Consider the following 139899-nt stretch of genomic DNA (forward strand, 5'->3'; position numbering starts at 1 on the left):
TTCATTATGTTTAACTCTAAAATTGTTTAATTAGGATTAGGAGATAATGAAGGTGCTTACTATGTAAGGCGACAAGTTGCTGATCGTCCTGGATCGAGTACATCAAGGAATTCATGGTATATTTTGAGGAGGAGCCAAGATCCAACCTATCACTTTGGGATCCAAAGTTATAGTTCTGCACATGCACGATGAAATTATCGAACTAATATCACAAGACTTATATTTTTCACCAACAGGTTTAACTTGGAAATCATTTGTCAAGAACTAGCTAGTGAACCAATATAATTAATTTGACCTGAAAAGAAAAGGCTTGAGGTGAAGCTCCCAAGTTGACAGACAGCAGATTAGAACAATGCCCACATCTCACTGTCACAATGTTGAACACGTTTCGAGGAACATTAACCTGCATCAGTAATAACAAACAAAGAGATTTAGCGAGGTCAAAAGCTTCAAATTATACGAGTGATGCCGCTGCCCATGAGATCTCAGTTTTGATTACCATGTAGCTAAAACACCAGTAGGAAGGAGGAGGAAGAAGGAGAGGAGTGGAAACAAGAGTGCCCTATGGATAAAAGAAGTCACCTAATTTGCTGGAAAAACACTTTCCATGTACCATTGTTTCAAAGAATTTTTTGGGGACTTCTTTTCTCAATGTTTGTCTTTGCAAGAATTGGTAGCTCCATTATCATTTGCTCATAGAGAAAGTGCGTAATATAGTTAGCTAGATAGACTGGCCTCTCTGAAACAGCAGAAAGAGGAGAAAATGAAAAAGAAAAAAAAAAGGAAAAGAAAGTTGCTTCTCTGCAAGTAGCCACTTTATTCATACTGCTGACACTTCTCTGAATAAGTGAAAGCAAGTAAAGAAGCCACCATCTTCACTGACCAAGTTATTTATAGGAAAATAGTATTATGATTCAGGTTTCCATAAAATTTTAGAAGCTAATGTGGTGAAGATGGTCCAAACCCTAGACTAGAGTAAGCTACAGGTATTAGAGCTAGCTCCAGGGTTTTGTGATTTTGCACAGAATATTCACTTAACAGATATGTTGTTGGTTGATCAATCAACACATAGCCATTTGAGAATATATTTGCTAAACAGATCCTTCTCAGATCAACATAATTTTGAGACGAGGTCTTCAAAAGTTGATATATTTTGTTTTAGGGTTTTTTTAAAGGGCGTGCAGCATGAAATATGTATGATCTAACTGGCAATTTCAACAAAAATTAGACAGCAAACTTGTTGAGGATCCTTTTAAATGCAACTGGTGATCTACATACACACAATTGCCTTAGGTAGCCAGTAGCTCTAGATCCAACACATGAGACCTAGCTACTGATTGCAATTGCTAGTGACTAACCACGACTAGTCTTCTCATATGGAAAATTAAATACTAGAGAGAGAGAGAGAGAATACCGCTAGGGTTGTGTTGCAGAAGTTGCAGTGGATGTAGCAAACCTGCTCATGTATGATCTGGGCTGACATTTTTAATCTGGAGATGAAGCTGTCTGCATATGCCAAGGGATATATTTGGGGAAGATGATATGAAACTGATGCAAATTTATATATGCTGAGAGATCATATGTGTGTATGAAATGAGGGCTTTAGTTAATTCTCTCTCTCTCTCTCTCTCTCTCTCTCTCTCTCTCTCTCTCTTTTGTTGTTGCTGTTGCTGTTGCTGTTCGATGCTATTTACTTAACTGTAATGCTTTGGGATTATAGGATATTGGAGAGGCAAAAAGGATGATGGCTGGGGCTTGGGAGAGAGGGTGGAGGTGGTGGTGGCCTGTGGTGGTGGTGGCGGTGCTGGTGGAAAAGATTATGATTGAATGAATGAGTGGGTGGCAGTCTCTGTCCCCTCATTAATAATCCTTCACAGCCCCACATGTTTTGCCTAACTCCTTGCTCCCATTTTGTTGTTGCATTGCCCCCCAAATCCTTCTGTTAGCTAAGCAACAAAAGAGCACAGTACAGCACTAGTCACTAGCCTGCAGCTAGCAGCACATATGTACAGTAATGCTAACATTACCCATGACCCAATAGAGGTGCCCTTTGTTCGATCGAATCGACTCAAAATACTGAATGAAAGCCAAGAAGAACTCTACGGTTAAATATATATATGCAGATATTACTCTCTTTTTTTTTCTGAAAAATGAAGCAATACTGGCTGTGTCATATTGATCTGATGACTGATCAAAGGTACCACATTCAAGTACTGCTTGTCTCCGCATGCATGCTATTTACTTGCGAGATTCATGAAACATAATGAATCCATTATTGTGGATCCAAGTTAAAATTTATGAATCAAATTTAATAATCGAACTTTTCAAAGAAATTTAAGCTGAAGAAGAAGTAATTGCATTAATAAGTAACTTCTAATTGTAGTTTCTAGTTGGGTTATGTTCCATATGTCCTATGTACTATGTGAACTTTAATTCCATATATATTAAATTGTACACTGAGTCAGCTAGCTAGCGTCCTATCAAATTATTATGAGACAGCACATCATGTAGTAGATGTATTCTAGTGATATGATAATTATCAATAGTTATTTGCTGAGATTTATGGGAAGCTAATTAGCCTGATAAATACTATATACATATCTTTGAGCATCTGTTGAGATATTTGAGTCATATTTACTTGATTGAAGGTTTGTTATCTGTGTAATTATATTTGTGTTTCATCTGATAATTAAGAGTGTCCTTATTTTCAGATCAATATAATACCAATTTTATAATATTGACTTGACAGATATGAGCCATTAGCCTTTATATGTAGAGTGAAGTTTCTGAAGAAAACTGTTCAAGTTTATAATACTAGAGACACTTTAATTGTTAAGTTCAATTTTAAGCTAAGAGGAAAAAATAAGCACTACCCTTTTCCAATATATGCCTCTTTTATCTTTCCTATCTAGTAATGGATTTATATAGCATCTTCAATAGAAATTTGTTATTATAAGAATTTAGATTATTGAATTTTTATAAAATTTTATTACAAAAATTAAAGTTTTCAAAAATAAAATTCAACTTTTATAAACTTAACTTAGAATTTTAAAAAATTGATTCATAAAATCTCTACAAAATACTATTAGAAGAATTTATAGTTGTGGAATCTGATTTTTATTTAAAAAAAAAAAGATATTAAAAATATTTGAATCTAATGAATCCAAATTTTATAAATTTTAATTTTGATTTCTCAAATTTGAATTTATAAATATTTCATAAAATTTATTACAAAGATTCAAATTTATATAGCCTTGAAAAGAATTTACAAAAAAAATCAAATTTTTTATTGGTTAATTTTTTTATAAAATTCTGTTGTCATGTCTAGATCCTCACTTTGCTATTTACAATCAGAATATATATATAAATAAAAGAGAACAAATTAAAGAGCACCCCAACTTGCATATATAAATCATCAAAAGATGTCTTTTTAAAAAAAAAAAAAATCAAAAGGATTCCCCATCAAATATTTATCTCCAGAATGTCTTTTATTCCAATTACCTTGTTATAGTAGTTATCATGAGTAATTATTATATTATGTAGAAGCTACTCTATAGTTGCTATAATGTGTTTAAGATTTAGAGTTTATAGTTTAGTTTGATTAAAGTGAAATAGATGATTTTTATACTGTAGCAGCTACTGATAATTGCTACTATACATTTGTAGATAAATCTTAAATTCTAAAATCTTGAATCCGAAATTTTAAACTCTAAATACTATTCTATCAAAATATTATTTATTAATTTAATCAAAATTATTTAAATTTATCAAAAATCCCTTTAAATTAATCAAAATCACTATAAAATAATTATAGCAACTACTTGTAGCGTAGCAGTTACAACACTACAATAGTATTGTATTAAGTGTTACACATTGTAGCAACTATAGAATATCAATTATACATTGTAGCAGCTAGTTATAACTGCTACAATAAGACTGAAAATAAAGAATAATGTTGTAACAACTATTCAATAACTTTTACATGTTATAGCAATTACTGATAACTACTACAACAATGCTGGAATAAAGGATATTATGGAAATAACATATCTGATAGAACGCCTTTTGGCTTTTTAAAAAAAATGGATGCTTATTTGATATTTCTTATCATTTGGGAGGCCCTTTTGATTTTTATCCTAAAAAGAACATGGACAAAAGTCAAAAGGGTGCCCCTTTTTATCGAATTATCAAAAGGACGCCCATTATTGATTTTTTTAAAAGGATTTTTTAGTAAAAGGGTGTCTCACCCCTTATAAAATGGTACAACCGTTCTTCAGTACTATTTTCATTATTATCCTGTCTCCCACCTAAATCAAACACATTATAGTAGTTATAAAATCGAAGTGATACCAAGTAGAATAACGATTATTCTAGAGGTGGAAAATTAGAAGAGAATTGTAGAGAAAATAAACATGAAAAGTTTTAAAAAATGAAGAGAAGCCCTTGCACTGCCATCTCTAAGAATTTTATCGAAAAAGAAAATTTTATTCAATAATCAAAAGTCCCCCAAAAATAACTAAATAAACGTTTAAATATATCCAAAATAAAACCCCAACTTGCAAAAGACAAAAATACTCTTAAACCCTAAAAATTAAAAATTGCCAAAAATAGTAAAAAAATATTTAGAGCCTCAAAAAAGGCACTAAATGATGTTCAATGAACTTGAAACTAAGTTGATATGAGTTTCGCTTGAAACCGAATAGAGATATTTAAAAGAACTTTGTTAGCAATTGATCATGTCTCGTTTTAATACCCGAGTCAAAAGTTATGACCTGTTGAAATTATGCTCCCCTTGTGTCAGTCTTGCATCACGTAGCTACTACGCAGTTGTAATAACTATGATTTTGAAACTGCTACAACTGAGCATGTCACATAGTTATCACAGTTACAGTTTTGTGACTACTACAACTGAGTTCACACACCGTTGTAGCAGCTACGGTTCCACTCTGAAAAAAATTTAAATGATATTTTTTAAGTCTGAAATTGGGCCGTTATGAGTTCCACCCCATAATCAATTGTAGATCTTGAACGAGTTTCGATTTGATATATTATACGTCACGTGGTTCAACTCAAATAAAAAATTATAATCTTCTAAAGTTTAGGGTTGAACATTCACGTTGTAACAACTACAGTTTTGTAGTCACTATAACTGAGCTACCACACAGTTGTAGCATAGCTGCTAAACAGTTGTAGCGCTGCAATTTCGTAGTTGCTAAACAGTTGTAGCAGCTACGGTTTCGTAACTGTTACAATGTGAATGTTAAACCCTAAACTTTGAGAGGTCATAACTTTTGATTTAGGTTGAACCATGTGACATATAATATATCAAATCAATATTCATTCAGAAACCTACTAGGTAGAATCTATAACAACCCAGTTTCAGACCTAAAATATATCGTTTAAAATTTTTCATGTTAATTTTTTTTTTATGTTATAGCAGTTATGATATTGTAACTACTACAACATGTCTAATCAATTCAGGAATATTCAGGCAAGAGATATAGGATAATAATGAGAATGATACTGAAAGATAATTGTATCATTTTATAAGGGTGAGATGCTTTTTGATAAAAAATTAATATAGAATGTCTCTTTAACGATTCGAAAAGAAAAGGTGCATTTTGACTTTTACCCAAAGAACATTAATAAGAAAGGAAGTTCAAGTCACGATACAAATTTCTTTTCACTGATCATGCTTGTTCCAGCTAATACACCGTAGATGATTAAGCCACCAACCAACGAACTGCTGACATGCATGCTCTTTGAAGATAGTCGCTTGGAGAGATGAAGAGACTTGAAAAGTACTCAAAAAGAGAGTTAGAATGACGTTGAGGGTGGATCCCGGTAAGCCACTCCGACACTCAAGTTAGAATTTTGCATGAAGAATGAGATTAAAGGATTGAGAAAATTAGGATTGATGTGTGCATACCTGTGCTCATGGGTATGAGCAACCTTTTATAACGTTGGTCTCCGAAATATTAGCGTCTGTTTAGAAAATATTCCGAGATACTTATTTCAGTTTTAGAAAGTTTTGATCGTTAGTGTCTTTTGGGGATATTTTCCTCTTTTTTTGGAAGAAACAGTCTTAGGCTCCCCTGATTGCGCGGGCCGACCTACTCCTAAGATTAAGAAGACTTAAGGTCGAGATGAGGTCGACACATGATGCCAAACCAATGTTGAGGTTGGAGCTCAAGCGGGACTCGAGGTCGAAATGAGATTGAGGTAATGCCGAGACTGGAGCTCGAGGTCGGGACTGGAGGCCAAGAGGAGGACGACTTGTGATGTCGAGTAAGTGCCAAGGCTGGAACTCAAAGTCGAGACTTGAGGTCAAGATGGTATCGGCACGTGATGTGAAGCAGTTGCAGAGGTTGGGCCCTAGGCATGATGATTCCTCTCCTTCCTGTTTCTCAGCCACGCAATGTTCCATCAACAACCACGTGCTGATTCTGAGACTCCACCATATCACAAGCCTTCCCGATTAGTCTAGTCGAAGGAGGCGTAGTCCGACTGACTGAACTGTATTGAATTGTACTCATTGGAATACCTTAATGAGGTACCACATCGCTCCGCCACATCATTGCTCATCATTTTTTTTCCTTTGGCATTATATGATATAAACCTAGTTATGAAATAACTTCTAAACACTCCCTTTGATATTAGTTTTACTAGTTTTTTCCCCCAATTTTTTCTTTGGTAGTTAAGAGCATAAAGTATGATCGTTGTTTTCATAATTAACACGTACAGTAAAAAATTTAATTATATTTAAAATTATCTAATTCTCATATATTTGCATACGTGTTTAAATTAATATAATTTTTAACAGATTAGAAAATAAATTTATTTAACAGTACTTTAGAAAACTCAACTACAGTCTACAACAAGTTTACAAATTAAATCCACTTAATTATTAGCCCATATATAATTTACTATGTAAATCTTGTTGGATATTGGGGCCTTAATGGACCAATACAATTTTATGAAAAAAATCGAAATGTCATCAATTGATGAAAGTCATAATTGACTTCAAAATCAAAATCTACGTTTCGCGTAGATAGATTTAAACTATTAATTTACTTAAAATCGATTAAGGGTGAATGAAATATTAATTGTTTAAAATCGGACCGAATAACATTAATTATTCATTAATGTTATATATAAGGAAATACATGGGAGAATAGTCCCACATCAGAAATTTTTTTGTATTTTCTTTTCTTATTAATGATGCTGTATTAATGGAGTTAACACAAAAAGACCAGGTGCTCTCTTCTTAGAGGCGAGCAGGTGCTCGCACCTGTGAGCCCGCCACTTGCCACCCGCCACATGCGTAATGGGCGCATTGTAGGCGCACTTTGCACGTATGCGTCATCGCGAGGAGCATTGAGGAGCTTAAATTTATGCTCCAGATGGCATTGCGGTGCCTACGTGGCACTCGGGTGACGTGTCAGGTTCGTATCTGACATGACAATGCCTATGTGGCATCCATGTGGGCAAGAAGAGATGACTGGACTGTTGATTGGACGAACGGATGGCAACCGTTGATCAAAGAGGTGTGATGGATCGCTTGTGATGCGATCTGGAGCGTTGGATCGCGAAGAGTCATGATCTGACCGCTTGGGATGAGACTTGATCTGAAGCGTCAGATCGAATGGATCATTAGATCCAAATCCGATGGCTGATGACAATAGACGAGATCTGAGGGTCACAACCCTTCAGATCTGATGGATGAGATTAAAGTGGGCTATGTAAAGGGTTACAACCCTTCAGATTGAACGATCCAGATCGATCCAGCTCAAAGAACACATCTTATCATCCAAAGGGCATTCAACCTCTTCATTTGGTATAAATAGATCCCTCCAGATGCTGAAAAAATCATCGAATTCGTCGATTCAACTCTTCCTATACACTAAGTTTTTTAGAACAATATAATTTACCAAAGGGCAATCCTATGTACTAAGTTTTCATCTATAGAGAGTCTCACAAAAAGTTTATTATATGCAGTTTTATCTTATTTTTGTAAGATACGTGCAACCATATGCTTATAGGTTTTATTTGTTCTAAAAAACAACAAATTAATAATTGATCCATCAACTCCGTGAAGTGATAGGAACACAGCGAGTGCAACTCACCACAAAACAATAGCTTCTCATGGCTGCCAACATGTGAGATATGGCTACAACTGTGGTCCCTGAATTTGGCTTTTTTACAAAACACTACACAGAAGAAGATCGATGTGATGATATGTTAATTAATTTGGACCAGTCGCCTTTAGCTGATGATCAGTATGATCTTACTGCCATGTTTACTGTTGCTCGATCGATCTATATATATCTATATATATATATATATAATTGCATGGAGGAGGAGCTAGCTCTCTTTTGGGACTAATTAAATGCAATGGCTTCAGTTCAGACAGATGGGACAAGAGATTGGGAGCAGGACAAAGATGCATGTCTCTTTGAACGAGTGCTGGCTAGATCTTTTTCATGGGACGAGACTAGACGATCAGGATCGCAATCTTAATTTGTAAATTGTTTGACTCAGAAAAAAAAAGGAGCTGATCAGGATCATTATAATTATATATATATATATAGTGAAAAAAAGTGCTCAGCTGTCTTTCTCTCTGAAACTGTTTAGTTAGATGGAAAAGCACAAGGGGAAAAAGGAAATTAAGACTCACAAAAAAGACACATAAAGTTAGATCATTTACGTACGATTGGATGTTACTTCCCCCTTCTATCAAAGAAAATTGATTATGAGAGAGTGTGACAGCAGTGCGACCGATAGGATCGAGCTCCTTGTGGAAGAAGGCATCAAAGAGAGAGAAAGACTCTCTTGGCAGATCAATAAGTCTGAATTGAATTGCTAGGTCCATCGTGAAGATCAGGGGATGGGCCTTCGAAGTGGTCGGCTCACAACCATCCTCCATTATCTTTGTAAATATCTCCACAATTGGCAATCTTTTTCATGTTACAGTAATATACAATTAAGGCCCCTCAAGTAAGGAGCAATGGCAAGATGCTCAATTATGGTATAATGTAGTATATTTTTTTTCAATAGAATGAAAAATTTAGAATATTGACGGTTGGATAAGGAGCTATTTATACTTTATGATTTATTTGGTGGATGAATGAAAGGAAGGGCGTCCACTTTGTAAAGATCTAGATAAGACGCTTGCCTCCGAGGCATAGCTGAGTTGGTTACGACTGTACAGACTTGCAGAAGAGGACAAGGATTTGAATCCTGGTGAAGCCAGAAACACCCTTCTACGTCATGACCAACTGCAGTTTCTCGATTTACCTCTTCACAAATAGTCGTGAGTCCGATCGTGTGAGGCCGCTAAGGTGGAGATTTATCATTTTTTAGAAGAATAGATAAGACGCCTAGATTATTTTAAAAAATGCACAATTAAGGCATCTTCAAAGCAACCCCTCTTTGCAATGAATGAATGTTACAATTGCATGCATGAAGCTCCATTTCATCTGCTGTTTAACCTCATTAACTCTGTCAGCTCTGTAAAGAGATTTAAACTTTATACTACCTCTAATTATTTTTTTTTAAAGAATTGACAATTATTAGAAAGTTTATAAGGTAAAAATAAAGGACACACATAAATCGTCAAAAAAATTTTAAAAAAATTAAAAGGGCATCTCACTTTTCGACAATACCCTTACTTTTAATAATATATTATAGCAACTACAACTACAACTAGTTATTATACCGTATAGTGTTATTAAATAGTTACTATAACATAAAAATTTGATTATTTTATTTTAATCAAAATTATTGTACATGAGCACTAAAATATTCATATGATAACACTCACGTTAAGTGTCCATCGACATCCTATAGTTAGATGAAAAGAGGTAAATCAAGAACTGAACGACCTCTATTTTTTTACCGCAATTGTGATTCAAATCCGTATCCATTGATACAAGTCTAACACTTGGATATCAACTCAACTATACGTCCGGGGACACATATCTTTCAAACATAGAGTTCATCACAGTAATAGTCATTATCATACACTTTTGACAGCAAAAGGTGAAATCATCACTTTGACGGCCTCTCCAAGGTAGTCTCTCATTATTTGGAAGAGAATAAATCACAGGACTTTATCCTTAGCAACAATAGCGGACTTTATCCTTAGCAACAATAGCGCTTGCAGAGATTAAGACAATCCCATTAAAATTCAATCCTAATTTTATTGACAACAACTGCTACTTGCATATCAACTCAACTATCCATGAAGACACGTATCTTTTAAACATAGAGACAGTTAATATTATAGTAATACTTAGCAAATTGCTTTTCCCACCCCCTTGATACCGCACCCCCCCCTCCCCTCCTCTCTCTCTCCTATTCAAATGACTTTTATACCCTTTTTTCTTTGTTTTTTATTTTATTTTACTTATATCTCTCTCTCCTATTCAAATGACTTTTATACCATTTTTTCTTTGTTTTTTATTTTATTTTACTTATATATATATATATATATTTAATTTTAATTAATTTTTATTTAGTTTTATTTTTAAATTAAAACTGTTTATTATTTTTTCATTAATACTTATATATATATATATATTTAATTTTATTTAATTTTTATTTAGTTTTATTTTTAAATTAATTTTGTTTATTATTTTTTAAATTTTATTTATTTTATTTCTTTAATCAATTTTGTTTATTATTTTTTTATCAAAATTTTTTATTTTTTATTTTATATAATTTTTAACATTATATAATTTTATAAATAATAACTCCTAAACTTTATAACTAAAAATAAATAAAAGATTATAAACATATAAAAAATTTATTCAAAATAATAAAACTGATAAAAAAAATTGAAAAAAAAACTGATTAACAAAAAAATAAAATCAATAAAAAAACAAAATTAAAAAAATAATACATTGAAAAAAATACAAGTATTATGAAAAAAATAATAAATAAAATTAATTAAAAAATAAAATTTATATAAAATAAAAAATATATAATAAACAAAATTGATTAAAAATAAAACTAAATAAAATTTATATAAAATTCTAAAAATAAAGTATTGATAAAAAAGAATAAACAAAATTGATTAAAAATAAAACTAAATAAAAATTAAATAAAATTAAAAAAATATCATATTGATGAAAATAATAATAAATTAAATTAATTAAAAAATAAAACTAAATAAAAATAAAAATATATGAGAGTTATTTTTAAATAAAATTAATTAAAAAATAAAACTAAATAAAAATTTAAAAAAAATAAATAAATAAATACAAAGAAAAGGATAAAACTGTCATTAGAAGAGGAGAGAGAGGAAGTGGGAGGGGGGCGTGCGCTGTTGGGGGTGGGAAAAACAGTGCTCTAATACTTATTATCATACACTTTTGATAATAAAAAAATAAAAATATCATTTTAACGACCGTGGGAGTACGGTTATCATAAACTTGCGACCACGAATAGTTGCTTGAGGATGACTGACATGCAGTGGACTGCAAAATATCAAAGTTTATTGACTTGGACTTTTTCTACAACTATCCATCAACAATACGTTTGTTCAAAACATTCGATCTTTATTTTGACCGTGAATATTTGCTGCTTTTGACCAAAACAATAAAAATGGTAGCGTAATTTTGGCGGCTAATCCAAACGATTAGTACAAACTCCATAAGTCAACAATGGCATACAAAATTGAGAGTCCGTTAAACTTAGTATAAACAGTTACAAATCCACAGACATAGTTGACCAAGGACTTTGACTTTTCAAAAGAAGGATATTTGTTTTTCTTGTTACAGTTAGCCACCGCCATAATGTCAATTCCCTATAATATAAGCTGTTTTGGATGACATGATTAACAGTAGACGACATGCCTTCCTCCAGTAGAGAGCTCCAAGGGCCAAGACCTCCACCATTGACTGTGAACAAGGCTTCATGGAGAGCAAAGAAGCCTGGCACCGGCACCGGCACCGGCACCGGCACCAGCAGCCGCAGTAGTCGAGATCCAGTCGTCATCGTCTACGTCGACTCGCCGAAGGTGATCCACACCAGGCCCCAAGATTTCATGAGCCTGGTGCAGCGCTTGACTGGAAAATTATCATCGTCGCCGTCGTCTCATGGCAGCCACTGTGCCACCAATCGCAGCGCTCATGGGAAAAGATCATCGTCGTCTCCGGCGATGCGCGAGGCCGACGGAGAAAGAGGAGGTAGCGGTACGAGTGATCAAGATCACGGAGGGGACTCCTTGCTGCTTACGCTTGGCTCTTCTCCAATCATTTCTCCAACTGTGTTTGACTCTTCTCCTGATTACACATCCTTGAAGGATTCTAGCTAGCCACTGATCTTTTAAAGTTCGTCGTAAATAGAGGGATCAAAAATGGAAAATGAGCAGATAACTAAGCGCTATTATATATATATATATATATAGCTAGTGAACATGTATCATTATCATTTACATTATATATAATTATGTATATAGATAGAATAAGTTCATATCTAATTAATGATATGAAATTTAAAAATATCTATTGAATAGTATAAATATTCATGTAATGTAAAATTAATAATAAATCATTTTTTAATTATAAGATAAGTCTTTTGCATTACATTATTATTTCTCTTTTTTTTCTTAGTAAATTTTTGAGAGCATACTATCTTTCAAGAAAGTGGAATCCGAGCCAATTGCATCAAAATCATTTTCTTTCCAATACTCTCAACTTACCAAATTCAATTATAAGAATTAATCATTTAGAATAAAGACTATATTCGGATCTCAAGGAGTATAGGATATTGTTGAGCATGATTTTAAAGAGTCCTTAGATGTAGTAATTCTACCTCAAAACTAAAAGGATATTTTAAAGAAAAAAAGATCAACATGCTCTCACTATCATCCATTAAGGTTTGGATGATGATATATGTTTGAGAAGATAGTCAATAAGACAACATCAATGAAAGCGTGGGAGATGCTTCGTAACTCTATTATAGGAGTGGACAAGGTGAAGAAGGTGCGACTTCAAACTCTAAGGATTGAGTTTGAATCACTTTTTATGAAGGAGAGTGAATATATCTTCGACTATTTTATAAGAGTTTTTGCTATTGTCAATCAAATAAAGAGATTTGGAGAAACTGTGTTTGACATTCGGGTGATTGAAAAGGTACTACGCTCTCTTAGGACAAAGTTTGATCATGTTGTTATTGCAATTGAAGAATCCAAAAATTTAGAGACTATGATCGTTGATGAATTAAATGGATCATTACGAGCTCATGAAGAAAGGATGAACCGTGGAAAGCAAGAACACTGAGAATATGTGTTATAAGCAAAGACTAACTTGAAGATCAAATTAAAAAAGAGTTTATGATAGAAGTCAAAGCCAGATATGAGGTAGAGGCCAAGGACGAGACAAAGGCCAAGGTTCAATATATGGTCACAGTCAAGGAAGAGATAAACAACCTTTTCAGTTTGATAAATGAAATCAAGCATTTGTAAGAGGTCATGGAAGAGCAAGAGGAAGAGGTAATTATATAAGATATGATGACAGAAAAATAAATCTCAAATTAAATATTATTCTTATCATAAATTTGGACATTATGCTTAAGAGTATCATTCAAACATGAAAGATGAAGAGACAAATCTAATAGAGAACAAAGAAGATGATGCTGAGCAATCTTTGTTTCTTACACTCAAGGAGGACTCTATTAGAAAAATATATACATGGTATCTTAATATATACATGATCCACACCAGGCCCCAAGATTTCATGAGCCTGGTGCAGTGCTTGACTGGAAAATTATCATCGTCGCCGTCGTCTCATGACAGCCACTGTGCCACCAATCGCAGCGCTCATGGGAAAAGATCATCGTCTCCGGCGATGCGCGAGGTCGATGGAGAAAGAGGAGGTAGCGGTACAAGTGATCAAGATCACGGAGGAGGCGACTCCTTGCTGCTTACGCTTGGCTCTTCTCCAATCATTTCTCCAAGCGTGTTTGACTCTTCTCCTGATTACACATCGTTGAAGGATTCTAGCTAGCCCACTGATCTTTTAAAGTTCGTCGTAAATAGAGGGATCAAAAATGGAAAATGAGCAGATAACTAAACGCTATTTTTTATATATATATAGCTAGTGAACATGTATCATTATCATTTACATTATATATAATTATGTATCTAGATAGAATAAGTTCATATCTAATTAATGATATGAGATCTAAAAATATCTATTGAATAGTATAAATACTCATGTACATGTGAAATTAATAACAAGTCATTTTTTTTATAAGTCTTTTGCAATATAAGTCATTACATTATTATTTCTTTTCTCTTCCTAGTAAATTTTTGAGAGCACATTATCTTTCAAGAAAATGGAATCAGAGCCAATTATATTGCATCAAAATCCTTTTCTTTCCAATACTCTCAACTTACCAAACTCAATTATGAAAATTGATCACTTAGAATGAAGACTATACTTGGATCTCAAGGAGTATGGGATATTATTGAGTATGATTTTGAAAAGTCCTTAGATATGGTAATTCTACCTCAAAACTAAAAGGATGTTTTAAAGAAAAAAAGAAAGAAAAGATCAACATGCTTTTACTATCATCCATCAAGGTTTGGATGATGATATGTTTGAGAAAATAGTCAATAAAACAACATCAATAAAAGCGTGGGAGATGCTTCGCAACTCTATTATGGGAGTGGACAAGGTAAAGAAGGTGTGATTTCAAACTCTAAGGGTTGAGTTTGAATCACTCTTTATGAAGGAGAATGAATATATTTCTAACTATTTTATAAGAGTTTTTGTTATTGTCAATCAAATGAAGAGACTTGGAAAAATCGTATTTGACATTCGGGTGATTGAAAAGGTACTATACTCTCTTAGTACAAAGTTTAATCATGTTGTTGTTGCAATTGAAGAATCCAAAAATTTAGAGGCTATGATTGTTGATGAATTAAATGGATCATTACGGGTTCATGAAGAAAAGATGAATCGTGGAAAGCAAGAATAATCAGAACATGTGTTACAAGCAAAGACTAACTTGAAGATCAAATTAAGGAGTTTATAATAGAGGTTGAGGCCAGAGACGAGGTAGAGGCCAAGGACGAGGCATAGGCTAAGGTTTAATATATGGTCGCAATCAAGGAAGAGGTGAACAACCTTTTTAGTTTGATAAACGAAATTAAACATTTGTAAGAGGTCATGGAAGAGCAAGAGGAAGAGGTAATTATATGAGGTATGATGATAGAAAAATAAATCTCAGATTAAATATTATTCTTATCATAAATTTGGACATTATGTTTGAGAATATCATTCAAACATGAAAGATGAAGAGGCAAATCTAATATAGAACAAAGAAGATAATGTTAAGCAATCCTTGTTTCTTACACTCAAGGAGGACTCTATTGGAAAAATAAATACATGGTATCTTGATAATGGAGCCAACAACCATGGATGATAAAAGTAAATTTGTGGAGCTTAATACAAACAAAAAAGGTTTTATAAGTTTTGGAGATAATACAAAAGTCAAAATTGAAGACGAAGGTATGATTTTCCTTCTTGCAAAAAATCCGCCAAAGGTATGATTTTCCTTGAAACAATAAATGGTGGTCATAAAATTCTTTATGATATTTTTTATATATGTTCCAAAATTGACTAGCAATATCTTAAGTATAGGTCAACTTTTGAAAAGAAATTACAAGATTCATATGTAAGATTGTATGTTTTGATTATGAGATCAAGATTTTAACCTTATTGCTAAAGTGTCTATGACTAAGAATAGGATGTTCTTATTGGACTTGAAGAATTGTGAGTCTATATACTTGAAGACTTGTATACAGAAGATTATTAAAGGAACTTCATGTCGAATAAGAAGAAGCTATGAAGATTATGATTGATAATAAGTTAGCTCAAAGTTTGACAAAGAATCTAATGTTTTATTAACGCAACAAACATATTGACACAAGATATCATTTTAGTCGAGAATACATTACAAAGAAAAAAGTTAAACTTGAGTATGTGATGACTATAGATCAAGTTGCCGATATTCTTACAAAACCATTCAAATTTGATGATTTTCAAAGATTGAGGTTCATGGAGTAAGAAAGATTCAAATTTAAAAAGAAGTATTAGAAATTGAATTATTAAACTTGAATACATCCATAATAAATATTTATAAAATACATGAACCAAGTAAAATATGAATATTATAATATAATTCATATATCTAGATAGAAAAAGTTCATGTATCTGATCTAGAAATATCTATTAAGTAGTATAAATGCTCATGTAGTGTGAAGTCGATAATAAATAATTTTTTATAAGATAAATCTTTTATAATATAAATCATTATACTAAATTTTTTAATCCATTATCTTCCAACAGTCATCTAAGGCATATAAATTGGATCTCTATTTTTTTTCTTATTTCGACCTTGTATTTTAGTTACTTTTTAGTAATGCCCCTGTATTATGACTATATGGTCGTGTTACTGACAGCTGTAGGTGCGAAGGTGAAGCTGGAATGCCGACGCTTTGAGACGAGCGCCGTGAACGAGTACGCGGAGGGGTGACGGACGCCACCGGGACGTACCACTTGGAGGTGGAGAACCACCACGAGGAGGAGATCTGCGAGGTGGTGCTGGTGGAGAGCCCCCTGAAAGGCGACTGCGACGAGATCAGCCAGGGGAGGGACCGCGCGCGCGTCCTCGTCTCCGGCCGCAGCGGCCTCGTCACCCCCGTGCGCTACGCCAACGTCCTCGGCTTCCTCAAGAGCAAGCGGCTGCCACAGTGCGGCGTCCTCCTCCATCAGTGCGCTCTCGGCGACGACGATCACTATTGATTAATCGAGCAATGGAGAAAACAATTAATTAATAATTAATGAATTATGTCTTTCTGTTCGATTAATGAAATAATGGGGAGAAGCTTTATTTCTAAAAAAATCGCTACCGTTGATTGAGATATCTTCACCATATGATATGCTATAATTGAGAATTTACTAAAAATAAGTTTTCATAATTGAGAATTATTATTTTTTAAAAAAAAGACTCCTATAATTATTTTATTAAGAAAATACATTTTATTCCTTTGTTATATGACATAAATTGTTTTTTTAAAAACAATAGTTTACAATTAGATTTTATCAAAATAGAATTTTTAAATATAAAAATATTAATATTTTATTTATAATATTCAGAGGCTCGTGGTGGACATCTTTAATTTTATTTTAAAAGGGTACGATTGTAAATCAATTACTTTAAAAATTAATAAAAATGAACATTTTGTAAATTAATTACTTTAAAATTTAATTTTAATGTAAGTTGATTTATTAAATAAGAAGCATGAATATGAAGTTCATAATAATCAAAAAGACACAAAGAATATATAATTCTAAAATTATTTTAATTAAAAAATAGTCATGTCTAGAAATTTGTAATAATTAAAAATATTATTTTAAAACTATGAGATAATTAGCAAATAATTAAAATTTTAACTTTAAACAAAAATTTTCAGAGCCACACAAAATGAATACAAACTAAGTCATGAAACAATTCGAGATTGATGAGCTAATTTTGAATATAAAAAATTATTCACATTAAAAAACTTATAATAATTAAAATAGTTAAATTAAAAGGCTAGTAAAAATACACAAGCTTACTACAAAATCATATTATATAAGAATTTAGGGTTTAGGAAATTGCGATGATATTTATACGTAACCATAACAATCAACTTCTGCTATGATATTTACTTTTGCAGTGCAACTACGTTATTACTACTGTTTCATGGCAATAATCATCATTCCATCTGTGGCATCTTTTATAAGCTAAATTTGATATTTATAAATGAATTCTCAACAGAGACATACAGTCCATTTAGCACAAACCAACTTTGCATCATGTCCTGATATGTAAATCTAGAATAGCAGAGAGTGGGAGGAGAAAACAAATAATTAATATATATGTACATCATTTTGATCTGGACTATACATGATATCTTACTTTGATATCGCCACGTTTCCAACCTTCCCTTCAGTCGACTGCTATGGTGGCCTTGAAAAAGTACCAGACATCGCAAGACAAACTTTGGCAAACCAACTAGTCCAGAACATGATCAGAACCTCTTTGGCAATCTGCTGAAAGCTCAAGGGTTTGTGGTGATGGATAAATCAAACAGTGCTCCGCATAAAATTACAAATACACCAGAAAGAAATCCTTTTATGGTGACCCCCAGTGGCCAAGTAGCTGCCCGATTAAGTTTGTGACCTGAAGAATTCGATAAAACTTATAGTGTATCAACAGCAATCTCATACATTTCCATGTTGATCTAGCAGGGAGTCAAATCTATCAATGGCACCTAAAATATATGAAAGCTCGAAGGAGAAAATGATGATTTAGTGTACTGGCTGAAAAAGTATACTTAGTCTTAGCGAAACATGATATCAAATAATTTTTAAATGTTCATTACAATTCATGTTTTAAAATAACCTATTGGATTTTATAACAATTGATTGGAGCATAAATCACTTCATAACAATTCTTCATCTACCGAAGTAGGAATCCCTGCCTTCTAGACTTTAGACTTCTCACACAATATAAAGAATATTGAAGACTGAGCCTTGAATGCGTGAGCCAATGAGAAGTATAAATCTAACCATACAAAGGGCATTGCCGAACATTCTTGTTCTTTTAGTACCAGATCATGGATTGTTTAACAAGGTCTCTTAAAACCCATGAATTTTTATTTTTATTTTTTCCAATTTTTAGCCACAACATCCATAATGTATGAAAAGTCAACACGGCAAGATCCACTGACTTCAAATTAAATCAATTGATTATGATTAGCAAAGTATTAACTGTCTACTAATCAACAAATTAAAGCACCTAGTATTTAACAAAGATCACAAATGATGGGGCAACAGGCTATCACCTGTTGCAAAGTAAAATACAAAATGTTGACAGAACATTTCTTTCCTAGTTAGGTATGTGCAGAGACATGCAAAATTAGATGTGAATTCTTCACCTAAGAATAACTGAAATTAAGCTGAAAATGCAAAGGTAAAGCAAAAAAGCTGCATACCTTTCTTTCAGGATCTTGCAAAGACTGATCATTGATTGCATCATCTATAGTAATTTCTTCATTAATGTTGATTCCATCTCTCTGTGAACCTCTTGAAGCATTTTTCTCAAAAGCAATCATATTGTCATAAGCTTTCTTTAAAACATCTTTGGCAGCTTTATACATCTTTGCAGAAATAGCCCCTTTCTCTGCACATCTAATGGCATCTCGACAAAGATCATTGTATCGTGAAGTAATGGATTCTTGGGAAGGATTAAGAAGCTCGCCATTGAGTTCATACATTGCGGAGCCAACTTTTGCATTTCTAGTCCAACGCTGCAAGAAATACTCTTTAGGTAGAACTCGAACATCAATCATCAAGAACACCCCTAAAATATGGCGGCATAAAATGCCAGAAAACTCAAAGTTTTTGCAACTACAAGTTGCTGCCATTTTGCTAGTATTATATGAGACAATGAATGTCTCCAGAGAATCCTCATCACCTGTTACAGTGAATTTGCAATTTACACCATCTTTTATTTTGTAAACATTGTAACCTAAAGATTCCACAAACTCCTCTTGGAATTTATTGAATACTGCTCTTGTGTAGATAGCTGATGCTTGTTTCTCTATTGGTGAGGCAGTCTTCAGGTTTGGCTTAGTGCATAGAGTATTGTAATCTTCTTGCACTTCTTCTTCAAATCGTCTTGCTGTAACCAATTCAAACTGAGTGAGAAATACTTTTAATGAGGTCTTTGTATTGAAGTATTTTTTATAGAAATCATTCATAGTTTCTAGCTTCTGAAAGGAAGACATTTCTCCAAAAAATGTATCCTTTAAGTACAATGGGATCCACTTTTGTCGGATATTAGATAGTGTCTGAAGCCATGAATTTTTCCGGAGGTCATATCTGTCTATGATCGATGCCCATCTAGCTTCAAAAGTTTCGACAGTTTCAGACTTGATGACACATTCTTCCAGTTCCCCTCTCAAAGAAGTATGTGTGGAATACAGATGCGCTAACTTCTGCTTACTTCTACTTAAAATGAGCCACTTGCAAAATCGATGGCAGGTACTGGGGAATACCTTTGCAATTGCCGCTGCCATGGCCCTATTCTGATCGGTAACCAATGACAAAGGAGGGCGGCCACCCATTGCAGCTAACCAAGTTTCGAATAGCCAAATAAATGCAAACTCAGACTCATCTATAAGCAAGGCACATCCAAAGATAACAGGCTGCAAGTGGTGGTTGATTCCAGAGAATGTAACAAAGGGCATCATGTACTTATTCTTTTTGTATGTTGTATCAAATGTTACAGTATCACCAAAATAGTTGTATGCAGTTCTAGCTTTGGAGTCCACCCAGAAAGCATTAGTCACACAGCTATTATTGTCAACTTGGATAGAATAAAAGAATGCTGGGTTATCAGCTTGCATTCTCTTGAAGTAATCTAGAAGACTCTGAGCATCACCTCCTTCACCAAAGGCATTTTGTCGAAGGAGAGTCGCGGTATCAGATGAAACTATACTTGTTTTCTCGGATGTATCAATAAAACCTCTTGCACGAAGATAGCCCACTCGACTACATGTTCCAAGGTGATGATTGTGAGCCTTCTCAAGCTTTGAGACTACCCATCGATCAGAGTTACGTACCACCTCCATCATTGCCTTGCAACCTTCTCTCATTGACATTCTTTCACGTTTTCTCATCCCTTCACTTGAAGGTTTCTTCCGGTATATGCCTTCTTTAGAACACACAAATCTCTTCATAATAAGGACCTCCTCAACACCCTTAGAACGTCGGGACCTGCCCACTCGGAAAGGGAAACCTAATCGGCGGGCATAGTCATTGTAGAATGACTTTGCAGCCTCATCAGATTCAAACTCCATACCCAATATGGGTTCTTTACTATCCTCCGTACTAACAGAAGCCAAATCTTTATCTGGTTGAATAATGATTCCAACAGGAATGTTCGAGGGATCTTCAGAATGAGTTGCAAGGGATGAATTATCATCCTCACAAGGGCGGGCAGCAGCATCCAGTGACATCAGACATTCAACATAATCCTCTATCAATTCGTCTCCTTCACTTCTGCTTTCCATGAATGTGTATACAACTGCATAAATTCAACAGTTAGGGTATCAAGATTATCAGTGTGTTTTAAATTTTGCCTTGAAAAGTTTAAGAAAGTCTGGATTTTGGCCATGTTATTCTAAGTATATTTGACGCTTTTAAGTTATAAAATGTGTATTGATTTTGCCCAAACAGCCTAAAATCGGTGACAATGTCTAACTTCATTCAACAGATCCTTTCATTTGTCTATCATACTACCTGCGATGTAGGAAGTGATGTATGTTATTCACTTTCCTGTTTGCTCAACCAGCATAGATTATGTGATATTGAAAGTAGCAAGAGGGCAGATCTAGCTTATTTGTGGTGGTTCTGGATTTCTTAGAGAAGATAGCTATGATATTGATGCACTTAGCCTTCCATAACCATGTGAGGCGGTGCACATCTTTGGTATGCCAAGTCTCCCTTGGACAGTGGAGGACAATCAGGTCTGCAAAAACATTTCGCCTTGTGGCTCAAGTGAGACAGCTGACTATTCCAACAGAAAATTTGGATGGCACTTGGAAACTGGCTGTTTGGAGCCAGAAGGGCAACACTGGCACACACTTAGGCCTCTAGGAGCCAGATTGATGCATATGTGATTATCAAATTGAAACATTTAAATTTAAGGTCAAATTGAGTTTTGTTTTTGAAATTCCTAGTGCCAAAATGGAATTAGCCCTATTTTGTGTATGCTTGATAGACTTGCTATACTGAATCTATCAATTATAAGTCGATAACTTCTCTGTAACAGAAAACAATAATTTATTTCCGTTCAGTAAAACAAAATGATGCCCTAAATAAGATATAAATAGCACTCCTCCAGCTCTGCATGAAGCATCATTTATCAACAAATAAAGAAAAGAAATAGGAAAGATACTGGCATAGCTAAAAAATAAGCACATTATTGTTGTGATTATGGAAATTATTACTCATGGAATCCCAAAGTAGCACCCTCTATATTTATATATGTATTACGAAAAAAATTAAAAGTTGATCCTTTACCCATTACATATTTACCGATGAGTCCTTTGCACATAGTACTCCCCCTCAAACTAGTTTAAATATACATTATTACAAATATATTTGACTCTAGGCCCTCCTGACGATTTGGTCAACAAATCTGTTAACTCATCATTAATGATCTCATTAAGTTGAGCATTCTCACTGATGAAGTGGAAATCAAACTCTATATACTTTGTCTTGGCATGAAAAATGAGATTTGAGGATATATGCTTCATAGCATAATTATCACAGTAAAGTTTTATTGGTCTTACAAGGGCATATCCTATCTCTGCTATCATATGCTTAAATGAGTTAGCACATTGTTGTGTTCATGGCTCTATATTTGTAGTTTTTATTCAATGGGCATAACATGTACTCTCTACTACTCACAAATAAAAAGTGTTGCAAAGATAATTTATTTTTCAAATCAGCCTTTTGCACTTCTCCGGATCAGCTATTGACTCTCCTATCCTGGATGGATCTGACACTAGGATCCATAGGAGTATTTACAGGTTTAGATAGTTTAGTCCTGGAACATCTGCCTCCTCGAGCATATTCACTACATATTTGTTAGATATAGATATCTTCTTCTTTACAAGTAGCTTTTATACCAATGAAGCACTTAAGTTTACCCAAGTCTTTAGTCTGGAAGTTTTTATAGAGGTAATGAAATCATCACTAGCAATGATAAAATCAGGCAATAAGAAGAATGATACTATAAAATGAGATAGAACACAAAGTAATCTGTAGCGCTCCTAGCCGTGCATACTATAGAAGAGCTAAGCTAAATTTTACAATTAAGGCTTTGCTTGAAATCGTACAAAGACTTCTAGCTTACACACCATTCCCAGCTAGGGGATACTAGCAGGATAAAGTGCTCTAAAGACTCATGGTAGAAGAGAATATATAACATCCTATGAGAAGAAAATAGCAATAGAAATTTACCTTTAAAGAATAGAGGATGGCATGTGTTTGATGAAATAACATGCAATGAAAATAACCACCCCAAAAAGAAAAGGGACTTGTAAATCTAGGCAGTCTCAACAATATGTCAATTATTTCTTTTTGCTACACCATTCTGCTAGGGTGCATGAGGACATGAAGACTGATAAGCAATACTATCACTTAATAGAAATGACTGAAAAAGAGTGAGTGAAATATTCTCTAACATTGTCCGAGAACACTTGATGAAGATGCAAAATTGGTTTTTGATTTCTGTGTAGGAGAAAAAAATAGGAAAGAATTCAGAATCGTCTTTCATTAGAAAACACTAAGACATTCGAGAATAGCCATCAATAAATTGACGGGATATCTAGCACCAAAGATAGAGCTAATTCAACTTGGACCTCACACATTACAATGAACTGAAGCAAAGGGTGCAAAAATATGCTTATAAATACTGCTAAGGAAGGGGACCAAGTGACGAGATTCACATTTAAGGACTTGAAAAAGTAGACAGATTGGGGTGTAACTAAAAAAATATTGAAAACAATATATGCATATCTAATTGGTAAAATAAGATTCATGCCCAATGTCAATTATTTTACCAGTCCTTGAATCCTATATAGAGACAAAAGTGGTGTCGACGGTAATAGAATAATTCAATGATCTAATAAATTGACTAATGGACAATAGGTCCAATGAAAACTTAAGGATATAAATCAGAGAGAAATATAACATAGGGATGTGAAAATATCTCCAATGCCTTAAACCAATGAGTGACACTCGTTGCCTATCATAATATTTGGAGGTCATGTTGGTGATGTGAGATTAGAGAAAGAAAATATGTTAGCAGAGATATGTTCGAAACACCTGAGTCTAAAATCTGTAGGGGCAATCCAAAGATACTCAATGCACAAGCTGTAGAGATACCATAGGAAGATAAGAAGCTGAAATGAAGCACTAACAGTAGCCTAGAGCCAAACAAATCTAGTGATATGAATCCAAGTTTCATCATCGCATCTACTTAGATGCATTCATATCTTCTAGAGCCAAACAAATCTAGTGATATGAATCTACTTTAGTTGGCATTCATATCTTTCCTATCTCTTTAGTTGGTCATCCTCATATCTATTTATGGTCCTTCTCTCATAAAAAGTAAGATCATTTCCATAAACTGTATATAACCCAAAGCTAGGCACCCAATTAACTTTCAGCGAAGAAAGAAAAACAAACGAACAAACAACTTAAAGGATATGTTGTGCTCTTTGATATCCCTATATATTCGATTGGGATCAATTTTGCAGTACTTTATTGCAAACCATGTTACAAATGTAGCTAGAAGACAATTTTCTAAGGAAAAATATTATGCAATAAATTCTAGAATTTAAAATCCAAGTTTAAACTTACAAATTCCAAGAAAATGAAAGGACAAAAATTTGTAGTCATTAACCCCCATCACACAATTTTTTCTACCTATCAGTGTACCATATGCAAACTCTACCATACATTCATCCTAGGATTACTCTGGTCAGTGATCTGGCCTTCTGTAGAAGCTGATCTGAAATGTTCTTTTGTCCTTAACAATATGTAGCTATTTATGAATAGTAGTATGATAGACAAAGAGAGGAATGTTCCATAACTACCCTAGTAGTAATTAGGTAGCCAATGCCAGCCTATCTGTGTTCATATAATATGTATATATTATATATACTTCCACAATAATATAGTACACCAATCCTATTTGATCCTACCAATATTAATAAATTTAAATCAAACTGCAAAATAAACATGGGCAAGCCAAATTGCATATCCATATGTATGTAAGGGGAATATTCTAATAGCTTAAACTCTTGGAAGCGATTACTAAATCAAATCTTAACAATACATAGAATACTTCAGTTCTGTAGACAACCATGGACCATGAAAGTGTTCAGTTAGATAATATTGCAAGCATAACATGTAAACATGATTCACAAAACTCTTCCTAGAACAATTATCTAATAGTAGTTTCCTGATAAAAATAAAGCAAGAACATCAAAGCTACCAATCCATGTATGGTTTATAGTTGTTCAATGTTACAATAGCAGTTCAAAATTTTCATAGAATTATAGATGCATAAAGAGCAATATTAAATATCACAGATTAGCTACTAATCAATCGTATCAAGACAGTCACCTCACTTTAACTGCATAGAGCTTTTAACACTTGTAGAGATTAAAATACGGTCCTATTTATACCGGAAGAACTACTTCTAAGTCGGCCTCATATTTGTTTAAATTTGTTATCAGCTTCCTCAAGATTAATAATTTAAATTGGCAATGTTTTTACTATGACAAAATATTTCAAAGCTTCACGTTTAGAACAGCATAATGATTACTAAAAGTTAGAGAAGGTTAGTCTTGTCTTTGCAATCGTTCTACAATTTCCCTTCATAACAAGTGGAATGAGAATACTCTTTGATATGGAGGTAACTCATTTATCCTCTCATTTTAATTGTACAATGTCTCATTGGCTATTCAGTTCCTTCTGCCAACCATTTTTAGAGGGAAACATCAAAGAAAAGGAAAATGAATAACTCACCAGGCTATGTCCCAAACAAAGGTTTCAAATGATTCTCAATCATTCCCTTGCTCCTATCTCCTAGGCGCACGGCATTAGAACCAAGCGGCTCCAGCCATCTACCAACCAAATTCCAGTTCAAAGTCAAATTTTTAAGAGAACCAAACCAAAAAAATAGAAATTAACTATTACCGAGGATTCTTGAACGGGAGAAAAAGGAAGAGGCTATCTATACGGAATGCGTCCCGCTAAATCTGGACTCAGCGGAGCTGCTTCCACAGCAATACTCTTCTTAGTACAGTATCAACGATTTGCATGCTTTAACCGTGTGCATGGTATCCAGTCACAGCCCAGCGAAAGCTGTCTAGTTTTACTTTTATGTCTCCGGCGGCCGGCTCTGGCTGTAGTCGGAGAAATTATGCCCCGGGCAGCGCCAACAATAGCCGTGGGAGAGCAGGTTGCTTAAGATGCAAACGTAAGATATAGAGAGAAGGTATTGAATGGATCAGACTTATGTTAAGGTTCAAGGAAACTCCACCGGCGACGGCGGTGGCGGTGAACGGATGCGAGCGGTGGCGTGCCCTAGATCGAGATAGGGAAGGGGCGGAGAAAAGTACCGGGTGATCGTAATACCAGGCATGTTTATTTACTAAAAGCTCCTCCTATTTCTTTATTTTAATATTTAATTTATATATTATAGGTTAACCTGGAAAAGATATTATTACCACGAACTCCTGCCATTTACACTTATTTCATTTTCACTTGTGTATTTTTTTAATTTAAATATTTAATTTTTATGATCAAATTAACTACGGATCATGCGCAACATAAATTTTAAAACTTCTTAATATTATATCATGAATGAAAATTAATCGCACCCGCGGTTCGATTCATAATTACGGCGTATTTACAGGAATTTTTCTCCAAATGGAGATCGCAATCAAAGGATATTGAAAATTTGGGTTGGCCGCTACGTGCGCTTCCCGATTTATCTTGGTAGCCGATAGAAAACTTCCATGGGACCGGGCCGATCACCCCAGGGATTGAGTCAATACGACTGACTGGGATTTATCATTTTTTTTCATGAATGAAATTTAATCCGAATATTCGAAGGCGAGACAATGTCTTTCTTTGTCCTTATTAACTGTAATTTTTCAATTTACTTCCTCACAAATGAGTTATGAGATCGATCGTGTAAGACCACTGAGGTGGCAGATTTCATCTTTTACTTAAATAAATAAAATTTAATCGTAGCAAGCATAGCCCCGCGGGTCATTTATTTCCATATCATATAACATATATGTAAATTTTGAAATTATATTGATTAAATTAAAAAAAAACTTATTAGCACTATCAATCCTCGTATTATTATTTTGACTATAAGATACACAAATCATTGGTGAATCTTATATTTCAATAATTTTGTATTATAAATTTAAGCTCTTGATTTTTAGTTGTTTGAAACATTTGCAGAATAATATTTTTTAATAGAACACAATTATACACTTTTCTAATATAAAATTTTGAACCAATTAAAAATATATCTTTTCCATTTTAAAATAAAAAATATTGAAAATATTATCATTGATATCCTTATAAAGAATAGGAGGCAATGAATATTTTTATGATTTAAAATTATCTTTGGAACGCAAACTTTTTCTACCGAACTATTCAAAATACCTTAACATTATTGTCAAAATACACCTAATATTTTTATTTTACTATTAAAAATACCTCTAATTTAAAATTAAAATATTTATTTTATTCTTAAAAGTATTTTAATATCAATTAAACCTTAGAACGAATTTATAAAAGCCCATAAACTTAGGAGCATTTTAAAAATTATCCATGTTTTAATTGAGAAGAAGTATTTTATACATATTGTATAACTTATCTATAAATATGTCTAGAAAGTCAACCGATATTTGACAGGTAGGTGGAAAGACCTAGTGAGACTGAGCAGTACAAATTCTAATGAGACTAGATAAAAGAAAAACCTGATTGATAATCAAATGTGGAAATCTTAGCGGGATTAGACAGTGGAAGACCTAATTGGGAATCAGGTAGTAAAAGTTTTAATTGGGAACCAAATAGTAAAAGTTATAGTGGAGCTAGACAGGAAAAGACAGTTAGAAACTAGACAAATCTAATTAGAAATTAGATTTAGTTCAAAAGAGTCAGTTGAGAACTAAACACTTGACAGTGGAAGTCTTGATGAATTAGTTAAAAATTAAATACTTGACAAAAAGAGAAATCTTGAAAAAGTAAATTCAAACAAGTAAACCTAGTAAATTATGTAAATCAAATACTAGGATTTGTAAGTTTTGCTTGTTGTTTCTTGTTTATTTTGTAAGAAATAGCAGCCGAACGAAGAATCCAATAGGACTAGTTGGGAATTGGTCTGGGTCATCAAACTCATGATCTGTGTGACCAGAAGGCAGTTTCGATCAACCGAAAGTTGGCATGATCGGGTTTGAGTAGAACAAACATCAAATAAATTTTGACTAAGTTTCATGTGATCAAGAAGAATCAAAACTTAACTCGAAGAAAAAAAAATGATAATCCCAGTAGTCAATTGAAGAATCAAAACTTAACTCGAATAAGATTAAATTTGTAGTGGAATAAATGAAAATCTAATCAACAGGAGGAATGTCGATAATAGTTTCTCTATTTTCCTCTATTTTTAGATGAGTTACGTTTTAACTAGATCGAGACATGGCATATGCGACTTATGGTCGATAATAGTTTCCTCTGTTTTTAGATGAGTTACGTTTTAACAAGCACTTGATATAACTGGAATACTTAAAAAAAAAAAAGAGAGAAAATAGACAGTTAACAAAGAACATGCTCCCTTTCTTACAAACAGCAAATTTGTTTATTTATTTATAGTTCGATAAGGTCTCGTTTTATTTAGTTTTTTCCAGAGAAAAAAGCATTCAAAAACACAGTAAAGTAGGTGAGTTGTGGGATAGTGCCACAGTGATGCATGGTGAGTGGCCACTCCTCAACCACTGTTTATTAATTCAGTGATCAAAAGAAAACAATACATGCACAGTGTATTATATATGCATGCATTATCTAAATATATTCAGACAAGAGTTCGTCCCCACTGGTTGGCCTACTTCATTGCTGCAGACAGTACTCTGATCAGTTTTGCTCTCTAATGAGGCCCTGCAGCTATTGGGAGGGAGGAGTTTCTTCATATATAAGCTACAAGAGAAACAGTCAAAAAGTGATCATGATAAAGATCCTTTAATTGTGGGGTCTGATCACTTGTTTGTTTCCAGTAAATGCCACAATGTATCGATCGAAACCTTATTATCTTCTCATAAATGGCCCTACAAAATAACAATTTCAAAATACTTGTGATCGAATGCTTTGCACATTACAATAATTAACCAACGCATGCAGTAGTAGAGGAAAACAGGTTAATTATTCCCAACTAGACATTTTTCTTGCAGCTGGCCGTTGCTTTCGACGAGCTTCCTGCAGACCTCCTCCTCAGTATCTGCTTCATGCCGTCGGCGACGCGGACGGCCGGGTTGGAGTTGTTGTGCCTCCTGCAGAAGGTTATGTGAGCCTTTACGGCCTCCTCATGGCTCTTCTTCTCCCCCTTGCCGAACTCATCTCTCACGGCTTCCGAGCAGAGGCCACACAGCCACTTGCCGCCGAAGTCTGCCTTCACGCTGCTTATGTAGTCGCCCGTGCAGTCTTCTTCCAGCCCACAGCACTCGCACCTGACTGACTCAACCTCCATGCTCATGCTCGGGTGTGTAGGAGTAGATGCTGATGGAGGCTTTATGTAGGACTTTGTGCCCTACATTTTCCTCCATTTTGCGAAAGTGGGACACGGGACAAGGTCAGTTGGAGGGCCTCATGGTTGGCCATTCCCTGCCCTGCATTAAGAGGAGGGCCCTGGAATTGGATTCTCTAGGTTTTTGTTTTCTTGTTTGGGTGACTTGACGTTATTGTGTTAGTTACATGCATGTTGTGCGATTGACAGTTTCCTCTGGTTTGACAAGATTCCTGGTTAGTTGCTTTAGCTTGACTTAAACAGAAAAAGACTAATAATCTTATGACAGGAAACTTAATTCTGAGGGACAAGTCCACGTGAAGTAACTGAGCACCAACTTGTTGCCTCTTACACTACCTACCATATGCAGTGTGTATAATATGTATAGCATGTCAATCACCGGATTGTTTGGGCTGATTGGCAATCATCTCCATCTGCATTGATTGCCAATCGTTTCCTAACGATATAAACAGATTGTCTAGTTGATGTTTTTTGATCAAACACTGAATCATGTGTCAATCAGTAGTTGATTTTAGTGATCAGATGACAATGCAAATTGTCGTCTAGCTTGCGGCCAAAGGGAGAAGATATATATGGTCTGACAACCCTTTTGAATATGAAAGATACTTTACAGATTTTTTGAGATATTTTTGACAATTTGTTTTAAAGTTGCAGTTTTGCTTCTGGACTGAACAACTCTTATTGAAATGCCTGATCTCCTTTCTTAACCTTCTTTGGAGTTGTGGTTTTCAACTTTTGAGCAGTTTATCGGTTGAAAAACTGAGCTTTTGATATGTTTCAGTTTGGTGCAGTTTAGTTTTGGGGTTAAAGATAGAAGAACTCTCAACAGATCAATTTTCAGCTTCACAATAAGTCCTGCAATGGATTTAAATCATATCGAACACAAGGAAGGGTAAACAAAATAACTCATAATTCAACTGCAGTGGACTGACGCAGAATTCACTGAAGGAGACGAGAGAAAACAGCGAAGAAGAGGACTGAAACCAACAGAGCAGTAGGCTCGTAAGAAACAGCTTTTGAGGTCGTCACCGGAGTTGCCTTCGATCCACCTCCTTCATCATTTAAAAAACAAGATTAACAGGGCGCAGATTAAGTAGAAGGGAGCATTCATTGAGCACCTGCCGCCGGAGGCGATGGTGTCGAGGAGGGAGTCGCCGGCGCAGGATTGGCGGGCGCGCCCGGTGCTGTCGGCGATCCTGCTCCATCTGTAATAAACACGCAACGAGCAATGGTCAACTCCGGGCTGCATGGACCGCACTTCCGTACGCTACGAGTGAAACAGAGCACTCACTGTTGCACTCGCTCGCTGGCGGAGTTTGGACGCCGCATTCGCCGGGCATCGCCAAGGCCCGGGTCTTGTTCACGGTGACGCCGAGCGAGGAGGCGCCGCCGTCGAGCACCGAGCAGAGGCACGCCGGCTGAGACTGCACGACTCTGGCCAGCTGCGAGCAGCAAGCGGAGGAGGGCGCGGAGGCGTTGCCGGTGACGTAGCTGAGACAAGGCGCCATGCTGATGATCACGCGGGTGCAACTGGATTGCGCGGAAGCCATCCCCAAGAGCATGCACATCGCCGCCGCCATTGCCAGGCTGCCGGAAAACGCCGCCTTCTTTTGGTCCGCCATGTCTATCTTCGTCGTCGGAGTTCGATCGATTAATCTTGTGATCGGGGAAGGAGATCGATGCGAGGGCGCATAAATAGTGATGGCGGCAATTATTTCGGTGGCCAACTCTTCCTAGAATCCTAGTTCATGTTTTGGACCGTTGACCGTTGAGGGCGTGTGACGTTTGTTGATGAAATATGATATTTGGGCCGTTAGAGAGTTCGGTATATATAGGATACTCATGGTCGGTAAAGTCTGATAGATGTGGTGCGTGTTATAAGTGTAGGTCAGCTAACTCTTCTACTTTCATTATCTAATCAATTGATTGACCACTCTAGAAAAAAAAAATAATGATGTGCAATGTTTTTTCTATATTTTGTTTATATTTAATAAACGTAGAGAGGGGTTAGTGACTTGAACTCAATCACATGGTGATTGGTTCCAGTGAGCCAATAAATATGGGCAATTTAGATTTAATTAGACCGTGTACGTTGGAGTCCAAGTAGGCCAATTGGTTCAATAAATTTATCAGGTTGTGCAATTCGAGTAGCTTGATCAGTTTAGGTAGCCCAAGTTAATTAATTAATTGAATGAGTTAATGGTGTTACGGGGATAATTCAAGAGGCCCTTGGTCAGACCCTTGGTCAGACTCGAGTCCAAGTCTGGTGCCACCTCACGGGCCCAGCCAGCCGAATCTGTGAACTTGATTGGTCAAGTTACTTAGTATCGAAGTATACTCATTCGGCTATTTACTGGCCAAATCGCCCATTCGACTAGTTACTGGCTGAATCGCCCCCACGCAGCTATTGCTTAGCCGAATCGCCCATTCAGCTAATTACTGGCCGAATCGCCTCCGCGCGGCCAATGCTTGGCCGAATCGCCCCCACACGACCGTTGCTTAGCTGAATCGCCCATTCGGCTAGTTACTGGCCGAATCGCCCCCACGCGGCCATTGTTTAGCTGAATCGCCCATTCGGCTAATCACTGGTTGAATCACCCCCCACGCGGCTATTGCTTAGCCGAATCGCCCATTCGGCTCATTACTGGTCGAATCGCCCATTCGGCTAATTACTGGCCGAATCGCCCATTCGGCTACTTACTGGCCGAATCACCCATTCGGCGGTCCTCTAGCCGAATCACCTATTCGGTTGACTCCTATCCGAATCGCTCATGCGGTGTCCCTCTGGCCGAATCGATCGTATGACTCCTTTCTTAGCTTCCGCAACATTTCAACGCTGAAGGCCTTCGCCTCACACCTCCTTTACCAAGACAAATCAACGAACCACCCTACAGTGCCTGGTATATCCCATCATTTCTGACAGGCCCACGCCCCCATTTATTAAAACTATCTCCCCGTCGCCTGCACGGATGGTGACAAGATAACACTTTGTCAGCGACGGGACAGGGAACTCGATTGTTCCTGCCATCTCATTAATCACGATGGGACGTTCCTTAAATGATGATGTGACAGGTACGCACGCTCATCTCCTCCTTAAAACGACCACTCCCTGCAGCAGGTAACTCTCTGGACCTCTCTCAACTTCTGCTCAAGTTCTTCTTTTACTGTTCATCTTCTTCCTCCCACTGTCCCTGACTTGAGCGTCGGAGTGGTCGCGCCAGGGCACCTCCTGGCCTTCCCACTGACGTTCTTTGTGTGCGCAGGTCCCTGAGTCCCTGAAGCTTTTCCTGTTCCCCGCCAGCTCCGACGAAGCTCCAGAAGACCTTGAAGTTCCTGTCGCCCCTCAGCTCCCCCCACTGTTTCATTCCCACGGCGAGGAAGGTCCGGTGACGTGTCCAGAAGCAGCTCTCAACCGGAACAAATGGGTTCGAGCTAGCGAGCCAATAAATGTAGGCAATCTTTAGATTTAGTGAGATCGTGTACATAAATTTACTTTGGAAAACTTAGAAAAAGAATGAATGGTGATTAAACCTAGCTATATATATATATGTGATCAAGGAAAGCTCAAAGTTACATTCATGCATTATTTAACATCAATATAATTTAATAACACTTTGCTATTGTTTAATTTTAAGATTTACATGCATATACAGAATTTCAGTTTAGCATTCATACACATGGACGGAAAAGATGGCAACCACTGTGCTATTTCGCATATTGAACAAAGAATACAAAGAGCTCACTACTAGTCGACAATAAATCACTATTTATGCGAACAAGTAATTAAATCTGAAGAAAACATATAAGCAGATTAATTATAACTAAGAAATAATTCTTAAGGTGTGTTTGATTTAAATTATTTTATATAATTATATTTTAATTATGTAATTATTAAATAATCATATAATTAAAACTATATAGGATATAAAATATATAATTAATCAGTTTAACGTTTGCCATATTACTTTTGATTTAATTTATTTTTAGAATAAATTAAATTAAATTAATAATATTAATATTAATAATATATAAAATAAATAAATATAATTAATTTATAATTTTTAAATAGATAAAATAATTTCTTATATATTTTAATAAAATAATTTGTTAAATTCATTATTTTAATAAAATAATTCATTAAATTAATAAATATAATTAACAATATATAAAATAAATAAATATAATTTATTTATATTTTTAAAAAAATTTAAAAAATATATTTTTAAAATAAAATAACTATTTTAATAAAATAGTTTGTTAAATTAATAAATATATTTCATTAAATTATTATTAAATTAATTAACCCTGTATATTTTAATTAACCCAATTTTAAAATTAAAAGATAATCATGAAATTTTTTTTCATTAACCTTCAAAATCATAGAAAATCTTAGGCTTAGTACATTATGAATTTATAACCTATTTACTGATGTTTTATTGATATAACGATGATATTGTATTATTTAAAAATCATTGATAATCTAAACCAATTAAGATTATCGTTGATAATTTAAATAGATAACTAAGATTATCAATAATAACCTAAACAATCCCTCTTTTATATATATATATATATATAGCCCAATATAATAATTAAAAAAGAACCTCAATTTTTATAAATCAGCATTTTATCAAAAAACAAAAGGCACCCTTTCAATCATTTTATCCTAAAAATATCCTTACATCAGTATTATTTGTAGCACCTACTGATTGTTATTACAACGTGTAAAAACTACTAAGTAATTACTATAATGTATATAAGTTATTCAATAGCTACTTCAACGTATTTACGAAAAATTTAAAATTTAAAATTTACAATATGTAAAAGCTATCTAGTAGCTACTACAATATGTTTAGTATTTAGGATAGTTTAGGATTTAGTATCTCTGAATACTATTGTATTAAAATAATATTTATCAATTTGATTAAAATTATTTAAATTTTATAAAAAAACATTTTAAAACAATTATAAAAACTATTATATAGCTGCTACAACTTTAAATCTTAAACTGACCCTAAACATATTATAACAGTTACTGGTATCTTTTACATATTATAGTAATTATTTAATAACTTTTATACAACGTAGATTTTAAATCTTAAATATATTGTAGCTTGTGATAGTTATTTTATAATTGTTATATATTGTAGCAAGCTGTCAATAGCTACTCTATAATAATGTTGGATGAAAGGATATTTTCAAGATAAAATTATGAATAGGACATGTATTTATTTTTTTTAAAATACAAAAGGTGTCCTCCTCTGAATTTGGGACGACCTTTTAATTTTCAATTTGTGTCCAATAATATTTCATGTCGTGTCCATGATTACTGATTAGATCACTCCAGCTAAATCTGGGCCCACACATGAGACCCAGGCCCATCCAAGACAGTCCGTCGCATTTGGCCCGTTGACTAGGTTTTAAATGGACGCGCAAATGCATTTCACCCACTCAAATGGGACGGGCCCCACTCAATCCATCCCCCATCCAGCAAGCTTTGGATTAATTTTGCGCTTGAATATTAAAAATATTTTCTATTTTTATATTTACAACTCATGCCCAACGCGATCTATAATACTAGGTCGTGTCATATCCAATCCAGCAGAAATCTAATCTTTGGGAATCTACTCGACCGGTTCGTGAATGTTCGAACAGTGAGGAGCTAGTCATTCACCTCGTCCTTTAGTCTACGCATCTTTGCCACACGACAGGAATCTTTTCAAAGATATCGAAAATTTATTACTTTGTTTGGACATCCGAGAATAATGGTGGCGTCGAGGTGTCATTCATTTGGCTCCCTCCGAGTGGAGGGCAGAAGATCCGTCAAGTGGCGCAATGAAACCATCCGTGCGCACGTGGATCCGATCATATCGCCCGAGCCGGTGGGCCCCGGCTGGGAACTGGAAGAAGCGACCCACTAAATGCATCGATGACATGCCATGATTGTATCGATGGCACGTCCAAATCTCGTATCATTGAGCCACCTTAATTTTGTAAAATCATTTCTGGATAATAAAATCAGTTTAATTATATTGATGTTAAAATCAAAATAATCGATGCTTTAAAAAATATGAACTTATGAATAAATTGAATTTTTGAATCGGAAGAGGAGTGTTGGGGGCCCACAAACCGACGCATCATTGTCGGTATTAATCACCCATTTTCATCCTGAGCTTGTGAGATAATGCCCCATGGACGTGGAGGGAGGGCCCACCGTCCCACGCCGATGCCCTAGCCTCTTGCGGCCGAAGGACGATAACGTGCGCTTTTAATATGGTCCCTGAAACAATTTGAAAGAAATAAACAAATCATCTTTTTAGATGAAAATGATTATGTTCCCAAAGAATTATTTTCTCTTAGAGATTCAGTCCTTAATTTATTGTGATAATTTAATATTTACGGTGCGTTTGATTTAAATTATCATATTTAATTTTGATTACATGATTATCAAATAATTATGTAATCTTAATTATATAATATAAAATATAATCTAATATTATTTGATTCAATTTATTTATTTAGAGGAAATAAAATATAATTAGTTTAGTATTTAATTTAATTTATTTTTAAAATAAAATAAAATAAAATAATAATATTAGTGATGATATAAATTGATAATATATAAAAATAAATATAATTTTTAATAATTTTTTAAATTAAAGTAATTTTATATATTTTTAATAAAATAAAAATAATTATTTTAATTAAATATTTTTTTAAATTAATAAATATAATTTGTTAATTTTATTTTTAAAATTTGAAATAAATTTATATATATTTTAATAAAATAATTTATTAAAATAATTATTTTAATAAAATAATTCATTAAAATAAATATATATAATTCATTAATTTTTTAAAATTTAAAATAAATTAAACTAATAAATATAATCCATTAATTTTATTTTTTAAATTTAAAATAAATTATCTCTTTTAAATTTATAAGTATTAAATTAAATTTTATTAAAATAATTATATCGATTTCAATTAGGTTTCGTATTACATTTTAATTAATTAAGTTTTAAAATCGGAGGATAATCCTGGAAAAAATTATTAATCTCCAAAATCGTATAAAATCTTAGGTTGCTAAGGTAATCACATTCCCAAATTATAACTAATTTGTTAATGTAATAGCAATGCTGTTTTACTAGGGAATCAATCGTAATTTGAATTTGATAATTTTAAATAAATAATCAAAATTATTAACGATAATTCTCAATCAAACGCACTAGCAATGTTGCCGTCCTTGTATTAATGGACAGTAGTGGCATTACAAATCCCTTTTTGACATTAAAACCCATTGACCGGCCCCCTACCCAATTCGCTAATTTGTGGCAATAATTTCATGATTCAGACACCAATTCATGACCTATCATTTTGTTTTGTTTCAACAAAATTTCTTAAATGCCTTTGTCTTGTGTGAAATTTTTGTTCTTTTATTTTTGTTTTCGAATTTGAATTTACTACAATAATATTTTGTAAAATCCCATATCTAATGTAAATTAAAAGATAAATTTTTAAATAATTTTGTAATAAATATCTACAAAATCCAAAATTTAGTAGAAAAATAGAGCCTTTTTTATAATGATTTTGATCCAAATTTATACATTATCTACATTTATTACAAGATAAGGACCAGAGAAAGAGACACACAATAAAAATTAGAGGTGTCCTTTTAATAGTAGTAATAATAATAACAAGGCATTTTTAATATTTTCAATAAAAAGGGACGTTATTATTATTTTTCACTTATTAATCTTTAATCTAAAAAGATATTTACATATTGAAGAAACATTCCTAAAGAAGCAAAAAATCTATACAATTTTCAAGACTAAAATATGTTTTTTTATCAAACAGTTAATATAATTTTCAAAACATGGAACATGAACAGGGACAAGATTAAGTTGGGAAATTGTACTGGTGCAGGTTCTTTATTAGTGATGGGAGGCCATCACTTTTGCCATGGCCGAATGCTTCGCCACTGGAATCCATGTGTTTTTCCTCCTCTAATCGAGATAACTGAGTGCTTTGTTTGCCGCCTAATCTTGTGTTTGACACTGATTAATGGCGCCAAGAACAGTCTTTAGCAATCAATTCGAGAGTGCTGATCATTCTTGAGAGTTTTGCAAACTGAATTCGGATTCAACTATCGTAAGAATTCACGGTCTGAGAGGATTGGCATTTGGCAATCACTTGTTCCAACTCAGAACTCTGCAAATTGGACGATGGGGAATTGAAGAACATGGAGGATGTGGATTCCCCTGGGAACCCACCACGTACCTCGATGCTAGCACAGTAATTTGCATCTGAGAATTCCAGAAACCAAAGCAAAGAGTTGTCTTTATCTTTTTGTTCTTTCAACTGCTGCTTCCTTTTGCTACGGTAAGACTCTCCATGGAGAAGTGTACGTCAAGCTGACCTAGGACAGGGGCATATGCCAATTTTTCTTCTTTTTATACATTTTTGTAGTAGTTTAGTGCATTTCCCTGTTTGGTTTGGCCTTGGATTTGGTCCAAAGATCGTCTAGAAAAGGAAGAACGTAAGGCACGATTTGTCCACTTTATTCGCTCGCTCGCTCGCCCGCTCTCTCTCTCGCAAATGGATGCTTTCTTTGCTGTGTTGTGAGATGGCTTGAAGGTTTACAGCTTGAAGACAAGGGAGAGTGTCCTCCCGTACTGCTGTTGCTGTTGCTGTTGCCATCTCTTCCGCTCGTATTCTGCTGCTACTGTTTTGGGCTTTTGCCTGCCTGCATTGTTCCATCGCCTCCCTCGTCGGATTTTGAGCTTCTTTAACTTGGCTTTGGATTGAACCTCAGATTCTGGATTGCTTTGCTTCAGGCTCACGGTTTTAGATCCTAAACCTTGTGAAGAAGGGTCAAAAGTTCCCTTTTTCCCTTCTGATTTGAGTAGCCGACCGTGTGAATAATGTAGTACGTTCGGAAGATCATAGCACAGCTCCTTGTTCTAAGCTTATGCATAGTTTTGTCCTCTTTCTCCTTACGAGTTAGTACTTCTCCCTCTTTCGCCCTGTGCCTTATCAGCAGCAGACAGTGGAGGAATTTTTTTCTAGGGAGTTTGCTTGCCTTATTTTGCTTCCACAAGATTCAGATTGCTGCAGATCCTTGGGGAAGCGTTTGGCGAGCTAACGCACGATAGCTGTATGAAGGAGTGCTGCAACGATGAGAGATTATGATTCAAAGAAAAGCAAGGTTTGATTTCTCTTCTAGAGTTTTGCTTTCTTCGTCTTTAAGATGGCTGATTTGGGCATGCTTTGTTTCCTTACTTTCTTGGGAGCAGCTGTCATGGTCTAAGGCCTTTGTCAAAAAATGGTTCAGCATCAAAAGCAAAGCTCAGGATAGCCATGTCGACGAGATTGATAGCAAAGGTATGCCTGATTTCTTCTTCTTGTTCAATTCCAGTTTCCTTTGATTTAGCCAAATCTGTTCAGAACTCTGATCCTGGAGTTTAGTTCAATATCGTTTAGAGATCTTAATTTTCAATTGCCTACGTTTCGGATGCTCACAAATTGAAAGTTTTCAGTGGTCGAACTGATTTGTTTTCCCCGCAAGAACCCTAAGCTCTGTGTTCTCTGCCAATTTAATTGCTATAAGCTCTTGAAGATGATGCATTGAATTTAACAGTAACCGATTCCTGCTTTTGCTATTACTGTTCTTACATTCTGGATTTGTCCCAATAGGTAGTAGTCAATGGAAGGCCGACATTTCAGAGAGGGAGGCATGTATACTCAAGAAAAGTAGAACAGGTTATAGATTTTGGACCACAACTACATAGCTTGTCTTTGTCTTCGTCTTTGATTGGGTCCTTTTCAACTTCCTTTCTAAATTGTTATCCTTCTCTCTTCAGATAGAGTACTGCGAGAGATCGATCAAGTTCAGAAAGGAAGTTTTGATCCACATTCAGCTCAAATAACAGATATTCAGGATTACAAGTAAATCTGCTCTACCTTTGCTATGAGATCCTTAACGAACGTGCTGCTATATGATCTTAAATTGCCTTGATGCTTTGTCCTTTAGGATTTTTGCTGCAACTTGGAATGTGGGTGGGAGGTCCCCGCCGAAGAACTTGAATCTCTTGGATTGGATTCATGCATCTTCTCCTGCAGATATTTACGTTTTAGGGTCGGTCTTTTGTATCATTCTTTTAGACATTCATTAATCAAGAGGTTGTAGCACCAAAGAACCATTATATGAATTCTGAATTCTCAGGTTTCAAGAGATTGTTCCACTCAATGCTGGCAATGTTCTTGGAACAGAAGACAATGGCCCAGCTAAGAAGTGGTTGTGGCTTATCAGAAAGGCTCTGAACAGTCCCGACACATGTGGCTCTGATAGCTTCCACACACCCTCTCCTGTTCCAGATCCTATCTTGGAATTAAATGCTGATTTTGAGAGGTCATCAGCGAGGCAGAAGAATTCAGCATTCCTCCACCGGCGTTCCTTCCATTCTCTCAGCCGTAGCTTGAGAATGGAAGGGGATACCATGTTTCCTCACCCTGTGCTGGATCACCGATTCAGTGTTTGTGAAAGAGTTAGTGTTGGGAGCAGGCCGAGTGATTTTGATCCTAGTCCAAGGGGTGAAGGCCCCGAAGGATCATCTGATGGTGAAAACATTGGTGAGGAATCACCTTCTGAGCTCTTTGTTTCACCATTTTACGGTTATGGTGCTCCTCCTGATCCTGAAGAAAGATGCAGGTTATCTGCAAATTCCAGGTACTCACTTTCATAACTTTCACATAGATCTTCTGTCTGAACAATTAGCCTTCCCTTAGCTATATAACCCGAATGACATTGATCTTTAACCTGTGTCAGTCTCAGGTACTGTTTGATTGCGAGTAAGCAAATGGTTGGAATATTTCTTACAATTTGGGTACGCAATGATATTAGAGATGATGTCAGAGACTTGAAGGTTTCATGCGTCGGTCGGGGATTGATGGGTTATCTTGGAAACAAGGTAATGGCATACTTCTTGCTTGTCTCTTTGGATTTGGAGTGTACTCATTGTGACATTATGCTTATATGTTTCTTTTGACATGATCAAATGATCTTGGATTTTCATTTCTAGCATCTAGCATGATCAATATTCCTTTCTATTCCTAACAAGACTAGGAACATGACTAGCAGAACTTCTTACAGGGTTCTATATCGATAAGCATGTCTTTGCATAAAACAAGCTTCTGCTTCATCTGTAGTCACTTGACTTCCGGGCAGAAAGAGGGAGATGAATTACGCCGAAATTCAGATGTCATGGAGATTCTAAAAAAGACTAGATTTCCCCAGCTCCAGAGAGGTGATAATGAAAAGTCACTAGAAACAATTCTTGATCATGAGTAAGTCCATTCCTCACGTTTCACTTGGAGTCTTTCCATGTATGATGACTGTTAAAAAGGGATTCAATGAACTTGCTTCCATTCCTTCTCTTATCTCAGTCGCATAATATGGCTTGGGGATTTGAATTACCGCATTGCTCTTTCTTATCGGTCGGTGAAGACTCTAGTTGAAATGCGAAACTGGAGAGCATTATTGGAAAAAGATCAGGTCTTTTACCAAATACTAATGGCTATGTTTAAGCTATTTGAATCTTGCTTTCACTTTGAGTATCCTTTTGTTTTTAATAGAAGATGCATGAAAGTATGAATCCTTTCATGATGTTTGTAAATCAGGAAGGTTTAGTAACATAACTTGGCATGCTGCATTAAACAGCTCCTAATAGAACAACGGTGTGGCCGCGTATTCAAGGGTTGGAAAGAAGGAAGAATTTATTTTCCTCCAACTTATAAGTACTCAAACAACTCAGATAGATATGCCGGAGATGAAACAAACCCGAAGAAGAAGCAGCGAACGCCGGCATGGTAAAACTATCTCATGTGTAATTATGAGTGTTCTCAGATTTGCTGCAAACTCTAACCTTTTACCAAATGTTTTATAAAGGTGTGACCGGGTATTATGGTTTGGAAGAGGTCTTAATCAGTTGTCTTATGTCCGAGGAGAGTCCAGGTTCTCCGATCACAGACCTGTTTTCAGCATTTTCACCGCAGAGGTCGAAATGAACAACTATAGTCAATGCAAAAACATGGGTTACTGCAGTTCTCGTGTCGAGTTGGAAGAGCTTATAGCATACTCACAAGGTTATCGAGGAGTAAACTAGTACTTAAATGTTTCTAAGATCCATTCATAAATTCAGGTACAGTTCTATTTCCCTGAAAAGTATTGAGTTACCTGGTTATCATCTTTTTCACAACATTGTAGACTTGCAGTAACATTGGATAAAAGATCTAAATATCCTACCTTGAGAGGTGGCAAGCAAGTTCTTCTGATCAAGCAAGTAGGTATTCATTTTAGTTCATTGAACCACTAAATCATTCTTCAACATGACTTGTCATAGATCAGTTGAAACAGCATTTGATTAATTCCTTGCAAACTTTTTTCAGCAGGAGCCAGGAGAGCATTGTAATTTTGATGCTGACCAGATTGTTGTCAAAGAAGCTTCAGAATATATTTGAACCCATAAAAATCACACAAACATCTATTTAACCAGTTTTTTTGTTACTCAAAACACAAGCATTCTCACCATCAGTAGAACAAGAGTGATCCTGCAATAAAATCGACCCTCAACACTCCAAGAAGAAAAGATCAACAAGCTGCAAAGTGGATGGCCTTTTTTAACCACCCTGATTGCTCTGTATTTTCAAGAGTGCAGAAACATTTTCTGCAGAGTGAGAAGTAAAGATCGATCGATGTATTAATTTCTCCCGAAAATAATGATGTGCATAGTTCTTTTCTGTTTTCAAGTTGGATAAACTCTGAATTCATATTCATTACAGTGATGCATGCAAGTGAAGCAATTGTGTTGTTCAGAGAGCATGATGCTTGTTGTCTGCCGAGCAAAAAGCTAGTGCCACTCCTTCTGTGATGGATCAGAGTTTTGTGTTCTGTGCATGTTTTACATCTTAATTTATGTGAAAGGAATTGTGGAGGACAGAGATTGGCAGCCAGAGGAGGAACATGAATGATGATGCATCCTTGGGGATTAAGCATTGTCAGAAGGATTAAAGAAAAATATAAATATATCATTATATGTCTTGAAATATGCTCAAGATGCATGGTTGCTACCTTGATGAAGTACTCTTTCAGAGATTTAGCACACACATTTGTACTAGATTTTGTGATTCAGTCATAGTGAGCAAAATATATAATAATGCAAGATGATCACAAACTCGTCAAAAAGAAGATAATATTGATAACTGCATGGTATGGATTTGGCTTATCCATGCCAACTTATTCTATAACTTGTATGATCAACCAATCAATGTTACAACATCAAGAGTATTACAACACGTAGACCTGTAAATATAAATGAAACCCTACACGAAAGAAGGAACGATGGAATGATTTGTCTAAGGGCAATGGCCACCTGGATTATTGGGAGTAGCAGTACAGCCAGATGAACCTGAAGGAGGTACTGAATCTTTCTTGAGCTCAAATATCAGCGCACCGGCTTCCAGCTCGACCACGTCGAACGGCACCAACCGGCGTCCATGACTCGATGCCGGCGATGCCACAAGGAGGAGGAAGACCATGATCAAGCAGTGATTCATCTTTGCGGTATGTGGCAAGATGTTTTTGATCGATGGAATGCATGAGGAAGGTTAAGGCCTTTATATAGCCATTAGTATGATCATCTGAGGGATTCAAATTTCAACCCGGCATTTTACGTGAAGAAGACTTGGACCGGACTGGACCGGAATTAATGTTAATGTCCGGTGCAATAAGCTAGTGGCTTATTCCGTGAGCTCAAGAATTTGACTAAAAAAATGCCTCTAGAGTATAACTGAGTTGATTACGATGGAGCATTGCAGGAGAATTTGACTAGAAAATATTTTGGCATTCATTCAATTACGAGAAATTCAAATAAAATTTAGTTACTGCAAGGTTTCAAAGAAATTTCTCCATCAAGTGCGTGTTTTAAAGTTTAGAAGACAAAGTCAGTTATAGGGAAACTCAGTCGAAATTTTGAATCAACTTATTTGTCTGACTCAGAGTTGGGAGTCAAGACCATTACGTAATGAACGGATTAAACGTTCGTGAAGTCAACGGAAATTGGGAAATTGTGAAGTAGTCAAACGACTTGGCGTTTGTTTGGGAGTTCGTTGATAGGTCAAAGGAAGAATAATCTGGTGCTTATATAGATTTCATTTGGAGAGTGAAAGGACCGGACGTTGTTTGGGGTGTTGACTTATTTGTAGGACACTACAAAAATTAACGGAAATAGTGACGTACTAATTCCGTCGCTAACCGAGGTTAACGACCGACTAGCGACGGAAATCGACCGTCGTAAAAAATTCGGTCGCTGACGTCATCATAGCGACGGAATTTAAAATTCCGTCGCTAATTAGCGACGGAATTAAAATTCCGTCGCTAAATTTAGAGACGGAATTAATTTCCGTCGCTAATAATTAGCGACGGAAATTAATTCCGTCTCTAAATTTAGAGACGGAATTTTAATTCCGTCGCTAATTAGCGACGGAATTTTAAATTCCGTCTCTAATTTAAAGGGGAAAAATTAAAAAAAAATCATTTTTAGCGACGGAATTTTAATTCCGTCGCTAATTAGCGACGGAATTTTAAATTCCGTCTCTAATTTAAAGGGAAAAAATTTAAAAAAAAATCATTTTTAGCGACGAAATTTTAAATTCCGTCGCTAATTAGCGACGGAATTTAAAATTCCGTCGCTAATTTAAAGGGAAAAAATTAAAAAAAATCATTTTTAGCGACGGAATTTTAATTCCGTCGCTAATTTAAAGAAAAAAAATTTAAAAAAAATATTTTTAACGACGGAATTTTAAAAAAACTTAAAGAAAAAAAAATTAAAAAAAAATCATTTTATTTTTTATTTTATTTTTTGTTTTAATTCCCTGTAATCCCCTGTTTACAACAAAAAAAAAGAATAGACACCTGGCAGTCATAACAAACACAATCACAGTAACAGAAACCCAACAGATTTACATGACAAACAGTGGAAAACTAAATATTATTAAGCTACCAAATTTACAAAACCCAACATATTTTGTCAAATTCTACAGTCACAAATTGTACCAACTTAATCCAAGACATAGATTTACAAAATAACAGTGAAAATAATCAAAATGATTCGGATAGTAGAGTGCTGAAAGACTGATCACTAGTCTTCTTTGAGATTTCATCCTTATGTGCCCGTCTCACAAAATTAACTATAGGATGCTTTCAATGTAGAAATTTCATTACCTGCATGATGAAACCATGATCATTAACAAAGTTAATGTGTATCACATCAAGTCAACTATGGAGGTTTACTAGGATAGGAATTAGCATGGAGGAATGGCTACCAATCAATATCAAAGCCATAGTTACAGTATACTTTCCCCTTCCAACAGATCACAAATAAATTCATGCAACAATTAAATATCTGATACGAAGAGGCAAGAATTCATAATAAAACTAGAAATAAACATACCTTGAGTTGGGCCGGCAGAAAAGGCTTACTAATACATAAAGTATTAAGTCATTTTCAGAAGATTGAAGGTTGTTTCACTATGCAATTATACTAAATTTTACAAAATGGCAGAACAACATGCAGTTATACCATAATCTGATGAACATAGTATTTGAACAACTTATTACTCTATTATTCATGATTCATGATGAACATAGTATTTGAACTTACACATTTCCAGTTGCCTCCAACAAAAAACTGCAGTAACATAGAAAATCATGAATATAAAACTGCAGTAAGTTTTGGAGAAAATAATGAATATAAAATGAAGATGGAAAGAAATCCAATGTAAAACAAACTGAACTTACACATTTCCAGTTGCCTCCAACAAAAAAACTGCAGTAACATAGAAAAGGCAAAATATCAGATGCAGCAGCGATGATAAGTATATAAAAAAACTGCAATGCCATTCCAGTAAGAGGAGCAATCATCAACAAGAATTGAGAACATATAAACTAGTGTAAAAAAACAGATTTTCCAATAATTAATGATAAATAAGGGGTAGGATAACAAAGCAGATCTAAACCAGATTAACTAAAGGGAGCATCATGGCAACTCTCACAAAAGGAATACAATTATACAAACCAAGAATGCACTAGAAAAATAACATGTGCTCAGCTGAAGCATATGTGTTACAATTATACAAACCAAGAATGCACTATAAATGGTAGACATGTGTTAAAAAAAATTATATGAATAAATAAAAAGGAATAACATAAATACTTACCACCCTGCCACTACGCGCAAAACAGTCCGGCGACCGGGTGCTGATGACTGATCAGACATTTTTATATCTACAAAATAACATTACAACACATACAGATTTTGATATAAATACACATACACATTTTTCCATCGCCATTCTGTAGTATATTTGTTGTGAATTATCTTGTTCAATACGATAAATTTGATTGCGTATGTATTTCTCGAAATGTAAGAAACAACTAGAAATGATAGTGAGATAGAAATAATTATATCTCAAATTTGCTTTCCTAATCATATATCTCAAACTGCCTTGCTCTTCTTTCGAAAATTTAGAATGCTAGTATGCAGCTTAACAAGTTGGAATCGGAACACTGCAAGTCATGGAGACCTGCTTCGCCATTACCACCACCTGGAGCTTAGTTGAAGAAGGCGCCAGGATGAATCAAATCAAAAGCTTAGTTGAAGAACACTGCCAAAAGCTCCCCCCCCCCTAAAATGAACTGATATTTGCCTATACTGCCACATGCATGCCCAAAAAACAAACCCTAAATCAACAAGTAAAGATGGGCGCAAATCATGATCAAACAACAAGTATACTGCCATTCATCTTCCTGATCAAACAACAAAAGGAAATCACAAAAACCCTAAAAGAAACAAGTAAAAGATGGGCGCAAATCAGCATTTTACCTTAGCTTGTTGGAGTGCTGGGACGAATGACGGGGCCGGGCGAGCGCTGGAGGAAAGCCGACGCGAGCAGGCGAGCGCTGGAGGCCGGCCGGGCACGAGCAGGCGAGCGCTGGAGTAAAGCCGACGGCGGGCGGGCGAGCGCTGGAGGAGAACAGAGGCGGGCGGGCGAGCGCTGGAGGAGAACAGAGGAGGTCGAGCGCGGGAGGACTGGCTGCCGGGGCCGGCCGATCGCGCGGGCGAGACGCGTCGGAGGGGGGAGTTTCGCGAAGAAGAGAAGCGGTCGGGAAGAAGAGAAGCGGTCACGAAAAACCCTAAGTAGCGTCGGCCGAAACCTTTACTTCCTTTTACCGATAAAATTATTAAAACTTTTTATAATAAAATTTTTAATACCTTTTAACTTTTACCGATTAAATTATTAATACTTTTTATAATAAAATTTTTATTACCTTTTACCTTTTACCGATTAAAATTATTAATTCTTTCTATAATAAAATATTTAATACCTTCTACCTTTTACCGATTAAAATTTGCGACGGAAAAAAATTCCGTCGCTAATTAGCGACGGAATATTAATTCCGATTCTAATTAGCGACGGAATATTAATTCCGTCGCTAATTAGCGACGGAAATTAATTTCCGTCGCTATAATTAGAGACGGAATTTATTTCCGTCGCTATAATTAGCGACGGAATATTAATTTCCGTCACTAATTAGAGACGGAATATTAATTTCTGTCGCTAATTAGCGACGGAATTAATATTCCGTCGCTAATTAGCGACGGAATTTTTTTTCCGTCGCAAATTAGAGACGGAAATTAATATTCCGTCTCTAATTATAGCGACGGAAATTAATTCCGTCGCTAATTCCGTCGCTATTTCATGATTTTTTTGTAGTGGGATTCAAAGTTGACTTGAAATGGAAGAGGTCAACTGCGTGTTTTACGCGATAGCATGCAGTTAATATGAATATTTATTGTCAAGTCAATTGGGAATGTAACCACATGACTTGGACGATTCTTCTTCTTCTTATTATTATGCGTTCGAAAAAAATAAATAATAATAATAAAGTTTGAAATTGAGAACTATCGGTATTGAAAGAAAAATGTAAAAATTTACTCGGTGACTGAGTTATTAGAGTTTAGTTTACGGAATAGAAGAAAAAGAAAAATACCTATAATAATATAATAATAGAAAAGATGTAAATTTTCATATGTATGATTTTGTTGTCATAGCTTAGTTGCATAATTTATTTCAATCAATTGATAAATCTATGATTATATTTTGGTTGATTTTATCATCATCCCGATCGATCAAATTAGTCGACTAGATTAATTGTTTGAATTTATTTAAATTGCTCGAGCCGCTCAATTTGTTTGAATTCTCTAGCCCATTTAATTGTTCAATTTATTAACTTGGCTAGCCCATGTGACTGCTTTATTCAGTAGATCTTGCTTGAGTTGTTTGTTTGGAACGTTTAAACCATATGGCCCATGTGACTCCATTAATGAATTTGAACCAATTAAACTATGTTGGTGCAATCGAACTCCATTAATAAATTTGAACCAATTAAATTATATTAGTGCAATCGACCTTAGGTGTTGACCAAGCTAAAATTGATTCGAGTTGAATTTCGATTTTAATCAATATATAGTTTGATACTTTGATGTCAAGTAGGTTAAGGTTGATTGAACACTTGATGTAAAAAAAAAGTCTAAGTGGATGAAGGTTGATCAGACACTTGATGATCGAAAGTCCAACGGAAAGTTGACAAAAAAAATCTAAATGAGTCAAGTTTGACTGGATACTTAGTGATCAGCAGTTCAATAGAAAGTTGATAACATAAAAGTTTAAATGAGTCATGGAGGATCGAACACTTGACACGAGATAAAAAATTCAAATATATCATAGAGGACCGGACACTTGACACGAGACAGAAAGTACAAGTGGGTCATGAAAGATCGGACGCTTGATACAAGATAAAAAGTCCAAATGGATCATGAAGAATCAGACACTTGACGCAAGACTGAGAAGTACAAGTGGGTCATGGAAGAACGGAACACTTGGCACAATACGAAAAGTCCAAGTGGATCATGGAGGTTTGAACACTTGGTATGAGACCGAAAGTGCAAGTGGGTCATGAAGGACCGAACACTTGGTGATGAGGAAAGTCTTGACAGATCAAGGTTGAATGGATGTTAGACAACGTGAAGTCCCAACAGGTCACAAATGATTGGATGTTAGATAGAGAAAGTCCTAACAAGTCAAGGTTGACTAGATGTTAGATAACGAGAAGTCACAACATGCCACAGATGACAAGATGTTGGTCAGAGTAAGTCCTGACAGGTCAAGGTTAACAGGATGTTAGGCAACAAGAAGTCCCAGCAAGTCATAGATGACTGGATATTGGGTAAAGAAAGTCCTAGTAGATTGAGATCAATCAAATGTAACACCGAGAAAGACAAGAATTCGACCTTGAAAATGGTAAAATTATGGTTAGCAATTGACAAACCCTAAACTTGGAATTCCAGGTTTGCTTCTTGGGCAATTGACTGGATTGATAGTTTATTGGCCAGCGAATAAAACGTGTTGGAATTCAATCGATTGGGGCAATTGATTACTCAACTGTGGCCAACAAACAAAAGGTCTCAGAATTGATTAATGGTTCATTAGGAACTTCCAATCAATTAGTTAAATAAAATAGTCGTTCACCGTGTTTAAATGATCGGATCCAACGTGACAATCAATTGGTGAGTAAGATCAATGAATTGGTAGGCAGCTTTCAGCCCAATGTCAACCCTAGAAAAGAAGGTTTCGCACAGAGGAAACAGAGTCGATTTTTGGAGATTCTGAGATAAAGTGTTACTGTACATTTCATTTGTAAATTAGTGATTTTCACTTTTATTTATATTTACATTCTTATTTTTTGTTGTATTATTGTATTCTTATAAGAACAAGATTGTAAAAGGCTTCTCCACCTCCGAAAGGTATCTGAAAAAGAGGCATTCACAATAGAGAGAGATCGTAGAAGTAGATCCTTAGATTAATTATCTCCAGGAGACATATACTAAATAAAATTATGATAGCATGCCCTGCCTTGAGGTAGCATCAATATTTCCGTGAGCCAACAACTTGTGCAATCATTATATTCAAAGCTTGTCAACTAAGGATCCAAAGAAAAAAAAAGGGCAAAAATTTAAAAGCACCCTTATTTTTATTACCGTTAAAAGTTTTTTTATCAAAAATATTCTAATTTAAACAAATGTAATTCAATATTATTATAATATTAATTTACGTTGATTAAAATTATTTTAATATATATTATGATTTACAACTTAATTATAATAGTTGTGATTTAAAATTATAACTGTTATAATTTATAATAATTATGATTATAAATGCTACAATTATGCTATTTGGATCAGAAAAATAAAATGATTTTGATTATGTAATTTTGATAAGTAGTAATTTTGATAAGTTAAAAAAATGTTAAACCAATTTACTTTAATTCATTGTAACAATGGTTCTATATTAGAATAGATGACAAATATAATAGCATGTTTTTTTAATTCTTTTAAAAATAAGAACATGATGATAAAATTAAGGGTGCACTTTTAATTTGTTTCCAATTTAATTAACTAAGAATTAACAAAAGAGCTGATTTTTAATAAACATCTAGAAAACTTTTATATTGATAATTTTGTATGCCCAAAAGCGTTCGTTTTAATGAAATTAAATCCAAAGTAATTAAACCTTAGTGGTTTGATATTCTAGGAATTAGAAATTTTTTGGTAAATAAATTATTAAGATGTGCATCACATCTTAATTATGTTAAAATGAAAAAAAAATCAAATTCATTCACTAAATTCATAAAACTTTAAACTAAACTATTTCGTCCACTAATTTCTTGATATTCCTTCTGATTATTATTATTATTATTTATATTTTGGATAAACCACATGACAAGAAAAGGCCCCACTCGATTAATTGTGTACATCACATCGAGTACACGTGATCCTGCCTTGTTGAATAATATAAGACAAATCCCTAATTAAATATATATCATAATCAGAATGTGATGCATTCTAATAATTGAAAATCATGTTCCTAGCTACTTGATGGGAAATTTTTATTTTATTTACAGCGAAATTTACATCTACCACACCACACCACATCTAAAGAAAATTCTAAAATACCTTGTAATTAAATTAAACAAAAACAGGAAATTAAAGAAATAAAACAAATTAATTAGAAGATATATATATATATATATATACTTGTAAATAATTCATATAATTGGCCTCTGCATGACAGAGGGTTGTCAGTGACGATCAATCAATAAATAGTCTAAGGATAATGATATGAAAGGTAATTGTTTCGATTTGAGATAATCTTAGAATGATTCATCAAACATCTGATTTTTTATCTAATTTTTTTATTGACGGAGTCATACAGAGTCCGTGAGCAACTGAAGAAGACAAGGTTCTCGTAAAACTTCAAAGAGCATAAAGAATGTTAAAATGGAGGTCAGGAATGCCTTGACTCAGCCACTACAACGTCCAAGTCAGTTTGTCTGGAGATGGAGAAGAAGAAGAACAGGAGTAATGAATTGTAAGGAAAGGCTAAGGCGTACGTGTGTTTGCGTTTGCATACTTGGGCACGTGGGAAGTGAGGTTCTTTTATAGAGTCATTTGTAGAGATGTCTCATTAATGGTAAGAAACATATCCCTTAGCGGTAGGGAAGGGTCTCATCACCCATGTTTAGTATGGTAAAAGCTCATGCTATATTAAATGTGGTAGGTGATCTACCATTGAGTACTTTACCATTCCACATATCGCTCAGGCGGTTGTCAAGCGAGATGAGTGAATGAAATAGTGATGATGAAGTAGAGCTATTTGGGTAGGAGTGTCGCCTCAGTCCCGAGATGAGTGAATGAAACAGTAATGATGAAGCAGAGCTATTTGGGTAGGAGTGTCGCCTCAGTGGGACTGAGACGACTAAGAAGTTGACTTCCGTAGGAGAGACCATGCAGTTGAAGAGGTATAAAGCCGGGCGAGCACAGAGTCTGTCAATTGGGCATGGAATATGTCGGATCTGGAGTCAGTTGAGAGTGGAGTCTGTCGGGTCCAGAGTCAGTCGAGCATGGAGTCTATCGGGCCCGGAGTCAACCGGGAGAGAAGTGTGTCGGCCATATCCAACATGTTATTTCCACGTGAACCAAATTTTGACTTTCTTAATCACGACATATCAATCCATAACATAACAGCAGTGTTACGTTGCTCAAAGTTTTGTGGTTCATTCTTAATTACCCGTAGCTCGGCATATTAATGGTGTGGCCCTCGTGATCACCTCCCACCAGCTGCATTCGATCGCAACGTACGTGCTAATGCTGGATTGTGAGGTGGGGAATACATATGCATGTAGCTAGCTAGCTAGGTGATGTGGCCGGATCACATGAACTTAACTTGACGTGGTCCGTGCTAGCATGCAAGCGTCTTTAATGCCCAGTGCACCAGAAAGATAAGATATATACTAGTTACTTAATTACATATATCACGACCACACAAGACTTATCGATACTGGCTAGCTAGCTAGGCATGCATTGTTCAGCGATGGTGATCGAGCGTTATATAGTTCAATTCCATGTTGAGTACGGTACGTTCATCGATCGATCGATCTCTTCTTAGTATAACATTCCTTATTCATCGATCGATAGACAATGCTCGTGAAATTAATTCTTGCAACAGGCGACCCGCGACGCAGCGATTGTGCATGCTCGACCGTCGAGCGACGTACGGTTGAACAAGACGACGACGACGACGATGTCACAAAGGAGATAGCAGAGCAGAGGTGTCGTCTGCCGGGTGGTAGATGCAGGCCAGCGCAGCGATTGCATGCGGTGACTCGACCCCCATGTCCACTTCCATGCTCATCATGGGCCCCAGCACGGTCAGGTGCCTGTGCCGTCGGACAGGAAATTTATAGGTCCACCGTTAATTACAGATCATATATTCTTCTTTACACGGCAAGTAATAATTCATGCTGCTGAGCCCATGATTCCATGCTCATGTCCAAGACGACATGACCTGATTTGATGCTGGCTGACGATCATCAGTATGATATACATGATCACAGCCTAAACATGCTGAGCTGAGCCTAGCTATATAACATAGCCTCCCGTGCTAACCATGAGCTAGATTTGTCACCGTAGAATTCTGCTGGAAAGGCACGCACGGAGCAAGCAAGCCCCACGCCGGTCTCATCACATGATCAGCTGGCCGGTGACAGTGAAGGGACAGGCTGAGATGTTTTCAGATTCATCTACAGAATTGATTTCTCATCGCCCTCTTGTCTTCTCAGTACTCCAATCCCTACGCTTATATCGCCACCAGCAGCAGCTGGAGCTGCTAGTACGCCATTAATACACGTCTCTCCTCCTCTTCATATATATCCTAATCATATACACTACCTGAGAAACTTTGGAAAGCTTTGCACACTGCACCTTTCGTGAGCTCCTCCCTTCCTTCCTTCCTTAAGCAATTACTTAATTGCCAGGAGTAATTAAGCTTGCCAATGGTTGTTGTGACGCAACATTCTTCAGTACTTGGTTTCAGAGGACAGTGAATTAATGTTTCGAGATGGCGATGGGTGGCCTGCAGTCTTCGCTAGCTGATGATGATCCCCAGATGCCTCTGTCTCCTCAATTATTAATTTCCTCTGGTTCATATTTGAAGGCAGTAAAAAGAAAAAAGAAGAACAAATTTTTAATTGAGAGATCGATCAAGTTAATTGAATCAATATATATAATTATATTAGAGAGAGGTTAATTTCAGAAAGGAAAGGAGCTAGACAAGGACGTACTGATCAATATCAAAATCTATCCAAAGAATTCAAATGATTTCTGAATCCCATTCTAAAGGGACAACTCAGACCATTTCCCTCAAAAGGATGAGTTTGAGAAAGTTTCGAGGATTGCCGACAATATTATATTATTATTAAAATTAAATTAAAAAAAAATTGTTAAAATTAAAATGGTTGGGAGCACAAGAAAGGCTGCATCATCATGGTTAAAACGTTCATTCCTCCAAGCGTACGTACTTAATTGCCTTTGAAAGAATGCGTTCAACTCAAGCCTAATTAATTATTTGTCGTGTCATATTAATATTTTGAGTGTTTTGATCACAAGCTATTCTTATTTTGATCAGTGTTTTTTTTATTATCTTGCTAATTTATGTCGTGTCTCAATTAATTAATCTAATAAGTGACACATATATTGCACATCATATAGTGGGCCAACATTATATTGTAAGTGTGGTCGAGAATTCCGATGCAATTAATTACACTTATTCACTTTTTCTTGTTGAGATTTTGATTGATTTAAATTCCGTAATTATTTGGTGATCAATCGCTTTGTGCATATTTACTACCAATACATAATTATTTATTTATAATAAATTATAAAGAATTGTCGTATCATCCTAATCCTTGAGAAATTAAATACACAGGGACCCATGACTTTATTGTAGATTTCTATGATTGATTCTACGCGTGACTGTTTTTAAATTTGTCATTTATATGCGCAAACAAAACAAAATTTAGATTCTAAAAGCTTTTTTTTTTCATGTGTTTGTTTTGATTAAACTACTTTTGCATTTTTTTAGAAAAAAATGATATTATTTTTACTATTTTTTGTTAAGTAAAACACCATCCCTTTGCATATGTACAAGTCATTTTCTATAGAAATATGTCTATTTTTCTAAAAATAATTTGACCTTAAATTAATTTAGATCAAAAGTTAAAATTTCAAATTGATTTATAAATTATTGTAGACTTTTAAAGATGAATTTTTTGATCATTATAAGTTTTTAGGTACGGTAAATAAAATATTAATATAAAATATTAATGCACTGCGGAATGAATGAAGAATTAAATATTTGCAGATATTTTACACATTTGAAATGATTTTTATTTATTTTAAAATTAAGTGCACTCATTGGTGGTTAGCAGTCTTGTATAATTTTCCTATTTAAATTGGATATTTATTTATTATGCTAAAATATTTAATTAGGTTTTTTTAGGATAAGAGGACCGAGTCGAACCGGGTTGTTTTTAGGAAATTGATTAAACCGACCGGTCCAATTCGGTTCTTAGGAACCGTCTTCTTGGCCACCTCTGCCTCTATAAAATTGCACTTCCCTCTTCCTCCACACTACTCCCCTCTGCCACTGCATTGCTACTATAAATACTCCGGTACCGCCGCCTCGCTCCACTGCCATGGACGAAGTCAGGGCGCCGAGCTGGGCAACCGAGGGCCTCCGCCAGCCGGAGCTCCCTGGGGACCCTATGGAGTTCCTCTCCCGATCCTGGAGCGTCTCCGCCCTCGAGGTCTCCAAGGCCCTCGCGCCGACGCCCCCGCCGCCACAGGGCATGATCCTAGAAGAGGACGCTGAAGAACCCTCGCCTGCCATCGCCGGGAACCCCTTCTCCTTCGCCTCCTCCACTACCTCGCAGATGATTTTGGAGCGGATAATGTCGCAGTCGGTGGGTTTGAGCCCCCCCAAATAATCCGATCCCTTTTTATTCTGATACATGCTGTCGAAAAACGAGGATTTTTTAGGTTTTGTTTCTGTTTGCGAAATTTGGTAGTGGTGTGGCTCATGGCAATAGATTCTTCCACCTAGTGGATGATTTCAAGTATAACTGCTTTAGAACAGAACCGGAGGATTTATTGTCTCCTCCTTTCGAACTCTCAAGATCTGTTGTGGGAGAAATTAGCCCATCACACAGATCAGATTCGTTGTTTCTGGTGCTCTGTTCTTAATCCCCTGCTCTTGGACACTGGCAGGAAGTGTCTCCTCTGACGTCTGGCCGGCTTTCTCACAGCAGCGGCCCTCTCAACGCCGGAGGATCGCTCTCCGACAGCCCTCCAGTCTCCCCCTGTGAAATGGATGAGCTCAAGGTTCTTTCTTCTCTCCAACATTATACATGCCATGTCCTTGTTCTTCCATCATTTATTTACTTTGTTAAAACCAATGCTTTTGTTATTCTGTTGAGGCGTGTAAAAGAAAACAAAAAAAGGGAAGAAAACTTACTAGCATTTCATATGTTATTTTAATCTACATCTAGCATATAGTCTAGATTCTACTACTCTTAGCTGCCCGAGGACCAGCTTATGGTTTGTAATTTACAGAAATAGAAGAAACAAATGGTTTCTTTGGAAGATGGAAGAGCACTGAAGACAAAGCCATCAAGTTATGAATTGCCTTTTGTTAATTTTGTTTAGAGGGAAACAAAGTAAAAGAATAAAGAGAAAGACGAAAACACTTTCTCTTCTTTCGATACATCACCTGGCAAATCTATTACCCTTCTAGTTATTAAATGACTCTTTTAGTGTTTTTATAGTCAGGAAGGGAGACCAGCCCTGTCCTTTTTCTTGTTTTCAGATTTTGCTCCTTTATTTTATGCAATTTCTAGAATTCTAATCCTCCACTTGTCACCTACTGTAACTTAGATAGCCAAAATTTTCAACAGACATTGGCCTTAATATTTGTTTACAGTGTTTTTTTGTGTGTGATTGCTCCTATCATTGAAATCCATGAATTGTCTTCACCATTTATTATGATTTTTTGGCACCGAATGGTCAGTGAACCCAAAATTGCATCCTGATGAATAAAATAAGGCCATTTCTTTGGTCTGATTGCCCTCTCTGTGCAAGGTCTGCATCGGACCGTGGAGTTTGTTTTGCTTTAGGTCAAAGACGACCTGTGCCTCTCAGTGCTTGTCTGGGTAAAGAAGCAAACCTTGTCAGTAAAAGCAAAACAGCATCTCAGTTCTTTGCCTCCTCCATCTCTTTATTTACTGTACTGTTGCATGCCTTGTCCTTACTTAACTTATTTGGCGTCTTTCGTCCTGCATGTAATAGGAAGGTTAGCATTATCATTTAAGAAGTTTGTCCCTATTTACCAACTTCATGACAAATTTGCATCTCCTCTCCAATGATACTATTCTCTGGCCAATCCCATGTACAATAGCTCCAGCTAATCCTTTGTCCTGCAAATGCTTCTTTTCTCCTATTTACTGAACACAAGTTGTTGACCATGCATTGCTTGCAAGAAAGATGTAAACTAATTAAGAGATTATTTCCGTATTCGCTTAAATCATTTGGTCTCAAAACGAAATAAGATTAATAGAATTTGTTAATTTGAGATTTCTGTTGCATGTAGAATGAGTAGAATAAAAACAGAGAGTATTTCGATTATGCTAAAATTCTAGGGCCAGTTTAGTAAAAAGTAGAAAAAAAAGTACCTAATGTTTTCAATTGGTTATTGTTTCTCAAACTCAAATGTGTACTTGGCAATAAAGTAAGAAGTCAAATTATGCTTATAGCTTTTTGTACATATTATGCTCATAGGTGTAGATATGTGGCTTTCTTTGAATTCCAATAGTCTTCTTGACGATCAGTTATTGAGGGAATCAGATTCTCTTGTATATATGTCTTAGTTGGTTTCTAATCTAAGCTCTTATACGATCAGTTACTAAAGAAATGAGAATTATTTGGTTTTTGGTGTCATGTAACCAATACAGTCGTACCGGGGCAATAACACTCCCAAGCCTCAGCACCACAGAGTAGCCAGCAAGACGGTAGGAAGGTGGCTCAAGGACAGGAGGGAGAGGAAGAAAGAGGAGACTCGGGCACAGAATGCACAGCTTCATGCCGCAGTTTCAGTGGCCAGTGTTGCTGCAGCAGTTGCTGCTGTCGCAGCTGCAACAGCCGCCGCCTCAGGATGTGGAAAAGATGATCGTGCTACCAGGATTGATATGGCAGTCGCATCAGCTGCCACTCTTGTTGCCTCACAGTGTGTGGAAGCTGCAGAGTTGATGGGCGCAGAGCGTGAGCACCTGGCTTCTGTCGTCGGTTCTGCTGTTAACGTAAGGACTCCTGGAGATATCGTTACTCTCACTGCAGCTGCTGCTACGGGTAATTTCAAGTTTAATTTAACAAACATTTGAAATCAGAATTGGCTATACATTTGGATTGAGTTCATGAGAATTAATGGATTGGCAGCACTGAGAGGGGCAGCGACTTTGAAGGCAAGGGCGCTCAAAGATGTGTGGAACATTGCTGCAGTGATACCTGTGGAGAAGGGAACACTGAATAATCACAACCACCAACGCCAAAACAATCGACGAAAGGAACTAGAAAGCAATGGCAGTGGCTTTATTGATGAGCTTATTCCCGAGGAAGATAACTTCTTAGGCATTTGCAGCCAGGAATTCCTTGCCAAGGGAACCGATCTCCTAAAACGCACTCGAAAAGGTATCGACCAAATGCCAAGTTCAGAATTTTTGTAAGGGACTTGATTTTTGAGTTCCTTATGAGAATTGTTCAAATTTTAGGTGCACTTCACTGGAAGATAGTCTCGGTCCACATTAATCACTTGGGTCAGGTAAATTGCTGTTCTTGATCAATCAAATTGATCAATATTTTTAAATGCTGATTATGACAAATTTGGGTACCGTTTTTGTAGGTGATACTGAAGACGAAGAGTAAGCATGTTGCTGGGACTATTACCAAAAAGAAAAAGAGTAGGTTCCCTCACACCTCCAGACTTTCAATTTCTCCATGTGTGGCTAATTGGGGTGTTCTCTTTTAATTGCAGGTGTGATCATAGATGTCTGCAAGGACGTCCAGGCATGGCCAGGGCGGCACCTGCTGGAAGGCGGCGAGCTACGTCGGTACTTTGGCTTGCGGACAGCGGAGCACCGTGTCATTGAATTTGAGTGTTTGAACGACAGGGACCATGAGTTGTGGACACATGGAGTAGCGAGGCTCCTCAGCATTGTTAATGAGAAGAAGAACCTGATCTGACTGTGGCAGCTGCTGCCGACACTTACTAGATCTAGCACCAGATCAGAGAAGAGAAGGCTGTGCATGACCCACTTGAATTAATTGAGAAGCTGGATAAGAATGATTACGATCAGATAATGTCTGTGAAGAAGAGGGTTCTCCATTTGTAAAGTCTCAGATATAATTTAGATCTCAAGAACTACTGAAGATTACCAATCCCTCGCATACTTTTAACTTTTCCTAGACATGTATAGATCTAGATTGTGCTCCTCTTCTGATAGAGTTCGAATCCGATTGTGCAAAACACTGCTGGACTCTACAGAAGGTTCAATATCTCATGAATTGGGAATATTGTTTTATAGTTTTTTAGCTTTTGGAATGATGGAATGTATGACTCTTTGAAGTAGTGGTTAATTGGATGAATAATTATAGTCTCCTAATAACAAAAAGGTAGGCGTGCAGTCGATCAGAAAACGCAGCCTTGTCTGCGTTTTCAGATTACATTGACTGCTTCAAGGAAGAACAAATCGAAGTAGATAAGAATTTATTGATGATGAAGAAGTCAATCGCACCAATAACTTCACTAGCATTTGACGTTGAAGGAGTGTAGCTTTACAGTGGACTTTTCTATTCAGATGATCAATTACTTTTACATGTTTTGTTTTGTTCTAAGTTCATCATGTTCTTACAAGTAGATGGTGCAAGTAATAATGAAGCAGTTCCAAAGAGTTTTAACTCCTTATTTTGGAGGTGGAAGACAGTTTTTTTAGTTCAAGAGTCATTTTTGCTTCGAAATTTCAATCAAAAAAAGCTTTAGAAATTTATGCTCTGTATCTTCTCTGTCAGAAATTACAGAAGAAAAAAAAGGTGGTCAGAGATGTAAACCTTTCAAAACCTACACAATTCTACAAACAAGAACCTCTCAAATTCCATTTTTTCTATAAAGATGTCATCATCTTCACAAATTCCTCGTAGTTTACTTGCCCATCTCCGTCTAAGTCTGCCTCCTTGATCATTTGATCCACCTCCTCGTCTGTCAGTTTCTCTCCCAGACTTATCATCACATTCTTCAACTGCAAAATCATACAATTTCGCCTTCTTTAAATTGCAAAAGTCTACGCTAACAAAACTAGATATGAACTCGATCTCACCTCATTCTTGGAGATGAAACCATTTTGATCTTTGTCAAACACTTTAAATGCCTCCCTCACTTCCTCTTCTGAATCAGTCTCCTAATTATTACAAGCCAACAACAATAAATCTCCTGTGTAATGACTATTAACTCAACAAGCTACACAAAAATAGCATGCTGACACTACTTACATTCATTTTTTTAGCCATGAAGCTCAAGAACTCTTCGAACTCGATCGCTCCGCTGCCGTCCTCATCGACCTCATTTATCATTTCATGCAACTCATTCTCGGTAGCCCTCAATCCTAATGAGTTGATCATCATCGAGAGCTCACCCATTGTAATGCAACCTAAGGAACCAAACATGATTTAGCACAATTAACCAAAATGGAGTTCTCAGTCAGAGGATAGGAATCAAGAACAAACCATCTCCATCTCGATCGAAGAGGCAAAAGGTTTCGTGGGATTCGATAATTTGTTCCTTGGTGATGAGACCCATATATCTAAAAAAAAGACAGAATTCAAGTGTTTGAAAATCTCGAGTTGTGAGGAACTAGCAAACATTCATGGAGTTTATATAGCCTTATAGTTTAGTCTGCAAAACTCCATTTGATAGTCAACGGCTTCCCACACGGGCAAGGTAGATTTGGTCAGGTCCACCAAACCGAGTTGCCTTGATCGAGACTTGTCATTTATTTCGGGTCAAATTATCTGATTGCAGGGAATATAATTCAGCATTGCGTTTGGTTGACTTTGTGTTGCTTGCATTCTCGCAGAGGATGAGTTGGAATTGGGCTCGTCGCATGGAAATGTAAACAAAATCAGTCGAACCGTCTGACAGCTAGCTCGACGACTTCGTCAGCAGATCTAGCTTTTTGACTAGATTCTCATCTTCTAGTAGCTGCTCGCCCGTAAAACCACGCGCTGGCTTTTTATGCGCGGATGAGTTTACTTTCCGCACCCGCTGGCCTCCGCGGGAACAAGAACCAAGAACAAGTCAATCCCTTCGGATCTCAGTTTTTGTTGGTCAGATTGTAGTCAAATGAGAGGGAAAAAGAAATGAATGCAGCGTAATCCCACGACACGTGTAACGGTGGGTGTGGCACTGTGCACGAGTTTCATATGACAAACATTCTATTTGATAAAGATACAAGAACTTAGTCCCGAAGTACTGGTGCCGCGGTAAAACATCTAAGTTGTCACCCAGGCACTTGCGAATTCGATCCCCAACTACGGTGTATTTATAGGAATTTTCCTCCAAATGGGGAGCGCAATCAAAGGATGCTGGGCGTCTAGGTTGGTCTCTGCGTGCACTTTCCGATTTATCCTGGTGGCCAGTGGGAAACTTCCGTGGAGCCGGGCCGATCACCTTGCAGGAATTTTCCTCCAAATGGGGAGCGCAATCAAAGGATGCTAGGCGCTGCGTGCCCTGGATCCTAACCCTACATGCGTTAGGGGGTTCGGGATCATTTAGAATCTATGTATTTATAAAAGAAAGAAGAGTTGATGCCCACTGTGACTCAGTCGGATTACACTTTCTTCAGACGGCTTAGGAAGCAAAGGTGCCACAGGGAAGGCAAGTGACTCTATCCTAACGGTGATTCTTGTTCCCGAGTCGGAAACGAAGGCGGGTGAAAATGCTGGTACAAGGGATAAGGAACGAAGTAGCTCGACTTAATAAGGATTTTCTTTCAAATGGGGAGCGCAATCAAACGATGCTGAACGTCTGGGTTGGCCGCTGCATGTACTTTCCGATTTACCCTGGTGGCCGGTGGGAAACTTTCGTGGAGCCGGACCGGTCACCTCAGAGATAGTCAATGGGGCTAACTGAGATTTATCATAAAGATACAAGAACCTAAAATAAAGAAAGTAACATTATTAAAAATAATTCTATTTTAAATATTTAATATTTACGATAATATTGTTAATTTACAAATAAAAAAAATAAATTGAATTCTGTTTGTGGGTCATGCAGAGTCTGTTCCCGGGCTGGAGCGGGCCGTGGCCCATTTTACAGATTTCTTTGCCATATTTGTAATTTCGTGTCTATTATTATTATTATTATTTCATTTTCAATATAGTTACAAGATTACAGATCCGTCTTTCTCCTTTCTTGGTCTCTCCCGTTTGCGCTCCTCCGACGCAAACGCCACAGCCAGCACGATGCCTCCCAAGAGGCGCGTCGTCAAAACCGTACGCAAAACCACCCCAAAATCCCAAACGAAAACCGGCGCGCCGGCGGCGGACGCCGCCGAGATCCGCAACACTCCCGCCGCCGAGCCCTCTCGTCCCGCCGCCGATACCCCCGCAATCGTCACCCCGCCGCCCTCCGCCATCGCCTCCGAGACACCCGTCTCCGAGCTCGTCGAGCCTACGCCGGACCCCCCTGCCCCTGATGCCTCCGTCCTCCAGCCTCCCGAAACTGCCGCTGCCGCCGTCGAAGTCGCAGCGGAACCTTCGGGAACTCCCGCCGACGTGAACCCTTCGATCGCTGTCACGGAACCTCAGGCGTCGGTGGTGGAGGTTCCCATTGCGGCACCTCAAACGGCAACTGTGGAACCTTCTGGAGCTGGGAAGAAGACAGCCGTCCGGGTGAGGAAGGTGATCAAGAAGAAGATAATCAGGAAAATTATCCCTAAGGCGGTTCATTTAGCGAAGAATGATTCGGTTTCGTCTACACAGCCAGCGGAGACGCCCGGCCAAGAAACCCTAGTCGCTGAAACCGTGCCTGATAACCCTAGTTCCGACGCTGCGGCTGGAGATACTGTACTGGTTGAGAATAATGATGTAGATAAGGAGAAGGGTGTGCATAAGGAACGGCATGACTGGAAAAAGGATACGCATATGGATCAGGACGAGAAGGATGCTTTTGGGGAGCAGCCGGATAAGGAGAATGATTCTCAAAGGAAGCAGGATAAGGAGGAAGGTCACAATGAGACAGTGGTGGTTGCTGGAGATGAGATGGTTGGGTTGTCCGAGCAACAGGATAAGGACAATGATGCTAAAAGAAAACAGGATAACGGCGAAGGTCACAATGAGGGATTGGTCGCTGCTAGTGATGAGATGGACGGGATGTCTGAGCAGCAGGATAAGGAAAATGATGCTCAAAGGAACCAGGATAAGGAGGAAGGTCACAATGAGGCAATGGTGGCTGCCGGTGATGAGATGGCTGGGATGTACGAGCGGAAGAATAGGCGAAAAACTGAGATTTTTATTGGTGGGTTGAGTAGGGATGCAAAGGAAGAGGATCTGAGGATGGTCTTTGGAAAGGCGGGAGAAATTGTGGAAGTAAGACTGATGATGGATGGTCAGACAGGGAAGAACAAGGGGTATGCTTTCTTGAGGTATAAGGATCCAGCGCATGCTAAAAAGGCCGTCTCTGAATTTCCTAAAGTTGAGGTAATTACATTTTTAGTTCTTTGCCTCTGAGGTTTAGTTCATGGAGCTTTGTAGCTGTTGTACAATACAATCTGTGTTCAATTTTGTTTAATTTGACTTCCTGAGTATGGGATAATTTTTATGAAGTAACATTGTGATCCCATCTTTAGGATGGATAACTTGGAATGCATATCTCAGAAATAACAATATAATTTTACAGAGTACTTTTTCTGCATGTCTTGTTGTCTGAACTTTTTGGCCACCTAAATTTTTTGTCTGTTTTGAAAATATTTGATCCCACATTTGCATCATAACTTGAAGAATGAGAAAGACATTTTTTCATTGGATTTATAGATATCACATTAAAGAAGCATTGTGCTTAAAATATTTGAGTTCTGACATTATAATTGTCTGCCATAGTACTTATGAATAGATAGACACAAATATTATTCCTAAAACACAGACTAGATTAAGGAAGATATTTTTGTTCATGACAGTGAAAGAAATAGGTTATTTGTTTGTTTTTCTCGTATTAGCAGTTCAATCAATATATTCCATAAATCACAGGACAGAATATTGCTTGAGAAATGAAAGGTTGATCCTGGTCGCTATATATGTTACTCTCATGCTCCTTAGAATAGCGAAATCTAGTACGTGAGGAATATCCTAGGAACTCATTGTTTACGATGTTTTCAGAGATTCAAAAACAGTTTTGAATTGATATTTCTGTAGGATAAAAGATACAATTAACAAAACCATTTAAGCTGGTGAGAACGTGTTTGAAGAGACCCTTCAGTTGTGTAGTTATTATGTGAGTATATTGCAATTGACGATATAAGGTCTTTTTTTCACATTGAATGGACCCGTGTGCTTAGGATGCATTGTTTGGTTTGATACTTACAAGTCTCTTTTGGTTTATTCAAACAGCAACTAAACACTAAGGTTCACTGCCAACCTGATAAGAATTGAAGGTTTCTACCTCTAGCCAATTTGAGATAAAAGTTTCCCTCATCAAGTTGCTGGGGACTTGAAAGCTTACATATTTTATATAGCTGCTATCTCTGGCCGATATGTAGATTAAAGTTTCCTTCATCAAAGTGCTTAGGACTCGAAAGTTTATATCTTTCGTATGGATGCCATTTGATGACACATTGTACATTGAATTCTTTGAGTTACATTGTCACCCCCCTTGAGTTGAAGTATGTTTTTGTTAATTGGAAGTTGCATATACTGTCATATTAAAAAAAAGGGCTAATTACGTGTATTATTGATTTGGAATGCCTATTTTACTTGTATATACACTGAAAAAACTAAAACACTATTACAATGTTATTGCTTTAACTACCTTCATCAACAATGTTACACTAACATAACTCACAATACACAGATACAAATGGAAAAACCCTGCAAACAATGGTAAAATACAAAAGCTTAAAATGCAACAACAACATTACACCAAAAACTGAAACAGAAGAAACTTTTATTATTGCAACAGAACTTCAGAAATCTCAGTGTATGCATGAGTGTTCCTCTACCAATTACCTAATCATCACTTTACTCTATTGAGCCACTACTGACGAATCTATATTCGTGTGCGCGCACATGCTACCCAAGCATTGCATGATTAAAAGTTGACACAAGCCGAATAATGATCGATAACCCACATAGAGCAAACCTCAGTAATTTCAACATAATGCATGAATGTGCTAAACTTAACATCACAACCAACATGAAAGATACTCCACTAACATATCTCATAATTTATTGTATACATGATATAGACAATTGTCATCATCGGAAAAATTTAAGGTGTTGTGGTGGTCCAAAATGAGTCAATTTTGTAACAGCTATGACTGCTAACAACTGGTAAAGCTGTTAATTCAACCAACTTGTTATCAGTTGTTCTCAAAAGTCCAAGATAAATTCGTGTGAAGAAGAAGCAACAATACTGATTAGATCAATCAATGCAGATCAATACGACATGTAATCAAGAGCAATCATAATATGCCAACCCAAGGAAACCATTCAGAGATAATGCAAATGGAAATGAGTTAAAAAAGGGGAAATAAAAAGAACCAACAAAACACACAATCTCTTTTGATGTATTCTCTTTGTTTAAATTTAATTTTTTTTCCCCTCTGTACCTCTTCACAACTTTTCTCCATATTTGTGAACCTTAGAGTTTGAGGGTAGTTAAAGATGAAAATTATATACTGAAGATTTTATTCTTTTGGAGCTCATATCAACTTGCCAACTTTAGTACATATCATTACATCATCAAAATCTCAACAATTGTACTAGCATTGGGTCTTCATTATTTTTATTGAATGTCTTATCAATTTTTTTTATTTGTGAGACTTTCTATTTTTGTAACAAAATGAATACCAAATATCCATGCTCCATCTTGTTAGGAGTGTTAGAGTTAATAGTTACATGATGTTTGAATGCATAGGCTTAGATGATGATAATGAGTCTCATATGTGGTATCTAGACAATGTGTATTATATTGGTGACTTGGTGTTCTCTCTCTCTATATGGGTTCAGTTTATCCTTTTTATCTGAATATTCCATTTTATCCCTGCCAACATGTGTGGTGTGCCTATTTATGTCTGACTTTGCTATACCTGTCCACATGTTCTGTTAACTTATTCTTGTTTATCCTCCTTTATGCTAATTTTTTGTATGTAAACTTGAGCTGCTACATTTTTCATGCTTTCTATTTTAGCTCCTGTGGAAGATAGTTTAGATGTTCTTTGTTCTGAATTATGAAGTTTGGTTTTTGTAGTAAGGCTAATTTTTGTACTAATGTAAACTGAAGATCTGTGGAAAGCTTTGTGGAGCAGCTGCTCTTGAGGGTAATGATACTATATATTTGGGAAACATTGATAAGGATTGGAAGAAAGAAGATGTAAGTTTTAGAATTTCTTCATATCAACTGGAGAATCCTTTGCCCTTCATGGTGACAATTTTCTTCCTCTATCTGTGTCATGTGAATTATGAGCAGGTGATGAAGGTTTTGCAAGATATTGGAATTGAAAAGATTGACACTGTCACTGTCATGCCTGATCCTCGTAATGCAGATGCAAATCGTGGATTTGCTTTCCTTGAGCTTGAAACTAACAGAGATGCACATATTGCTTACAGAAAACTTCAGAAAAAGGACGTGTTTGGAAAAGGTCGAAATATTACTGTTTCTTGGGCTGAACCATTAAATGACCCTGATGAGGAGGAGTTGCAAAAGGTCTCTCTTTCTTTTCTTGTAATGATATTTTTTGTTGTTAGTTTCATGAGATTCTTAGGCTATGATCATTACATGAAAAACTGTTTAAGTACAAGGGATTGATGACAAAATTTTGTCATGCTGAAATTCCCGTAGTATCACTACCAGTGTGAAATCATATGACTAAATTCTGTACACATTATTTTTGATCGCAAACAATCGTGTTGTCCAATTAGTTGAAGTTTTTTGAAATCCATCCATTCCGAGTTATGTGTGGACATTTGTTTTTTGGATCCCACTCACCTTATTAAAGTTTTTTGAAATCCATCCATTCCGAGTTTTGTGTGGACATTTGTTTTTTGGCTTATTAAATGGCTAGGAAATGTTTTAATGCCAATCTCAATATCTAATTGTTCATTGTATCTTGCATATATGCTGGTGCAGAAGCATGCACATAAAACATTTTTCTAAAATAAACTAATTGGTTCTTGAAAATCTGTTTTCAGTCGTCATAGAACAAGTGCTTTCATGTGCATGCACACACATTGTTTCTAACATATAATGGATGAGGTTTTCAAAAAATTTATCCTCATCAACAAATTCTTGGTTAAGCTTACTTTATGATTCTCAAGTTAAGATTCCTTATGAAATCTTTGTCATGTTACTGATATCTTATTATTCAATTTAGGTGAAATCTGTTTATGTCGAGGGCATACCATCTTCGTGGAATGAGTCCAAGTTAAGGGAGTTCTTTGGCAAGTTTGGTGAGATTGAACGGATTGTCCATTCACGTGATATTCACACTGCTAAGAGGAAAGATTTTGCTTTTGTTAACTTCACTGCTCGAGAGGCAGCTCTTTCATGCATTGAATCATTCAAGGAGGATGTAACTGAGAATGGCTCAAAGGTAGAATTCTTAGTATATTATGTTCCTGTCTTTTTGCTTGATTTGTATGGATTTTTTTTGGTTTGTAGGTGCCTATTAAAGTATCATTTGCTAAGCCTGTGCAAAAGAGCAAGCAGAGTAAAGGGTCTTCAAAGTATACAAGTACAGACAAGGAAAAGACCAAGCCTATGCCACGTAAGTTTTAATATCTTCAGTTAAAATAGTTAAAGCATTCTTTATCTGTACAAATTATAGAATATCTTTTTTTTAACAAATATCTTTAGGTAATGGGATTGTTTAAGTTTTTGTTTCTATCTATCTTGTGATTATCTCAATGTATATGATTGTCTAATCATTGTTGAATTGTTTACATCAATTATCAAAATTGATATTTTCAGTGTTTTGAGGTACAAGTCTATATCAAAGTTCCATTTTCCAATTTTCTCTGTTTATATTTTTTAAAATACATTTTTTTGTTTTATTTGATACTTATAATTAGGTAAGAATATTTTCATATGCCATATGTTTGTGTTTGAGCATGAGACAAGTTAATTAAAATTATGCAATGTGCATACAAAATTTTGTGATGGTGTGTTGGAGATATATGGCATAATTAAAGAGTGTCTCTTAAAATCTCTGCTAAAGTGGCATATTTGTGGCTAGAATCTTCACCAAACATCATCTGACTGTATTCTTGAACTAACAGATTCTTATTGAAATGATAATTGAATAAATATGAGTTCAATTAATTCTATTCAAACCACAACCATACAAAATAGTAATAGATAACTGCTATCAGATATTGATGAGTTACTTGATGTTCAACCTTATCATGGTCTGAGCTGCACAACTGCTCTTATTTTTATTTATTAATTTTTTTGAGTAAATACTGAGACAAGCATTTCTCATTTGTTAATTATGAGCTAACCTGTCTATGTCACGCCCCGGGAGATGGCTGTCCGAGAAATTTCGACAGCATCTCCCCTGTAACAATTCACTTTCCCTGAATACAAGTATAACAAGGCCTACATGGCCACAATAAAGCCTACACGGCCACAATCCACACATGTCCAAATAGGTAATATTTACTAAACAATATGAAATAAGTCCACTACCAATAAGTATAACATGCACCACAATCTAGAAGCGTATATGACAAATCCATACGACATAAAAATAGATCCTGACACAATAGACTCCGAAAATATAAGCAAAAGCGAAATAAGCAAATGCAACCCTACGAGGGACTAGCAGCGCGGCTCTCCAGACAGACGTCAACCTGAAAAGAATAAAATCAACGGGGTGAGTTCAAAGAACTCATCGGATATCTAACAGATATGTACAATAAGCTATCTAACAGTAATAACCATGCCTGTACAGTAAGAAATACAGAATGAAATACTGTAAAAGCTGTACATACCAGAATCATCTACCTCGATACAACAGCACAAACCAATTACATAAAGCCTCCTGTATGTGCATGTCAAACATATACAACAACCAAATGCAGCAGCAATAATAAATGCAATTCATGCAGTATGCACATGATGCAATGTCCTGTCGGAGTACACCTATCCTCCTACCCCAAGGCCTATGGGGGAGCAAAGCTCTCATCTCCTCGTCATAATGCGAAGGAGGGATCCCTGTAATGCTACCACGCTATGGCACTGCTACCTCTGGTGCGGCCGAGCGGAGCCCTAATGCTACCACACTATGGCATTGCTACCTCTGGTGCGGCTAAGCGGAGCCCTGACAGAGCAACTGCACACACCCTCCTGATGTACCACTATCTCATGAGTGGTTGTGTGTGCAGATCCTGTACTAGCGACGGGCTTAGACTGCAAAGGAGCCGACGATCGCTAGCATGCAATCATGCAAGAATGATGCATGACACTAATGCGCATAATAATAACCAATCTATGCCAGTAACGAAACAGTGTAACAAGGAAGGCATACCATATGTACCAAGTAATAACTTACCACAACAGAAATAACGCATAAATATTACTACTAAATCTAGCAAACTATACATATCAATAAGACAAATCTAAAAAGATAAGTCGAGATACCCGCCTTTCGAATATAACCCGTATCAACAAAGAACCTCCGTCCAGAAGCCCAGTAGCAAGTTAAAGTCCATGGAAGAAGATGAAAACCGATGCGACAGAAGATCTTTTAGATGAAGATTCATTTGCTGATATTGCTCCCCGACGAAGCAAATCAAAATTGTATGATGCGATAATATGCTTCTGCATTATGGTTTCCACAGAAAATCCGATGTAGAATAGTTCTAGACCATTTGAGTATGCTTAGCTTCAAACGAACAAATCAAAACCTCGGATCTCGACCACTGAATAAGGAGCATAGGAGTTTGAGATCACGCAATCCTAATGACAACATTCTTCTTAGGAATTCCATCAAACACCTTTCCTGCCTCTTCCATGTTCTTTGAATAATTCTGCACATAGGAAAGGTGGGTGTCCGTAGATCTGGATATTTTCATGGCCATCATCTCCTTCATTCCACAGTGATCAGAGTCCATGCAAGCTTCCATCCATAAGATCTCCTTTTGGAATTTGGTCCACCTTGATGTGAAGTTTTCTCTGACGCATGAATCAAAAGGCACAACCACACTGTACACCTTGCCGAAATACCGGAACCAAAGGGACTCTTCAAGCGACGCTGGTGACGGAAACTGAGGGACTGCTGGTTCCACATCAGCGAAGGAGGAAAGGACAACGACAAATGAAGTTAGCCGTCGGGCGCGATTCTGGAAATCTGAATACCACTGAGACTAGCGGAGGAACATTAACTTCCGCGGCATCGGTTTCATGCGAGGAGGAGAGAAATCACGGTCTGAAAAGGGGAAAAACAGGGAGACGCGACGTCGAGGATTGCGGCTAGGACTCAGAGAGGAGAGGGAGATGGCGGCGCTAGGGTTCGTTTCCGATCAGCCCGCGCCCCCCTCCCTTATTTCCCTTGTCCTCCGCAATCACCGCCGACAGGGTCGTGATTTCCAGCCGATGGAAATCGCGACCCTTTTTCCTTTTTTTTTGTTTCGTATTTTACAGTCTATCCTTTGACTCTTTGAATCATTTCCATCTGAAGAAAAAGGACACATGCAATATCTGCTCCATGTGTGCTATGTTTCTTGAGAACTTTTTTCATATGCAACATCTCGCCATGCATTCCATTTTTTTACTTCATCATGGAAGGAATTAGTGCGGAGTTCAAAGGATATGTATGGTTTTATTTATTTATTTTTGGCTGTTTTATTATATAATCACATTCTTTTAGTATCCTGGTTTAACATAGGTGTTAGGTAGTATTTCATTTTGTGAAGGATTATTTTGTTCCTTGGTAGGAAAATTCATCTGAATGCCCTTAGTGACACATCCATATGTTGGCTTTTCTTTCCTACTAACGATTTTTATTTATTAATCAAATTCAGTTATCTATGATTTTTCTTTTTTTTTTTTGTGTGTGTTTGTTACTATCTTGAGCTGCATTATTTGCATCTTGATTGATGCTGTGTATGATTTGGTCCCTACCTTTGTCAATCAATATAATGTTCACAAAATTCACATGTGGTTCTCCTCTTATAGTGTTTTTATTGATCCTTAATTGTTATCGTCAATGTTTATCTCAACTATCTATTTATGAATTTATTCACACTTTTTAAATTTATGCAAGGGTATCAAATTAGTAACATTCAAATCAATTAGATTAGTTTCCATTACATTTACTAGAGTATTCTTTGCTGTTCCTATATCCCTTGTACTTTTTACTCTGACTGATTCAACTTGTTTAATTCTGGAACTGATTGGACTTTTGAATAATGTTTGTATTATCTCAATGTATTTTTTTCTCATTTTATTTCATCTATTGGAGCTCACTACTAGGTTTAATTGGTTGTCAAGCTGTAGTGATTACCATGGAATCCTTCCATAGACTGTCTATAGATGCTTTACTCGAGTAGGTGCTACCGAACATGTTTATCTTAATTCTCAAATTTCTGTTGAATAACCTAGTTAACTAAAATGCACCATGACCTCGTAAACTATTTCAAATTTTAATACAACCCTTTATTTTTTAAAAAGTTGTTGTAACCTCATTTGACCTATGTTTTAAACCACTATATGATTCCTAAAGATATCATCATTTCAATCACCAAAGTTGAATTTTGTATACAATATTCACTGAATAGTTTGTAATAATGTTTTCTTTCAGAAGGTGCGTACTACTAAGTTGGTAAAAACCTTGAAGTTGTTGTCATGGTCTTGCTTCAAAACTTGCCCTCACCATATGTGGACTTGCGTGTATATGTGTTACATAGAATATGTTGTAGGTTGTTTCCTTTCTGTCTTAAGATAATGTTATGTTTCAACCTTTCTCTGATTTTTTATTGATAATAAGAACCTTTGGATAATATGTTATGCAGATAATGTTTCCTAAATAGTCACATTTTTTTTGTTTAACATCAACAATATAATAAATTTCCTCTTCTCAGAATTTGTTGGTAACTTGATTTATTATTCTTCTAAATATATGCAATAAATATTCTTTTGAATGTTTCCAATACTTTGGCATTAGAATGGAAAATGACTCTCTTTGTCTGTTTCCAAGCAAGATTTTGTTAGTGAACTTTGACTAAAGAGGAGATTGTTGTCTGCCCCATACTGTTGGTGCGAGTTTTGTCAGTGACTGTAATTTAAATACACTGTTGAAGTTCTTAAGATTTATTTAACTCTAATCCAATGATATATGACATTTCATCTTGAATCTTTCATCTAGGTGATGACAAGACAATTGATTCTTCATACAAGAGAAAATCTTTCAGAGGAGATATTAATATTACTGGGGGAGACAGGAAGACTTCTACTACCAATGAACTCCTTCAAGTTTTGAGAGAGCAAGCTCATTGGAAACATGGACAAGGTGGTTATGGCAGAGGTATCTCGTTGGATGAAATTGTGATACATTTGAAGCCCTAGCTTTAGTGGATATTTTTTATTGTTACTATTCATGATTTTTCTTAGAAAAAAATAGCTTTAGTGATATATTTATAATTTAGACATTGATATTTTTTGCTGATTCTCCCATAATTATTTATTTAAATATTCCTTTTAAGTAATTTGTTTAGATAAATATCTCACTTTGCCGAAATTGTATATAAATGTAGCAAATCATGCTATCCATACTGCATTTACATGTAGAAAAATATGCCAGCTAAGAATATGAACTTAAGTAATATACTAAATGATTATTTATTAACCATCTGAAAGATTTTGCCTTTTGATGATAACTATGAAAATTTACTAACCATTATGATATATGTGGGCATGTTCATTTTGAGACTGTTAAACTTCATTTTGTATTGGTTTCAAAGGTTACGGTAAATGATTCAAAATAATGAAGATTGATGAAAAAATGGACAGCAATGAACTACCTAATATGATTAAAGAATTTGCTGTTATGTTTAAATGTGGAAGATATTAGTGATATTCAGTCAATTATGCCATGTTAGAAGAGAAGCAGAAGTCATGTAACTTGGACCAATTGTGTCTAGTGTGTTTCTCAGACACGCCTTATCAATGTGCCACTAACATACCATTCTTGATGATATTTTTGTATGCTGAACTAGAGGCCAGAGGCCTACAATTATATTTTGAGTTATGAAGTAAAATTTACTACCTAGTAAACTTCATTCCTAGAGAAGTTTTTATGAATTTGCTTAATATTTAGTTATTTTGCAAATGTTGAGGTTTATATGTAGTGATAAAAATTAGATGGGACCGCCAATTGCGCTGGAGAAGTTGGCAACTGGATACTTCTGCTGGTGATGTTTGTTCAGAGTAAAAAAAAAAAAAAAAAATCAAAATTTGCCAGTTTGATCAATAGTCAATTGGTCATGTGACTTGAAATATAAAAAATATTAGCTTATAATTTCAAATGATCAGATTTGGGATAATAATATAATTTCTTTTGATTTTTTTAACATACTATATAATAAATATATCCATTTTTTTTTTAAAAAATATGTTTCATTTAAAATACAATTGCAAATTGAGTATTCTAATTTTATATCATTGCCTATTTCGTATGTACTTATTTTTTTTCTATATTTGTTTACGTCTGAGTATGTGCTTGTATTTGTTTATGTCAATATGGAGCATGTGTTTCTTTGAGATGTGAAATTTATTTAAGTGATATAACTTTTTTTTTATTCTTTTTGACTAAAATGTTCAGAAATAAAATTAATAAATTTGTAGTTTAACTAGTGGAGAAGTTGATCTTGTGAATGGACTCAGCCTGGTAGTCCTTATGTTTTCTTTCCTAGTCTTCATTTTCTATAGTCCTCGCCTGGTAGCCTGGCAAGCCCTTATTAGCTCCAATCATACCTTCCCACTAGTTGCTACTGCTGGGATGAGAGTGTTATTACTTTGTCTACTTCCCATATAGACAGCCTTATGATGCTGCTTTGTTTTCCTATTTTCTCACTCAAGTTTAACATTTAGTTTTAGGAACATTTTTTAATTACTTCTAATGATTTTATGAGTTACTTTTCACTTGTATTTATGCATAACCAGGTCCTATGGTACAAGATTATCCACATGTGGCTGGAGCAAAACGTTCCTTCTCTTATCTGGTAATTACTGTTTTATAGTGCAATTCCACCTTGATCTTTTCTGATCATATCCTTGGCATGCTACTATTGCTGCAGGGAGAAGATGCTTTATATTTTGACACCAGAGGATACCCTCATCCCCGTCTTGACAGATCTTTTCCAGTTTCCAGCTCAAGGTTTGCACATCTAACCTCAGTAACTTCATCAATCTGAGCAACCTATCCTTTTTTTTTTAAATGTTGATGTTTTGGTTAGCTATGGCGCATACCCTTCTGGAGGCGCATACCCTTCTGGAGCTGGGTCTTCTCTGCCATACTATCAGCGCTCAAATACTGGTTATTTAAGTGGTACTTTCTCGATTTCTTTCCCAATGCAAATGCAGTTGACCTTTTTACACATGATTTGATATGTTGAACTTCAGCAGGTTCTAGTGCTGTACCAGAGTATCCTGGCAATTTTCAAGTAAATTTCATTTTCTCTTTTTTTTTCATTGGAAAGTAATTAAAAAAGTTACTATGCTTTAGTTTCTTGTTTGTTGTTTGATTACTTTCATATTGACAATAATGTGTACTGCTTCAAAAACTATATTTATTTAATTACACCTGACGTCTATATATTCTTCTTTTTCTTCCACAGAATCAAGGAGCTCCTCCACCAAATAGAAGCAGTATGTATTCTAGATGTAAGCTTCCTTACCAAATCGTAATGCAATCATCTTTCCTTCGGCCCTTATGTGCATTCTTCTTCCCTTGTTTTTGATTGTAAATTTACTTTCTGCAGATAGATATGGTTGATCATCGCCTAGCATTGAAGATTTCAAGTTTCAGCCATCGCATCACCTTCTAGAGCTTCCCATCTTCGCTTATAAATTTGGAAGCTTCCTAGCAACTCATGATCTGTTGTTCATAGAAAGTTATTGAAAGTCTCTTGCACCAGTTTTTCTTGGATCGATCCGTCTCACTTGCCAATGATTCTAGCACATTAAACTAAACTAATCTGTGTAATCAACGATACTTGTGGTATCAGAGGACTGTCAACTACTGTACTTTCCATGTCCCAAAGAAGCCAGAGTTGTCGATGTAAGAACCGAGTTTAATTAGAATAACTATTTAATGAAATATACATGAGCAATGCAATCTTTCAATTGTGGTTAATTTTCCTGGATGTTTCAATGTTAAATTAGATATATAAGATTGGGAATGGTTTAGATATTTTGATGATCATGATTTTTGTTGTATTATTATTTAATTTAAAACAAAATAACATTGAAAAATCATAGATATACTCGATCAAGATCTACAACAATTTTTTTTTGTTTGTAATGAAAAGAAATTTGTGCAATCTCATTTGAGCAAATTATGTTCTTATATGAGAAAATGGTACAAATGTTGACACGTATACATTAGAGACAAGATTGGATGAGAATGAGAAGAGAAAAAAATAATACAAAACAATATTCTTTTATTGGTATCTTTAGATGCAATGAAATCGCTATCATTTGTTGTCTGAAACCTTGCTCCAACTGTAGACCAACACCATCACAAATTCCTTGGCTGAGGTTCCTATTGTCGCTTGAATCTTTTGCGAAGACCTCTCTCTTAACCAGTGTTCTACTAGCTTGTTAATGGATGTCGTAGGGCTTACTGGTTGTCCAAGGCAAGTGATTTGCACCTATAAACAAGGGGTTTTAACTTGGAAGTAAAGGATCATTTATCATAGTCAGCAGAAAAATGTTTTAAACTACAAAATGTAGGAAAATATTGTGCATGAGTTGTAAGATCAATCAACATGTCGAACAAGATACGTTCGGAGTTGAGGCACTTTTATTTGCTTGCATAAGTACATGGTCGACAATTTGTGTTATTAATACAACAAAGCAGGTTTCAGTTGTCAATGCTGAGATCTAAAAAGAACATCAAATCAAAAAAACTCATTGCCTCAGCCAACAACATTCTTAGGATGCCGGTATGGAAGTTAATGATGTAACTGCAAGACCTAGTCATGATAGGTGTTATTCAAACAACATAATGACAGAGAAATGACTGCATCCTTTTGTGAACTTAGGGAGTGCATTTAACAAACAAGCAAAGGGATAAAAGAAAAGGGGAATGGTTTATTTACAAGGTATGTACTGAAATGAAAGGGAAAAAAACTCACCACGGCATCATTCTCGAGATTGAGCTTCTTTACAAGGTACTTGTGAATGAACAACACAGGCATGCTACCATCTCTAATAACAAACCATAAACTGGATATTAATACCATCAAACAGGGACATGAATAAAACAATTGAAATGAAAACAAGCAATATAACATTCAAATTGAAGAGAATTTATTTCCACTAAATCGGGAGGAATAACATAGTAAAAATGCTTACTTTTTTCTTCCACTCACTGTACAAACCATACAAATTATTTGTTGACTCGTGCATTCTAAGAAATAGAAGGCAAAGTAAAGAGATATTTTTTTAGTTTACTACTATCCAAGTATACAGCATAAGTTACTTCAATGGCCAATTTTCTTCCTCTAACAATCTTTGCAATAACAGAAACATAGAGGATCCAACTATCATAACATATTGCTTTCCATTCAAAAATCATTTTGTACTATCTGAATTTGCTCTACTAATTCAAGTGAGAAATATTGTAACCACTTTCATACTTTAACTATTATGACATCATGCTCTCAGTTTCGTGTCTGCATCACAACCTGCTGATACACTCAATAAAGAAACAAATGTCAAAAGGTAGAAAGCCTAATACTCTGACATCCTTGCACAGTTGGTTTTGTAATCATTCTTTGGTTCATGATTATTCTTTGTACTTTGGCACCACTCGTGCCCATTGTAACCTTTCTTGACAATACCTTATTATTCAACCCAAATCCTACTCATTTGATCAGAGATGCTCTAGATTAATTTAAAAATGAAAAAAAGTTACAAATACGGATCATTAAATAAAAGGAAATTTTCAAATTTAATATGAAAAAAAGAAACAGGACTTTCTAAAAAGGGTTCTGGTTTTCATGACTTTTTCAAGTAATATTTTCCCCCAAATCCAACACAACCTTGACCCATGCTTACCCCTACTTTCCAGGGCATTGCACTTTTCTTTCACTCAAAAAACTGAAAGAGGTGCATCTAAATTTAGAATGATCAATATGCCAGTAGGAAAAGTAAGCGAAGGCAGGGACATTTTGAAATTTGAATAAAGAATTTATTCATTAAATGTGCATGATACGCGTAAAATTAAAACTTACTTGATCCTCAGATAGTTTGAAGACAGATGTGGAAATTGTGGATCAATTGTCCTGTACAATTCACACCAGATAAAGCTAATCAGGAACAATAAGCATCTGTGAAGATAACATAATCAATATAAATTCCACAAGACAACTACTGTAACTGTTCAGCCGAAGGAACCAAGGAGAACCATATTGGATTAATCTTTCTAGCAAATTGAGAATTTTGAGCATCAAGAGATGATTGAGATGATGCAGTAAGATCCTTGCTCCTCCTCTTGAGACTTTGCAGTCTGCTTTCTTTCAGTGTTACTGGTTGCAATAGAATGCTATCAGTCTGTTCAAGAATTTTAGACTTATGCTGATGCACTTTAACCCTTTCATTCTTAATATTTACTTCACCATCACAGCCATTAAATTTTTCGTCCTTAACAACAGGTCTCTGAGTAACAGAGCTAAAAGCCTTTGTCCTGTTTGCAGCTTCCACCAGACAGTTTAAAGGGTTCCATATATCAGCATTATCCTGAAACATGTGGTTGGATGGCTCAATGTTTGAATGAGGCTGGAGAACATGCAGAAATAGTTGTACAATTAAAACTCAAGAGGATAAATGCAACATCTTTGTTGCTAAACAAACAAGTTAGTTAACTAGGAAACTGAAAAAAATCACTTCTTTTACCTGTTTTCTCTTTAGGGCCTTGCTCATTTTCTCATTTGAGCTTGACTTTTCTACATAATTATTAACAGTATTGTCATCCTTTTCTGATGATGCATCAGTGGATGGACTCAGACCTCGTGCAGTGACAACTCTTTTAGTAGCTGTTTTTGTTTGCCTTCCTGTTGAACTTGTCCGTGTCACTACGTGAGAAGTGCTGACAACCAATGAAGAAAGTGATTTTTCTTTTCTTTTAACAGGTAATGTTGGGGTGGGTGTTTCCCCAGGAGCTTCAACTTTGCTTGGTTTAGAAGGAAAAATCTTTGCTCTAATATCTTGTAAATTGTGGTCCGGCCTGTCCAATGACCAGGCAAGAATTCTTGAACAAGCTCATCTCATGTAATAACAGATAGAATAATAAGACAAAAATGTGATTCCTGGGTAAAAATTTCTCGCATTATATAAAATAAGATTCAAGGAAAAAATGTGTCAAAACAAGGTCACTAATTTTGATTTATAATGTTACACAGTCAGGGCAAAAATCATTTCAGTGCACCCAATTTTATGCTATCATAAAAGGGGTGCCAATTTTCAAAAAATTTCTAAGGGTGCCCAATTTTCAAAATAAAGAAATCCAACGGTACAATAGGAGTAGAAAAAAGAGTTCGGAACAAATGGGGAACCCCATTGATAATTTTGAAGAAGTGCTCCTTTAAAGGTAAATCAGAGATGCCATTATTTTTTTATTTTTTGCCTAAACAATTATGCTTGTCCTATTTCAGTGTAGGATAACTTGAGAGTTCCTACTCCCTACAATTTTTCTGTTGAACCGATCTCTGCACATCACTCTAAGGTGATACTAAGATACTAAAAAATGCACTTTTCCAAAAGACTGTAAGCCATTACTTTGATAAAGAGAAATTACAAAAGAATCACATTCCTTTATGAGGAAAGAAGAACGAAATGTTACTATGCTACTGATTCTCCAACTTCAAGGAAGGATTTCTGGGATATCCATTAGAAATCCCACTAGAAATGCAAGGGAGTCCAATGAATCATACCCTCATTAAGGCTTCATTTATTTCATGAAAAATGTTTTCCACAGGAAGACATTTTGATGTAAGTATGGACATAGTCCAATGATGATCTGACATGCGGCTAATCTCAAGGCAATCTCAAACTATTAAAATGGTTTTTATAATCTAATATATTTTGGATACTTATGTTTCTATATATCTTATACATTATCTTCAATATCAAATTTTCACTAGATTATTTTCATTTAAAATATTCCATAAACTCATATTTTTCTTTTATATTATATTTACATAATTTTATCTTTTGTTTTTTGTCCCTAGCATGGCTTAGTATCCTTGTATCTAGGCATATCATATTTTAATATCATTGTATATTATTACATATTTTTATTCATTTCAGTATCTAAAAATATATTTCTGAGATCATGATTGTGCTATCATACCATCATTGACAAGAGTGGTCAAGATAGTTCAACAGCATTGAACGAAAAAACAAATGGCCCAATGGATTAAATTTTAATTTTTTTTAAAAAAAGATGAAACATGGAGTTTTTTTAATTCATGAAAATCACTTCCTCTTACAATTTGGAAGCAGTTTCTATGAAACAAAATAAGCAAAAGCTAAATATATTGGCTTAAACACAGGATACCAAATTACTTAAGTTCAAATTATTAGGCGAATATCCTTGGAAATATCTTCATTCTTTCATACCATTTAGGGTACAAGACCAAATGCTTGAAGAAAACCTAGCAAAGTAAATGGCAGGAGAAATTCAACCTTGGGACTAACTATGAGGCATTAGACCTTCCAAACCCAAATCAACTCAAATGCAAATGCAAACCCTCTATATGAACAAGTAGGATGAAGGATAATGTTCACTGAAAACAGAAGTCCAACTGTATCCTGAACAAAATGATCTTTTGAATGCAAGGAGCATCACTGGGAAATCAAATATGCAGTGTTAGTTCCAGATAACCCACCCCTTTCAAGCTCGAACACTAGCCCATGATACTTAAACTCAAGTTACTAGCAATCTCACCACCTAAGTTAATTAGCACAATGTAGAACTAAACTAGAGTATCACAATATTAAGACTTGAAATCCCTACCAAGACTAAAATCAACTCATAGCGCGATATCATCTGTGAGGTCCAATGGTGACTCCACCGTCTCCAATATGGCTCCATGTTTATGATTACATCAACTCTAACATCAATCGTCACATCTCGTCCATATTAGAGAATTGAAAATGCTCAAATCCAAATGTATGATAACTCATCCATCTAAGTTTATAAACCCCTCCATTAGTCACAACTCATCATGTGAGACTAAAGTAGAGAATCATATTGCTAGACAATATATAAGCACATTTGTTTTTTAAAAAAGAAAACCACTCAAACATCACCTACAACCAGGTGTAAGATAAAATGGGATCATTTGTTTTTGTATTTAATAAAGGGAAATTTGTTTTGTTGACAGTAAATTTAAATATATGGCTTTACATCTTCCAATACTAAGAAATTTTGATCTAATATTTGATCTCCTACATTAAAGTCCACACGTCACAAATATTTATGTCATACAATTGAACTAAATAACCTTACTGCCATCATAATTTAATTAATGGATTGTCTTAGGATCGAGTGAAGTTTTTTTGTGAATCCAAAAGACAAAAAGATTAATCTTCACATTTGATTTTCAAGTGAATGGTGATACTATTTAGTTTCATGTGATGAGGCAGGGCCTCAAAGGACAGTGTCATGTGGTTCCTAATGAATGGGTGCAAAGAACTCAACTAATTGTGGTTGTTTAAAAGGCCTATGTGTCTTTCTCCAAAACCATGTGTTTCACAAGGGTGCGATCAACTTATGTTAGAAATTACTATAAAAGTAGCAAACTTTAGACCATTTTTATATAGCATGAGCAATGATGCTAAAATTGTAATGATGATTTCATAGACATAAATCACTGTCATGATAATACATGCATTTTTCCAAAGATCTTCAAGGATGTACCCATTTCCTTAAAATCAAGAGATGGTCATAAATGTAGAAAATAAACACAGTAAAAGGACTAAAATGAACCTTAGAATATCACCAAAAGATCAAAAATAGTCAATCTGAAATTATAAAGACCAGATAATTTTTGGGAATCCTGTTTTTGATAGGAAAGTTCAATTATTCCCAGTTTGAATTGTTCCCTTTTCTTTATTGTATTGGCATGTGAATTACTTTTGTAGTTAGCAGATCCATTTGCAGTGATGCAACTACTCCTCTTCTTATCCTAATTTCAATCATGGTATTACTTTGCCTTAGAATTTCTAAGATTTGTTGAAAGAACTAATTTTGCACTGCATAAAGAGACACAATTTTGAACTAAAATGGTATTACACAGAAATAAGAAAAGTAAGACAATAGAAAATAAATTAATATTACCACGGAAAGAAATTAACCTGAGCTTCTCCATTGGAACAACACCCAAACCAATATGACATACAGGGCAATGATCTGTCTCCTCATCATTAAGTTTTTTAGTTATGCATTTCCTGCAAACTGACAAATGCACAAACATCAAGAAGCTGTATGTCTCATATAAAAACATACAACATGATTGGGTAGTACTAAATCTAAATCATTTGCATAGCCTCAATCATTTTAAACTACACAGAAATGTCAAAGAAAGGCATATCAAAGTATTTAAGGAAATATTATAGTATGTGTTTTATGCTATACTTCATGAACAAAATAATCAACTGGAATATTTCAATTAAAAGAGAAGAGTTATTGCAGCACTTTTACTGAAGAGGTATGAAGAGTGAAAGCTGAGAAAGGGTGAACACCAACCTTAAGTCAAATCTAAGAGTTCGGATTACAATTTTCCTTATGGGCACTTTATCTAAGATGAAGATCTAAGGGATTTACTAAAGGATGAAGGAGCAGTGAACTATGAATAAAAAGAAACCCAAAGCAGAAGTCTAATATAAGGTGTCAGATGACAATCTAAGAAAGAAACACAAAGAAGAAGTCTAATATAATCTGTCAGATGACAATCTAAGAAAGAATGTACAGAGGCTCTGCAAAGATTCATTAAACATCTGTCTGTTTACGTACCACTACTTATCCTGTTAAGATAGTTGATGGGTGAAGCAAATGAAGCAGTACATATTAGGGATAAGCAATTAGTCATACCAACAAGTACCAATTCTTGATTAAATAAAACACAAAAGCATGCGATGGTTGAGTTCAATGAAGTACAGAAGACCCCATTGTAGAAAAAGGTAACAATGATTGTTCCCATCAGATAAATTATAAAAGATAAAGGCAACAAGAGAGATCATTTTCTAATCAATCCTGGACAATGAATGCCTATTTAAATCTAGACAAACAGTAGACCAAGTTCGAAACCTAAATCCAATACATTTCCCTGATAAAGAAGGCACACAAAGATACAAAAACACTTTAACGACTGAAAATCTCAAATCTTCACGTAGACATAGAAGCACGGTTTAACATTGTTCCAAATTGGTAACTGTTGGAGGTCATGCAAAAATTCAAATTTGATTCCAGTTACTCTATCAATGTATGCACCGATTCTGGAATCTAAAATGATTCTATCCTTTATTATTACCTTCTCCGGCAACAAAGGAAAAAGTCAGTGTTCGACGATCTTAGATCGTAGAAGCAGGGCAGAAGAACCAGCATGTAGTTGAAAGCAACGCATGCGGTCGCATACCCTTGCACGGAGGATTTGAACGTCGTAAAAAAACTATACTTTTTCGATCTTTTAATCCCTGCATAGGCTTGCGATCTCATAAGTACCAAGAAAAAGAAATAACTAAATCGAGAGAAAAGAATGACTTTTTTTTTCTAGAGCGCGCATCATGACTAATAAAAAAGAAACTTTACGTAAGCAGCGGGAACCCTACATTCAATCACGCGATAAAATTTGGTATCCGAATCCCGCTACGAGGAAAATGAACAACGAGAGCTATGGATCGAAAAGGAGGGGGGCGGTGGATGGAAGAAGGAGCTCACACGTGTGAAGGCACTCGGGGATGGTGGTGGCGTCCCGGAGGAGCTTGCGGCAGAGAGGACAGCTCATGAAACCAGACAGAACCTCCTTCCTCACCTTCACCACCTTCGACGGCCCCGCCGCCGCCGCGCCTGCATCCGCCATGGGTCACGCTGCAGGTTCCAGCTCACTGAAAGCACTCCGGGGAATCCAGCGCATGCAATCTCTCAAATCCGCAGGTTCCGTTCACAGGCGGCCATAGTTCACATTTTATCGACGAATCACGTAGGGGTGGGCAGTCAGGCGGCGGGGATCGGGCGGCAGGGGACACGAAAGATGGAATTTTGACGGTAGCTGAGAAAGGAGGAGGAATTGAAAGCGTGGATTGAGAGAAAAGGAGGCGGGCTCGTAGGAAGGATTCCAGGGGTGGAGAGATTACAGGACGACGACGAGCAGACGCCAAGCGAGAACCAGAAGGGGACGAGGAGGGTGGAGTGGAGAGCAAAATATATGGTAATATATAAATAGAGAAAATAAAACGAGCGAGTTAAAATTAAGGGAAATTAATTACAAAAAGAAAAATAGTAAAGAAGTTAATAATTAAGTGGTAAAAAAATAAAATTTAAAAATTCTAAAAGCATTTTAAAATTACATTTGTATTTTTTTTACTTTAATTTTATTTTACTGTATTTGATAGCAATAAAAAAAACATTTTCAAACTAAGGAATCTTTTAAAAACACCTTTAAAATTTTGTTAATGTCAAAACACTCAAAATTAACATTTCCTTAAAATCTCACAACCCTAATCTCATGCAGCTTCGCTCGGGCTCTCGTTCCCGTCTCTCTCGTTCTCGCCGTCGCCACACGCTGCCATTCGGCCTTGCCAAACTTCCCAAGGATTCGGAGGTGGACTACTTCACTCTGGCGCTGGCGATCTCGTCTTAGTTCTCTCGATCTCCGCGGTCCACACGGCGCATAGCAGCGCGAGTTCCTTTCTCGCCACCCATCGTGGGCCGGAGTTTGACTTATCTTGTCCTCATTACTTCTTCTCCGTGAGAACAGCCGGCGAGGACAACTGCTGTGAGCCGTCACTGTGTTCTCCCTTCCAATCCGTCCGGTATAATCCTTTGTAATCTATATTTTTTAATTAAAAGGAAAAAAAAAGCTGTTTTGTGTTTTAATTTGTTAATGGATCTCAATTTGACTTAGAATTTGTCAAGTTCATGTTGCTTTGGATATTGAGTCTTGCCTTCATTTGGTCCAAGTTTTTGGAGAATTAATCCGTTTTGGGTTCTTTTTTCTTGTTTTGCTTTTGCTGTTAAAGAAATGAAAGCTTGTCGATAAATGAATTAACAGCTAAATATGTTAGGTAAAATGAATTAGTTGGACTTTAAATGTTTTCCTGAGTGCATTTCCTTAGGCGTAGGTTTTCATAATTGGTAGCTAATTACTAGTATATTCATGACAACATATCTTTGATAGTTATATATGGTTATGAATGATTTTGATGGTTTTCATGGTTATATTTGATCATTATATTTTAATACTTGAGATATTTTGATTGTTATGTAGGGTTATTCATGCACTTTTGTTAGTTATGTTTTGATGTGCTTTAATGGTTATGTAATTAATAAAACTTGTAAAATTTCCATACTCTAGATGTATGATTTAGAAGTTACAACTTATATAAGGTGTTTAAAATTAATGCTAAAATGGACTATGATAGGTCTGATTTTAAAATTAGACATATTTGTTTTTTTATAAATATTCAATTAATAGGTTATAGCAATTAAATATATTTTTATTAGTTATTTTTTTGATTCCTTGATTTCAATTGTCGATAAGCTTGGCCAAGATGATTTCTGGTTCATTATGCAATTTGATCCTATTGGTTCGACCAGTGGTTTAGTGATGGTTCGATTTTTGGTTCATCTTGGTTCGATTTTTGGTCCATCTCTTCTAAACATTATGTGCCTTCCTCAAAATTAAATAGAGATAAATAAAATGAACGGATATTTCCATTTTAATCTTCTTGTATTTACCATAAATTGAAGCTCCACACATGATCACTTACAAATAATATTAGTTTTATTCTTTTTTAGTAACATCTATCTTAGCATTTTCATCAGTGCTAGATTATTTTCTTTTCATGTTATCTTCTAATTATCCAACATTCTAATTCATAAAGTATTAAAGGTCATTCTGCAATTTTATAAATTTCGTTTAGTCTGGGGAGAGGGCATATGACAATCACATAAACTCCAAAATCTCCTCTCTTTTTTTTTCATTTGAACTACTTGTTATTTATCTTATTAATGAGATCATCATTCCTACATTATATCTCTTGACATTTACATGTGGAGTTAATTATTGAATCACATTCCATATATTCAATTTTAGTTCTATTTGCATCCTTTCCAATATTTTCTTTCAGCACTTCAAGTTTCTTTAAATTTAATCCATTTGTGTTCTCATCAAATAACTTAATATCATCTCTAAGTAATATACACAAAGGATGTGATGATAGGAAATTACAACCATACTCTTGTAATCATCTCCTTATATTACAAGACACATGGCATCCAGACCATGAAAAGAAAGTAGGAAAGTAACTTTAAAATGTAAAACACCTTTGAGTTTACCATAGTTGCTTCTTTCTATGTATGAAAAATAAATTCTATGGTCATTTAATCATGGAAGAAGACAAATTAAGCCACACAGAACCAACTATGTCTGTAGATCTGGTGGGCTGCAGCTGCAGTGGCCAAAGAATGGGCTTGAGTATAAAAAATTGTAAGCATTTATTGCCATTGGAAGCAAAATGGTTCCCCACTAAAAAATAAATCCTGAAGGAGCTCAATCATTTCTAAAAGAGGAGAAAATATACTTTCATAACCTTTGTACTTCTTGGGATGAACACTTTTGGTCTAGACCCCAAAATTTAGGAGTCTACTAAACTGTTAGAGCCTAGAGGCTTGAAAAAGTACTTGGCATGGAGGAATTTCATGTGACATGCCAGCCTTATAATGTGGGATGAACATGAATCTTAGCCCTATTTGTTGTAAGGCTAGGATGACATAGCTTTGCATAGAGCTCGAAGAAGAGATGCAGTTCATGTAGTTAACCACAAATGATTTGGCCAAACATGAATACATGATAATGGTGGCAGCGACAATGACAATGACAATGACTTCGTGAGTGCTAAGGAGGTAGAGTTTAAAGTATGCATCTCCATAGCACCGCCTAAACAACATGTCATTACTGCAGTGCAGAATGTAGGTGCTTGTTATAAATGGTTAATCCTCTTACTATGAGAGACAAAATTGTAGGAAGTACCACTTCCATTTGTGTAAATGATGTATTTTCCACATGCAATTGCTATTGGTTACATTGTTCTTTTTATTTGGCTTGGTAAAATGGGGCATTACATGGTGCAGATTGTAGAACGAAGATAAATATATAATTCTGTGTTGCTTCGATATCTTATTTTGCTTCCTAAAGAAGGCAACCATTTTATTATTGTTCTGAGTGTCATTTGTAGGTTTATACTGGAAAGGACAAGTTTGTTTTCTAATGCATTTCTTATTTGCTTTATTCTTTTTGTAGACTATACTTGATCATTTGATCTCATTGCCATGGCAAGTGAAGAATCTAAAGATTCGGTGAATAATATGGATTGAAAGAAAGTGAGCAATGCTGCTGCTAGTGACTCAAGTATGCCATTTACTAAGAAGCGACTTACCAAAGAAAATTAGACAGGTGCCTGACTACTACTTTCTTCCACGAAGGTCCTTACCTTCTGCATTTGCAATTTATGGTGCATGTGTACCGCTGGAGTTGGAGCAGGAATGATACTTGAAGTTTGGATTAAGAACAAAATCAAAGGTATTAATTTCCAAGCAGCCAAGTAAAGATGCATGCTTAGTTTGTATAAATGTTGCAATTTCTAAGTGCATTCAGATAATATTTCAAAACTATATTGATCATTCTGTTTGACCTGCTAGCTGTCTTTATCTAAACTTTGGTCCATTATTGTAGAAAACCTGTGAAACTGAAAACTAGCCAACCACTAGGAAAACTAGTGTTTGACTTTGTCATTCATTGATTCATCTCACTGGCTGCACTGGTCTGAAACCATTAGCTAAACAAGTTCACTTCCTGGTGGTGACTGGAATGAAATTGCTTTTAGCAAAGCTGAACTAATCTCTCACTCTAGATTGTAATCCTCAGATCTAATAATGTTTGACCGTCAAATTAGGGAAAAATCCTCTATCCATAAAAAATTGCATCTTGCATTTTCTGCCTCATATTTTGTCTCTTATGCTCAGGCATTTGTAAGCATCTTGTAAGTATTTTGTTTTTTTGTATTTTAAAACTAATTATTCTCATATACTCTTGAAATCAGTTGTATTTCATTCAAAGTTAGCTATAACAACATTTAACTATTTATCTATGGCAATTGAAGGCAATAATGAAATTTATGAAAACAAAACTAATTAAAAAGACAGTATTATTGGATTATTGTACCATTAGCTAACTCAGCTAATTCTCAATCTCAGGGAATGCCGGCGTTCCCATCCTATCCACAAAGAGAGGATCGATTGCCGGGAGCTGTTCAATCGAAAGGTGGAATCAATATAATTTATGAAAATTTTTAATTAGACTTCACCTAATTTATTATTATTATTATTAATTCTTTACCATTGAAATTTCAAACTTGGCACTAGGAGGAAGGGAACTTTATTCTTATTCATCGGATACAATAATTTATTTCTGCCCACTTACAAATTGATCGAACATGTTCTTTCCTTGCTCTAATTCTTTTCTTCTACTGGAACACGATGAGATGCAGGAGGATGGAGACGGCCAAGCTCACGCCCGCCGCTAATTTCAAGCATCCCTTGATTTCCCTGCTGCCGCTCGCGCCGGTCGAGCTCTTGCCGGTGACCGCATCGCCTCTCAAGTGCGAGCTCGCTGATGCATTATCATCATTATTATTGCCTTTCCAGGAAAAGGCTTCCCGTCAGTCAATCAATTTTAGCAACTTATTATAATTTAACTTGCAATTTGAGAAAAAGATGGTACTATTTTGTATAAAGTAACTCTTTATTTTTTTAATGATTTAATTTTCTGTCGGTAATTAATTACCTGAGGCACCGGACCCACCGGTAGCTGCACGTGCTGTGAGATCCTTTTCGAATTGTAGGAAAACTTGTGCATCCGTCGAATTAGGTGGCAGGTTAAGTAACCCTGCAAATCAGATGATTTATTTCATAACAACAATTAATTAGAAACAAAAAAAAAATCACCAAATACCCCGTAAACCGAATTATCCTTGGAATTATTTTAAAATAACTAACATATAAAGGATTTTTTTATATTCTTCTCAATTAATTTACTTTAATTTCTAATAGATGATTTAGTATCATAAATTTTTTAAAATTTTCGAATATAATATATCTTAGTTATATTTAAAACTTTGTGTTATTGGTACTATAAAAAAAAATTATAAATCCTAATTAGCTCCATTGACTATTTCTGGGATGATCGGTTCGGTCCTACGGAAGTTTTCCATCAGCCACCAGGGTAAATCGGGAAGTACACGCAGCCTTTTGTTGTGCTCCGCATTTGGAAGAAAATTCTTATAAATACACTGTAGCTGGGGATCAAACTTGGTTGTATTCCTCATTTGCAAGAAAATTTCTACAAATACACTGTAGCTGGGGATCAAACTGCATGTGGCTGGAGTGACAACCTAGATGTTAGATGTCCTACCGTGGCACCTTATCCCGGGGACGTGTTATTGGTACTATAGCTTCTTGAAGGCATCAAATCATCGTTAATTTATTCAAAATAAAAATAATGATGATAATTAAACCCTTAAAATGTTATCAATTATACGAAGTTAAGGCTCCGACTCACTGGGGCAGTCGGAGATGTTGGCGGGGACGCTGCAGCGCGCCGGCAGGTCGAGGGCGAGGGAGACGTTGATCTGGAAGCCGAGCTGCGGCTCGTTGCGGTCCTTGACGAGCACGCAGAGGCACTTCAGGCTCTTCGCCGTCACCTGCTTGAAGCCGGAGCAGCAGTCCGGCGTCGGCGCCGCCGCCTCCCCCTGCACGTACTGTATGCACGTCGCCAGCCCCATCAGCTGGCTCGCGCACTCCTCCCGGTCGCTCGCGAAGTCCGACCGCGCCGCCGGCGGCATCACAGCCACCACAACTACCACCACCGCCACCGCCGCCCACTTGCAACTCCAGCCCTTAATCAATATTGGAGCCATAGTTAAACTGCAGACGGCTTACCGGTGATGGTGGCGGCGAGTGGAATGCATATATAAATAGAAAAAATTTCCCCCACTTTTTTTTTTTCCTTAAAAAAAAAAAAGTTTCAGTGAGTTTCATAAATCTTCGGGACCATTAATACTCGAGCAGAGCAAGGTGGTTGCATTTAAGAGGGGGATTTGCAGGATGATGCCTGCTTCTGAAGGTTTATTGAAGGCCTATGAACAGTAAATTATTATATTCAAACTTATCAATTTTCATATAATTGAGATTTTTTTTTCTTTACGAGAAGAAACATAAAACACTCATTCTGAAGTGATATAAATATAGATAGATAGATAGATAGATATAAGAGAAAATTTTTCATTTTATCGTACTTTTTATTTTTTATTATTTTAATTTATCTTATAGCAGTTAAAATTAATATTATATACAATAATAAACTTTTATTATTTTCACTTTAAATATATTTTGAATAATATAAATTAAATAATTTGTAAGATATTTAAATATAAAAAATAAAATTATAATAAAAATTTAGAAGCTTTATTGATGGATATTATTAATTAGTTAAATTTAATATTCTTCAAAATTGATTTATTTAATTACTTAACTTTAGTATCTAAATGAGCATAAACAAATTTTTATTAAGCTTGTTTACGAATAGTATATTCCTTTATACCTTTATTTTTAGGGAAAAGATGAAAGTTAATAAATAGGAATGTGATAAAGAGCTCATTTACAACTTTATTCTTAGAAAAATTAAGGATGAAACCTAGCTAGCTACTAGGAATATGATAATTAAAGAGCTCCTAGAAGATAATGATAATGATCTGGCTAAACCAGACAATACCCTCCTGCGTCGTGACCAATTGTAGTTTCTCGATTTACCTCCTCACAGATGGTCGAATACAATTGCAGTTTCTCGATTTACCTTCGCAGATGATTGAGAATAATAATTTCTTTTGCAGAAAAAGAACACGCGATTGAGAATAATAACTCAAAGGACTAGATTTTGACATTGTGGAACCTAAAGGAAGATTTGAGTTGGTTGACATTGAACATGAATGTTTCATTGCAAAATCAGCCAGTATGATGACCAAAATCACATATTACTCAACGACCTAGCTTGGATAATCCAAGACAATTGTTTATGTAAGTACTCCAATGGAATTTTGATGTGTGATCAATTGTCTGAAATTAAGTCTTGTGGTATTTGACATGCGTGTCTAAGTGTACAAGGATTTAAGAGATCATACGTAATATCTAGATCACGAACCTTAATTATCAGAAGACGCAAGCGAGCGATAAAGATGGTATGGGAAAGGAGCCGACGGACTCAATGCATCTAAGGTATGAGGATCTGTGGAAGAATACTCAGGTAGAGTGAGAAGGATGCACGGGAGTGAGTTGGAAGAGTTCGGTGCATCTGAGGGACGAGAAGCTGAGAGGAAGACTGCGCAAAGCGACCAAAGCAGAATAGAGAACGGAGGAGGAAAATGATCAACACAAAGTTGATCATTCCAAGCGCCCCGATCCATTCTGAGCACCCTAGAGTCCAGGCACTCGGATCTATTTCGGGCGGTTCAATAACCCAAGCCAAGTTAGTGCGAGCTCGTTGCCGAAGTGGATGAGGATGAAGTCCACGTCAACAAAGTCCAGGTGCCCGGAGAGGTTTCATACGTCCGGATTGCAAGAAGTCATCCAGACCTGTGGGCGGATTATTGATATTTTGGATTAGGATCGATGAAAATAAGCGCCCGGAAGGTTTTCAAGCGTCTAAAAATATCATGTCAGCACAACGGTCAAATCGAGGTGAAAGCTGTAAATAGATTGAAACTCAGAGAAGAATATCAACACACTTGAATTACTTATTTTAGTTCTACGCTCGACTATTGTATGAGATTTCTTTGCCTCCGGATCATTTAGACGAGGAGATTTTTGATTGGAATTTTCATAGTCCTGGACTAATAACCCGAGAATTGTAACCAAATAAATCTTTTGCCTTGTATTTTATTTTATGTTACACTTATATTTTTAATTAGTGTGTTCTCACTTAAAATGTTAGCAAAAGAAAGTAATTACTTTTATTACAAGTCATTATTCACTCTTTCCCTCTAACAAATACCAAACTTCATAACAAGAAAGCAAGAATAGAAATAGAACCGATGGAATCAAAATATCTCCATAATGACATGATATTGTTTACTTTGGGCTTAAGCCCTCATGGTTTTGTTCTTGGGCTCTACCCAAAAGGTATCATTTCAATGGAAATTTCTTTCATCCTTTTAAATCCATGATCTTTTCCATGTGTTTTAGATGTGGGACTATGTTTGCACCCTTGCAACCCAACAATGTAGAAGTGGATCAAGGTAATGATTCAATATAACATGCCAAATTAATGCTTTAAATCAAGTCACTAGCTATATTGTCTACCCTCACTTAACTAAATATATTATCTTCGAATGTACGTAGATATATGGTGCCTAAAACAAAAGATCAAAGTTACAAATTGCTCGTAATCTCTCATGTCTTAACTTCATACCTCCAAGTCTTCAACCTCATCAATGCTCATCATCCAAAGTCCCGGCCACCTCCATTTAAGCTTTCAAACATCCTGATGAGCTTGCTCTGTGCCATCTAATTCTTCACCTACTGGCTAGCCGATCCCATTTTGGCCCTCAAAGCCATTGATTGAATCCACAATTTTCACGATCGCATCGATCCTCTATCACTCAATGCTCCTCGTCGTAGACTCTTCTTCAAACTTCTTCGTGGATTATAAACCAACTCAACTGTGTGTGTGTATATATATATAGCCCTTTCAACAATGGCGGAGCCAGCCCGGGTGATTTACCCGGGCTGATCTCTGACGGTGGGCTATGCCGACGAGCTCTGAGTTATTTTACCCGGGTTAATTTAAACTGTTTCGCCGTGGAGCACCCGGGCTATAGCCCGGGTAAAGTAAAACGTGACTCCGCCCTTGCCTTTCAAGGACACCTAGCTAAAGGGGTCGGGTCAGGTCAAGGTCAGGTAGGAAGGTGGACTATCATCCTACCATTTCGAACCAAATTAACAAACACAAAATAGATAAATTATAACTCAGATATTTAAAAAAAAAAACATATTTACAACCCATCATATACATATATATATCTAACAAGAAGAATTTATCTACAGATTATTAGTCAGATAATTAAAAAAATCTCTATATATCCTTAATTAATTCCATGATAGATCGGTCCATATTTTCACGAGGTAGCTCATATATACTACTACTGCAAGGCTAGTCGATCGATAATACATCGATGATATATCACTACGTACGTACCTACCTTTAATTACATTAATTGAGTTGCAAAAACTTTGCATGCATGTCGAGCATGCTATACGCTAGCTACGACCATATATATATGATATGTCGATATGTCGATCATTAATTAATTAAACTGCCATAAAGCCTCGATAGCCAAGTCTATGGCAGTGCATGGTGATACGTTGACGCTATCGATATCCATATAGCGACGCTCAACTGCCACCAGTACTGTCTCAACACTAAATGCATATATCCACCATTCAATTGCCCCCATTCACTGGCTCTTCAGGCCACCCCAAGACTCGTCGCTATATATACACACTTAGCTTGCATTAATTAATTTGCAACTACTTAATTATCACATCCATTTTCCAATTTTAATTTAATAATATATACTCAATTATTTGCATTTTCTCTCGTACAAATAATTAAAATAAATGAGTGGCTGATTGCTTCCTTTTAACACGTATCAAGCACCGAACTCCCATTGCTTTTAATGCTGCATGCAGCATGGAGCGTGCCATGTTTCAAAAGAAAGCCAGCTTCTTGGAATTAACAACACCACAGGCCACAGCATGCAGATGTAGTTGCGTGCAGGTGGTTGTGCAATTCAATTACTAAATTAATTATCATCCATTTTTTAATTAATTAATTAATTAATTATTTATTTATTTATCACGTGCTTTAAACAAATGAATCTGTGGGGTGTGTCATGTCGACGTTGGCAGTGTTAGATTAATGCAGTAGTCACTCATCAGATATATCTTCCAAAACTATTGCATCCATATTTTGTATATCACTTCAAAGCATGTCACATTAAGCTTTACTTTCACATCCTTTCAATTAAGAATTAAATACATACAATAGAATTTTAATTACTTAAATTTATTTACAATGAACGTGCTAACTATGGATATATAAGCTATTGTATATTTATATATATCACCTCTAATGACTCACAATAAATTAAATAGTAACCAATTCAAATAAGATTCAATATTTAAGAGATTCACTACTTCATAATACAACACTTGTACAAATAAGATTTAATAGGTTTAGGATTAAGGAAACCCTAAGGTTGTCACTCCCTCTACTTACAATTGATGAGGAGGAGAAGAGACTTGGACAATGATCGATAATGACCGAGTTGGGTGAAATCATTAATTAGTTGTGGATTAATTTTCATATAAATGAGGATAATTTTGATGCATCTATCAAGCAATGTATGATATATGGAAATATCAATAGCGACCCACAACCACCCGCCTGATATGCAATTAAACCCATCAAGGCCGTTCACTAAATATGATAGATTTGCTTGAACCACCACCACAGTTAATATATTGTTCCAGTATTTAGGATATATATATATATATTTATATATTTAAAATATTATTTTTCTAAAGATTTCTCTCTGTGAATATTTATTTTATCTTCGAATTTAAAGAATAAATTTAAAGTTGAAAATTTTTATACAATCTCAAATTTCTATTCTCGATTTCTATAAAAAAAATTATTAGATTTTTCTAACAATATTTTAGATAAAAATGTCATTTTTTTTAAATTCTTAGCAATGCTAATTTTTGAAGACCAATTTTTTTGTGATCTACTGTGTATTAATTGAACACTTAAAATTTATTTTTGACTTTCTATTGCATTTACACAAATATTTTTTTCCTTCCCTAATTTTATATACCCCGTTTTTGTTGTGATCAAAGGGGGAGAGTAGGCTGAGGTTCAGGGGGAGATTATAGTTTTAACATGAAACATTTTTTTTTGCTTAACCTGTGTATTTTGTTTTATTTATTTTCCTTATTTTTTGTTTAACCCTAACTGAACCTGGGTTGATGCACATCAAAAAGGGGGAGATTGTTGGTGCCCTAGTTAGTTTTGATGTGATCAACCGAGTTAAGTTAGGTCCTGTGGTGTTCTGATCCCTCTGCTAAGTGTGCAGGAACTTAGGTACGGAGGATGTCGAGCGTAAGACGTAGCGGACGAGAAGGGTTGCGCGGGGAAGTGAGCCGACGGGCTCGGTGCAATCCGAGGGACGCAGAAGCTACGGAAGAGTACGCCGGTGGAGCGAGAAGGACTTGCGCGAAGTCCGAGGGACGAGAATCCGGGAGGAAGCACGCTCGAGGGGCAAAAGGCCGGAGTCGGGTTCGGGTGAGCCTAACTCCGGTTGGCCAGAAATCACCCAATCGAAGATTTCACAAAAAGTCAACAAAAGTCAAAATTGTTGACTTTGATTTTGGTCGTTGACTTTGACCAGAGAAGAAGACTTAAGACTTGGACCGTTTGGACGTGGCGGTTGCAAAAGAAAAAGAAAAGAAAAAAAAATAAGATTTATCTTTTATCATATAAAAGATAAATACTTATTTTTTATTAAAGATAATTCTCTTTATCTTATATTAAAGATAAAGTTTATCTTTATTTACTCAACGGCTACGATCAAGCCTATCTTTGATCAATGGTTAGGATCGCATCAACGAATCAACGACCAAGAGAAAGTTCATCTACGATCAACGATCTAGATCTATTCTCTTGGGCTATAAATAGACTTAGAGTTTTAGAGTTAGATCATCAATTACTTTTGTCATTCTCTCTAAGTCTCTGTGCTACAAGTGTAAAGGCTTCTCCGCCTAAAGGAGATTTGTTTGAGCGTCAATTGTCTTGGAAGCAACGACCGAGTTGCAATCAAGTTTTTTTTTAAAAGAGTGTCTATTCTGCGACTTTACTTAAACCGACTATTCACCCCCCTCTAGCCGGTCCAACCCGAAGTTATGTCATACTTATAGCAAGTAAAATTTGAGGATTCAAGTTGCCTCTAGCTAGTACAGGTTCAATGTAACAGCTTAAATTTACCAATATAGAGTTCATGGTCCTTTGGGAAAAGAGATTATCCATACTCCTTGGTAGTAAGTTCCCATGACCATAGAATTGCTTCCTTCTTGAAGTAGTCACCAAAGCTGAAATTTCCAAGCATCTCAAAGAATGTATGGTGTCGGGTTGTTCTACCCACATTTTCGACGTCATTTGTTCTAATGCACCGCTGAGATGTTGTAGCACAAGGTACACTTCTTGGTTCCTACATAATATCCTTAAGAATCTACATCAGATCACTTGGTACAATATTATCCAAATTATAGGGAACAAACCAGATACAACTGAGAGAAAATGACCAATATACAATATAAGTTACCTCTCATGTAATTTGCATCTATAAGTTGTAGCAAACATACTCCAAATTCATTGACTACAAAGGCATATCCATTTTATTGGACATTTAATAATCAATAAGAAACAAGTAAATATCCAATTGTGTGTGACACCCTAGTTTAATCCCACATACAAAACTGTATGCTAATTGAAATGATTGATAAGATTAGATGAGTGAGTTACCAATAACTTGAGCATAAACATTTTGAGGTAATAGTTGAGTTGCAAATTAATGGGTAAATTTTCACGTCTATGTGGGTTATAACATTTGGAGTAACTCTCAAATAAATACTAATATAATTAATAGGTCTCCTATGTATTTCCTCTGCCAATCTCTGAATAGTATAAACATCATATGTGTGGATTATGTAATGATTTGCTAAAACAAACACCTTTAGAACTAAAGTTAAACTAAATAGAGTAATCCTAACCAATGCTAATAATCCCATTTAAGCTTTACCCAGGAAAAAACAAAAATAAAATAAAAATAAAGCTTCTTAGCTTTCATTTCAAAATAAAGCTTCTTAGCATTTGTTTCTCAACAAAAATTTATATTCACCTACAAAAGAAATCAAGGAAAGGGAATTGCATAAGAAGCAGTACCTTGCCAAGAATATAGGCTTAAATTGCAGCATTCCAGCAATTGTAAGCAACACTGTAGGATCATCCGGTACAAGAGATGCACTTGGGAGTATCTTGTGACCCCTTGAAGCATAAAAGTTAAGGAAACATGTCCTTATGTCATCCCCGCTAATCGGGTAATTGTTGTCTCTATTTTCCACCATGTCTTGAGTCATAGGTTCAACTGAATTGAAGAAAAAAAGTGAGTAGAAGTGTGCAAAGAAGGCCAAAATAAGAAATTTAATTATTGAAAAAGGAAAGAAAAAACATAAACAATAAAGTTTACTTAAACCTGGTGCACTTCTTGTTGTTAAATTTCTTTTCTGTGATGATGCCCTATTTTGCAGGTAACTTGAAGAAACTTTGACATGAGTTTGCCCGACAAAGCTGAGATATATCGTGCAGTTGCAACCTAAAGCAATTGCATTGCCTCATCAATAGTTTATAGTATGAATATTTATGTGGTGCGATTTTCTGAAATAAACTAGCATATTGGTAAATCTTATTCAGTATGCACATCTATAGTTAGAAAAACTAGAGATGTAACAATACTCGATCTTCAAGAAAAGAAAAGGTCCGAAATACCGCCTCAGAGCGTGCAAAAGAGTTAGTTTAGAGAGCAAACTTAAACACAGAAGTTCAGGAAAGAAAAAAAATTTAGATAAAAATGGAAAACAATTTGTTTGTAAACACAGTCATAGCTAATGTTCGATGGTTGTGGCGCTAAAGATGCAAGTTATTCGTATCCGTCTTCTACAGTACATCGCATTTCCTGACTCGAACCGATCAGAAACTAATAGATTCACAGAAACAAGTAATCAAGACAGCGAAACTAGCGGCGAGAAGAGAGGCGCATGGGTTTACCGCGAGAAGCGCGGGGGCGGCGAGCGAAGGCCGCCGAAGGGAAGAGGTGGGGTGGCCTGAGAGCGGCGGAAACGAGAGGGAGGGGCATCGGAGCGTTCGCCAGCTTCAGCCCCTCCATTTGATTTTTTTTTGCTTCTGTTTGATTTTCGCTTTTCCGATTCGGGCCTTTTGGATTCGGGATTTATCTTCTTCCGCATCGCCAGGGATAAGTGGATGGTGGCGGAATTGTGAGGTGTTCAAAAGAAGTAATTGGAGCCGTTGGATGCTTCTCGAGGTGCCTGAGAGCAAACGTAGCCCGTTGGATAATTTGCAAAAGAAATTTAAAAAAAAAATCAAATTATTTGCATTTCGCAATAACATTTTAATTTAATCACGTAAAGACGATTGCTAATTAAATAATAAAATCGTGCCAGGATAATCTAAATATACATAAATATGTGAATTGCCTGGGTTCTTAGAAAAAATGTGAAGGATATATTAAAAATTGGAGTAATGATAGATAGCAGGAAAAATTATAATATGAATATAGTATGACACAATTAATGCATGGATGTGTGTCCCACTGCATGTTAATGGGACCCACTTGCATTGAGTGTCTCATGCTACATTCATATTACAGATGCACTCTCAAAATACAATAACTTTCTGTTGAACGGTGGATGCGGGAGAGAATGTAAACTAATATTAGATCATTGAAATAGTAGTAATTTGTTTCTCAAGATACAATGATAATGTCAAAATAGTAATACTTCAAATTTTAAAATCAATGAATTTTTTCGTGCACTTATAAAGTGCTCATTGCGCGAGTAGCAGACAGCGAACTCGTAGGTGCGAGCACTTGCTTACATATGAGAAAATGAACTTTTATGTTAATTTCATTAACATAGCAACATTAATAAAAAAGAAAAGCTCATCAATTCGAGACTATTTCCTATGTACTTTCTCATATGCCATGTTAATTAATGTTATTCTGGATTGACTTTAAACAATTAATTTCTTTTTCACCCTTAATCATTTTGAGTAAATTAATAATCTAGATCTATCTATATGAAATGTAAATTTCAATTTTGAAATGAATTTCAACTTTTATCGATTGATAGCACTTCGATTTTTCACAAAATCATATTGACCCTTTAAAACCTTAATATCCAACACTTTCAACTGGAAATTAAAACACTTTACATTTTCAAACATATTGAACTTTTAAAACTCTCAAACCTTTTTTTTATATTTTTCTTATTGACTAAAGATGAAAAAAAAATTCTCCTTTTTACAAAATAAAACTGTGATTTGCAAAAAAGATGAAAAAAAGGAAAAGTTAATCGTAAAAAGGAAACCTGAATCAAACCGTGGTTTTGGAAGCGTGCTCGCCTGCTTGAACCAAATGTGACCCCAAACGTGGCACAGTCCACGTGGTCGGTCTTTATTGGCCGATACACGTGTATTTTTGCCGAAGCCCCGAAAGTTTTTCCGTCAGGGTTCGAGGATTATATGTGCTCGGCGATTCAGTGACCGTGTTGCTCTCCACGATCAGCAAAACAGGAGCAAATACAAATCACCACGATCGTGAGAAATGTTGGATGCTGTCCTCCTCCTCCTTTTCTCGTCTCTCGCTTGCATCGGCGCGCCGGCGAACGCTCTCTATTCGCCTTCCTCTCCTGTCGTTCAACTCAGTCCCTCCAACTTCAAATCTAAGGTTTATCTCCACCATTCATCTCTTTTTTTCTTCATGTGATAACGAATTTTCGTGATTCGATCGCCGCCTCTTGTTCCAGTTTATTATCTTTGTCTGTGTGTGTGTGTGTGACGAATCGGACGCAGGTTTTGAATTCGAATGGAATCGTGCTGGTGGAGTTCTTTGCCCCATGGTGCGGCCACTGCAAAGCTCTGGCCCCTACATGGGAGAAATCTGCCACCGTTCTCAAAGGTGTAGCCACAGTGGCCGCTCTCGATGCGGATGCTCATGGTTCCCTTGCTCAGGTAAATATCATCGTGCCCAATTTCTGCGTTCGAGATCGCTTTCGCTGATGATTTTCCCCTATAATTTTGGTAATGAGTTGGTGGTTCTTGTCTGGTCGAAACATGGTCTCAGGTCGTATACAACCCTTTTAGGTACACCATCAATCTATTTATTGCACACAGCTCATTTGTCAGCAGCCATGCATAAAGCTCATTTGAAAATAAGATTGAAACTTGGTTTCTGCTAGTAGGCAGCAGAATAAGATATCAGATCTAATCTACACTTTGGATCTGGAAGCAAATGCTAGAGAAAATTGGTGTCTGTAATAACTTTTTTTCCCTCACATGTAGTCCCAATCTCTAGACTTCCTTCAACATAGTACTAAAGCAAGCCGTGAGCGAAGCATACATTGAAAGATTCAAAGCATCCATGGGAAATATGAGGGGGATTGAGAGTCTAATCTCACAAGACGCCAAAGGTAATTGACTGGACTCACCCACAAGCCACAATTTAGACCTATTGATTTGTTACTTGGAGATGTCTCACGTCTCTTACAAGCCATGAGATGCCTCAAGTCACTTCAACTTTTGTTACAAGCACACCCTCAGGCACCAAAACATGTTCTCTCCACCTCCACCAAAACTTTATTTTCTTCTTCCTTACCTGCCAATATTGAAAACCAAAAACACATTTTTTTTTGTTCTCTCTTCTTACCACATGCTTAGGTCCGATACCAAGCAGCTTAAAATAAATATGCAACTCTCTTCCTTCATCTCTACTTTGACAATTTCTCAAAATAAGAATAAACTCTATTGCCAAAAAAATCACTTTAAGACTCAATAAGCTTTAGCTACACTTCCCACCCATAAAAAATAATGCATGAATGTTATAGTCACGGTTGTGATATCCAGTCTAGGAATGACAAGGGGATGGATTATCCTCATCTAGATTGTTTGTGGTGCTAGAAGGAAGGCTCATGGTTAGTTCTCGTTTTGGCTGTCATGTTGCAATAATGCTGCCAAGAGGTAGGCGGACAAATATGCAGAGAGAAAGAGAAATGTGGTAAAGAGAGACTTTGAGAGGAGTGATAGTGTACAAGAACTAGAGACAGAAATGCAAAGATTGGTAAAGAAGAGGGCATAAATTAAAGGAAAATAAATTGTTTTATTGCATGTCTTCTAATGCTACATCATGATCATTTTATTGATAAACTACAATTCAGTTTTATTGAATTTGTCATTGCTTTTGTCTCATTCACATTAATGAGTTATCCAAATTTGTTCGTTTTGCCAAGTTTGTCTTGTCCAATCCAGATTTTACCTAGTTTATTGGTGTCGATTTGGTTGCGCCATTGATTGCTACTAGGATCATAACAATGATATCAATAAATGCAACAAATTGGCAATCTATTCATCCAAGCGCATACGCTATTTCTCTTTTATCCAAGAAAAAAGACAGAAAAATTAAAGAGCCTTTGAACAACCACACCTAACTCTCTCTATTTTCCCTCATTTTGCATGTCATTAAAGAACTTGTTTCCATTCTGTGATTTGTCCCTGTCCCCCCCCCCCCCCCCCCCCCCCCCCCCCCCCCCCCCCCCCCCCCCCCCACAAAAAAAAAAAAACACACACATCTTCCATAGGTGAACTAGTGTACCTCTCTTGTTTGGTATGATCACACTTCTCTTTGTTCTTCACCACACTTAGCTCCCTCTATTTTCCTTGCTCTTGCATGTTAAAGAAATTGTCTCCACCCCACGAGTCGTCCCCTAGATTGTGAGTATTCCCTCCTCTTTTCCCTTTCTTTATCTTCCATAGATGAATCACTCTATTCTTTATCTTCAATAGATGAATTAGTCTATCTCCATTGTTCTAAATGATCTTACTTCTCTGCCTCCTTCCCTGCATAAGTCTCTCACTTGCTTCTTTTCTGCTGCAACAGTTCTCTACCATCTCTCTCAATGTCATCAGCAACTCAGTTGAGAGGTGTCAGCAACCCATAAATCATATCCTCTTCTTCTCTTATGCTCATCTCCTCTTTCAAGCATCATACTTCCTCCCTCTCTTGTTATAGTGTTGTCACTGTATGTGATAACTACAGCCTAAAGAGTATTTAAAAGGGTAAACATTTTATAGCCATGAAGAAAGCCTGCACTTCACTCCTTTGTCACATATTTGTTTTGGACATTTACTCGTTTGCAATAAACTTATGCAGCTAACACATATTACTTAATATTCCTGTTGAGTTTGTAATCTATGCAGAATGTAATTTTTTTTATCAGTTTAATATGCTTCAAATGCAATAGTAGTCGCCCAAGTGTTTTTTCGTTAATAGTTTGCTGCAATACATAATTGTATATTTCACTTTACTATCTTTTTTTTCACTTTGTTTGATATCTTTTGATTGCACTTTTTTTAGGAATATGGAATTCAAGGATTTCCTACAATCAAGGTGTTCTCACCTGGTAAACCACCAGTAGATTATCAAGGAGCAAGGGATGTGAAACCTATTGCAGAGTTTGTTCTCCAGCAGGTCTTATATTTTGTTCAGAAATTCATTCTGATTTGTTCTATTTGACTTTCAAAGGGAGTATGTATACTCAGTAAATCATGCATTATTTTTCCTACTTCCAGTGCTTTCTCACAATGTTTTTACCACGAAGGGACCACAAACACAGCTTCAATTTATTTATGTGATGTATTCTTCAAAGAACAATGCCACTACTTAGTCCTTGCTTGACTTTTTGTCATTCTATTGTTCATGAAAACATAAATTTAACTATTGCAGTAGTTTTCCACAATTGCCTGAATGCTATCAATCATTCAAGTAAACTAAGTTTATTTTGAACAAAAATGTATTTGGGAGATTTAAAAACAGTTAATAAAGTTAATTTTTTAAATCATGCATGTTGTTCAATGAATGCTATTTATTTATCCAATTATGTCATAAATAGCGAGTAAATCCTGAAGGGAATAAGGTGCTATTAGAACCATATATCCTTTAGCATAAAGGGTAAACTTCGTTATGGGTAAGGAAGAAATAATTGTCATCATTTGCGTAAGAGCAACTACTTGCTTGTATAACTCATGAAGGAAAAATGATAGAAGTGTAATAGTGAGATATTACATGAAACTTAATAAAATCCATCTTTGTTAATGAGGAATATTATCAACTGGATGATGTTTATTTCTCTAATGAAGTCATAATGAGGAACAACCATATGCTGTGATATAAAGATTAAAGGGTTTACCGAATGATGTATTAAGTAAGAAATAACTGATATGACTTGCATTCTGTGTTTTGCCAAGTTTGTATAAGTTATGTTTGCAACAAAATGAATGGTACATTCAATTGGTAGCCATTCTGTACAATGAAACATTACAGTCACTACACTTTAGTTACCTGAACTCTCTCATCACTTCATATATGAAATAGAGCATTTTCAATAATTAGTAGTTTTCTCTGGATCCATTTAATGGGATGAGTCCATATTTTCTTTCCGTAGATAAATTTCATGGTTCATGTTAATACAAAGTAATATTATACATTGTTGCTGTTTCCTTAGCTTACAGGTGAAGCAAAAGAAAAAAAAATCTGATTTATTGTAAATGATAATCTTTATACACCAGATAATATCCAGAGAACATCTCTTAACTTCATCATCGGTAGTAGTTATTTATTTGTTTGCTAACAAATTCCTTAATTTTGTTCAAGGTGACCTATCCAAAAGCAAACGACTTTCTTTTTTAACTACTAGTAATTAACTTGATAGGTGTTTAATAGATTTATGTTTGTATCTTCCAAACACTTCTCCCTATTTCATTTTCATTCTCGAAAATCATCCAACTTCTGCATATCTTGCAATTGTAATGGCATGACGATTGCAACAATATGTATTTGTTAAGACCTAGCAGCTGTCCAATTCAACCAAACTAGTAGGTGGTAATCTCTGATCAGGTTAAGTAAATCTCAACCCACCTCTGTAATGTGACGACATGTTATGACCCTGTACAGCCAAGTATGCCTACAGACCTGTTAAGACCCACAATCATAGGCATTTATTAAGATCCTGGAATACTAAATTTGAATTGCTACTAAGTTAAATTTCAAGAGTGACTCAATCCAACCCAGTTTTGACAATGCAGAACTAAGTAATCTTTCTTATTTTGTTTGATGAGTATTACTTTATTTTGAATTTATTGTTCCATAACATAGGGGAAATTTCCATAACTCATAAAACTCATGATTCTATGACTTTCTATTCAACCAATGACTAAAAATTTCTGAATTGTAAATATCCTTAAAACTCATGATTTTAGGTTCTTTATTTGAGATTTGGTGTGTTAATAATAAGTTTTTCTTACTATACAATTATATGCAATTATCTTGGGTCCTAGTCTGCCATTGCTTCCCCACTAACCGTTGGGTCCTAGATCTGCCATGATTAGTAACAATGTTTTCTTTCTTTACATAATAAAAAGCTCCGAGCATATAATGTTCAGAGTCAAAGTTGGTTGACTTGGATTTTTATTTTCATTTAATCATTATAAATATACCTACTTTCCTTGGAAAAGGAATAATTGGTTATGCTTACATGTCAACCTTATGGTAGGTTAAAGCACTTCTTAAAGAGCGTTTGAATGGAAAGTCGTCAGGTGGTTCAAGTGAGAAATCTGAACCAAGTGCTTCAATTGCACTGAATTCTCAGAACTTTGATGAACTTGTCCTGAAAAGCAAAGAATTGTGGATTGTGGAATTCTTTGCACCATGGTATGTTTGTGTATGTGCTTACCCTAGCTTAACTAATAAGATACTTATATTCTATAACTTTCTATTCTTCACTTATATGGTTCAAAATTTAGTATATCTGTGCTTTTTTCTGTATGTCAGAGAGGATTCTTGGGCAAGGATGAGTGTGCTTATATCATGAAAAGAGAATTTTTGAACATTCAAAATGCCTTTTTTTTAACTGACTCTTTTTTGTGGCTGGTTTTTAGAAAGGTCAACCTAAGGGAGGTGTTTCTTTAAACAGGTTGCAAGAAGTTTCCCTCAATCATGAGGTTCTCCTTAACTAATTATGGATTTGACAGGATGAAGTCATAATCTGTTCATCTTTGATGCATTTAATTAAAATTTATCAGAAATTTTAAGTGTAAAAATTGCAACTATTATCCTAGAATGTTCAAGCATAATAATTGCATTCATTCATTACTTTTTACTGAAGAAAAATAGGTAATCTAGTAGGCAAATCATGACCAACAAGCTCAAATAAGCATTTTAATTATTGTAGTCTACCAAACTGAAATTACTGTAAAAATTTGTCACATGTTTATATATTATAAAAGTAGAGGTATTGCCAGTCTATGCATGGATAACATGCTTTAACAACTTGAATTTAGATATAAAAGTTATCTAATTGTGAAAACACAGTGATTTTACAAAGAAGTGAATATTGACATGTTTAAGAAGTGAACTGTTGCCATTGGTCCTCATCTTGGAAAGGAGAAAGAACTGATCTATGTTAAAATGTTTTTGTATGTTTCAAAGCAAAGTTAGAGGTGAAAAGGAATATTCGGAAGAACAAGGCTCAAATTTCTATGCACTTAAGGTCAACTAGAAACTTCTAGATTCTGTATTCTATTATGGGATTTAAAATCAAATCATGGCATTACGAAGTCAAGTATGTACTATACTACTATTATAGAAGAATGTTCTTAAAGTCTATATAGATAGAGAAGACTGTTAATTCTTTCAAAGTTCTTCCTTCATGTAGCTTGTGAATTCTCTATATCGAAATCTTCTTTTTTTGGTAAATTGATACCTTATGTTTGATAATCTTGGTTGTCTTGCACCTAGAGTTTCCACATCAATGCAACAGAACTGTTGGAATTTGTACTCATTGCCTTTTGGTATTTAGGTGTGGGCATTGCAAGAAACTAGCACCCGAGTGGAAAAAAGCTTCAAATAACCTTAAGGGGAAGGTCAAATTGGGTCATGTTGACTGTGATGCTGAAAAGGTCCGTAATATCACATCAAACTGCTTTCTGTTAACTTTTCTTATGTTAACCTTTCTTTCTATGATTAGTATGCATAGTTTTGGCTTTTCGGGAGATTCATTGTTTTTTCCCATGCCTATGCCACAAAGACATGAGGGTCAGTTACATATGAGTGTGTATGCCTACTATGCATACTTCCCCAATAGCACAAATCCATATGTTTTGTTTGTTTTGTTGGCTGGTCCATATGAAGTTAGTACATTATTCGTAACTAACTGTTTGGCAGAATTCATTAAGTTATTTTAAATGCTATTTGTGTTTCTAAAGACGTCAAAGTTTATTGCCTTTTTAGCTAAAATATGAGCTGGACTATCAGTCCGTATCAACTATAGCAGTAAAATTAACTAACTACAATCACATAGATGATAAATTAGAGTAGGTGTACTGGATAGATGCTATCATGCTAGTATGTTCATTTATGGTCATATTGCCCGAAGTACTGGAATCCTTATTGTACTTCTGTCATGCACAAGATGTTACGAGTACGAGTTTGAACAAACAAATGGTCAATGTTTTGTATTATGAATCAATGGAAGTGATAAATTATAGATTTCATCTAATATGATAATTAAACCTGAATTACGTGGACTGCTCTAAAATGCAATCCTGGCAGTCATTGATGAGCAGATTCGGTGTACAAGGCTTCCCGACCATCTTGGTATTTGGTCTTGATAAGAGCAACCCCTATCCCTATGAGGGTCTTAGAACTGCTTCTGCAATTGAGGCATTTGGGCTGGAACAACTTGAAGCCAATCTTGGTCCTGCTGAGGTGTTTGAATTGACTGGTCCTGTGAGTATAATTGTAGTTAATTTGTCATCATGCTCACAGTTTAGTATTCTGGTAATGTATTCAACCTGTTTTATATTGTAGGATGTGATGGAAGATAAATGTGCTTCGGCTGCTATATGCTTTGTATCTTTCCTTCCAGATATCTTGGATTCAAAGGCAGAAGGAAGGAACAAGTACTTAGATCTTCTGTTGTCAGTTGCTGAGAAATTCAAAAGGAGCCCATACAGGTACTCGAGCAACTTCCTTTGGAGAGAATCGTGTTTCTATATTAAATATATTTTAAGAGCTTCTCTATATGTTTACTTGGTGATAACTTCGAATACCAACCAGAGAATGAAGCAAATACATAGTTCATTTTAAATCATTGAAGAGTAACATAATTCAGATTGATTTTCTGATATCAAGACCTATTAAAGTGTTTGTTGATCTGTTTGATTGCCTGGTATTAAGATCTATTCAACTATTTGTTAATCTGGTGATTGACAACATTAGATGGAGTATTTACAAGGATTATTTGTGATAATCCATGGTGCAATGGCAATTCAAGTTTTTGAAATCATCATGAGTAATTTTATAGTGAAAAAAAGCTCTTTAGAAGATATAGTAATATTTTACACAACCAACTATGCCTTCAGAGCAAAGATCTTTTCTTTTTATACTCAAACGTGTAAATGTATATCAGGAAGAAAAAATGATCAGGAAAAAAATGATGCCACTGGGTTTTGCATTATTTTTACCTTGGAGGCAAATGATACTGTCACAATGATTCTGTTTTGAATGATGGCAAATGCATTCTGCCACTTTCTATCTTCTCATATTTAATATTCTTTGGTATTCTTTACTAGTAATTTGTTCTCTGGTCTAAGCGGTTACAGAAGAATGTCAGAGTGAAAAATCAAGCTTCAAAGGTTTATTATATTAACATAAAATAGGATGATGACTGGGTTATTGCTGACTTGTGGACAGCAAAACCTCTGCTGCTTCCACAATTGTTTCTTTGCAGTAGTAGCTACAAAATCCAATGCTTGGTATGACTGATACACTCTGACCAAAGCCAACTTACAAGGTAGCATGTTGATACTTGTCAAAAGTTCTGCCCACGGACTGAAAGCACATTCAAGCCAGGTGTGAGACCCCGTCGGACATTTAATCCCTTCCGCCCCGCACGCGTCTGGAGGTGTCGTCGGGCTTGCACAATGCCTCTGGCATCGGACGCCTACGGGGATGCGATCACGCGGAAAGGGAACAACAAACTTAGGTTTAATTAAATTAATAGTTTCAATTAACTCTTAACTAATTGAGATAATTTAAATAGACTTAATTAAAGTTTAATAAAATTATCCCATTATATATATATATATTAAAAAATTAATTAATATATTTTATATTTAAAAAATATTGAAATTATATCAGCACGATATGATATGATACCAAAATGGTATTGTTCCGGTCTGAAACTGAAACCTCGGCATGGGTAAGATTTTAAACCTTGCATTTAACTAATTGAGGTTGGGAAATTGAACTTTGTTGGTGTTGAGGAAAAAGGAGATGGAAGTATATGAAAAAGGTTTCAGCAGGTAGGATAAGCAGTCAGTGTTTCATGGTTAGGTGGACTTGAAGCTATAATTTTCTTAATTTGGTTTTTTCATACAAGTATGAGCTCTTGAATAAGTGGCTATCCAACTGAGCCTTGTATTATTTAGAATTGTTTACTTAGCTAGGCAGACTACTAATTAGAGCCTCTAATATTTACCAGCATAACCAATGTTTAAGCGTTATTTGACATAGGTTGTTTTTACCTACTAATTTTCTGAAGTCTCAACAAAGAACCTATATATATATATTTTTTTTGAGATACAACAAACAAAAATACTACATGTGATAGGTGTATCTTTTGAGCTGTAATCCTACATCCATGAGGCTAAAGTTGTTCTCCTTGCAGCTTCGTTTGGTCAGCTTCTGGCAAGCAGGCTGATCTTGAGAACCAAGTTGGAGTTGGTGGTTACGGTTACCCAGCTATGGTAGCTTTGAACGTAAAGAAGGGTGCTTATGCTCCACTCAAAAGTGCTTTTCAACATGACCAAATCATGTAAGGCCATCTTAGACGTTCTAAAATCGATTCTCAGTTTCTTCCTATTAATTTACCATCGAAAGTTCCCCTATGAGACAAATATTTCACCTTTTCAAGAAACTAATGAATTGTTCTTGCAGCGAATTTGTCAAAGAAGCTGGTCTTGGTGGAAAAGGCAACCTACCCCTTCAAAACGCTCCAACTATTGTTAAAATAGAGCCATGGGACGGTAAAGATGGAGAAATCATCGAGGAGGATGAGTTCTCCCTCGATGAGCTCATGGGTGAAGAGAACAGAGATAAGGATGAATTGTAACGGTGAGAAGCGTGGTTTAGATGATTTTTGAATTATTTGCGAACTTTAGTTGAGTTTCCTTTGTAATCCCTGTGGCAAATCACGCGAACTAATCTCTCAGATTTACATGGGGCTTAGCGTTGTGTGATTTGTAGTCAGAAAGAGAACTGTGCCACCGTTTGCTGAGTGATCCACTCTCATTCAGGATTTGGAGTTTATTTTATAATTCATTGTTAAGGCAAGATAAATTTGGTACTTTTTAAGTTAGAAAGGCTTCCTGATAATATACAATATTGTAAATTTCTGCTCTTACTGGAGTTTACCTTGATGATCAGCAGACGGCGAAGGTGACCGACCGGAATCTGACCGGCAACTTGTAGTTAATGATTAACGGGCCACTGTTGTCCGGAGCTATAACTCATGACAACTTTTCTATCCATAGAGTTAAAATTAAAATTTTCTTATTGCCAAGAAATTTGTAAACGTTTATGATAAATTTTTTTTTATATCTACAATCTTTTTAATTTTAATTTTTCTGTGTCAATATTAGAGTATTTATCTTCGGTAATTCTGTTTCATCGTAATTAACTCAGTTATTTTGATATGTATTCATGAATGTACAAGGTCAATGAATCTATATTTTCTAAGAACATCCCTAATACAGTTGTTAATAGGAGTGTTATAATATCCCTTGGTGTTAAACACGTTAATTTTAATAGCTATTAATGATTAATTATAATTTTTATTAAAAAATTATAAATTTTAAAATTAAAAATTAAATGAATGGTTAATTTTTTAACAGTCATTTTTAATGGTTAATTTAAAATTTTATCTATAAATATTTATTAATGTATACATATATTTTCATATATAAAAGTAAGATTATTATTAAAAACAATAATAATAATTTTAATATTTTAAATTATTTTTAAAATATATTTATTTAATATATATAATTTTAAGATGATTGAATGGATGGTGGGATCTATATAAATAATGAGTGTTAATGTTAAAAAGAATATATATGAAAGAAGTATGTTGTTATAATAAGTATGTGAATTTCATATTTTTTTTAATGAGGTGGAAAGTGTTATAACGAGGATGATGGATTGTGGATACCTAAGAAATGATATGTATTAATAAAAATTAATATAATGAGTATCTGTTAATAATAAGGCTCTATGATCCACACAATAATAACACTTTTAATTCTCCACCGAACATCAATGAAAATTAAGATTGCGTGAATTAATGAAAAGTAAGACATTTTGTTCCTATTTATTTCATTAAAATTGCAATTAAGGTGGGAAAAAGTCTAGGCCTGCAAGCCGCTCTTCCTAATTTTTTTCCTTCTTCCTGTCGGCTGGCGGCGATTTGAACTCCATCTCGATTCTGAAAAAGGGCAGAGGAAGAAACGTTTCTGCTATCGATAGATGGCGGTTGATTCGCCCACGGCTGACCGAAAAGGTACGACGATCGCAAGGTGAAATTGGACAAAATTCTTCCTCTCCTTGTGTATCGTTTCTCTTCTGCTTTTTAATTCCTCTCCTTCCGTACTTGATTGCAGTGGTTGTTCACCTGAGGGCGACTGGCGACGCTCCTATTCTTAAACAAGCCAAATTCAAGGTACCTGTTTTGACCTTCTTGCTTTTCCTTTGTATGCAGTCATCGAGCGAAGATCTTGTCAATTGAAAGATTTTCTTCTTTGATTATCGGAATATAGCCCAGACTAGAGAAGCAAAGTTACAGTGTGATATTTTTGGGGTACAATATTCAGATCCTTGTCTCCTTCTCCAAGGTCCCTTTTTCAAAGATTTTCATTATCCCAGATCAGCTACGTGATCTTAACTCTTCATTGAACTTTTTTGTGTGCGTGTGTGCACGCAGGCGCTTAGTTTTCACACAGCTGATGTTCTCCTTATGCTACATGGCTCAGATCATTTTATTAGGGGTGTGCAAACTCGAATTAGGAAGATGCCTAATGAGGCTTTCTACCGGCAAGAATAGGAATAGAAATCTGAAGTGGAGTGATAATAAAGTCCTTTTAGGTTGATCCATCATGATTTTTGCTTCTCAAACCTTGCCAAATTGTGTTTTCTTAGATAAAATGTTGATACTATGGAGCCATAAATTTAAGTGGTTTTATTTTGCTGTTCATGATGGAGCAGGGACAGCTTTTCTTATGGACTTAGTTACAGTTAGATTTTAGCTGATCTCAACTAAGAATTTCATATAATTCTTCACAAGTAGCCCAAAATAATTTGCAGTCTCTCAACTATGTTGAGGCAATTGTATGTAATCTGAAATGTGATAGAACACAAATCTGAGTGCTTGGTGAAAAAGTGGATTCTGAGGTCCCATGGTAATTGCTGAAGAAGGCTTTTCTTGTTGCCTTGCCAATGTGCACCAATGGTTATTTGCAGGCTACTATTAGCATTGTTTGTTTTATGTGGTAACTAGCTTGCCTACCAGGATGGAAGTCAACTACTATGATGCTGCATTGCTGTTAACAACTAAGGGTTTACTACTCCAAAGCTCAATACAAATGTTACCTTATTTTTTCCAGGATGCTATGCATCATTCCTTGCACAGGTTCCAGATGCAGTTTTTCTTAAGCATAAGGATTAGATTCATTGCTGATATCATGGAATTTTAGCCATATTTATGATCCAAATTGTAGACAATTTATACTAATTGAAATTCTTTGAGCTCATTTACAAATAGTATTTCATGGTAATTTGTACATACATTGGAGGATCGATTGGTTTGAAGTATGAATTAGGTTCCAAAGTCCTAGAAAATGTTGAAATAATGTTTTTGCTGCTTTTTTCTTCATATATACTACTTGTCTTGGTGTATGATAGACTACCTTGAAGTGTTGAACTGTTCTCCTAAGAAAGGTGCAAATATAGCAATAGTTTGCTTCAGTACATTCTTTGGCATGATTGGACATCATACAGCAAGTTGAGTACACAAACTTGGCGCTTTACAGACACCATTATGTCCGACAACCATAGGTTTTAAGGATTTTCTTATCATAAAACATCAGCGAGTCCTACCTTGGACAATTACACTGAAACCTAGCATATCTCGCACAGTACATGATCAAGGCTAATAACCATGATCGATGTGTTCAAGAACACTACTATAACCATGATGCAAGAAACAAATCATGGTTTCAACAGGCATTCACCTGAAATAGCACTCAATGCTTGCTCAATAAGGGTACGCCCATATTCAACTCGACGTTGTTGTGTTCAACATTGACACCCAAACGAGAGTGTATGAAACCAGTATGTCTTGCTTGAGAAGACACCAATGACTTTGAAAGTTTCAAGGTTTTATCAATGAGCCATGAGTGTTGTAATTTATTTAAACCTTCCATTGTGTTGCTTTGGGATGTATTGTATTTTTAGTATCTATGTTGTATGAATCTTCCACTGTGGCTACTGTATGTAAGTTTTTCCTTGTTTGTTATTCAATATGAAGTTTATAAATTGCAACCAAAAAAATATCATTAATTATTTAAGGTCAATACAAAAACTTGATTTGCAGTTAGTAATCATAGTGTATAAGCAATGGTTGCCCTTGGTACTTAACATAAAGTGGAGAGGTAGGGAATTGAATGATAGACAGTTATATTTAATCTATCAGGAAAGAAATTTCTGTTGAGCGTGGAAATGTCCAAGAAACCAAAATTAGCCCAGGATTATGTATATTCTCATTCTACACAATTGTTGTTCCAATAAATACTCTAGTTCAGCTAATTTAATCTATTCTAATTTTCTTTTTATTGTAAACTAGTTGAATGTGAATCAGAAAGCTAATAAGTAATAAATGATGACAATTAGTTTCTATGTAAAAATCTAGAGCAAATTTCTTTCTCTTTGTAGATTTCCGGAATTGACAAATTCTCAAAGGTCATTGAATTTCTCCGTCGACAACTTCACCGTGATACTTTGGTATCGTTATTCTCTTTTCATAAATTTGGCAGCTTATGATGTTGTTTGTGTTGCTCTTTCTGAAGATTTTCTCATATGTAACAGTTTGTATATATCAACAGTTCCTTCTCACCAAACCCAGATGAATTGGTGATTGATCTCTATAATGTAAGCATATTTCTTCTATTGTATTATGCTGCGGATTTAGTTCTGAATTGGATTTTCTCAGGTCTTAACAAATAAAGACCCGTCTTCTGATTAGAAATTTGATATCATGCTTTAACTGTTTATACTTAAGTTGCATCTTTTGTAGCTCCAACTCCCTGTCTCTTAGTTACAAGTGAATTTATGGAAAAGAAAAAAAAAACTTCTGCAGCGGGATTTTTTATTAGAAATATGTCAGCTTGGGAAATCATTTCCTTTATCACATCACAAAATAACATGTTGCACGACTAAATGATTAGACTTTTAGTAGGTACCTTTTTGTTTTGCCGTAATGAAGTAATGAAAAAAATTGTTGTCAGACCAAACAGTAAAGTTCTCATGCTCTTAGGAACAATATGTCAAATTAACATACATGAAATATGATGTTAATTATTTCATAATTTTACTCAAAAGGATTTTTACTTATTTTTTTTCCACATGTGAGAGGACTATGAAGAAGGAGCTCTATATAAAAGAGCTTGATTCTCTCTCATACCAAACAGTTGGCTCAGTCAACTATATGAATGTAATAATTTAAGGTTGTCATTCCCATTAACCATTGAATCAGCATAGTGACAATTCTAATTTAATTTTAATTTTTTTAAAAAAATTCTTGGATTATTCTTTGGGAGATGACATTACTGTTCTTTTACTTGTTTGTTGAACATAAAATTCATCCAAACTTTTGTCAAACCTTCTTCAATTTCACAAACTAAACAAGAAGCACTGATGGCAAAGAACTGTCAGTTTTCTCGTAGTAATGAGGACTGTGAACTGATTCTCCTCCAATTTTGCATTCATTTCAGTTTCAGACCACCTAAAGCTTGTTTTAGAAATACAATGACTTCAAGCTAACAGGCATGTGAAAAATTAGGCTGGCTAATTCCAAGTATGAATACCTTGGCAAAATTTGTGATGCCTTGTAGGAATCTTCATATTTTAGTTAATTGCTTTATTTAAAAGGATTTTCTATATTTTAGAAATGTTTGCCCTTTGTCCCATGTCTTTGAATGTGTTTCATTTCCAATAATATGTTTTTAGAAAACAAGGTCAAACTAGATATACGTACTACCACCCATTATTTGGTGTGAGCTACATGGATGGTATCCCATCATTAAATTTTGTAACATCTTAGATATTTTAGATATGTGTATACCTTAAATAAAGCGTTCTTTAATTTTTTTCTACATTCATCTTTGGTTCTAATCTATTCAACTTGTCTAACTTGCCAGTAGTTTCTTACATAAAGTTTGATTGATTGTACAATAATCTAGTAAAAATTCTACCTTTGTATAACCTGACAATCACACAAGACTCCTCGTTTTTTTCCCCTTTTTTTTTTCAAAATATTATAAGTTGAATAGCTGGAGGTGAAAGAGGAATCTCTAATTAAAATGACTAATGATCTTAGATATTATTAGTGACAGCTTTATATAGTATTTAATCACTGAATATGATCCGTATAACTAATCTCAAATAATTAGGCTTATAATTAATTGCTGTACGGTCGAACTGGAACTATAGGCTGAATAAATTGGAGATCTGATCATATCAAAATTTAGTTGTACAAGAACTTGCTATTCCAGCCACCAAGATCTTTCCCTCTCATTTTCATTTCACTAGTGTGATAACGTTTTAAAGTGTATGTGTATATACTATATATATGTGTGTATGTATTTTGTTGATATATTTGGGTGCAAGTATATGGAGATTCTCCCTTTTCAGAAAGCAAACTAAAAGCGTCCCTACTCTGTGTCTGCAAATTTTCGCATGTGGAACGTCAAGGTTTGAACTAATGGATACCTATTTCATGGTTGCCTTTGGGTTTGCAGAACTTTGGATTCGACGGTAAGCTAGTTGTTAACTATGCTTCTTCCATGGCATGGGGCTGAGCAAGATCTGCTGCTATATTAAGAAAAGTAAATGTTAGTTTTTAGTATCCCCTTAAACTTGATGGAAAGATTGTTGGCAATATTGTTTTAGAAGCTTGGGATTCTGGTAGTCAGAATTACGTTTTTTTTGGGTATTTTTGTTATTGATTTTATTAGTTATTTGAGCCTAATTTGTTTTGGTTGGTAACTTGGTAAATGTTGTCATAGTTGTGTAAGAAAGTTTCATGATTAGTTTCAAATGGGTAAAAATCTGGAATTGGCTATCCGTTCTTAAAATATCTTTATACTAAACAATTCGTTCTTGTTTGGTTTGCTTGGATCATTTGACTTGCTTGAAGCTACAATTCTTTATGCACTGGGATCATCTGGAACAGAAGTATTGTTGGAATGTAAATCATACTTGAGAGAAAAAATCTCGATGGAGCTGAGTCTTCACTTTATGTTTCATGTTCCTCCTGAATATTGTTTTATACAAGGCTAGAGCTAATTATCTTTTGCCATATCAATATAACTTCTCTATTTTTTTTTTCTAATTTTATATTTATTTCAATCAATTTCTTATGTGATAACTATCTACAAACTTTTAATTTAAAACAGTCTTACGTTTATTTCTATTTTTTCCACGTCTTCACTCAATCTTGGATTTTATACCTTTTTTTTTCATTCACTAATTTAGGGCCCGTTTGTTTTGACAGGAGGTATTTTTTTAATTTTTTAAAATATTAATAGGGTAATAAATGGATAATGAAAATTTTAATTAATAAAAAATAGAAATTTTGCGTTCATTCTTTTTTTCTTCAATAAAAGATGAAATTCGTTCATCCCAACGATTTTACACGGTCGATTTCATGATCATCTATGAGGAGATAAATTGGAAAGTTATCGTTGACTACGATAAAAAAGGATATTGTCTCGATTTTATTGAGATTTAATTCATTGTCCATTTAAGTAATTCTGCTTTATCGTAATCAATTCAATTATATTATAAGAGTAATTTTGTGTTCATTTTCACACTTTTAGAGGATGAGACAATTAGTTGTCATATTTTATATTTATTGAGATTCGATTTATGATCTATTGGTAATAACATACCTATTGGTAATAACAGTCCTATAGGTTTCATTACGTAAGTGGTCATGAACAAAATTTATGTATTCTATGGGGGCAGTAGATTAATTAAATATTCATCAAATATTCAATTCAATAATAATTTATCTATCTTTGGACAACATATATATAAGGTTAGATAAATAAATAAATTTAAATAGCATAATAAACTAAGTTAATCAATTAAAAAATATATTTAATTTATTAATATTCATAAATAAAAATTTAAATAAAATTTATAAATTAAAATATGTAATATCAAGCTTATTTAAAAAAAAATGAAATAGGCAATCAACCAAATAAGATTAAATTAAAAAGCTTAATAACAAGTAGCTTCAGCTTGTTTAATTCCTAAACAGTCCTAATCGGCGAAAACCTCATTACGGGCCTAGTCCTCTCGAGCTAATCGCGGCGTCCCCAACCTGATCTAGGGTTCGTCGCCGTCTCCAACCTGCTGTGCCACCGCGGTTGCCTCCCCAGCCGTGATCAAGAAGTTCCTCCAGGTCGATCCCGGCAGCCTCTTTGTGGGTTCGTCTCCCGCGCTCTCCAGCGCACTAGCTGACTGCGTGGGCTTCCTCCTTTCCGCAGGTAACAGTATCTTGCGGCCGATCTCGTAGGTTAGAAGTTCTTCTCTTCGGCCTTCGATCAATTGGAGCCAAAGACTCGCTGGCGTTGATTCAACTGCGGAGGAGAGGAACCAAGTCAGGCGAACATGGGAGAACGCAAGGTCTTGAACAAGTATTACCCGCCGGACTTCGATCCGGCCAAAATCCCTCGTCGGCGGCAACCGAAAAATCAGCAAATGAAAGTTCGGATGATGCTTCCGATGAGCATTCGCTGCGGCACCTGTGGCACCTACATCTATAAGGGCACAAAGTTCAACTCACGAAAAGAGGACGTCATTGGAGAGGTGAGATGGTTTTTACCTTTAGCTCTTCTCGGCTATATGGCTTCTTCTTCTTTCTTTTTCCACAGAGTGGTAACTTTGGTTACGTTAATAATCAATGCACATGAGATCCTGAAAAGCTGATCCCCCAAAACTTAGTACATATTTTGGTATTCCTTCTGCTTCCTAGATTTGACTCTTTTGTCCTAGAAATGTTGGTTAATCTCGATCCAGATGCGAAATCTTAGACATTAGGAAATGACTTAAATTCCACGCTCGGATTATAGTGATACTCATTTTCTTTGATTTCCCCCCAGACACCATGATTTTGATGCCTGGACTTTGGGGGTTGTGTGTTACTTTGGATGTTGACGAATTTTTCTTCCACATTTAAGTTGTACCCTTTTAGTGCCTTTTTGCAATGACAATTTTATGGAATCGGAATTCTATTTATAATATTGGACCATATACCTGATAGTGTTTGGGAAACAAGAAGGTGAAAATTAGAATTCTATTATCCAAAAATTGGGATTTAGGATCCAATGACATTTGGCTGTGGTTATATTTTTGTGTTCTAAGATTTTATGTAAATCATGACTATAATATGATAAAATACTAAACATTCTTATTGTATGATTTCAAACAGAATAAATGAAATTCTGATTCCTCACCCCATTTCAAACTTAAGACTCCAATTATGATTTTTAGGGACCCTTTTCTTGACATGAAATTGAAATTATTTCTACAGAAATTGGTTTCAGACAAGTTGCTAAGCCTTTTTGTTCCAACATAGGCATTCAATTATCATTATATAGTCTAGCTGACCAATTTCCTTTGTTTGCCTGATTAGTTCAAGCCGATCATTTTTGTTAAAAAGAACTATCAGGCTCAGGAACTTTTCTGTTGTAAATTTGATTCCTGTGGGAAAATTAGCCATCAATTTATTTCATTCTTTGCAGACTTATTTGGGAATTCCAATATTTAGATTCTACATCAAGTGTACTAAATGCTCAGCTGAGATTACGTTCAAGACAGATCCTCAGAATTCTGACTACACAGTTGAATCTGGTGCTTCCCGTAATTTTGAGCCTTGGCGTGATGAAGAGGAGGTGAATGATTACTTTTTGCAACAGTTTGTTGACATTGCTTTTGGCTTATTAGTTTGTATTGTATTCTGTTGTTCAACTTTGTCATTTTATTTCTTACCAGGTTGTTGAAAAAGAGAAGAGAAAGAGAGCTGAAGAAGAGATGGGTGATGCTATGAAATCCTTGGAGAATCGAGCTATAGATTCCAAACAAGATATGGATATACTTGCTGCACTTGAAGAGATGAGATCCATGAAGGTACTTAAACTTGTTCTTCATTTGGGAATTATGGATGACATTTTGAAAAATAGCTTTTTCAGGAAACAAATGGAAAGTTGTCCTAACCACTTTTGTTCCATTGTGCAGTCTAGGCATGCAACTGTGAGTGTTGATCTGATGTTGGAAACGTTAAAACAGTCAGCCTATGAAAAGGTAAATACTTTTATGATTCCTGTTTCTTTCTCTTTCTTTTTTTCTTTAGTTCACTTCATGAAAGCATGCACATTTGTTTTTGGTGATATAACCTATCTCACTAAAAATTGGATCTGTATATAGTGCATGTTTAATCATTATTTAAGACTGTGTCTCATGACATTGAGCACTGTTTTGGAAAACCCAAATCAGTGAAAGGACATTTTATGGCATTATAATTTTACAAATATTAGCAACTTCCAATATTTTGTGAGATTTTCTCCCTTAAGGATGACATGTCATTCGTAGGATCGCCTTCAAGTTTATGTAGCAAATAATAATTCCTATGAGATGGATAAAATTGTAAAACTAAAAGAGATTCTTCTACTTGCAGTTTAAAAAGAGTTCCATACAATAGAAAATTTCTTAGATGGTATGGTTTGAAAAAATGATGTCGATTTTGTAAATGTATTCTGTTAACTGTGAGATCCTACCTAGTAATGGTGAATGAACTTAAGTCACAACTTGAAGATAGTAGGTATTTAGTGTGTGGCTATATTTTTATGCCCAGAATCTGCTAGAGTTCCGTAAAATTTCTATTAGTATATCTTTCTTGAAAAATTTTGTCATCATCTGGTATTTGTCAGTATAAAAAATTGTGTGTATTGGCAACTAATTGTAAGCTTATACTATGATTTTGAATCTCATCAGTAATTATCTTTTTTATTTTTATTTTCTAAACAACTATCTTCTCCACTGACAGGAGAGAAAAATAATGGAAGAGCTAGATGAGGCAGATGAAGCACTCATTAAATCTATAACTTTCCATGTAAGTATCCAAGCATTGTTTCTATTTTGTTATTGCATTTATAGTCGCTATATGTTTTCTTTTTCTAGGCACTGAAGTATTATAAAATCTATATGCCACATTGCTAATATAGGGTTCAAAAGAGTTTGTTCGAAGAATAGATGATGATGATGATGATGATGAGGATGAGGATGACATTGAGGAGCTAAGCAAGGGATCTTCTAGTCTAAGTGAAAATTCAAAGGTATTTCATCATTGTGTTTATCACTTGTTGTTCTCTTTGTGCTGTCAATGAAGGTTTCTAGCAAACTCTTGCAATATTTTTGTTTTAGTGTTCTAGCCTTCGAAGTTTCAGATGTAAATATGCAACTAGTATTCGACGGTTGAGCTGACACCAATGTGATTGGCCCTTCTTCATGTCATTGTGGATTCAGTCAGTTTCAGTACTTGTATTCTTTTGTGGGATGGGAGATCCACAAACCATTTTGTGCCAATCTCCTTGTCTGAGCTTGAGTCTTGGCTTAGGAACTATAGAAGAGTGTCACATACCTAAAATACATATAGGTGCACTCTGAGAATGTATGACAATGCTTCTTTTGCATTCCCAACTTGAGCAATGACTGACTCTCAGATAATTTCTTGTATATATTTTATAAATAATTTACTTTGAACAGCAGTCATTGTGTACTTATAATGCTGATTTTATAAGGTAGGTTTGACAGTTTGACAACATGGTGTTTGGGTTCTGTTATGATTTTTTGACATCTTCTAAATGTTTGGCTTCCCCATTGCTGTGTCAGTAGATAGAGCCACATCACATCTGTTTGTAGTGTTTTATGATTGTGGTTTAAATTGAGGCTGAGCACATGCTTTTTTATGCAGAGGAAGATTGCTTTGGAGCCTCTAGCGAAGGTGGGAAAAGCAACAGATTATCTAACCAAAAGTACCGTTGCTGATTATGCTAGAGATGGAGGTATGCTTTAAGTACTAGTAAATGTTTCAGACTGGAAGTTCAACTTAAGAAGCTTCTTTGTTGCCATTTAAAGCATGCTAGTTATAAATCAAACTGTTAATTTGTTGAATAAAGAGGATCTTCCTTGTTGAATCCCTGGTAAATATATATAAAATTCAATATGAATATCACAAGGAATGACCGACTAACTCCTTTCCTATGAGGCAAGGAAAGAAATAATGATAGGGAAAGTGTAGGTGTAACCCACCTTGATGCTCTCCTAGTTTCCCCTCTTCAAGAAAGCACAAATGAGGGATAAATCTATTTATCCTTTTCCATTGCACTTATTTTCTCCCTGCTCTTATTCTCTCCTCTATCCTTTCGTTCATAAGAAACACAGCCTAAAGTTCTATTTGTTTACATAAAGCCTGGTTACAAAAAAATGTTTTCTATATATTTTTTGGTATTTGATAAGAAGAAAATGCCCTAGTCTATAGGAAAATGAATGCGCGAAAATATTGCTTAACTTATGGATAATGACTTTCCCTCTTGAAAATGCCATTTTCTTGGGCTAACATGCGACATCATTCAACCTTACACATATATTCTTCCTTAGGGAAAATATTTTATGGAACCTCCTCCAACTGCATATTCTAACTTTCCTGGTAATTCTCATTTTATCTCAAAACTGTTGACTTTAGTGTCTGTTTATGTTGAGATCTGAAATTGAAACTGAAGCTCGTTTTTTGTTTTGGTTGTGTTGCATTGCCATCAACTACGAGTGACGTGTATGCATTGTTTGTCATGTTTTCTTTCATTGGCACAACTTGCAATTTTTGATCATCTTGCGTTTCCTTGTTTCCTGAAAAAATATTGAAACAATTATTAGTGCATGCTAAACCAGATATTTCAAATAAAAAATTTGTTTGCATTAGTTATTGATATGAAAATACTTCAGATTATGCTTTTGTACTAGTTGCTGCAATTCTACAAAATCATCAGAGAAGATATTATTTCATGCTGACATTTATGAATTCTTCTCTAGTGATTTTTTTATGTTTATGGGTTCTAATTATGATTCTTTTATCTCTGTTATCGGAAAACTAGGTGGATCTATGAAGCGAAAGTTTATAGTGAAACCCAGATCGGCTTTGGAGGTCACTAAGAAGCCTCAAATTGCAAGTGAAGATTCTGTCCCATCAAATAACGAAGGAGATGGTGAAAAGCATGATGACAGGGGAACCCAGTCAACAAATGGACTTCAATCCCTCTTTCAAAACTACGGCAGTGATGACAGTGATTAATAGTTGCTTTCAAACTGGTTTATTCTGTTGACACTATACATATTTCTGGGTCAATGGTTCTACAAAATACATAGTAAGCCATGTTTATTAAGTGTAAGGGATTTGTTTAACAACAGTAGTGCAAGCAATAAAGGAATTGATGCAGAGCTGATGAGGATTAAAAGGATTAATCCTTGAGAGATTAATGGAGGTGTTGTGGAGGGAAAAAGAAATGAGAAGTGGTCCAAAGGAGATGAGACTTTGGTAGTGGAGAAAAGGATGGTGCGAAGCCCACATTGGGCTTGATAATATAAATTTCAAGCAATTAGTTTGTGGTTTAAACTTGAGCATGATCCAAGTCAGAGTGGACGTGAGTTTGATGATGTGTTTTTTAGATTCTTGTGACAAATTGGCATCATGCACAACAAATTATCAATGCATCTCTTAGACACAAAATATTTAATAAGGTGCAGTGCTCCTATGACCTTTTATTGATGCAACCCATTAATGCATGACCCTTGTACTCACTTTTGAATTATTATGGCTGAGCCAATAATCAGTGCGTTTTCTTAAACAATTTGAACAATTACTTCTTAGCTGGTCTTTGGGTCTGTACTCACTGTCTAATGTAATCTCAAGATTAGAACATCATAATATTGTCCATTCAATTTGAAGTGATCCTGTTCACTTTATTCATGCATATGTTGGGTATATTGTCTATTGCTTCGATCGCTATTTGGCTAACTTTAACAAGTTTATTTTACCTCGAAATTTATTTACTTCTGCTTTAGCCTATTTTTAAATTCTTTCTTTATGGTTCGAGCAATTTAATCAAAAAAGAAAGAATCTTATTGGATGAAGAAATGCAATTTTGAGTTGATGACTCGTAAAGTCCCACTCGCAAATATTATGGAGCGATGACGTCATTCCTTTCCTTTTTTTACAAAGCAAAATACAAATCCAACCTGGCTATTAGAATATCCACATCATCGATTATTAAATTTGAACCTGATCGCTTTTCCGGCCAGGTTAAAGGAAGAAATCAAGCGGTGCACTCCTGCGATGCCATGCAAATATCGCCCTCAACGACGACTCCTGTTGCAGCGCTGAACACGACTAGTGGCCACCGATCTAAAATAATATTAATTATTATTATTAATCCATTTTTTTCTAGTTTAATAAGAACATCACTCTAATTTTTGACTTGTTTTTTTAAATATAAAATTGCAAGAAAAAAAGGAATCTGAGGATTCCACTACCGCCGTCTCATTCGTGATTCCGTCTAAATACTGCTCCTGTTTTATTTGCAGATGAAGGCGCGAGGATGCTGCAGCACAGCACCAGCGCCGCAGCCGCCTCCTTTGCGGCTCGCCCTCTGCTTCCGCGATTGAAGGCCGGCCGGAGGCGGCGGCATGGCGGCGGCGCAAGCAGCCATCTTTATGCATTGCCAGGCTTCCTCTCTTCTTCTTCTTCTTCGGAAGAGCCGTCGCCTTCTCTCTCATGGATCTGCACGCCCTCGCCTCGCCCGGCCGTCCTCAAGGCCCCGCTCGTTCCCACCACCGTGGCTAGGGCTGCCGAAGATGCCGCTCTGGCCGCCGGGGGCGAGGAGAGCTTGCCGAGGCCAGCGACGAAGGTCTCGAGTTCGACGAGCGGGATGGTGCACAAGTTACAGTTGGGATTTCTATTCGGCCTCTGGTATCTCTTCAATATCTACTTCAACATCTACGACAAACAGGTCTGCTTTTTTTACTCTCCGTCAAAACTACTGGAATCTTTGATTTTCTGATTAAAATAAAAAAAATTGATCCATGAATCCTGTTCGAGATACCCTTTAACTTATCTTTAGATGAATAGGGAAATAAATAGTAAGAGGTAGATTCTTCTTCGAAACAGAGAGAAAAATAATAAGTGTCTATTCGAGTAAAATTTCTAGAGTTTCTTGTGTAGAGGATGTATGAAACTATGTTTTATTTTGTCGTTGCTGAGAACAATCTGACCCTTTTCCTTCTGAAATCTTACTTGTTGACAAGGAGCTATTTGGCTTTTATGTTTGATCTTCTCCCCTCAGTTAGAGTTGCGGTTACTATGATAAGATTTTTTTTTTCTACACAACTAAACCTGTTCATATACAGAAACAAGGACAATCTCTAAAACTTGTCCTTTTGTGTGCAATCCAGGATGCTTAAACCAATATCACTCTTTATGCAGGAATCTTTTTATTACTCTATAATTCTTATGTTATCTTAGATAGAAGAGATTGGTGAAACTCTGTTCTCGTTTGAAACAGATTTTGTGTAAATATACTTTACGTTGTTGAATATGGCATTTTTAGAATCTCAAAGAGAGATTGGTTGTTGCAGGTTCTGAAGGTGTATCCGTTCCCAATGACCATCACTGCGTTTCACTTTGGCATAGGGACTGTACTTATATTGTTGATGTGGTTCACTAATATATATGAGAAGCCTAAGATCTCTTCCAAACAGGTGCTGAACATTAGCATTGTAGATCTTGCATTATTATGGCCTATATGCCCTTTACAGCCACAACTATCCATTGGCAGATTGTTGCAATTCTTCCCTTGGCTATTGTGCACACTTTGGCAAATGTTTTTACTAATATGAGTCTGGGAAAGGTAGCTGTTTCATTCACTCATACAATAAAGGCGAGTGAGCCTTTCTTCACAGTAATTCTTTCTGCCTTGTTCCTTGGGGAGGTAATTTTCTCATCCAATCACTCTCAGTTTAGCCATCATGAAGTCTTGTATCTTTTCTGTTGCATGCAAGTTAATTATTGTGGATTGTTTATTTACTAATTCCGCTTTGTGCTTGGCAAAAGTATCCAAAGATGTAATAAAGCATTTCAATCTTTTTTTTTCTTCTGCAGTTTCCTTCCTTCTTGGTTCTGATTTCTCTTGTGCCAATTGTCGGTGGTGTTGCTTTGGCATCTCTGACTGAAGTTTCTTTCAACTGGTAAGCATCTCCAAAAATAAATGGTTCATGAAGTAATTATTTCTTTGTTGATTTCATTCTCTCATCCCTCCTTTATTTTCTTCCTATTTGACCATTCCAAATCCAGCATACCCTATTTTTTTATATATCAAGAATGTATCTATCAAGCTCACATGTCCTTTAAAATGTTAAATAGGGCTGGATTTTGGAGTGCCATGGCTTCAAACCTTACCAACCAATCTCGTAACGTGCTCAGCAAAAAGATAATGACCAAAAGTGAGGTACTCTAATAGAACTTCATAGTTTTCATTTATGTATGTACTGCTGAATGATTTGTGTTGGTGATTGGAGTTGTACAATGTGGAAATGGAATGGCTGAACTCAGATATTTTGCTTAATGTACAAGCCTGAAACATGAATCTATCTGATTTTGTGATGCTGCTAAGTTAACTTAGATATGTTATTTTTTTTCCAGAATAGTAATTGCAAAAAAACTTTTGTGGTTGTTAACTGATCAGTTAAAGTTTACCTAAAACTTAAAAATTTCTTTTTGTTGAGAAAACTCTAATGAGTCAAACAAAAGGATGAGCACGTGAATCACTTTAACTCTGTATGATATAAATTCCATCAATGAAATTTTGTTGTCAACTGATAATTTCTCATCAATCAGGAATCTCTAGACGACATAAATCTCTTCTCGGTCACTACAATCATGTCATTTTTACTGCTAGCCCCTGTAACTATACTCATTGAAGGAATTAAATTCACTCCAGCATATATGCACTTTGCTGTAAGTAAACTCAATGAACTGTTTTTTTGTTTTATACTTCTCTATATTGGCATATTCTTAATTATTGATGATTTTAACTCTTCTAACTGTAGGGACTGAATATTAAAGAGGTGTTCGTGAGGTCATTTCTTGCTGGTGTTTGTTTTCATGCTTATCAACAGGTCAGATATTGTTAAGCACATGCAGATGTTTGCTAGTTCTGCCTACTAATTCTTGCTCGATGTGTTAACTCAATTATAAAACACGAATGCATTCATATAAAAGAGGACTACATGAATGCAAAATAAAGGGAAAAACGGTCTAATCTAGAGGAAAAATCAATAGGGAACTAAAAACAATTAGAAGCTTAGAGATTGACTGCTTGCTATTCAAAGAGTGTGCCAATTTGTGATATCTTAATCATATCTGACTGCAATTTTGTTCGTGATGGAACTCATGCCCAATATATCCAACTATGTACAATCGATAGCCATTGTGTAAAGGAAACACTTTATGAATTATGACTAAGCACAAGAATGGTTAATTTTCAGATGCAAGATTTTAGGAGAATCTATCTGAATCAAGCATGGGATATATAAATTGTTGATAATATATGTGGTATTGCAGTTAGACCAGTCGTACGTCCTCTCTTTTTGAACTCCATGCTATGTAATACAGTCAGTAACCTAACATTTTGCATTTGGTAAGTTTCACAAACTATACTACTCTTCTGTTACAATGTCGCTATTTGACTGTTTTGAGTGGTGTTAGTACCCCGTAAGAAGGCTAGTCATGTTGCTTTGAACAATGACAGTGGTCAAAACAGCTATTGAGACATGCTTAACAAGCAAGGATTTGTAGGATGGTAAAAGAAAAATATACTAATCAATCCACTTTGAAATTGAGAACCAAGATTAACAAGCAAAGTTATTTCTATCTGGAGTCTTAAACATTAGCAAAGCATACAAATCCATTAATCCAATATCATGGATGCTTTGGAAGATGAGTAAACGTGGTCGATATGGCATATTGATACAATATGTTATCGGGGAAGTTTAGATAAAGATCCTTAAACAAGTACAAACGAGACTTCCATTTCTGTTTAAACATCACTGCATCTTATTTATTCCTTTTCCTCTGAGTCATTTCTGTTTAAACTGGCAGGCTGCATACATGATACTGTCCAGAGTATCTCCTATCACACATTCTGTCGGCAACTGCGTGAAGCGAGTGGTAGTCATAATATCTTCAGTTCTCTTTTTCAGAACACCAGTTTCACCTATTAATTCCATTGGTAATCCTTGCTCTTCCTTGACTGTTGAAAACTTGGTATTTCTATCAGTTTTCAAATCCTTTATTGGATTTTGATCGCAGGGACTGGAGTAGCACTAGTTGGAGTCTTCCTATATTCAAGAGTGACGAGAGCCAAACCCAAGTCTGATTGAGACTTTCAGTTTGTTTTTTTTCTGTTTTTTGTTTTTGTTTTCATCCAAAGTAGAGTTTGAATCTACTTGGAGATTGAATAGTTTGGAAACTAGTCAGGATTTACTCAATTGTGATACAAGCATTGCTATAGCCAGGTTTTCTTGTGTAACTTCATAAGAAAAGTAAATTGTGATGCGCTAAAATGTATATTATAATGTTTGTCGTACTTATTTTTAAAAATTAAAATACCACTTTATCAATTTTTTATTTTAAAAATGTTTTTATTTCAGCATTATAAAAATATTATATATACAATATTTTTATATAAAAAATATTTTATAATTTAATAAAATTATTTAAATTTAATTAAAATTACTTAAAAATTATTATATCATTTAATAACTATTATAATACTAATTGCTATAACATCATAATAGTCATAAATAGCTACTAGAATAATTTTAATTATTTTTATTAAATTGAACTAATTTATTTAACATTATTATAGTAATAATTATTTCGTAGTTTTTATAATATTATTAAAATAAAAGTATTTTTAAAATAAGAAATATGATGAATGCTATTTTATTTTATTTTTAAAAAGTACCACACCCACTTTTGATTTTTGCCCCTAATCTTTTATTATTATCCTCTTCCTACTCCTACGCTACACTGTCTTCAACTGAACGCGACAGTGGCTTCTCACCAGACGAACTAAACTAAAGACTCTCTGCACGTGTCGTCACGTGCCAGTGCCCGCCCTTCTCTTCGCCGTCGCCGCCCGTCCCTAAATTTACGATCCATGGTATGCAGCTGAAGCAGTTCCTCAAATCTCCTGCCCAGATCAGATCTCGTCTGCCTGCGGACGGGGAGTTGCACATCTCCAAGGGTCAAGCAAGAACATGTGTTCTCTGATTTCTTATGGAAGCAATCTGGAAAGGAAGATAGAGAGATCAAAGAGGGGGCCGCAGAGGAACAGATGAAGCGGAGGAGCTTTTTGCCGCAGCATCGGAGCGGCAGATGGAGAATCAAGCTGCTGCTGATGGTGCTCCTCTTGTTCTCCTGCTTCTGCTTGCTGATGCTTAACCATTACTCCTTCTCCCGAATATTCGAGCATAGTGCGGCGGAAGCGGCTCCTGTCGTCGTCGCGCAGAAGCCCAAGATTGCATTTCTATTCATAGCGCGCAATCGGCTTCCCTTGGAGTTCGTCTGGGATGCGTTTTTTCAAGTATTTTTTTGTTTTATTTATTATTTTTCATACTTCGTTCTGCTCCTCCCCGTCCCTTCCATTTTATTTCTGCCGCACACTTTTTTCTCAGATTCTGTCATTGTAGGGTGAGAAAGAGGGCAAATTTTCGATCTTTGTTCACTCAAGGCCCGGGTTTATACTCAACGAGGCCACCACACGATCTGCCTATTTTTATAACCGTCAAGTCAACAACAGCATACAGGTTATTTTTCATCCTCTTTGCTTCTACAGTTGTACGGACCATTTTTGTTGTTTTGTAAGGAAAAATGTTCTTTCATATTATCCTCCTGTGTACATTTAAAGATTATACTGAGATCATCAATCTCCGTATTGGAAATTCTGCTTATGTACCATATTCTTTATACCATAACTCAAAACTGGAATGAAAGTTGCAGGTATCGAGAAGACATGAATCATGAAAATGTTAGAAGAATTAGCATATCTTATCATGGATTCTTTCTGTACGTGCATAAATTTTTGTCATGATCCCAATATTGATTTTATTGTAACAAAAGTGAATAATACAGAATGTTTCAGCTTCTCGTCATGTCTAAACGAATTTTGACCTTAATGGTTTTTTATTCTTCATCATTGGAGGTTCCTTCAAATTTATTCAAACTATCAATATTAACAACCATATTGTCATAACTAAAATATGATTGAACGGTTCTATTAGCATTGGCATTAACATGACCGGAATATGTAGCTTGTTGTTTTTTGCAATGTCCACCTGCATGTATGATATTGCTTGTCAAAGCATGTTTTCTTCTTAGAATTCTGCATATTAATTTAGGATATCATCTGATCACATACCCATAGCCTTAAAAATAATAATATGAACTGTTTTTAGCTCACAACTCAGATGGCCTTCATCTTGCACAAAGCACCTTAAAATAATATCAAGTTTCTCCTTCTCTCTAAATTAGAGATCATACTAGAGAAATCAAGGTATATGCTTAGTACACAGAGTATGTTTCACATTTGTTGGAGTGTTGAATGGTTAAATGTTCATTTAAATCATCATCCTAACTGACAAAGATTGTAATCGAACTCATCAAACTACTATTATTCCCTAAGTAACACTGCTAGAAGCAAAGTCTACATGGTTCAGTTTGACATCTTAACATAAAACATAGGCTGCTGCTCTTTGGAATTTGGAAATAGGCTTCAAACTAAAAGGTCATTGCACTCCATTTTTATCTATCATAGCATGCTACATGAGATTAGATACTTACGTAGCCTTTCCTATACCAAGACGATGAATCTGAGATTCCTGTTTGTCTCTCAATTTCAAATGGATTAAATATTGCAATAAGCATGAGGCCAGATTGACCAACCATGAAATTTGGTATGACCATACAACAACTATTGAGAAGCCATGAATGAAATTATCAGTCTGCTGGTAGTGTTGGTTCTTGTCTGACCATTACTTTCGATGAAATATTCAGGCAATATTAGTTGGTAAACAGTGGCTTGAAATCGACCACTTCAATGCTCAATATTCTTCATTCATTTCTTCATCTTGGGTCAAGAAATATGCTGCCACATTTCCACAACACACGAAACAACTAACATCATTTTGTGGTTGGCATTAGATTGCTATTGATGGTTCATTACTATATTAGCAAATAGCAATCTTGATTTGGTGAGGTGTTTAGCCAAAGTGCTTATTTATTACCATAGTTGCGTCTGTTTAGGTGCTACTCAACTGCATAACCTTTATTATTGGCATTATATTCATGTCAATATGTAAAAATGAACTGCATAAATTGTTGCTATTTCAAAGCTCCTTTTGTTTCCAGGTAGAGTGGGGAGAGGCTAGCATGATTGAAGCAGAGCGTATTTTGCTTAGAAATGCGATCAAGGATTCTTTTAATGAACGATTTCTTTTTCTGTCAGACAGGTGCCTTTTTCTTTGATTGATCTTATTATTTGTTGATGATTAAAGTTTAAACAATGAAAATGATTCCTGGTTATGATGCTATGCAAACTATGTTAAACCAGATAGGTGGTGGTTCTTGATATTTTTAATCATTATTTATGATTTTGTTACCTTGGGACTGGGTCCACTGACTTACGTTCCTTTATCTTGCCAATAACTAATATTTTATATTGTGGTCTTCTAGGTCGTTCATATGAGGATCTTTTCAATGGTGGTCCTAGGCCTTGATATTTTGGTAGCCCTTGACAACCATTGTAAATTCGTGCCAAAACTCAAAAATCTTAGTAGCATGGTAAAATTCAATAGACGATAATTCATATATCTAACTCTAGATAGATGGGACTTGTCTTATTGTTGTCATCGTCATTAGTATGCATGGAACTCCATTTCTCCATATGTTAAGTGATTAATGAGTAAGCATAGCTATATAACTCTTCTTCCCATTATGTTTAACATTAAAGTGTTGGATTAATCTTCAAAAAGTTCTATATTATTGACATATCAAAGTTATTTTGTTGATATAAATATGTTGAAAAGTTGTCTCTAGGCAGATGTTAAAGATTCTGTTGTTATTAATCAATGGATTATGAGCATGTGTAAGAGCATGCCTTTGCTTACCTCAATTTATTTTACCTTGTGCATAGCCTCTGAATTTGTGCAATAGTCATGAAGTTGGGTTAGTCTCAATTGTTTTGAGTTGGGTACATCTATCTTGTGTCAGTCTCAATTATTTTGAGTTGGGTACATCTATCTTATCCTCCATTGTGCGATGCTAGGTCACTAGTAATGGAACTTGCAATAGTGTGCTGATAAAAACAGTGACAGTATCTTAAAACATTACTGAATTTTCCAACTCTCCCAATGTTATGCTCTACTACTATGTTACACAGACTCATAATCATGAGCATGCAACATGGGTGTGAATCTAGTATGAGACAGATTTTGTGAATTTTTATACATGATCAGTAGAGGTGTCAGTTCAAGTCGTGGAAATAACATTTTGCAATGCAGAGTAAGACTGTGTACAATAAATACTTCCCTGGGACCCCACATTGATGGGAGCTTCTTGCACCAAGCTGCCCTTTATCGGCAAGGGTGTTAGTCTGTCATGAGTTCACTTTGAGTATTGGTATCAAAGTGTCCTATTTGAAACGAAGGGGATAAATGAAGAGTCTAAATATCAAAGCTCCACTATAAGTGCATCTTTGAAATATTCAATTCTTGTATCTATTCCCTAAATGTTGTCAGTGTATTTTTCTTCTAAATGAGACATCTGTTGCTTCAGTTTTTAGGAAGATCCTTTCCATGTTTGTTCATATCTGGTAGATTTTCATGATGATTTTTGAACTTTTTTTCACTGCCATGCGCGCACACACACACACACAGCACACACACAAACAAAATAAAAATTAACTTGATTAGACATATCTTTACTGTTCTCACCTGCCATCAACTAGTAGTTGTTTGACCTCTGCAAGTCTGAACAATGACTTATATGAATACTTCTCTTTATCTTGGCAGTTGCATTCCATTATATAACTTCAGTTACATCTACAATTACATAATGTCTACGACAACTAGCTTCATAGACAGGTAACATTCCTCGCATCCTGCTTGTCATGAACAATTTTCACATTTTTTGTATGTCTCTGCAATCTCAATCTTGCATTAATATTGTTCTCTTTAATTTGAACAGTTAAAAGGGTTTATCAATACACATTTTGCTTAACTAACTTTCTGTGTCATATATACATAATAAATTCCTATTTTTCATTTTGGTTTAGTCCAACATTGGTGGTTGGCTAGTTTGGGATAGTGTTGGTTCACAGGCCTTCATAAATCTATACTCATTAGCATCATAAGGGGACAACATAAAGCTCCATTTTTGAAATAAAATTGATTTGAAGTGAATCCATCAATTTTGCTTGGGCAGCAAGGACATTGCTCCTACACCTCCAGCAGAGCAATTTCTGCCATCAATTGATTCAACAATTTTTTCAACTGCATGAGTCAAGGTTTAGAATTGATAGCAATGAGATGAGAAGAGCAAGTGTAGAGTTAATTGTGTATTTCACTGAATTCTTGGGAACCCTAACATGTTGGTGAGTGCTAGAAGAAATGCGCCATGGGAAGTGAATCCTTTTGTATGAGTATCAAGTGCTAACTCTACATTTCTTTCGTGTGCTTCATCTTAGGTGGTAGTGGCTTAGGTATCTCAGTTGACTCCCTTAGAACTCCAAACCCTAATGTCATTTCTTGCATGTCCTCAATGTGAGAACTCTTTTGTCTGCAACAGATGATGCCCGGTGATTACTCTTCCATCTCTAGATCTGTAAGTGCAATGTCAATATTTTGGCAAAAAGGGTCACATCAGCTTTGCAATATCTTCTTCCTCTTTGGATGACCACAGCTGGCACCATTCTATGCTTTATAATAAAAGCAATATCATGTCACTGACGATCAAAGCCCCAGTAAATGGAGGCTGTAAATAATGCTTCTAAGGTAGCGAAATTCCTTATCGGGTAAGTTCTGATCTGCATGATAAGGCATTGTCTTGGCTTCTCTTTTAGTTGACATATGTCTAATTGAAGCACATTCAAATTGCTAGACAAAAGCAATTTGATCAATTACAGAAAATTGTATCCTTAATCAATTTGCATTTATTTTTATGCTTTCCCCACCAACATACATGCAAAACATATTCACATTTACAAAGAAACATAGATTTCAAATGAGGAGACTTAGCAATTATAAATTGCAGAATATATCTTTGTAATGGCCACAAGATTCTAATAGTATCTGATTATACAATACTGGAAGCAGTTTTGCTGATACCAAAGAGGGTCGTTATAATCCAAGAATGAACCCGGTTATTCCTGTCTACAATTGGAGGAAAGGATCTCAGGTACTGACTGAGATTTCTGAATTTGGTGGTATTTCATGTCTGTACTCTGCACGATACTAACATGATGTTTTGTGGCTTTTTTAGTGGGTAGTGTTAACAAGAAAACATGCTCGAGTTATGATCAATGATGATGCAGTCTTAACAGAATTCGAAAGGCATTGCAGGGTATGATTGCCTATTCTACTAAGTTCATCATTCAACTTGGTTAGAGTGTCTCTGTGGTCATATAAATCTTTTTTGCCCCCACCCCCACCCCCACCCCCACCCCCACACACACACACACACACACAATGCCTTGTATCTTAAAGAATAAGTGACAGGCTTTAGTAATCTGAAGTTGAAAATACTGATGATTCTTCACTGTTAATAAATTGATCAACTCTGCATGATAAAACATTCAAACTGATTTTATTGATTTTATGATCTTTTGGTCAAGGCACCATCTTTGAAGGTCTCCCACATTGTTTAATATTTTGCATCCTAGACCACTAGTGTCTCCTTTTCAGATGAACTTTTTTAGGTCACTTCCTCCTGCAACAGGTTGGACTACATTTTAGTTTTTGGCTATTGTTTGATTTAAGTACCAATGGCCAGCTAGATAGATGGACTTTGATACCAAAGAGGCAAAAGTCGTGTTTTTTCCTTTATTTCATAGTATGTGATCTCATGATATTTATTTTTTGTTTAATAAACATTTATATTTATCTGACGAGTGCCTTTGTAACTGTTTCTAGAGGAAGTCTTTACCAGAGTTTTGGAGGGATCATCCTTTTGTAAGTAGTTCTTCCCACTCAGTTTTAATTATAAACATACTTCTTTGTTTTGTTTGAGTATTTTTGAGAGATCTAATCATGAAAAGTTGAGGCATGTAGCATATTTCTATGCTGCATATTTTTCTAAGGTTTCAACATTCCATAGTAGCACAGTATATAGGGGTGCAAACAAATCGAATAATATGAAAATATTGATATTTGAGTTCAAGCTCGAAAAATATATGTGATATTCAAATTCGATTCGAAGCTCGAAAATACAAATAATTTTGGCTCGAGTTCGGTTTGAAATAAAATTTGAGCTCGAGTTCGGTTCGAATCTTGATTCGAGTAGAATCAAACTATAGTTCAAAATGACTTAAATTCAAGTTCAATTTGAATTATTTGAATATTAATTTGAGCATATTTAAATTAAAATTATGTAAAAATAACTAGAGTTCGATTTGAGTTCAGCTCGCGAACGGCTCGTGAACAATCAAACAAAATATTATGGATTCGAATTTGGTTTGAAAAAATTATCAAACATGTTTGAGTTCGTCTCAAATTCGATAATTTCGAATACGAATCAAATATTTTTCGAGCTGGTTCGAAAAGTTCACAAACAGGCTCGATTCATTTACACCCCTAATAGTATAGCAGATCAATTGCAGAATCAGTGAGGAATAGACTGACCTCATTATAACTTGCTAATTGCGTACATCTTGACTTCCCAATTGATCAAAGGGAGTATGTAATCTGGTCGATCAATGTCACCAACAGAATATCATATTTTTTAAAGCCTTATACTTTTTGATGAATGGAGCCTAAATTCTTCTGTCCTTTTTTGATGTGAAATCTTACCTGCTTATCTTCCTGTCGTTAAATGAAAGAAGAATCGCATAAGTAGCACCTTGTAGTATTTTCAGTATGTCTACCTACTTCTGGTATTTACTCCTAAACCACAATGAGACTACGGCTTCTTTGTGATGAATAAACTATGATTCCTTTCCATAGCTTTGATTATGACTCCTCTCAGTTAATGAAAATATTCTTTGAACTATAGCTTTGACCTGGTTGGTATAGGTTATACTGACTCCTTCCCAGATCTATACCAGCTACGCATCAAGCCTGCTGGAGAAAATCTACCAGCTTTGTCATTTTGCAATGAAACCCTACCACTTCTCAATCTTTCCAGAGAAAGGTGCATGTCAATTTTTTTTTTTTTGAAATTAATGGCACAAGCTGAGTTTTTGAATATATACTCATGCAAATGGTATGGCTTGAACAATATTGTTATCAGGACATTGTGAACAATATTGTTGCCAAAACCTTTATTATACTTCTCAATCCTTTCTTCATGCTCTGCCAGTCTTAAGGTACCTTTGTAGAATTCTTCGAGAATATGTAGGAAATTATGTTTCAACAGGTCCCAGAAATTGTGATAAAACTCATAGGCGAATTTATTAGGGCCTATAGATTTGTCCTTCCCTATTGAATGACTGCTAACTTGATCTCCCTGATAGAGAACACATACTCCAGATGCATAAGAGTTTCTTGGTTGATTAAGATAACTTTTCCAGGTTTTGATCTAGAATGAAGATGAAAATGTCCTTGCAATAGAGGAAAAAATGATTCCTTGAAAGCACTTGCATTCTCAATTTGCTCTACTGTGTGCTCGTCTCAAATTTGAAGGTAGGTAAAAAGGACTTTCTGTCACCAACTTTGACCTATTTGATCTCTGCTCTGTCTCGAATAGATGTCTTCAATATTTAGGTGGTTGTCAAAAGTTTATAGGAAGTTTTTTTTATTCCAGTTCTTTGGTTGTGAGATTACAAGATTTTTCAAGAGTTAACAAAGAATTCTTGCATGTGGTTATGCATCATTTCCCCTTATTTGAGTCCCTTCCCAAGTCTTCCTTTCTTCCTCAATGGAGTGACAATTTGCATTGCTCCAAAATCACGAGACTAACAGCAGCCTGGGGCAAATGTGGGGGGGGGCTATCCACCATCTTTGGTCTACCATTACCAGTAAAGAGTTAGCTATCTCCAACTTTGAGATTGATTGTCTATTTTCCTGGCTGCCATAAGTCTATATAAGGTAAATCTGCTTCTAGGTGAGTTTTTAAATATATTTCTAAATGTTATTACACAACTTGTTCAGATAAAGATTGATGAGACATATAACTCAATAGTGTGTACTTGATAGTTCTCATGACAATTTAGATATTTTTTACAATTAGTCTTGTCATCATCAAATGGGATTATGATTATTTGATAAACGAGTCTCAGTTTATGCCACTGACAAAAGTTGGGAAGATTGGTTTCACAGTTTGTACTATCAGAAGCAACAGGCTGCACTGTAATTAACAATGCCAATCAAGTGAACTAATTAGCCGTGCAAAAGGTTTTAAAGAGCCTTTTTAGATATCATTTGGGTGCATATGATAAACATCTATATTTCAATGTCAAAAAGGAAATTCAGATGCAACAACAATTAAAGTTTCATGATGAATATCAGAAAGCTTCATGGCTCACACATTGATGAGCATGATTGTGGTCGTCTTTAGGGAGTTGTCTAACGAAATAAGATCATCAGAATTCCTTAGTCCCCTTTGTCTTCCATAAGAGATGAGGAAATAAGGAAGATGAAGGGTTAGGTCAAGAGGTCTTCTATTGTTGATTGTTATGGCTTATGAACTTGCTCTTGGTTATGGATTGCATGTGCTTTGGGCAAGATATAAATTTGGTTATGAAGATCTGTTTGTCTAATCTGAGCAAATAATCTTGATTGTCCTCAGTCCATAAAAAAAATTGATTTGAACTGTTGTGCAAGCTTTTGTCTAATATAAGCACTTAATTTCTATTTTTTGAGTCCAACAGTTGATAAACATGAGCTAGTTTGACGTAGCTAACTTAATCATTCTTTTGCAGCCTGTAGATCCATCCAAGGAGCACAATTGTATACCAGATGAGCATTATGTTCAGACACTGATTGCAGTAAGACTCTGTGTTTGTTTATAGACACACTTCTTGTTCATTTAAGGCTAAATTATTGGATTTACTGTTAGGAGATTGGCACCCTTGTGCTACTATTTGATTCAATATTGGATGCATTTTCGGTATGTAAAAGTGCAGATATGAAGGTTTAAAAAGAAATAAATTATTTTATAACATGTAATTTTATCTGCATTTAATGGCCACAAAGATATCTGCATTTTCATTTGAGGATGCGGTCTCAATTATGCTGTTTACTTGAATGGTGTAACAACATATTTCTTATCATAATTTTTTATTGCAATATTACTGTGACTGAATTTAAAATAATGTCAACCTGTAAGTTGCCAACGCACCAACTTGATCACATAGATGACTTGAATTTAGGTTGTCCTAAAACATTCCCACAATATGTTGCACAATCAGGATATATGCAGTATGCTGCTTTTGCACTATGTTAATTGTAAAAGTATGGAAACACTGGATTATTGCATGTACGATTTTCTATTCTTCTAGTACTAGCATAAAAAAGGGCGACAAACATTTCTTAGCTCCCTTTAAGCACTTTAGCTAAGCTTCCATAGCAGTGGGTTGGCAAGGCCATGAGGCCATACCGAGAAAAGCATGCTTCCTTGCAACAAGGTAACAGGCGTCACTTTGATTTGATTGTGGTAGTCATGGAAAGGTATTTCCTAGTCTTAAATGTGCTGTTAGCTGACATGCTTCCGTAGGCACTTCTGTTTCTTTCCCACATTTATATGACAATTATTCATAAACAATTCTTATTTGTTTTGTGTTCTGTTTCACTGGCCATGAGATCTTATTAAGAAAAATATGCTACTTGGCCCATACAAACTACTTCGTGATTGTCTTTTGTATTTCTATTTTCTGAGGCTTGTGACCATAGATTAACAGTTCTATGATGTGTATTGTAGTCTCATGTTTTTCATATCATTGAAGCCATTAATAGTCCAATTTCACTATCCAGCAAAAGGGCCTTGAAGGTGAAATTACGCGGAGATCATTGACACATACATTATGGGATCTTTCATCTTCCAAAGATCGTCAAAGGCGAGGATGGCATCCTGTCACATACAAGCTTTCAGATGCTACACCCAAGCTTATCAATGAGATAAAGGTATGTGATATTCAAGTACTAGTATATTTGGTTTTTATTATTGATTTGATCATATATATACGAGCACAGGGGTTAAGGCCCTTTGTAGCAAAGCAAACAATTGGGCTTGTAAGATAATACGAACTTCACTGCAATAATGATGTTCAGTGGCTCAAAGATTTGATAATCACACATCCATTAGTGATAGGCTTGAACTATAGAAACGTTGGAATTTGATCATTAGTAAATGATTAAACCAAAACCAAAGGATTTTGGTACATAAATCTTGGGATGATCAGCATGCCTTGATTAGGTATCATATCTCAAATGTCTTCGAAGTGCAGGGCATAGATAATATATACTACGAGACCGAGTACAGGAGGGAGTGGTGCAGAAGCCAGGGAATGCCATCGAAGTGCTTTCTCTTTGCGAGGAAATTCACACGAGCTGCTGTCATGGGGCTTCTCAATTCGGTAACGCAAGACTCACTATATCTATCTTGCTCATTCACTTCATATGCATATGTACATGACATGATCGATCAATTCCTGTTCCCTAAGTATAAAACTTGTATCTCACTTTTCAGTCAGCGCTAATTATAAATTGAAGAACAGATACATTTATACGACAGTTCGTCTACAAGTCTGAGGAGCAGGTAAAACTCGTCAAACTCCTCCGATAATCCTTCACATAAACTTGTCGAGCAGGCAACAAATATATCAACTGTGGGCTGAGCTATGGATGTAAATGATAAAGCAATAATTTCACAGTTATAGCTTCTGCAAAGAATATGTATATTTCTTCCTTTTAATTCTTTTCGACCTCTGGCTTTCTGATAATTGTTGACCTTGTCAAGTTAGTTTAATAGGGGCCACGTAGAGCAAGGATATCTGTTCCAGGTTCGGCCAAAATTCTTTCTGGAGAATGTTTTTTATTGACTGAACTTGTTTTCATGTTAGACAATAGTTCTTGCTGGTGAATGTATCTTTTTCAACTAATTAACACACATATGGAATTGATAGAGTTGAAATGTCATTTCTATTCCAATAAACAATCAATGCCTTCATTCTCATTCACTTTGTTTGTCAGGAAAAAAACTAATGTCTATCCCCTCTTGACATCTAAAATCACATAAAGGGAAGCTTAACTACTATTATATTGGTAGGGATGTGCTAACTGCTATTCCCTACTCAGAATAGCAGTTTCATACATACAAAATGCCCATTCCATTGGTTTATTCTTTTTCAGAGTTCTAAGGGAATGACAAACAAATTGTTTCTGTAATAGCAGATTGATTGTATGATTAGAACCAGTTGTGGTTGCCAAGCATCAAAACTGCAGTTTTCATCTCATAGCATGCAGCCTATTAGATGGATCTTTGCACTACTTTATCTGACCTTTTGAACTAAAAGAGCCTGGATCATCCAAAGAGGGGTCAGTCACCTCCAGTGCTAGGTCACCGCCCGACTCATAGATAGCCTTCTCCAGCTCGGAGAGAATATCTGTTTATGCCGAACATAACAATAAAAATAAAATCAAATGGAATTACTGCTTATTGATTCATCAGATCTGACATGACACAACCTAACATTAGAGAGCACAAAGGATAGTAAAACAACTTTATGTGAAATCTTCTCGCTGAAATTGACAACATTTTAGTTTCTAGCAGAGCATGTAAAAAGGGCTCAGAATGGGTAGATGAAAATGGCTTACCATGAAAAGTAGCATCTGACATGCACTGCGAAGCTAGCACCAACGTGTGAAAAGGTATGAGAGGGCAAAACAAATTAACAAACAGTAACAAGTTAGAGACATGTACCTCAATGCTGGTTGTAATGTCACCTACTTCCATCGATTCAAGCTGCTCAGGTGCAGCTACGAGTCGGACAAAATGAAATGAAAAACAATTTGAAAATAGAATGAGTTCATTCATCCAACACGATACTTTGAGACTCAAGTACCTTGTAGTAAAGGATTCACCAGGTGCTCCTGCACCATGACATCAATCAGAATTGATTTCCTGCTTCGAGGACATACTAATGGAGTTCAAGAACTTAGTGAAATGTACCTGAGCATGAGATCCAGGATCAGGTTCACCTATACGAACTGTTTGATCTATAACTGTTAATCAAAGGAAATACAACCTTCATTAGTCTTTGTTGGAACTTGGAACAAGATTTCAGAATAGTTAAACCTACACAACCTTTTTCAGTACCGCTCAAGCAATTGGTTAGAAACTCCGTAAAGCTGTGTGGAAGCTCAGAAGAAATCGATGGAGCACTGCTAAAGAGCATTGAATGCTGTGATAACTCCGGCTCTTTGTTGTCATCAGAACCTCGAATTCCTCCATCATTCATTGGCGTAGGCTCTTCGATACTTAATTCGCCATGCAAAGGGATTCATTATCATTTGTAAATCTTCTACACCATTAATAGAATAAAAGGAAGGGGGAAAAAAAATCTTCTACACTGAATATCCATACCTAGAATTAAGGCCAGCTGAGGAAACTACTTCAGATTGAGATGAAATTTCACATTCATGAGGAGCATCATCCACCATCTCCTTCGAGAAAAATAAAATAAAATATAAATAATCTGCTACAGTTATAAATATACTTGATACAGGCGAATATCTAAAACAAATCAAGATATAGAGGATTGTGCTTTCACCAGAACTTATTTAATAAGAAAAGAAGAATGAGCACCTTCACAAAATCAAGGAAGGATTCTGCATCAGAACATGTTGAGAACCGCATAGCAAACTTCTGAAGCTGCAATACTTCTTACAAGATTAAAAAATATTTTTCTTTTCAACGTTAAAGCAAGACATTTTGTAAGGGCATTGAAATGCCATAAACAATGACAGGTTGCAAAGACCTAACATCACTGGAACTTCAAATTATCCAAATAAGAAGATAACAAACCCTAGAAGGTACTTCATTAACGAAAACAAGTTTATTCCGGTGAGTATAGATCTAAGGCAAACCAATTCAGTCTGGAAAATTGCATACCATTAAGATATGTAGACATTACAAAAACAAATTCTATACATTGAGAACAACCGATTTCGGAACTCCATTAGATTTTTGTTTCTTTTTTGACAGAAAAAAATTTATAAGAGCGGGGAAAAAAACGATTAAACTTGCCTGGATGAATGAATCCATGTAACTTGCAAAGACCACCCTGCTGCTTCTAACTGGGCATTGAGGAACGCATGACACTTGCGGCCATGAGAAGTTGAGATTTGAAACACAGTGTTCCTCCTGAGGAGAAAATTGCTGTCAGTTTACTATAGCAATGCTTTTCATGCATTAGCAAAGACAAGACTCGA

At 35.6% G+C, this 139899-nt stretch overlaps 16 protein-coding genes, 2 long non-coding RNA genes and 2 pseudogenes across 23 annotated transcripts in view; 10 read left to right on the top strand and 10 right to left on the bottom strand.

Moving 5' to 3' along the window:
* LOC141833480 (protein YABBY 2-like) overlaps positions 1-1784 on the bottom strand; it is a 3066-nt gene extending 1282 nt beyond the window's left edge. Inside the window, exons 1-3 of the mRNA XM_074720938.1 lie at positions 1415-1784; positions 296-403; positions 61-175 (exon numbers count right to left, since the gene is read on the bottom strand). Coding sequence (XP_074577039.1) covers positions 61-175; positions 296-403; positions 1415-1483 — 292 coding nt within the window. The 5' untranslated portion in view covers positions 1484-1784. The remainder of the gene's footprint in view (positions 1-60; positions 176-295; positions 404-1414) is intronic.
* A 14671-nt stretch (positions 1785-16455) lies between these two features.
* On the top strand, positions 16456-16817 carry LOC141833992 (pollen-specific protein C13-like; annotated as a pseudogene).
* A 982-nt stretch (positions 16818-17799) lies between these two features.
* On the bottom strand, positions 17800-26218 carry LOC141833417 (protein FAR1-RELATED SEQUENCE 5-like). Its single transcript, XM_074720848.1, has 4 exons — positions 25842-26218; positions 25671-25768; positions 19055-21150; positions 17800-18240 (listed from the first exon to the last, which is right to left on the bottom strand). Exons 3-4 carry the CDS (start codon positions 21134-21136, stop codon positions 18193-18195), a joined length of 2130 nt encoding a protein of 709 aa, XP_074576949.1. The 5' UTR covers positions 21137-21150; positions 25671-25768; positions 25842-26218; the 3' UTR covers positions 17800-18192.
* Positions 26219-29091: 2873 nt separating this feature from the next.
* LOC141834215 (uncharacterized) lies at positions 29092-29433 on the bottom strand. Its single transcript, XM_074721665.1, has one exon. It carries the CDS (start codon positions 29410-29412, stop codon positions 29092-29094), a length of 321 nt encoding a protein of 106 aa, XP_074577766.1. The 5' UTR covers positions 29413-29433.
* Positions 29434-30307: 874 nt separating this feature from the next.
* LOC141834123 (non-specific lipid transfer protein GPI-anchored 26-like) lies at positions 30308-31114 on the bottom strand. Its single transcript, XM_074721572.1, has 3 exons — positions 30755-31114; positions 30582-30668; positions 30308-30515 (listed from the first exon to the last, which is right to left on the bottom strand). The coding sequence occupies exons 1-3, from the start codon at positions 31083-31085 to the stop codon at positions 30403-30405; spliced, it is 531 nt and encodes a 176-aa protein (XP_074577673.1). The 5' UTR covers positions 31086-31114; the 3' UTR covers positions 30308-30402.
* Positions 31115-38641: 7527 nt separating this feature from the next.
* Positions 38642-41645, top strand: LOC141832907 (type IV inositol polyphosphate 5-phosphatase 6-like; annotated as a pseudogene).
* A 2857-nt stretch (positions 41646-44502) lies between these two features.
* On the bottom strand, positions 44503-52295 carry LOC141833993 (uncharacterized). The gene is made up of 5 exons (XM_074721464.1): positions 52196-52295; positions 46404-46744; positions 45320-45347; positions 45183-45209; positions 44503-44743 (listed from the first exon to the last, which is right to left on the bottom strand). The coding sequence occupies exons 1-5, from the start codon at positions 52293-52295 to the stop codon at positions 44706-44708; spliced, it is 534 nt and encodes a 177-aa protein (XP_074577565.1). The 3' UTR covers positions 44503-44705.
* Positions 52296-54626: 2331 nt separating this feature from the next.
* Positions 54627-58673, top strand: LOC141833532 (VAN3-binding protein-like). Its single transcript, XM_074721006.1, has 7 exons — positions 54627-54940; positions 55245-55358; positions 56984-57377; positions 57465-57716; positions 57797-57846; positions 57928-57985; positions 58060-58673. The coding sequence occupies exons 1-7, from the start codon at positions 54674-54676 to the stop codon at positions 58266-58268; spliced, it is 1344 nt and encodes a 447-aa protein (XP_074577107.1). The 5' UTR covers positions 54627-54673; the 3' UTR covers positions 58269-58673.
* A 369-nt stretch (positions 58674-59042) lies between these two features.
* Positions 59043-59908, bottom strand: LOC141832971 (uncharacterized). Its single transcript, XM_074720337.1, has 4 exons — positions 59805-59908; positions 59571-59728; positions 59399-59479; positions 59043-59320 (listed from the first exon to the last, which is right to left on the bottom strand). Exons 1-4 carry the CDS (start codon positions 59875-59877, stop codon positions 59186-59188), a joined length of 447 nt encoding a protein of 148 aa, XP_074576438.1. The 5' UTR covers positions 59878-59908; the 3' UTR covers positions 59043-59185.
* Positions 59909-61494: 1586 nt separating this feature from the next.
* LOC141834089 (uncharacterized) lies at positions 61495-74634 on the top strand. Of its 2 annotated transcripts, none has more exons than XM_074721537.1 (12): positions 61495-62777; positions 65575-65664; positions 65761-65997; positions 66665-66883; positions 66952-67057; positions 71657-71815; positions 73453-73511; positions 73587-73666; positions 73746-73837; positions 73912-73952; positions 74127-74172; positions 74271-74634. In XM_074721537.1, exons 1-12 carry the CDS (start codon positions 61542-61544, stop codon positions 74282-74284), a joined length of 2379 nt encoding a protein of 792 aa, XP_074577638.1. In that variant the 5' UTR covers positions 61495-61541; the 3' UTR covers positions 74285-74634. The 2 variants fall into 2 exon arrangements, with proteins under 2 accessions (XP_074577638.1, XP_074577639.1); XM_074721538.1 differs by having other exon boundaries at positions 73915-73952.
* Positions 74635-74891: 257 nt separating this feature from the next.
* On the bottom strand, positions 74892-82902 carry LOC141833784 (E3 ubiquitin protein ligase DRIP2-like). Of its 2 annotated transcripts, none has more exons than XM_074721281.1 (7): positions 82457-82902; positions 80875-80974; positions 77410-77740; positions 76895-77253; positions 76749-76799; positions 75648-75720; positions 74892-75161 (listed from the first exon to the last, which is right to left on the bottom strand). In XM_074721281.1, exons 1-7 carry the CDS (start codon positions 82596-82598, stop codon positions 74985-74987), a joined length of 1233 nt encoding a protein of 410 aa, XP_074577382.1. In that variant the 5' UTR covers positions 82599-82902; the 3' UTR covers positions 74892-74984. The 2 variants fall into 2 exon arrangements, with proteins under 2 accessions (XP_074577382.1, XP_074577381.1); XM_074721280.1 differs by having other exon boundaries at positions 76895-77292.
* Positions 82903-83283: 381 nt separating this feature from the next.
* Positions 83284-87070, top strand: LOC141832786 (uncharacterized). Of its 2 annotated transcripts, XR_012602141.1 has the most exons (4): positions 83284-83550; positions 86040-86147; positions 86280-86318; positions 86993-87070. It is a non-coding gene; the product is annotated as an uncharacterized LOC141832786 (long non-coding RNA). The 2 variants fall into 2 exon arrangements; XR_012602140.1 differs by having other exon boundaries at positions 86040-86318.
* An 87-nt stretch (positions 87071-87157) lies between these two features.
* Positions 87158-88748, bottom strand: LOC141833661 (non-specific lipid transfer protein GPI-anchored 13-like). Its single transcript, XM_074721143.1, has 3 exons — positions 88356-88748; positions 87582-87683; positions 87158-87434 (listed from the first exon to the last, which is right to left on the bottom strand). Exons 1-3 carry the CDS (start codon positions 88711-88713, stop codon positions 87262-87264), a joined length of 633 nt encoding a protein of 210 aa, XP_074577244.1. The 5' UTR covers positions 88714-88748; the 3' UTR covers positions 87158-87261.
* Positions 88749-95864: 7116 nt separating this feature from the next.
* Positions 95865-96871, bottom strand: LOC141832864 (uncharacterized). The gene is made up of 3 exons (XR_012602163.1): positions 96732-96871; positions 96160-96279; positions 95865-96051 (listed from the first exon to the last, which is right to left on the bottom strand). It is a non-coding gene; the product is annotated as an uncharacterized LOC141832864 (long non-coding RNA).
* Positions 96872-98221: 1350 nt separating this feature from the next.
* LOC141834135 (protein disulfide isomerase-like 2-3) lies at positions 98222-108165 on the top strand. Its single transcript, XM_074721587.1, has 9 exons — positions 98222-98427; positions 98553-98711; positions 101110-101223; positions 103304-103461; positions 104609-104708; positions 105361-105537; positions 105619-105764; positions 107480-107626; positions 107749-108165. Exons 1-9 carry the CDS (start codon positions 98305-98307, stop codon positions 107921-107923), a joined length of 1299 nt encoding a protein of 432 aa, XP_074577688.1. The 5' UTR covers positions 98222-98304; the 3' UTR covers positions 107924-108165.
* A 1050-nt stretch (positions 108166-109215) lies between these two features.
* Positions 109216-114200, top strand: LOC141833774 (ubiquitin-like protein ATG12). The gene is made up of 5 exons (XM_074721271.1): positions 109216-109369; positions 109470-109528; positions 111796-111864; positions 111949-112011; positions 113880-114200. Exons 1-5 carry the CDS (start codon positions 109336-109338, stop codon positions 113937-113939), a joined length of 285 nt encoding a protein of 94 aa, XP_074577372.1. The 5' UTR covers positions 109216-109335; the 3' UTR covers positions 113940-114200.
* Positions 114201-115418: 1218 nt separating this feature from the next.
* LOC141834185 (splicing factor YJU2-like) lies at positions 115419-120572 on the top strand. Of its 2 annotated transcripts, none has more exons than XM_074721637.1 (9): positions 115419-115549; positions 115635-115956; positions 116892-117041; positions 117142-117276; positions 117385-117450; positions 118193-118258; positions 118371-118481; positions 119120-119210; positions 120297-120572. In XM_074721637.1, the coding sequence occupies exons 2-9, from the start codon at positions 115759-115761 to the stop codon at positions 120491-120493; spliced, it is 1014 nt and encodes a 337-aa protein (XP_074577738.1). In that variant the 5' UTR covers positions 115419-115549; positions 115635-115758; the 3' UTR covers positions 120494-120572. The 2 variants fall into 2 exon arrangements, with proteins under 2 accessions (XP_074577738.1, XP_074577739.1); XM_074721638.1 differs by having other exon boundaries at positions 115664-115956.
* A 1224-nt stretch (positions 120573-121796) lies between these two features.
* On the top strand, positions 121797-125760 carry LOC141833257 (triose phosphate/phosphate translocator, non-green plastid, chloroplastic-like). The gene is made up of 9 exons (XM_074720658.1): positions 121797-122207; positions 122833-122955; positions 123033-123185; positions 123356-123441; positions 123617-123701; positions 124091-124210; positions 124303-124371; positions 125354-125483; positions 125564-125760. The coding sequence occupies exons 1-9, from the start codon at positions 121797-121799 to the stop codon at positions 125632-125634; spliced, it is 1248 nt and encodes a 415-aa protein (XP_074576759.1). The 3' UTR covers positions 125635-125760.
* Positions 125761-126339: 579 nt separating this feature from the next.
* On the top strand, positions 126340-137590 carry LOC141833225 (glycosyltransferase BC10). Of its 2 annotated transcripts, XM_074720611.1 has the most exons (11): positions 126340-126842; positions 126949-127065; positions 128666-128766; positions 130327-130398; positions 131629-131710; positions 131795-131875; positions 132445-132483; positions 135390-135455; positions 136441-136590; positions 136914-137042; positions 137156-137590. In XM_074720611.1, exons 1-11 carry the CDS (start codon positions 126594-126596, stop codon positions 137174-137176), a joined length of 1107 nt encoding a protein of 368 aa, XP_074576712.1. In that variant the 5' UTR covers positions 126340-126593; the 3' UTR covers positions 137177-137590. The 2 variants fall into 2 exon arrangements, with proteins under 2 accessions (XP_074576712.1, XP_074576713.1); XM_074720612.1 differs by lacking the exon at positions 137156-137590 and having other exon boundaries at positions 136909-137025.
* A 362-nt stretch (positions 137591-137952) lies between these two features.
* Positions 137953-139899, bottom strand: part of LOC141833994 (protein POOR HOMOLOGOUS SYNAPSIS 1-like) — a 2396-nt gene continuing 449 nt past the window's right edge. Inside the window, exons 2-10 of the mRNA XM_074721465.1 lie at positions 139715-139831; positions 139274-139339; positions 139052-139131; positions 138773-138945; positions 138638-138690; positions 138531-138558; positions 138389-138444; positions 138283-138307; positions 137953-138071 (exon numbers count right to left, since the gene is read on the bottom strand). Of these exons, the coding sequence (XP_074577566.1) occupies positions 137953-138071; positions 138283-138307; positions 138389-138444; positions 138531-138558; positions 138638-138690; positions 138773-138945; positions 139052-139131; positions 139274-139339; positions 139715-139831 (717 nt within the window). The remainder of the gene's footprint in view (positions 138072-138282; positions 138308-138388; positions 138445-138530; positions 138559-138637; positions 138691-138772; positions 138946-139051; positions 139132-139273; positions 139340-139714; positions 139832-139899) is intronic.

Source organism: Curcuma longa, chromosome 8, assembly GCF_044706935.1.
Source record: "Curcuma longa cultivar G26 ecotype Majalengka, Jawa Barat chromosome 8, ITB_CL_G26_1.1, whole genome shotgun sequence".
NCBI classification, from domain to species: domain Eukaryota; kingdom Viridiplantae; phylum Streptophyta; class Magnoliopsida; order Zingiberales; family Zingiberaceae; genus Curcuma; species Curcuma longa.

Bases quoted from the DNA above. Each gene is read 5' to 3' on its own strand.
- LOC141833417 (XM_074720848.1), bottom strand. From the start codon at position 21,136: ATGGAAAGCAGAAGTGAAGGAGACGAATTGATAGAGGATTATGTTGAA. The intron at 18,241-19,054 runs GTATGCAGCTTT...CGAATTCTTCAG, and splicing joins TGCAAGATCCTGAAAGAAAG to GTCACAAACTTAATCGGGCA.
- LOC141834215 (XM_074721665.1), bottom strand. From the start codon at position 29,412: ATGAGCATGGAGGTTGAGTCAGTCAGGTGCGAGTGCTGTGGGCTGGAA.
- LOC141834123 (XM_074721572.1), bottom strand. From the start codon at position 31,085: ATGGCGGACCAAAAGAAGGCGGCGTTTTCCGGCAGCCTGGCAATGGCG. The intron at 30,669-30,754 runs GTGAGTGCTCTG...TGTTTATTACAG, and splicing joins GCCAGCGAGCGAGTGCAACA to ATGGAGCAGGATCGCCGACA. The intron at 30,516-30,581 runs GTGCTCAATGAA...TAAATGATGAAG, and splicing joins ACCATCGCCTCCGGCGGCAG to GAGGTGGATCGAAGGCAACT.
- LOC141833993 (XM_074721464.1), bottom strand. From the start codon at position 52,295: ATGCAATCGCTGCGCTGGCCTGCATCTACCACCCGGCAGACGACACCT. The intron at 45,348-46,403 runs GTAAAATGCTGA...ATGTTACTGCAG, and splicing joins CAGCACTCCAACAAGCTAAG to TTTTTTTGTTGGAGGCAACT. The intron at 44,744-45,182 runs GTAAGTTCAAAT...TTCATCATGCAG, and splicing joins TTGGAGGCAACTGGAAATGT to GTAATGAAATTTCTACATTG.
- LOC141833532 (XM_074721006.1), top strand. From the start codon at position 54,674: ATGGACGAAGTCAGGGCGCCGAGCTGGGCAACCGAGGGCCTCCGCCAG. The intron at 54,941-55,244 runs GTGGGTTTGAGC...GGACACTGGCAG, and splicing joins AGCGGATAATGTCGCAGTCG to GAAGTGTCTCCTCTGACGTC. The intron at 57,986-58,059 runs GTAGGTTCCCTC...TTTTAATTGCAG, and splicing joins TATTACCAAAAAGAAAAAGA to GTGTGATCATAGATGTCTGC.
- LOC141832971 (XM_074720337.1), bottom strand. From the start codon at position 59,877: ATGGGTCTCATCACCAAGGAACAAATTATCGAATCCCACGAAACCTTT. The intron at 59,729-59,804 runs GTTTGTTCTTGA...TTGGTTCCTTAG, and splicing joins CTTCGATCGAGATGGAGATG to GTTGCATTACAATGGGTGAG. The intron at 59,480-59,570 runs GTAAGTAGTGTC...TGTAATAATTAG, and splicing joins TCATGGCTAAAAAAATGAAT to GAGACTGATTCAGAAGAGGA.
- LOC141834089 (XM_074721537.1), top strand. From the start codon at position 61,542: ATGCCTCCCAAGAGGCGCGTCGTCAAAACCGTACGCAAAACCACCCCA. The intron at 73,667-73,745 runs GTTTGCACATCT...TGTTTTGGTTAG, and splicing joins TTTCCAGTTTCCAGCTCAAG to CTATGGCGCATACCCTTCTG. The intron at 73,838-73,911 runs GTACTTTCTCGA...GTTGAACTTCAG, and splicing joins AAATACTGGTTATTTAAGTG to CAGGTTCTAGTGCTGTACCA.
- LOC141833784 (XM_074721280.1), bottom strand. From the start codon at position 82,598: ATGGCGGATGCAGGCGCGGCGGCGGCGGGGCCGTCGAAGGTGGTGAAG. The intron at 75,721-76,748 runs GTAAGTTTTAAT...GTTTGTTATTAG, and splicing joins TCAAACTATCTGAGGATCAA to AGATGGTAGCATGCCTGTGT. The intron at 75,162-75,647 runs GTGAGTTTTTTT...CCTTGTTTATAG, and splicing joins ATCTCGAGAATGATGCCGTG to GTGCAAATCACTTGCCTTGG.
- LOC141833661 (XM_074721143.1), bottom strand. From the start codon at position 88,713: ATGGCTCCAATATTGATTAAGGGCTGGAGTTGCAAGTGGGCGGCGGTG. The intron at 87,684-88,355 runs GTGAGTCGGAGC...TCTGATTTGCAG, and splicing joins CAACATCTCCGACTGCCCCA to GGTTACTTAACCTGCCACCT. The intron at 87,435-87,581 runs GTAATTAATTAC...TTTCCTGGAAAG, and splicing joins CGGTGGGTCCGGTGCCTCAG to GCAATAATAATGATGATAAT.
- LOC141834135 (XM_074721587.1), top strand. From the start codon at position 98,305: ATGTTGGATGCTGTCCTCCTCCTCCTTTTCTCGTCTCTCGCTTGCATC. The intron at 105,538-105,618 runs GTGAGTATAATT...TTTATATTGTAG, and splicing joins TGTTTGAATTGACTGGTCCT to GATGTGATGGAAGATAAATG. The intron at 107,627-107,748 runs GTAAGGCCATCT...TTGTTCTTGCAG, and splicing joins TTTCAACATGACCAAATCAT to CGAATTTGTCAAAGAAGCTG.
- LOC141833774 (XM_074721271.1), top strand. From the start codon at position 109,336: ATGGCGGTTGATTCGCCCACGGCTGACCGAAAAG. The intron at 109,370-109,469 runs GTACGACGATCG...ACTTGATTGCAG, and splicing joins GCCCACGGCTGACCGAAAAG to TGGTTGTTCACCTGAGGGCG. The intron at 111,865-111,948 runs GTATCGTTATTC...CATATGTAACAG, and splicing joins AACTTCACCGTGATACTTTG to TTTGTATATATCAACAGTTC.
- LOC141834185 (XM_074721637.1), top strand. From the start codon at position 115,759: ATGGGAGAACGCAAGGTCTTGAACAAGTATTACCCGCCGGACTTCGAT. The intron at 117,277-117,384 runs GTACTTAAACTT...TCCATTGTGCAG, and splicing joins AAGAGATGAGATCCATGAAG to TCTAGGCATGCAACTGTGAG. The intron at 118,482-119,119 runs GTATTTCATCAT...TTTTTTATGCAG, and splicing joins GTCTAAGTGAAAATTCAAAG to AGGAAGATTGCTTTGGAGCC.
- LOC141833257 (XM_074720658.1), top strand. From the start codon at position 121,797: ATGCTGCAGCACAGCACCAGCGCCGCAGCCGCCTCCTTTGCGGCTCGC. The intron at 123,186-123,355 runs GTAATTTTCTCA...TTTCTTCTGCAG, and splicing joins CTGCCTTGTTCCTTGGGGAG to TTTCCTTCCTTCTTGGTTCT. The intron at 123,442-123,616 runs GTAAGCATCTCC...AATGTTAAATAG, and splicing joins ACTGAAGTTTCTTTCAACTG to GGCTGGATTTTGGAGTGCCA.
- LOC141833225 (XM_074720611.1), top strand. From the start codon at position 126,594: ATGAAGCGGAGGAGCTTTTTGCCGCAGCATCGGAGCGGCAGATGGAGA. The intron at 126,843-126,948 runs GTATTTTTTTGT...CTGTCATTGTAG, and splicing joins TCTGGGATGCGTTTTTTCAA to GGTGAGAAAGAGGGCAAATT. The intron at 128,767-130,326 runs GTGCCTTTTTCT...TTATCTTGGCAG, and splicing joins TTTCTTTTTCTGTCAGACAG to TTGCATTCCATTATATAACT.